At 40.9% G+C, this 143,846-nt stretch overlaps 4 protein-coding genes and 1 long non-coding RNA gene across 12 annotated transcripts in view; 1 reads left to right on the top strand and 4 right to left on the bottom strand.

Moving 5' to 3' along the window:
* The window catches only part of INSIG2 (insulin induced gene 2), a 13,978-nt gene extending 6,649 nt beyond the window's left edge, over positions 1–7,329 (bottom strand). Inside the window, exons 1-3 of one of the 5 annotated variants that reach the window (XM_075092922.1) lie at positions 6,837–7,202; positions 3,490–3,619; positions 2,436–2,776 (exon numbers count right to left, since the gene is read on the bottom strand). In XM_075092922.1, the coding sequence (XP_074949023.1) occupies positions 2,436–2,679 (244 nt within the window). In that variant the 5' untranslated portion in view covers positions 2,680–2,776; positions 3,490–3,619; positions 6,837–7,202. The other 4 variants (XM_075092921.1, XM_075092923.1, XM_075092920.1 and 1 more) reach the window with 4 other exon arrangements.
* Positions 7,330–19,076: 11,747 nt separating this feature from the next.
* On the bottom strand, positions 19,077–34,418 carry LOC142057248 (uncharacterized). The gene is made up of 5 exons (XR_012660592.1): positions 34,208–34,418; positions 33,664–33,821; positions 23,098–23,372; positions 21,506–21,631; positions 19,077–20,908 (listed from the first exon to the last, which is right to left on the bottom strand). It is a non-coding gene; the product is annotated as an uncharacterized LOC142057248 (long non-coding RNA).
* Positions 34,419–46,003: 11,585 nt separating this feature from the next.
* CCDC93 (CCC complex scaffolding subunit CCDC93) lies at positions 46,004–108,986 on the top strand. 4 transcript variants are annotated; one of them, XR_012660591.1, is made up of 24 exons: positions 46,004–46,144; positions 47,272–47,385; positions 49,089–49,183; positions 51,755–51,866; positions 55,707–55,805; positions 57,208–57,264; positions 61,519–61,619; positions 65,844–65,883; positions 67,343–67,435; positions 67,867–67,917; positions 68,966–69,052; positions 73,667–73,783; positions 78,137–78,199; positions 78,393–78,466; positions 79,021–79,102; positions 80,412–80,483; positions 81,581–81,652; positions 81,908–82,016; positions 85,380–85,462; positions 92,836–92,873; positions 94,295–94,379; positions 98,177–98,290; positions 99,490–99,603; positions 106,410–108,986. XR_012660591.1 is itself a non-coding variant. In XM_075092916.1 (23 exons), exons 1-23 carry the CDS (start codon positions 46,103–46,105, stop codon positions 99,541–99,543), a joined length of 1,854 nt encoding a protein of 617 aa, XP_074949017.1. In that variant the 5' UTR covers positions 46,004–46,102; the 3' UTR covers positions 99,544–100,686. The 4 variants fall into 4 exon arrangements, 2 of the variants coding, with proteins under 2 accessions (XP_074949017.1, XP_074949018.1); XR_012660590.1 differs by lacking the exon at positions 106,410–108,986 and adding an exon at positions 100,357–100,686; XM_075092916.1 differs by lacking the exon at positions 106,410–108,986 and having other exon boundaries at positions 99,490–100,686.
* On the bottom strand, positions 107,938–118,584 carry LOC142057247 (5-hydroxytryptamine receptor 5A-like). The gene is made up of 2 exons (XM_075092919.1): positions 117,681–118,584; positions 107,938–108,757 (listed from the first exon to the last, which is right to left on the bottom strand). The coding sequence occupies exons 1-2, from the start codon at positions 118,461–118,463 to the stop codon at positions 108,425–108,427; spliced, it is 1,116 nt and encodes a 371-aa protein (XP_074949020.1). The 5' UTR covers positions 118,464–118,584; the 3' UTR covers positions 107,938–108,424.
* Positions 118,585–127,354: 8,770 nt separating this feature from the next.
* On the bottom strand, positions 127,355–139,209 carry DDX18 (DEAD-box helicase 18). The gene is made up of 14 exons (XM_075092915.1): positions 139,005–139,209; positions 138,709–138,876; positions 137,545–137,682; positions 136,889–137,024; positions 136,315–136,415; positions 136,000–136,199; positions 135,797–135,911; positions 134,094–134,233; positions 133,102–133,263; positions 131,975–132,127; positions 131,186–131,299; positions 130,423–130,479; positions 128,874–129,051; positions 127,355–128,241 (listed from the first exon to the last, which is right to left on the bottom strand). Exons 1-14 carry the CDS (start codon positions 139,120–139,122, stop codon positions 128,099–128,101), a joined length of 1,923 nt encoding a protein of 640 aa, XP_074949016.1. The 5' UTR covers positions 139,123–139,209; the 3' UTR covers positions 127,355–128,098.
* Positions 139,210–143,846: the final 4,637 nt, after the last annotated feature.

The following is a 143,846-nucleotide window of genomic DNA, read 5'->3' as shown; positions in this document are numbered from 1 at the left end:
TGTCTTTTGTTGTTGTTATAAGCAATTCTTATTTGGATAATATTTTTCTCTTCTTCAATGCTACTATAAAGGCTCACACAGAGAGGGGAAGCCAAGAACCTACGGCAGCTGTTGAATACAAAAAGCAAACAGGACTTTCAGCCCCAGGGAACTGCTCTGCTCTTTGAACATTTCTTCATATATGCATTCTCTACTACTATTGCAGCTGAAAAGACTGTTACCAACACAGCTGAGGAATAACACTGGTGCTTAATGTTAAACTGGTACTGTAGGAGCAGGGCAGAGCCTGAGTCACGAGTACAGACACCAGTGCCCTCAGCCTGGCATGCTGTTGGAGGTATGTTACGCCAAATGCTGTTTATTCTGCTGGAGAGGAAACTGATCCCCAGGATTCAAGAAAATAAATCACCAGTAAAGCTGGAGAGGAAAAAATGAAAAACCTCCCCATGCAATTTTCTTGCCAAAGGCATTGGGCCAAACTGATGACTAATAACAGTGACGGATGAAAGGACTTCTCTGAAAGCAGCCTTGATCACCACCGATTATAAATATGCAAAATACCTTTATTCTGTTCATAATAATAAACCATACTGCAGAGAGACATTCGTGTCAATTCCAGGAAGGCTGTGCAAATATGAATGGTAAGAAAATGGGTGAATTATCAGCATTCACCACAGAGGTTCCCTGTATGTATGCTAGCAGAGATTATCTAAGGAAAGAAAATTCAGAAGACTGATAATGAAAAAGAAAGAACTCTCACACCTCAACAGGGGTCACTCCTGCTGTGAAAAGCCAATTAAAGCAGCAATATCTTTAAATCAGGTGGCTTAATTTTAAGCGGTGTAAATACCTAGCAGGTAACTGGCTACATTCTACAAGCCGTATCCAGTCTTTCCACCAAAACCACCAATCCATCAGAACCAGAAAGGCTCACAAGTTTCTTCTGAGAATGGCAAGACCTAGCCTTCACAACTTCCCCATATGGTACAGCCTGATGCAAACAGCTGCAGTGCAAACATTACAGTGAACATTGCAGACCTTATGTGTTGCTGCTGCAAGTTGGGATTCCGTCATTTCAGCCCCCACTACTTCACATATAAAAGATCAAACCTTTACCAGATATGTTTAAGACAATCAGTTTAAAGCGTAGAAGAAAAATACAGGAAATGCAGTATATAATCCAATAACTAATCCACGGTCTCAGCAGGATAACAGAAGGAGGACTAAGACAACTAGCAGATAAAGCAGGTGTGTAACTGCCGCCATAATACACCAAATGCATCTCCCCAGTAGAACAAAACTGGCAGGTTCAGAGAGATATTTGGAGCCTTTCCTTTCAAATCGAGCTACTCTATGATATCTGGGGTCTAGTATTTCAACAATGTATCAAAAAGAAAGCAATTCGATGACTGGGAAAACAGACTTAAATATTATCATTAGCAAAACAGTGATGCCAACTCAAAAGTTAGGTTATTGACTCATATTAATACCCAGAAACATGAGCTTCTCAATCTTACTAAAACTGATCTCTAGGGAAATACCACCTTTACTGTAAAAATTTGCTAAAGCAGAATCCTCCAGTACTGGCTGCTAAGAATATTCCCTTAGTAAAGCATAAAACTGACCCATGGGATCAGTGATCTTCAGAGCCAAGTAAAAAGCCACATTCCATCAGGCTTGTAACATGGAATAAGCCTTGATACTTAAAGATGAAAGAAGAGGGAAAAGGGACATTTCTTACTACTTAGAGCAGACATCTCACTTAAACCAGCTAAACATGCAAAAGTCTCAACTCCCTACGTGGTCACGTGAGAAATGGGGCATGTTCACATCATCTGACTTGATACATGAGCCTAACCAAGGTGCTCTGTTCTGCAACGTGCCTCAACAGCTGCAAAGCGCATGCCTGGCCTCAGCTCCCTGAGACACAGTCAGGACCCCCTGCTTTACGGAGCTAAAGCAATACCTCGAACTGGAATGAGTAACAAATGGAAAGCTGGACCACAAAAGGGAGCATAACTCAGGGTGGTTTGCTGCACTCAAAACAAGGTACTGTGGGCTTCACCATCTGGCACGTCCAGGGTATTTGCAAGGGCTGCCTGTAGAGAACACTCCTGTAATCCAGCCTCAAGGTTACAAGTGGCACCACCTTCTAAAGTCTGTTGAACTTGCACTTGAACCCAGCAGAAAAAGCAAAGGTTATGCTCTGCTAAAAATATTACAGTAGAACAAGTTCGCAGAACAACAATTTCTGGCCACATGCATGCATATTTGTGTGTAAACAGGGGGATCAGAAAGATCGTACTAGCTCAAAAAGGGCAGTGATGCTGGCAGGGAAATTTTTATCTTCCACACCTCTCAGTTTTTTGTAACTATAACACTACTTATCCACCCTTTCATCTCCATGCCAGGCATACTTACACAACTGAACTTACCTGAAGCTGTGCCACAACAAGGTGGTACCCACCAAGCTGAGGAGAAGATGCTTGTGATCACATCAGGGGGGAAGAGAGTAACGTTTCTCTGGATCTGAAGCAAGTTTAATACTAATGCAAGAAATACGCCAATAAAAAACAGCACTATGCCACGAATTACCAAATTCATGCCACGACTGGTTACAGATGAAATGTATGGGCCACACTTTTTTGGTAAGGTTGGCATTGCATCATTTTCTGCCATGACTTCTTATGTTCTCTGAGACATCCAGCAGGCTCACTGAGGAGGATTCACTTGCAATCAGTATTTTGACTCTCCTCAATTAGGAGATACCCAAACCCTGAAAAATAATTTTAAAAGGGTGAAAAATACAGGTATAAGAAACATCAAATATATTTATCTTAAAGAAATTGGATATTGAGTTAAAAAAATATGGCTATTATATTTTTCTGAATTTTCTGAGTCATCTGAGAGCAGAACCAACCACAGCTGCAAAAATGCCTTACAAAGAAAACAGGTTTTACAAACAGCATTGCCTACTAGGAGACAGAGGAGGAAGAAACATGTGGGATGGGACAACTAGGAATGTGAACCACAGAGAAGAGGTGAGGAAGTAAGAAAGGCTTGCTTTGCAGCAACAACAAACTGTTTTTCTCCCCTCCTTTAAGCAACAACTGGAGATTATGTAATTCAGAAGCAAGAAAACACAGCCCTTAGTTTCAAGTCAGCCACAGAGGTTCACAGATCTCTCTCCTTGAAGACACCAGAAAACACTTCTCAACTGGAAAGGAGCTCCCCTTGCCCGTGCACTAGGTAGCATCCTAGATGAGTAACTCTGTCCGCACTACAGGAATGGCAGAGTTCCCATCCCAAACACTCTCTTTAAAAAAACCTGTCCATCAGGAGTCTTGTTACACATGGATTCAGTGCCACGTTCGTGTATAACAATGATTTTGATCGACAGCTTAGTCATCTGGAACTTAAGAAAAAAAGCCCTGACATTGTTTTTAAATTTCAAACTGCCAACTGGTGGCAGCTTTTGTCAACTCTTACTTATGGCCACAGCGGGCACAAGGGTAGCCAAGCTGGCACATCCGTTCCCCTTCCTCTCCGGCTTCAGCGGATCCTGAGGAAGCTCTCTGAAGATGCAGCAGCAGTGCAGAGGATGCAGCATTCACTTTTGCTGATTGAAAGCCAAAGGGAAGTTAAATACATCCAGGCTAGTTAAGATACTAGAGGTAACTGCACAGAAGATGCAATGCCATGCCGTGGCATCCTCCATCACTCAGAAAACGTTCCAAAGGGCAAAACAAAAGAGGAAAAAAAAAAAGTTCAGATCACATGTAACTTCCCGCTGGCAGTTTGAGGAGGCAGTGGAGTCCTCCTAAGAATACACAATCTCTTCCACGCGACCAATTCTCTGCGTTATGTGTAATCATGAACACATCTTGGGGGGGAAAAGAGGGCAACCATGGTGCCTGGCTTCTTAGTCAGCTTCCTGACTCACACTGAATAGATGTCTACATCAAGGCTGGCGCTGGCACTGCAACACACTTCCCTCAAGCAAAAAGGAGTGCTCCAGATTTTTTTTTCCCCTCCTCTGCATGGCATGGCAGCAGAGCTTGGATAATACATTTAGCCTCCAGGAAAGAAAGCATGGAGTCACAAACACATCTCTATTTCAGCTGAGAGTCTCCCCTGTCCCTGGCTGCTTCGCCCACCATGTGATGACAGAAATCCCCAGAACTTAGAGAAGCGTTGTCAATACATGGCAGTGGAGACTGTAGGTCCCAATCACAAACTCCCCATGAATACTGTAACTAATGGGGGCTTTTAAACTGTTACATCCCTTCTTTGCTTTAGCTTGCCTAGGAAAACAAGCTAAACTCTTGACTCCCCACTTATTTCAGCATCCTCACAGTTCTGAGCACTTCCTGAAGTCTACACATCCCTTTGTTTTTAATGCATGACCAGAGCTGATGTATCACAGCCCCTGGTTTGGCTTCACAGCCTTGTACAAGAAAGTTGACAGTTTTGTGTCTCTCTAAAAAGAGCTGTTCGGCTGCACACTGAGGATCACAATTTCTTTTTTCAGTGTCATAAAGCAGTTGCTCACATCCTGTGACCTACTACTACATGCAAGTCTCTCTTCTTTCCTGTTACTGAACTCCTTGTTCCTTGGTACCAGCCCCAAACCTGGCACGCCAAATTTCAGCCTACAGGTATTATTTACCCTGACACTCAACATCACCCCATATTTCTTGTAGAATATCTCAGTCCTCTTTGGCCCTGCAAATGGTTCCCAGCTTTGGGTCATCAGCAAACATCATTACTGCATCCTCTTTTGTGCACTAAGGTCATCAACTAAAATACTGAGCGAGACTAGCCCAAGTCCCTGTCTTTGATGAAATCTATTAATAATTTCCCCTTGGTTATCATTTCTCCATTTTATACTATCTCCTGATATCTCCCTCTAACAAGACTCTGCTTCTTGTCATTCTTCAAATACAATAATCTCCAATTTAATTAAGAATCATCAACTGTCCCACATGGCAATACTTTTTTTTTTTTCCTAGAAATGCTGATGATCAAATAACAGAACAATTTTATTCTGGTATAAACCACTTTCAGAATCTAAAACCTGCATTTACCCAATTTCCATTTATTTAAATCGTCATTCGGCAAATGTATGATATTTAATTATGAAGGCTTATCAAAATGCAACAGGACTTCGCTATGCAAGGAAATCACTTACTGATTTTATACAACCACTGCAGCTGCAAGTCATTCAAGGCACCAGCAACAGATTTTTACTACGAGGTGAAGAGCCCGTCCACAGCAAGGGCACTTGGGCGGGTACACATCAGTGAATGTTTATTAGTAGTAATGCAAGGTCCCAAATTATCATGACACAGTATTTTCCATCCTGGTTGCTCACCCTATACGTATTTATCCTATAAGTTTTATCCCAGTTTCCAAATTTTCTCCGCTCATGGGCTTCGAGACCTTCTGGCATGCCACAAACAGAGCAATGGGGGAAGGGAGCAAGGTGACCAACACCCATGTAAAGATTCTTCAGTGCCTTGGGCAGCCTGGGTTCACGAAGCTCAGGCACAGCAAAGGTATTTACTACTACCGCCTTTTGTGTAAATGGAAGTTAAAATCTCCAAAGAAGACATCACCTTCTTCTGGACTGGGAGGCTAGTGTGCCTGCAGACAGAGGAGACCGTGTCGCTCGCTCTCCTTTTAAGCCTTGTGTTATTACTGAGGGTTTCCACTCAGATGGGAATAGTTCACATATTGAACCAACACTACTACTGAGGCTTCATCTCTCAGGAATGCATATTCAAAACTGTAACCACACTGGAAGCTACAGGCTTGGCACCACCACAAAGTCTCAGCTGCAGTTTCCCTCCTCGGTGGCACACGGCTCCAACCCAAGCTTTTTAACATACCATGCGAGAGCATTATATATGATTCGTAAGGCAACCACGCAATGTCTGGCATCGTGCAGAAAAGTTAACAAGTAAATTATCACCCTAGACATTGTCGAAACACTTAAGTCACCTAACTGTCTTCTAATTAGGAGATGCATCCTGCAAGCGCGCCCCAGCGCTCTCCCTGCTCACGAAGAGCCTTCTGCTGCACGCGATTCACAACTTCTGACATGACACAGGCACATTAAGAGCAACGCAGTGTAACGGGGGCCAAGAAAGAGAAGGTTTATTTAAGCAACACCGCACAGGAGATGGCAAAAATGGTGAAACAAGAAACCATCTGTCTTTGGCGAGGCAACGCCAAAAGCCAACCCCCCCTTTCTCCGGGCACTAGTAGAGGGGGCGCGGCCCTCCCGGCCGGTCCGCTCCGGGTGACCCGGGCCCGAGGAGTCCCTCCCGCCCGCCCGGGCATCAAGGCAGTCGCTTCAGACCGGGCTTGGCGCCTCCAGCCTAGGCCGGGCCCACTAAGCAGCGCCCGCGGAGGAGCCGCAGGCCCGGCAGCGCAGGGCCCAGCCCCCAGGCAGCCGGCCCGGCCCGGCCCCGCCAGGCGGGAGGTTCAACCGCTGCCCAGGGTGGGAACGGCGCCCGCCGTCCCGTCCCGTCCCGCCCCTCCCCTCGCTCCGCTGCAGCCCCCGCCCCGGGACAGGCGGCCGGGCACCCCGCCGCAGCGCCGCGCCCCAGCAGCCCGGCCGCGGCGGGGCCCGGCGCCACCCCCGCCCCGAGGCAGGGCGCCGGGGCTGCCGGGGGCTCGGCCGCCCGCGGGGAGGACGGGGCCGGGGGGCGCCACTGCCCGCCCGGCTCGGCTCGGCCCGGCCCGGCGCGTCTCCCGGCGCGTCCCCCCGCGCCTCCCACAGCCCCATCCCGCCCCCTCCCCGCGGGAGCCGCCGCAGCCCCGGGACTCACTGGGCTTCCGCCATCTTCTCCGCGCCAGTCCCCGCCCCGCGCAGCCTCCGCAGCGCCCCGCCGAGCCGCTGACGGGGGCGGGCGGCCGAGCGGGGCCTGGACCTGGGCCCAGGGGCACCGGCGGCGTCCCCGTAGGCCGAGCCCAGCCGAGCCCGGCGCGGCGCGGCGGTGCGGGCTTAGCGCTGAGGGCTGGCGGCCCCGGGCAGCGTGCGTGCGGAGCAGCTTACAGTAACTTCAGAAGGGGTCTGTCTGATCTGCACGGCGCTGCTCCTCTTTGGAAAGGGGGTTTCCGACCCAAATAAAGACATACGCCGTTAGCCTTTTTCTGCCACGCTTATGCTTCCAGCTGAGCTGGGCTTAGCGAGGCAGGGCTGTGACATACCCCCGTCACGCGTTTCGGTCGCCGAAAACGGACAGATGAAATGCTTGTTTCTCAGCTGAAACTGCTGGCCTGGCCCGGCTCTCCCGAGCACCTCATTCTGCAAGGGCTTTCACATCCGTGTAACATTATTGATTGGGGCAAAAAATGACACAGCTCGTTACTCCAGAAACCACATTTTCATCATCAGTCTGGGGCCTCCTGGGAAGAGCGTACAATGTGAAGCAGAAGACAACTTGCTTTAACCTGTCCTAACGAGTAGTAAGGGCATCACAATATAAAAATACCATTTATAGTATATATGCGAGGAGGGGTATAAGAGAATAATGCAGTTTATTCATTTATATACCATATTAATTTAACATATTAATTATTAATCTTCTGTTAATGAACTTTCTCCTTTGCCTTTGCACTAATAATGAATACAATTTATTAAAAATATTTGCACATTGCATTCCCTTAAGCTTAGTATTTCATTGCAAAGACTTTGATAGCGCTTTCTGTATTACAGGGTATGCAGTGATTCAGTGCAGATCCCGTTACAGTGCCCAGAATAATGACTGGATAGGATGGGATTTGTAACTGTACTTGCCATAGTGGCATCTTCAGTGATAACTGGTTTCTTTGTGCTGGTATGTTGTGAACAACAGTTTCACCAGACATGTATCAACTCAGAGGAGAGTATATAGGTCTATAATACACATAGTAAGAATGGAAAAGGGAGAGATTTACAGCAGCAGAAACCCATTGTGGTTTTGATGAGCAATAAATGAATTTTTAAGTCATTCAACTTTGGTTTTGGTCACACAGAAACAAAATATTTTTATTCTCAGTGTTCCCAACCGCGGTGCTTGCCCTGTCTGCAGTTTAGATAGCTACTTTGCTGTACTTGATCTCCAAATTTTGGATCGAGAAAGACAAAAGGGTTTTTTAATACAATAAAATAGCTTTCCCTAACATCAGATAAACACCTTTCACCAGCCACATGCCTGAGGCAGAGCAAAGCACCCTTTCTCTTTGTGCCTTTAAGACCAGAACCATCAGAAAGCCTGAAAGCAGAAATTCTGTGAACGTGAAGTATGTGCATTAGAGAGGAAAGCATGGCATAGGTAGATGGAGACCGCAAATGATTGCTGGGTCTTTCCTTCTCTAGACGTGTATATATAGTCAGGTTTATATTGTCTATAAATTTATATAGTCTATAAATAAATTCAGATTAATTATAGTCAGGTCTACTACTGTGTTTGGTACTATAAAATTACAAAAGCTTAATTCCTACAAAAAATAAACTAATCAAATTAGAAATATTAGCTATATTATTAGAGGGGTAGTAAGGCTAATATGTGAGAAGATAAATAATCAGTATTGGTGTAAATCAGTGCAACTCCAAGGACTATATTGGCATTGCCACTTTACACCAGCTGAAGACTTGGTCCGGTTGTCCTAGAGGGTACAGTGTCCTGTTGCACAGAAATGGGAGGAGCATGAGGGAGAAGCATATGAAAATGTATCTGAACTGGAGATTGCCAAAATAAATACATCAGCAAATAGTTTTGCAGACAAAGGAGACAGACATATGACCTCCAGAGAAATGTCACTTGCTCTGACTTTGGCTGGAATTGCTATAAAATGTCATGGGAGAAGCATCTTTTTTGGAAAGCAACGCCGAGTTGTTTCATTGCACTGGCTGCGGAACAAGTCAATACAGAATATTCTGGAATTAGTTTTTGGAAATAAATATTGCTCTGGATATGATAAAACTGGCAATGAAAAACTCAGCAGAGTTCATACAAAGCAGAGGAGCCATGGGCAGCCACATACTGACAGAAGGAGTGGAATTGCTGTCATGTCCGGAACAGTGGCTTTTTAAAAGTTTGATTTTGTAAAGGCCTTCATAGCTGCCTGGTACACTGGTTGCATGAGCCCAGGACACTCTGCCTGGCAGAAGGTGTGTCCATAGCACGACAATAAAGGAAGAATGAGAAGACGATGGATGGATGCATGGATGAGAAAGAGAGAGAAACAGTAAGAGAGTAGGTAAAAAAACATAACGTGTGTCTTTCTGTGGTGATACAAGATAAAATTACCAGGAAGAAGCCGTCTGTAGAAGTCTGAAGCTGATTCCTGGTAGGACTTCCAGAGATTATACAGATAAGGACAGTGTCAGGCCAAGGTTATTGTTCTTTCCCTAAGCACGCCTTTACTGCATGGAGCAGTGGGGCAACCACAGAGTACATTCAATATAAGATGACCATTTGGATAGGAGTCTTGTTCTCAGAGATTAGGCCAAGTTTGCTTTGTTAGGTGTATGATGAACATCAGTAGATCTGTACAAGCACAGAAGATCCTGTGAATATCTGTGAATATCCATGAAGATGCTGAATACCTATGGGATCGCTTTAGCAGGAGTTGTGAAGAAGCCTGCTTGTGAACTGTGCTGAAGGATGGCCGATGACCAACAGCAGTTTTGCGACAAGCAATACCTGTCCCTTCCTCATTCCAGGTTTCTTTCACAAAACCACAGAATCACAGGATGGCAGGGGCTGGAAGGGACGTCTGGAAATCATCTGGTCCACCCCCCCTGCTTGAGCAGGCACACCCAGAGCAGGGGGCACAGGAACGCATCCAGGCACGCTTTGAATGTCTCCAGGGAAGGGACTCCACAGCTTCCCTGGGCAGCCTGTGCCACTGCTCTGGCACCCGCACAGGAAAGCTGTTTTTCCTCATACTGAGGTGGAACTTCCTGTGTTCCAGCTTGTGCCCATTGCCCCTTGTCCCGTCATTGGGCATTAATGAAAAGAGCCTAGTCCCATCATCCTGACACCCACCCTTCAGATATTTGTAAGTGCTGATGAGATCCCCCCTCAGTCTTCTCCAGGTCAAATAAACCCAAGTCTTTCAGCCTTTCCTCAGAAGGGAGATGCTCCAGTCCCCTGATCATCTTCGTAGCTCTCTGCTGGACTTGCTCAAGCAGTTCCCTGTCCTTCTTAAACTGGGGGGCCCAAAACTGGACACAGTACTCCAAATGTGGTCTCATTAGGGCAGAGTAGAGGGAGAGGGAGTTGTTTCAGACAACTACATCAAGTATTGCTGTTATTTGGGCCTTTAGCTAGTATTGTAAAAAAGAATGTTGTAAATTATGGAATTTTAAAAATCAAAATATTCGTCATGAATAAAAATCCCCTTCAAAGCCTTCTTGGAAGTTCTCCTTGTGTACAGAAGGCTTCTGGAAGGCCTTCAGAAATGAAGAATTATAGAACTGGGCACATTTTCCACAAATGCCGTTTATTTCACCAGCTGAGGCTCCTGCCTTGTCTCTTTTATTAACTGCAAAAGAAGGCGTAGTAGCCATCCCAGTTAGCACACAGCTGGGTCACAGGCAAAGATCAGCATGGCTGACAAGTCCTGCAACATATGGGGAGCTTGTTAGGCACAAAGAGGCAGTGTACTGTGAACGAGTCTGGGGTCTTGGCAAGAGCACAGCGTGCAGTGGATAAGTTCTATAAAACTGATTTTCCAATAGGGTTGGCATTTTAGAGAGGGAAGCAAAAAGAGACAGTAGCAATGTGAAACCATTGGATCACATACATTCTTACATATGAAAAGGGCTTGTGCTTATCACAGGTTAGCAACAGGATACACAATTCTAGGACTGATACCAAAGGCATATTTATTTATTTATTTAGCCACTTGCAAAAGGTGGTGGGTTGTCAGCTCCAGAGGCTAAAGTCCTTTATTTATTACTGAAAGATGAAAGATGCTGCATGGACAAATGTGGCATGAGGTTCCCTGTATCACTCTGCCAGTGGGGCTCACCCCTGATGACGTTGCCACGCCACACTCATTCAGTACTTGCTAAAATAGTTGCCTAGGGAGTAAACACTGCCAAGCACAGTCATGGTTTCTGAGATATGGAGTCCAGCCCAGTGAGAAGTTTACCAAGATAACCTCATTGCATCACATGCCAAAGAGCCACAAAAAGCTGTATACTGAAGGACCGTGACATTTAAATAAGATATTGAAAGTGCAAGGTAATCATCGTCCTATTAGAATACATCCAAATATGGGATTTAGAAATTAAAGACATACAACATCTAGATTCAAAGGACAGACTAAATAGCTGGGACACTGAGCTTCATTGGGGCATATTTTTTTCAGTGATATATTCTGGTGGGAAGCAAGGACAGTATGGAGCCTGAGGAGACATGGAAAATGTATATGAATGCATTCCAGTCCTAGGTGTGTGTGCATGTTATAGGTAAGGTCAGTGCAGAATAAGTAGTATATGAGGAAAAGGCAGGAAGGAAATTCATGTCAAATCAAGCTAAAAATAGGTGGCTGACTGGATGAGAAGAATGGCATAAGAAATGCAAACAGAAAAACTGTGGTGTCTGTGAAGAAAAGCAGCCTTGCAAGGAGTTAAAATATTTTCTTAACTCAGTTGAAAATATTTTAGATATATTTGTCATTGAAGATAGAAGGAAGTGGTTTCTCTGTTAATACAGTTAAGGTTTGGAGATTCACAATGTCTTAGCAGCCATGAAACTCAGATTGCCTCCCTCCCTCCCTCCCTCCCTTCCTCTCTCTTTCTTTCTTTCTTTCTTTCTTTCTTTCTTTCTTTCTTTCTTTCTTTCTTTCTTTCTTTCTTTCTTTCTTTCTTTCTTTCTTTCTTTCTTTCTTTCTTTCTTTCTTTCTTTCTTTCTTTCTTTCTTTCTTTCTCTCTTTCTTTCTCTCTTTCTCTCTTTCTCTCTTTCTCTCTTTCTTTCTCTCTTTCTCTTCTCTCTTTCTCCTCTTTTCTCTCTTTCTCTCTTTCTCTCTTCTCCTCTTCTCTCTTTCTCTCTTCTCTCCTTTCTCTCTTTCTCTCTTTCTCTTCTCTCTTCTCTCTTTCTCTCTTTCTCTTTCTCTCTTTCTCTCTTTCTCTCTTTCTCTCTTTCTCTCTTTCTTTCTTTCTCTCTCTCTTTCTTTCTTTCTCTCTTTCTCTCTTTCTCTCTCTCTCTTTCTTTCTTTCTCTCTTTCTCTCTTTCTTTCTTTCTCTCTCTCTTTCTTTCTTTCTCTCTTTCTTTCTTTCTCTCTTCCTCTCTTTCTCTCTCTCTCTCTTTCTCTCTCTCTTTCTTTCTTTCTTTCTTTTCTTTCTTTTCTTTCTTTTCTTTCTCTCTCTCTTTCTTTCTCTCTTTCTCTCTTTCTCTCTTTCTTTCTCTCTTTCTCTCTTTCTCTCTCTCTTTCTCTCTTTCTCTCTCTTTCTCTCCCCCCTTCTCCCTTTCTCCCTTTCTTTCTCCCTTTCCCTCTCTTTCTCTCTTTCATTCCATATGTGGCATCTCAGATCCACAAGGAAGGAAGAAAATTCTAGCAACTGTGTTTGAAAAGCTCCTACCCAGTATCACAAGGCTTGCCATGTAGTTATTAGCAAGCAATTGCAATGCCAGTTGCATTTGGCAATACTGTTGGCTGAACTTATTTCAATTGGCATTATATTTGTAGAGTTACAGACCTTATATTTATGCCTACAAAAATTGTCAACAACTCATTTTAAATTATTTTGAGATAGGGCAATAACACACCCCTATTTTGCTATTCACTGTACAAATACAGAATGCAAACCAGCCTACCCCTGCAGCGTTTACAGTCTAGAGAGAGCAGCAGATTCCTCTGCAGGTGGTAGACAGAAATAGCACTTACGGAGTGATCCTTCTGCTCATTTGATGTATCTATTTTAAGTTTAAAAAGTTTATTCTGGAGAAGGTTGTTTCTTTCTTTCACCTGTTGCAGATGGAAAAGATGCCACACTTCATAGACATCTAACTTTTAGGCCTTAGAATAAGGAGCTAATGATGTTACCCTGTGTAATTTGTTCAACAGCACAGGTTATCTGGGTCAGCATTGAGGAATGTTTGTGTTGCAACGAGTCTCGGGCATGGCTATGTTGCACAGCAATCACTGCTGGGAAGGACACATTACAGAGCAGTCTGAAAAATGCCTATTTCTTTTAGCCAACTGAAATCTGCAAATTTACAGTGACAATTCAAATAGCAGAAGTTCTCATTTCCAACAAATATTTCCATTCTGCAGCAACTTCCCCTCAAATTTGACTTTTCCCTCAGAAGGCACATGGTGCAAAATGCAAAAATAAAGGAACCAAGAGCTCACTTAGAAACACAATTTTCCATTAAAAGCAGTTTTAATGAAACATATTCCATCAGCCTTAGTTGCATTTGACAGTCAGTAAGTGATTCAGGTGCCTAAATGTAGGATTCAGGGTCTGTCCTGGAAACACTTTAGGGCATCCAGGCTACCTGCATGGATCTGGGGATGTGACGGCCACGTGCAAGACCCTTACCATCCTGAGGCTGCAGCTGTGGCTGAGGAGGGACACCCTAAGGCATCTAGAATAGCATTACACTCCCTCAGTTAGGCAATTCGTCTCTGAATCTCTGCAGAGCTGCACAATTTCATACAATAAAACATCCCATCTGATACTGCTATTAATGGGCTGTCAGAGCCTGATAAAGGAGAGAGGTCAGCAGCATAGTGCTCTCGAGTCTCACCCCATGTTCATGACACTCTTTTGGCCCCTCATGGTTATTTTACACCAGAGAAGCCGGAAATTCCTGCGCTGGCAGCTCCATGCCGTGACCTCCAGCAAGTGCTGAGCACTGGGTAGGTGGATCACCCACCGCCTGCCATGCCGAGTCCTAGAGTAAGAGGCAGGTTGCAATCCAGGCATCTGCAGCAAGAGCTGGTGCTCTCCTGGGAACCCTCCTGGCACATGGCATGTGGCCTCAGCAAGCTTGGCAAGAAAAAAGTGAAGTCTGGTGTTTGGCAAGCTGATTGTGCAAGGAACACAGGGATAAACGGAGCGATAGTTAGCAACCAACTCCATGTAACTCTCCCTGAAGCTACAAAAAGACAAGAAGGATTAATAATTGAGTCAGCTCTATTATTTTTTTGAGTTGCAGAATCACAGAGGCAATGCTGGAGAGCCTTGTGCTGGAAGAGGAAAGGTGGTGGAAGAACATAATATAAAATAATACAATGGAACTTGTGTAGTTCAGTTTTCAGGCCTAAAAGATTGAAACCCTTTTCCTCCTTCCTTATTATTTTATGATCTTTGTGAAAACATAGAGAATTGTCTCTTTTTTCTTTAGTGACCCACCAGTTAGTGTCAGCAAAGAGCTGTTAGGCTGCCCTGGATTTCTGGGCTACTGATTGTCCTTTTCTGGTGAAAGCAGGGATTTAGCTGTGTCGTGTAAGATTTGATGTTACAACCAGAACATGGGGTATGAACCTTCGGAACGTATATTCTAAAGTGATGGCAAATGGATCTGTTAACGGAATTAGTTGTCTTCTACATATTTTTAAGATTTAATACAGAAGATTTTTTAAATTCTTATCTCTCTTAGTAGAATTATTACACAGAAGTTGAACCACAGTACATAGGACTTTGCATGGACTGAAAAATATGTACACAGTTGCGTTGCTGATGTGGATCACTGAACTACAACCAGCCTAAACTGGTTCCTGGATTCTGTCCTATCCTTTTACTCCTAGGCTACACATTTTGGACCTGAATTCCTGCTGGCATTTTAAATTTACCCTGGTGAAGAATTTGGCCTTCACATTGCAGAGAGACAAAACCTCAGTATTGTGTTTGTGTTTGGATTGTTCCTAGTGGTTTTTGTAGGTTTTTTTTCTTCTTTTTGCTCCACTGATTCATTTATCAAAAAAGATGATGAGATTCAGGCTTCTGATGGTATTTCCATTACCCAGGAATTGAAGTACTCTGAGCAGGCCAGGACTTGCATAAAGATAAACACACATACCCAAAGTGAACGCAAATACTTTAAATACGGAAGAATATTACAACTTGTGCCCTGTGCTACTTACCCAGCAGATCTGCTGCTGTGGATTTATGGCTGTTGTCACAACACTTTCTTCTCTGGCTTTTCTTGGAAGAAAGCTTTTTCAAGAACTAGATTAATTAAATTCGTAGAGAGTGTTAAAGTAAAAATATTGTCCATACAGAAATGTACATATATACATGCATATACATATAATTAGCAATCAATCCTTACAGAGATTTGATCTAAATCCAGCAGATTAGATTAGTTGATAATTAGTTTGTTTGGAGTCTGGATCTCCAGGGTGGATGCTGGACTTCACATAACGTAATTAGTTTGCCAAAGGGCACCAGCTTCTCAGCAGTTCACTGTCATTTTCTCAAATGTGCTACCTGAGAGTCATATGAAGATTTTCCATTCCAAATAAATTCAAAGCCATGTGTCAGTTGCCAAATATAATATAAAAAATAAGGGAATTTCATGCATCGGTCTTTTTAAAAGTAATCTGCTTATACAATTTCTCAGCTTTTTCAAGCATTTGTGGTGCAGCAGAATAAAGATCATGTTTTATTCTAGTTATGAAATTTTTGCTATATATTATTAGTGACTTTAGAAGTAGTTTGACATGCCTGCAACCAGAACGTGGGCCAAAATGAGTAATGTTTTGTCATCAGTGAATTTCTGCTGCTTCAGAAAAAGTGATCTTACCTTCATAACCAGCAATGGTCTTACATCTTATATCTTCAGATGAAACTTGGTCTCTTGTGGCTGTGCTAGAAAAGTGATACATTTTCTATTTATTCTATAAGCAGAATTTCTGTTGTCCTGGCTTTCTCTTTTGCTGCATAATAAATAAGGAGTGTCGTTCAAGTTTTATTTTTCCTATTCATAAATAAGAAATCTCATTCTCATTTGGTGTAGAGACGCTTCAGGTGCTTTACTAACATTTTATTGTCTGCCTCCGTAACAAATACGCTGTCTGTCCGGAAACACTGTGGCTTCCATTAGACCATTCTATTCATTTGACTCAAGTAGACATAAAATATGCTGAATGACAGCGTGTCACTGATGACTACAGAGCTTCAAAGAAAAACCATTCTGCCTCCTGCATTTTCAACCATTTTCCTGTATCTGAGTGTACCCCTGCCTTGTATTTCAATAGAGGCATGGCCCTGTTGATATAGTTCTATTAATTTTTAGTGATCAGCCCAGTGTAAAGCTTCGTTAGTTAAAACTGATTATATTATTTTTTCCAAAGGGGAACGTGGGTACCGAGATCTCAAAGATCAGTAAGTACCCTGCCGTTGGAAAATGTTGGTTAAATGCATTTCTGGTAAATTATTCTACAGTACTTGAAAAACATTGAAAAACTGGGTGAAGTCCTTTAAACGAAAGTGTATGTATGTCCATCTGCTCTGGGCATAGATGGAAGAGATGATTGAGAATCAGTGCTAAAAGGGGCTAGTCTGTGACTCATATCAGGGGTATAAACTGGTGGAATATCTGTTGTGGTAGCAAAAGACATTTCTTCCACTCAGGTTGGAGTTTACCATAGCAGAAGCCTGGTACAAAGCCAGCACCACTTATGTTCCCGTTCGGGTTATACAGTGCCTAGCTCTCATGTGCTGCACAGGGATGAGGTTTTATTTCCTTTTTTCAGTCCTCCTAGTCAAGCAGAAGTATAAGCGATGTAATCCTCTCTGTTAACTAGACATGACACTTCAGCAACTTCTGCCTGACATATATCTGGTTTTATGGACTCCATCAGAGGTCCCTTAACCTGAGGGATCAACTGAACCTTCAGATAACCTCCAGATGTTAGATATCAAGATGTGATTTTCAAGGTAATCCAGGAAATTTATTTTTTTTCCTGGAATGCAAGTGGTTTTTTTTCCTGTTTATCACGTATTTCTTCTATGAGGAAGGAGTATTCCAAAGTGTATTGGAAAACTACCTCCCTCTCTGAATACTTACATTTCATTCCTTAGAGAGTCATCAAATGACTAGAGGCTGTAACTTGGATGCACTGGCCTTCTTTCGATAAATTGGTTCTTGAAAACTTGGCTGCAAGCAATCAGCTAAGAGGGTTTTCATGTGTGGGTGTTTTTAAGATGGAAGGCCTGTAGGACAGCAAGCTCTTTGGGAGAGGCAGCATCTTTTCATTTTGTGTGAGTGCAAGATGTAGCAGAATTGTGACGTCTAGAAGCCACTGCAACATTTCTAGGACCAAACTGTGAATCTCTGTTGTAATAAGCTATTGCTTACCCAAATGACCTCTGTGAAATTAGTACTTGCAATATTGACCGTAAGAAACAATAATGACAGAAATAGTAATAGCAATGTATTTCTGGGGCTGCCTCCATTTTCTACTGCATGGGAGACATTCAGGTACCACAAGATAGATACAATATAGAACATAGATTTATTGTATTTGGAAGTAGCAATAATGGCAGCGCATGCAAGGTAACTAAATGAACTATCTTAGAGAGTGATGATAGTCTGCTCAGAACACTACGTGTCTCCACCTCTTAAAATTACGTACACTATTTACAACATCTCTTGGTTGAGTAGGGATGTATTTATGTTGCTCCATGTCCAACTAAATGTTAAATATGACGTCATGCAGTACTGCTCCCTCTCTGGGTGAAGGTGCGGGTGGAAAGACACAGAGAACTTTGTTCTGTGACATTCCCATGTACAGATACATATGAACTGATAGAAATAACCTTTTGTAATACCCACAATTTTCTGTAGTTCTAATTTTTATTGTGCCTGCTGCCTGAAAGATGATAAGACTTATTCACAGAATTCACACTCCAGTGGTTTGATAAATATATAACAGTCTGAAAAGGAGTTTCTTGGTGCAGTGCATGTTATTCATCAGGTTTCAGTTTTCCTTGGGTTTGGTCCTAAGGTTTATTCTTTTTTTTATTATTTTTTTTTTTATTTGACACTTTTGGCTGACTTCTCTGATCTTCTTCCTTCCAGCCACAAGGAAAAATAGCACTTGGGACAAGTAAAACGAAATATGGCGTGACGAAAAATATGTTTATATACCTTTATTATATTATCTCTTATTCTCTATCTGACAAATGAGGAAGCGAGAATATTGTAAAGTGATATTCTATAGCAGGCACAACGCTTATCAGTTATTTTCCTTTGACCTGCCTTAGAAAATTAATTCACTCGAGCTGTTCCTACACTAGAACATTAGGGAAAAAATAATGTTAGCACTAGTGAATATAATCTCTGCAGGAAAGCTGGGCAATTATTCAATGGTCTAATCTTATCTCTTGTTTCATTTTTATATGGCAAGTCTACATTTAAAGTATTAGATATACCGTGCTTCTGCTCAGTACCATCAAACCACAGTAAATAAATGCTGCTACGTGCCACCATGAGTGAAGGAGCTTATAATGAGAAGTGTGAGTGGACATGTGCGCCATTCATCATTCTGTTCAGTCCGATATTGGGGCTCTTTTTATCAGCAGTATTCGTAGCGGTGTCATCACCTCTGGTATAAATCTTCTGTCAGTGTCTGTCGTCCCCGTGCCCTATTAAACTCATGCTCTCACATAATCACTGAATGACCTTTGGATGTCTTTCATTAACCTCTGACCTGAACCCCGCTGGCTTCTTGTTGGTAGGTAAATCTATAACATGACATTTGCTTATGACTCAACCTTTATCCTTGCTTAATAGTCATGCCTTTCAATTTTTTTTTTTTTATTCTGGAGCAAAAAGATAGTTACAATCTTAAAGCACAGCTTGGATTTCAAAGGTTGGAACACAATATTCACCTAAGTGTCTCCTAATAGACTTTCTAATATTTTTCCACTGCTGCTTACTGAATCTTATCAATTGTGAGTTGATGCAGGACGTTGGCCTCACAAATGATATTTTTGTTTCTGACAGAAGCTTATTTTCTCTCAGATATTTTCTTCTTGCTGTGTTTCCCTAATCAGGGATTAAGGATTGACTAATTAAAATTCAGTTTTGCAGCTGTGCCACACCTTAGCCTAAAATTTCTCCTGCTGGAGATAAGGGTAGATATTACACAGCAATAATAATAACAACAACAACAACAACAACAACAACAACAACAATGCAAGATTTTATTCTCATGAGGATCAAATGGGCTGGAAAGTAGTTACTCCAGTGCTCTATGTTGCCGATGTCTTACTGCAAAGCCTTGGTCAAGCTACTCGATTTTTCTATGACTCATTTACTTCACTTGTAAAACGGGCCATGGTAAAACTGTACTCTGCAGAATAAAACATGAAAAATGGCTTCTATTTACCTCTTGTGTGCTTGGGAACCAGACTGATACTCTTATTAACCCTGCTCAGCTAAGTGTGTGTGCAGAGTCGAGAGTGTACTGAATTCTATTTCTCCTCCTTCAGCCCTGCCTCCCCACTGTGAATGTGCCCCTAATTACAGTTAACTATAATTAGTACCAATTAACTAAAATTCTTAGCGGCTGTATTCCTGCAAACCCATTGATGAAAGGGGCTCTCGGCAGTGAGCAGGAAAGGAAGCGGTTGGGATTTGTGTGGGCATTGGAAGCTGGGGGTATGTGGAAAGATGCAGGACTGGCGGGTGCTGCCTTGGCGAGGGGTTGTGGGAATGTGCTCAGTGTCTCAGCAGGGAAATAGGAGAGAGGAAATGGATACGGCACCGTCAGAGACCAGGGAACACAAAATTCAGGTATGAACTGTGAGGGAGGCTGTGGGAAGAGGACAGGATGGATAGGTTTGATGGGGAGCTGCCTGCAAGGTGCTGTGGTCCTGAGTCAGCCTTCTGAGTGACCACAGAAAAGAGCACAGGGCTTCCTGCGGGAAAGTTAAGGTAAAAATCTGAAGGAATGTACATGGAACGGCTTTTGCGTTTTCTGCTAAAATGTGTAAATCATCCTGAAGCAATGTTAAAATAATAAAAGATTGGATGACACTACCTTCTCCTCAACTTTATATATACCTTTAATAAGGATATTTTAGCAGACTAGTGTACTTACAATACTTTCAACTAACTTATCCAATGGCAACGGTGTTTCCTGAACCACGTAATGCATACACACTCATGAAATCCACATCTTGATGGTTTTGCTATCCGGAAGGCTAAAGCAAAATGCCAATAGTTTGTTCCTGAGTTTTTCCTCTCTCTGTTTCTTTTTACGGAGTTCAGGAATGGCAAGTAGGTTATACTTCTCTTTCCTGTTTCAGTCTGAGACTGTCTCTGCACAGCTGGAGGACCCATCTCTTCTCAGGCTGTGACCAAGCACCATCAAAATGGGGAAAATTTCAGAGAATGGGAATGGGCAGATAAGCAGTTTGTCTCTTCTTTAACTTACTTGTGATATAGCATGCCTCCCTGGTTTTATCAGTGTTGTCCTCATTTCTGCTTTTTCTCTCTTAATTTTCTTCTATGCTTGCCTATGTCTCTTCTGATACCAGGGCAAAAAAACCTGGTGTTGATATTTTGCATTTCATAAAATACCTGAATCAAGTTACGTGGCTAGCAAAGGAAACTGTAACAAACCAACAAAACACATACCCATCCCTGGTGTTGGCTGACTGCCGTAACCGTTCTACCTCCCTGGAAAGAGAAGTTGTTCTAGGCATCAGCCATCTCCACTAGAAGGTGACACCACCACGCATCTTAGGACCAGCGTCCTGTGAGCGATTTGGACGTTGTGTGAAACAACATCAGCTTCCTTGTGATGTCTGAATTCTGGATACAGGAGGTATCGAGGGATGTGGCTGCAGCCTTTTGGTGGGGAAGAGAGATGACAGCATTGGGATGTTCTCCAGTCCTTAGGATGATCTTCCTCATTGTCAGGTCACCGCAGAGAAATCTTCCTGTTGTACGGATGCAGAATAACTGAGAACTCATTTACTGACCCCATGCTCGTTGCATGGATGGTATTATCAAACAATACTATTTATGTGTGGGTAGTTTGATAACACTATGCCTTTTATTCAACATACATGTACTTTTTTTTTAATCTTCTGTTAAATCAAAATGAGAAAGGATAATGATAGGCTAAGGAAAGAAAAGATTTCCATTCATGTGTGATGACCCATACTTCCTACCTCATTTGTAAGCACCTTGCCCTCCCAGTTTAACCTACAGCTGTTTTGGAGCTCACAGACAGCTGCGCGGGGTAGACATTGAGCAGTGCGATGGGACTGGTGCTGGGTGAAACCAAGAGCTGGTTAAATGCCAATTCCAAGAAATGGTGTACAAAAATGTCCATGTAAGAGGCTTTTGCCCAAGCACTGTCTACTTTCATTGGCAAAAGGGGAAAAAAAATAGGGCAACATACTCTGTTATATTAATCCCTCGACCATTAGGCCTCTTAGTGCTCTCAGGGTGCTGACGCTAAGTCCCGCAGTGGCAGGAGGATAGAGCAGACAGCAAGGAACCACAGAAAATGTGATGGAAAGGTCATTTACCCCAGAAGTGCCTCGTGCCACTCTTTGCTTGGGCCGCAGCATCCCTGGTGGTGCCCGTGATGTGATGTGGTACCTGGGTGCATGTTTGGCATGTTACTGGACAGGGATCCCTTATGTCAGGTTTCACTGAAAATGAATGTTATCATTATGAACAATGTAACACTAATGATAATAACAATAAAATACTAGAGTACTCTGGAGCTCTAGCTATGGATCAGAACAATATTGTGCTAGGCACAGCAATGCCCCTTCCATCACCACTGGAGAGTGAGATGAATAAAGTCACAAAACCATGGGAATAGAGTGAGAAAATAAAGGATTGGATCTCTCTACTTTTTATTTGGATTTACAAATACATTTGGAAAAGGTTGTCAGGGTGGAATCTGGCAAAGTGCAGTTGACAACCTCTGGAAAAAAGTGGATTTTGAGGAGAACCATATAGAGCAAGAACCCTGTCCCTTAGACGGCTCACTTCCACTGACTTGGGTGGCCTTTTGATCTGGCCATGGCAAAGCAGAAGGTTTGCAACTGATGATGACAACCGAGAGGCCTTGGGACGACAGCAGCAAAGAAACACAAATGGGTGGTTAATTGTGTGACCCACAGGGAGCACTGGAAGACATTAATGGGTATAAAGAGGCCATATTTCTATAAATGACCATTAGTCTTCTGCAAATGTTCCTTGAAATGTAAAAGAATGATTTTCTCTCTCCAATTAATCATCCTGGAAATCCTCCTTCGTGTAATCTTGAAAACACGGGAGAGGACTTAGTATCAGCAAATGTTGCCAGATGTACAAAATGGCAGAGTAATCTATTGTATAAAATGATTTTGGGTGGCAGAAACTGGATAGTAAGCCAAGAACACTGCACCAACATTTGAGCTTTTCTGCGAGAGGTGTTGCCAGCCTCAGGAGGGAGCACTGGATAATTTATAGTTTAACATTTTCTTTTTATGTGAATAGCATTTTTTCTCATTTATAGTTAATTAGGTTAAGCATGCGTGGGGAGCGAGGGAGGAAAGACTTTCAGAGAGAATCTAAACGATTAGTGATTTGAATGAAGTAAAAGAACCTGCTAAAAGATGTAGCTCTGGAATTAAATATGTTGATATAACAAGTGTAAGTATCAGATAGGAATTTTAAAGGTTCTTACATTAATTATAGCAGCAGCATAAAAAGAGGTAGAGCGTATTTACAGATTTGGCACATGGATTCTTTTCAGAAGTAGCTGCTGTTTCATTTTACTAGAGGAAGAGAAGCTATTTGTCCCACCATTTCACAGCTTTATATCTTTTGCACACATTTCTTGTCTCGGGGGTTTTGGCTCACATACAGGATCAGTTAAGGTGAACTACAAAGCAGGATGAACATTGACATAACCACTCAGTTTCTTCAAATCTTTTTTCCTGTATAAAATCCTCTTGACACTTCCTGGTTGGCTGAACATTTTTTTGGCAGATTCTGTGTGTCCATCTATATACAGGGAGTGCAGAAGTTTCACTAAGGCCCATCTAAAAATGCTGCACCATATCTAGACTGGGGCAAACTTCTATGCAGACACTCAGAACGGCATTCTGGGCATTAAAATTACCTGGTCTGCAGTTAGATTCCTGGTATGCAGACTTGTCAAATCCAGTATGTTGATGGTGAGGATCACGCAGTGTGCTGTCATCTCCCATCTCCCACCATGAGGGCAGTACGTCTTGCCTTTGCAGCACTGCACCACGGGCTCTTTCCCGTCCTGATGACCCATGTGCCTGACACAACCGGCTGGTTCCCACCACGTGACCAGTTCTTCGCTCCCTGCCTCCGCTGGATGATCCAGCTCATGGCTGTCATGGCCAGAGCTATCATGTTCTAGGATATCTGTCATGAGCAAGGCAGAATTTTACAAGGAAGACATTTATGAAAAATTAGTTGAAATGCATTTCTAGCTGGAGTGCCTTCCACTGTGTAATTTTTGAAAATGCTCAGAAGAGTTTTTAACTGACTTTCAGTTTCCTTTGCAGATCACCCTTAAGTGTTGGGTGGAGTTTTTAAATGTAAGCATATAAGATCAAATTTAAGCACTTGTATCTGAGGCATCTGATGTACAAGTTTTCCCAGGTGAAGAGCATGCAGTACTTCCAAAAATCAAGCAGGACTTTGAGTTAGGTACTAAATATGGATTTAACAGTTTATCCCCTGACACCCAAACAATTCAAGAAGTGAATGATTTATGATTTCAAGAAGTAAATTATTTTTTATACTGAAAAACGCTGCCATTTTTATTGCACATGAGCAGTTCCACATGGAGAGTTATTCAAAGTAGTTTAATGTTTGTGTTGTGCCTGTAAAAGCCAGTTTCTTCTTCTAGACAGGGGTCTTTAAAATAGCCTAAAGGAATTGAATGCTGAGCCCCAGTGAAAGTCAGGGAGATAAAAGCACCTAATTCCCTTACACCTTTTAGAAAACCCTAGTGTTTATTGGCTTATCCCAGTTGTAAGTCAAGCCCAAATGCTGCACCAGTTGTGCCACAGCGGCAGAGTCTGCAATCCTCTCTATTAGGTGACTGGTAGGAAGATGCACCCTGGGTTGTTTGGATTTACGCTGGCTGAATGCTTTTGTGTTTTTAAAAAGAAGAAAATAGAGTATGCACAGATTGTGCATGGCTGCTCTGTGTGTGGGATGCGGTCAAGGGATGCCTGACTCTGGCCAGAAGTAGAGCGAAGCTCAGTGGACCACAAAGCCCAGGCCAGGGGATTCAGATCCAGAGCCAGCCAGGAACAAATAAGCACAGCCCTGAACTGCACTGCCCTGCACTACGCTGCGCTGACACAACAACGTTTTAGAAGCAATTTTGGGTTCTTCCAACATGACACGTGTGATTCAATGAGTTTAAATGCCTTTCCTTAGGTCCTGCAGGGAAGCAGTAGCAGACATGGTAGAAGAACAGAGGCACCTGACTCAGAGCCCAGTTACCTCCTGAACCGCAGGCCTTCTGTCACAAGCCAAAGGGAATGCTTTCACACACGCAAGGAGAAACATCAGAGAAAACAAGAGTTCATCCAAGCTCACAGTGAGCTTGGATAAACAGGTTTTGGTCGAGCAGCCAAAGCTGAAGATCAGAGCTGAGACGTGTGAGTTCCGTTCCTGGCTAACTGCATCTGTGCCTGTGGTGACTCCTGGCAAGTCATTCACTTCCACATCAGCCTGCAAAGCTGGCACAGAAATGACTTATGGAGAGATTGTGAGAATTAGCTAATCAACACTACGCCAAAGCTCTGCCAGAGAGCTGCTCTACCCTCAGTGGAAGAGACCGCGATGTGTGCTCTGTCCAGGGGTTATGGACAGCTCTTGCAGGGTAGGATTTAATTGCTCATCTGTTGCTGCTGTGATCATTGGAAGGTATTTTGATCCACCCTCTAGCCCGTGTACTTGTCCCAGGTGCAGCAGGAGGTGAGTTTAGGCATTTTTGGCATCATCCAGCTCCCACAGAGGAGCTCAAAGAAGGAGCTGTGCTGAAGCAGCAAGGGAGATGATTGCTGCCTGCAGAGCAGCACCGGATCTGGAAGGGCAGCATGAGCTCTACCATACCTAATTGCTGCGTCTCCAAAGTGTGTCCACAGCTCTCCGTGAAATGACTCCAGCACAGCTAGAAAGCAAACAGGGCTTGTCCCTCTGCCCACATGTTGGCTCCCACACATGGCAGGAAGGGCCACAGCAGAAGGATCCAGGTGAGGAACCACAAGACTATTCATTTCCTAAGATCCCTTCTGTTTAGGGAGTCAGGCCAGTCCACAGGGGGACAGCTCTGGGGTTAGGTGGGTGGACCGTGTGCAGCTGATGCTTTATTTGTCCCAGAAGCATCAAATGTCTTCTCTCTTCGTCTGAGAGAAGAAGGAAGGGAGGCAGCCGCAATATTTTGTCACTGGTTAAAACTGCAGTATCCAAGAAGAGGGATCAAGAAGGGATAAGAAGGTCTGATGTGACTTCTCTTCCTTTCAAGATCTGGATCACACCATTGGAAGGTGAAACAGTCCTTGGACTGGTTGGTTATTCCATCTTTGGGAAGGACTCTTTCCCTTGCACCTGGGCTGTAGCTCTTCTCCACTCCTATACCTGACCATCAGGGCAGTGGGAGGTGCTGGGGTGCAGTAACATACTGCTCGGAGAACTGCATAGCTCTGCACAGCTTTTGCTATTTCCTCATGGTATCAATCCTGGAGCCTGTGCCAGTGGCTGTTCCAAGGCTTGGCTCATCGTAACATTCCCTTGAGAAATAACAATTTCACTGGAAGAAGTTGCCAGTATGTTAAAAATGTAAGAAGGACAGCATTTTTCATGCAAACACTTGCTGTCAATATGGATAATGAGCTATCTGCTGCTGGTTTTCTTCTTCTTGGGGTGGGAGGCAAAGAAGGAGAACTGGACTTCATGCTGAATGGACGGTAGTGAGAAGCCGGTACTATTCAGTCATTTGCGAGCAGCTTGCAGACATCGGGAGTAAAGGTTCGTTACATCTCTAATTTTTTTCTTCCTTTGGGCAGGTGGCCTAACAGCCCAACAGCTGATCCTACTTTTTAAATTTAATTTTAATTGAATGCACTGCTAGAGATGCCTTAAATTGACTCTTTTTGTTTGAATTTCCTAAGGGAGTTTGCCCCAGGACCTCTATCCCAGTGATAACTTATTCTGGCCAATGGAGCCAGTGTGTTTTTATTGTATATCTCTCTGTCCCTTCTCTGGGTTCTGCTACCATGAACGCTGCAGTTGCTGATGACTAGAAAATTACTCAAGTGTGAACTGTTTCACTGTCTGTCACCTTCCTCATTAGGCTGGTGAGAAAATGTATCCACGACTCTGTCACACACAGCCCTCATTAGGTTAGCAGCACATAGAGATCATTGCCTTTTTTAAAGATGGCTGTAGGAAAATGGCTGGGTAGTTTGATGCTCCTCAGTAATAATTGGAAGTAGCAAACCTAGGGCTCACTGCACTCTCCTCTGAAATAATTGCATTGTTTGCAGAGCCTGATCAATGGAATGAAGTGTTACTGCTGGGGAAGTCAGATGGCAGTGCATAATCCCACTTCTTGCTTCTTACTCTGAGTTGAGGGGGCAGAAGATGCTTGAGGTAAGACTAATTCATTGTGCAAAAGAGATTTAGGACAAGAACGCTATCTGGTTTTGGCATCTGCTTCTCCTTGTGTCTGTTAAACTGGAGGAAATCTATCAAAGGTGGTGTATTTTCTTTCAGCTATTACTCTAACTGATAGCAATGAGGGCTACCAGTGTGTTCCTAATTCCTACCTCGAGCAGTTAGCCAAAGTAGCTAATCAATATAGACCTGTTTTAGCCTTTCCCAGAAGGCTGGATTTAGACACTATCACTGCCAGACGTCCATGCTGAGTTTCTGCTAGAAAAGATGTGCTAAATGACTGCGTGCCTCCTCTCTAACGAGTGCTACTTTCTTTTTAGTTCACTACTTTTCCTAAGCAAAGGGTGCAACTGCCTTCCACATTGGCATTTCCCCTGAAATTGGTCCATTAAGTCCTATGTGCTCTAGAAAGACAGGTAGCTATTTCCATGCCTGGATTTCTTTATTAGAAGAAAGAAATTAAAAAAAAAAAAAGCAATAGTAGCTACTGTTGAGCTGCAACATACTCCAACCACGAGAGCAGCTATGTAATCCTACCTGCTGTAGGGCCAAAGTGTTGAATGGGACGGTTGTATTGGTGGGAGCTGCTGCTTGCTTTGCTGGAAAGGGTGCTTCTGCAAATTGCAGTACCGCCTAGCCTGCTGTGGCTGTTACATGCTTGCTTTGGTGCAGTCCACTGGTGCACCAGTTTGGTGTGGAGACATAGTCTAGCTCACCTACTTACTAGATGTTGTTGGCATTAGTAGGTGAAGGTTTTCATGCCATACCACATAAAAAATTGCTCAGAAAAGACACTTTACATGAGGAACTTCTTTTATGCTTTCATTATAATGTATTTTTACTGCTGATTGCTTCTGTGCCGTGATGCCAAAGGCCTGAAAGGCAGTATACACAAAAACCTTTGCACTCGTTGAATCTTGATAGAAATGTGTAGGGCAATGTCCGGCGGTTACATCAGACCTGCAGTGCCGATGATCCATCTCTGTTCTGCCATGTACATGTTCATTCATTAGCACTGGCATAGAGGATCAGTGATGTACTGTAGTTGGTTAGGTTCATAGCAGATATGTATCCCCTAAGGAAAAGATGATGAAAAGAACTTATGGCCTTTTTGCTTATTTAAAGTTGATATCCAACTCCAAGTTAAATTGGATATCAAGTACTTGACTTGCTTTGCACATATTGTCTTCAATTCCATATACATACGATTCTTCTCATTATCTGCATTTGCAAATTCAAAGGCAATTAGCTCTGAAATAGCTAGAAATGTTGAGAAAGAAATGTTTGAATTTTTATTTCCCATAAAGTTCATATTTTCTCTTTTGTTTAAGTGGGACTTTAATTTCTGTTGAAGAACAGAAGACAAAGGCTAAAAAAAAAAGACCCTCATGGGACTGGAGGCTGAAAAGGACCATTATTATGAAACAGAATATTTACTTCATAGGCTGGTGACTCAAATATTTTTCTGAGAGGCTGAGTCTATACTGGCAGGTAGAAAGCAGCCCCTGATCTGTCATCTAGGTGTCGAGACTGCCAGTGCTGGAATGGCTGGGCTCTGGTGTTTTGGTTCTTCTTTTCCTCTGGGCAGCTGAAGCCCAGGCTGTGTGCAATTTCCAGAGGGCAGGCTGGTTTGTCCGCTCAATACCAGCCCGCAATGTCACTACAATGCACTGACAAACCTGCAGCACACCATCTGTTGTGTCCAGCCCGTCTCTGCGGTGAGCTGGCATGCAGCTGGCTCTATAGTCAATAGTAGGAGCTCAAATTTTCATCCAAGCCAAGCTTTGGAGCTACCTGTACAGGAACACTTGTGGCAGGTGTTGAGTGGATATCAAGGAACATGTGAGCTCTGGAAAAGGCTCAAACTCTCATTTAAAACATAATCCTGGTATAGCCTATGTGAAATTAGCCATTCCACTTCCAAAGGGATAGGTGTTGTCATACTAAGAATTAGCAGACTGAGAAGGGTTGGCTCTCTTAAAATCCAGTCACCGAGCAGCCATAGGGTAGGAGCCAATTTCTTTGATTTTGTTCCTTTATGTCAGAATCACAGTACTTTGGTCAACAGGAAGGCTTTGAGTTGTGACTGCAGTGCCTGGTTAGGAGGGGAGCTCTGGGAACCTCTCTCCAGCTCTCTTGGCCATTGGAGTATTCTGAAGACCAGGCTGTACCCCTGATGCAGTAAATGAAGCAGTATTTAACATGGCTCGTCCCAGCTTACCAGTGTGAATAACAGCTTCACGCTCTGTGTTAACTTAATAATTGCCTTCAGTTTTATATTAGCAATTAGGTTTTCTTTCCACACGTAACTAGGCTTCAGACACACCAACTTTTCAGGAAACTAATTCATTTACAGCAATATTACTTAGTTCATTCAGCTTGCTGGTTGTGCCTTATTAGTGCCTAGGTACAAGACTGGGGTTTTGTCTTCATTCTGACAGGTATTCTTGGAGTCTCAGTGAGCAATTAGTATGAAAAAGCTCTCCTCAGGAGACAGAATTAATACCAAAAAAACCCCATGCCCAGAACTGTAATTCTTCAACATGTCTGGGATTTTGCATATTTTTTAGTCATTAAAGGATACATTATTAACTGACAATCTTCCCAAAAATACATATCAGCTACTTAAAAAAAATATAGACTAATAGCTTTTTTTTTAAAGGTTTCACAAGTTAATTTTAGTAATTGTAATTTAAAGTAAAAGTATAACGTCACATTCCAAGACATCAAACAGTGACCTGTTTAACAGATGATGCTTCAAGAGTTCTTGGGTTTTGTTTGTTGTTTGGGTTGTGGGTTTTTTTGTAGAACAACATTTTCATAAAGACGTACCATTTCTCAGAGCATAATTATCACAGGACTTTCCATTTGGACTTTCAAAGGGCTGTTGGCAGCATCAGTTTCTTCTTTTTATTAGAGCTGGTGGGAGCCAAAACTAGACTATTGGTTTTGTAATATGTGTGAACTATGCCATACCTTCTGCAGTAGGAAAAATAAGTAAGCAACAACAATGCATGAAGACATTATATGTAACATGGCCCAAACTAGTATCTCACTACTGTGTATACAACCTGCTTTATAGAACAGTATCTTAACCAGGCTAAGGGCTTAATTATTATTGATTAGTTCTGCCCACTGTTCCAATATCAGTCATTATTGAAATAATCTCCATATCCCTCATTAAACATGCATCTGTTTCCATGGGAATGCATTTTTAAATAAGAAGTGCTATTTGAATATTATGGGTTTCACTGGTTGTTCAGGCACTTGGTACTGTGGTCGCCCAATCTGTCATAGTTAATCAACTCTCATCTCTTAACACTGGCTGCAGTTATCAATGAGTTGAGGATTAATATTCTGGGCGAAGCAGATGATAAATCATTTGTATATAATTAGTGTACAGCAAGGTTACAGCTGACATGAATTTTTATCTTAATTATGAGAGAAATTTGTTCCATTAATTTAATTTAGTTTGCATGAGTGGCTAGACACCTAACAAAGTTAATCTTACACCTGTCATTACAACATTAAGGAGAGTCTCATTTTCAAGCTGTAGACACAGATACTCTAGCATATAAGGATAATGTTGCTTGTTCTGATGTGAAGATAGATGATCGTAGACAGAAGATATAGAGCCTACTTTTTTTAAAGTCTTCCCAAAGGATTTATGTGAGAATACTACAGAGATTCAAATCCGGTTGCCACTGTACTGAATAGACTAATTTTCCTTCAATCTTCCTTCTGTACTTCCTCAGGAAAGAAGCTGTGGTACTTATAAACAAAGGGAAAGATTTTTTTTCCTTCTTTTATAGATATGTGTTTTTATTACTTTGACTATACACATATAGTTAACATGTGGCAACGCCATACCGCTTGTATGACATATCTGCATTAATGGCAATGGGTGAGGAAATATGCGCTGCCTGCAAGCCAGCCTTCATATTTATGTGAAAAAGAATTATTCATAACTTCATCTACTACACAAATGGCAATTATGCAGGCATTTCTGAGGTTTCAGCACACTGACTAAACCTAAATTCTGTGTTAATTATCCAGGCAATTATCAAGTCTGATAAATCGTACATGATTGATAGATAAGGTGGGGCTGTTTGGGTAACAGGATATGGTGTTAGTTATTTTGCTGATAATTAACCAAGCACCTAAATGAAAGAAGACTATTTGTGGCATTTCTTATAAAAATGTTTATCTTTATGGATTTGTTGATTATAGTTATTTTATTCTGGTAGAATGACTTCAGAAAAAGAAAAGCCAATACCCGAGTTTTCTTACAGCTAATGAGATGAGACTGAATACAGTGCAGACAGAAATATAACTGGAAATTGCATTCTGCACTAGCTCAAGTCCAAATACATATTTGTAATACAAGCCACAGTCTCCTTCACATTTGCAGCACAAAAATAACCTTCGAACAGAAACATTAATTGAACAGTAACTCAGATTAATGTTTTGTAATATTAGTTCACAATTATTACTCTCAGCTAGGGTCAAGAAGTATATAGTTGGATATTCACAAAGAAATGACTGATTTAAAAACAAAGAGCTCTAATGGAATTCAATAGTGCTTTTCAGTCATTCCAGTTGGCATCTCTATTACCTGAAATGATTCACAGTCCATTATGGGAGCTTCCATGCTAATAGAATGTCTATCTTCTGTAATACAGACACATCAGGGCACTAACTGAGAATCTGTCACAATGAATTTCATCTAGATTTCACTTCATCTCTTCATGGACTGTAAAATTTGCTCTTGTACAATGCCTAAATTTACTGTGGGTAATTGAGAGAGATCTATAGATGCAGCACACAGTGAAAAGCAGTTTTCCAAAGATCTATTGGAAATTGGGCAGACTTGGTTCAGTTCGGAAAAGATTATGATGTGCTGAACACCAGCCTCTGCTAATTAAATGGTTTTGGTGAGCTCTAAAAATACGTTGAATGGATCACTGTGAATAGAAAAGTGAAAACAGCATCCTGGTTCAAATGTTTCTCATGCAGCTAGAAAGGCAATGAAAAAGCCCTTGAAATTTAAGAAACCCCCCAAAAAGGTAGGCAAATGAGTGAAAGTAAGCTTCATTATCCCTGGTAAGACTTATGGATCATATCAAGTAGACCTATGGTATTTTTATCTGCCTGGTGTTTACATAGTGCAAAGTGGGATATTATCCAGTTAATCTGACTTCCTGTAGTTCTTTAGAAAATCCTCCTTAAATAGTGCTGGCAACTCCATTTTATTTTTGCAACTGAGATTATTCATCCTAACTGATGGACTGTTGATAAAAAATTAAAGTAACGTTTAATTCATGGCTCATTTTTTTTCCCCAGCTGAATACTTACTGCTCTCCTCATGAAATAGAAACGCTGAGCATTTTCAACAGTTTCTTTCTTTCCTTTTCTTTTTTTTTAATTTTACTTGTTCCCATTGAAAGCTAAACAAAATTATTGGTATCCTTACTGATCACAGACTTTAGTATTTGTTAGCCAATTACAATTGTGATATATTCTATAGCTTTTTTCCTAAGCCACAAACAGAATAATAGCATCACGCTCCACTGCAAGTGAAGTGATCTCAGCCTTTACATTAGGAGAAAATCAGAATGGTATGACTGCAGTTCATTACTGAAATAGGTAACTGATGAACTGAAAAGACAAAGGGCATTGTTAAATGAAATGTCATTATTAGAGCTGCTCATGTTTAACAAATGTACTGTAAGTTAATTCAGTGGTGTTTTCTCCAAAGTTCTCTGTAGGATGTTCACCATTCATGCTTATGTGCTTTACATGTTCAATGTATTTTTATTTTCTTTGTGGAAACAATGCTAACTAAACCTGAAATAAACACCGGTCAAACTGTTGCAAAAAACATTACATCAACTTTTGTCCAAGGTTTACCTCCAGAGCTGTTGCTCACCCAGTAATCTCTGAAAGACAGGCCTTTTCAAATGTTTTAAAATGTTTATTTCTATCATATTTGAATAAATACTTTGTTTTCCTTGAAGAAAAATGGAAGGAAAATTCCGAGTTTCATGGGAGAAAGATTTAGCCTTTAGGCTCCAATTCAGCAATCTATGACTATGCAACAAAGCACTTTGGCACGTGTTTAATGTCAGGACCCGAAGCATCTGTTTTAATATGTTGCTGAATTGGGGCCTTAAAGCACAAGCAGAATCTTGGACCTCATATTTTAAGAGCTGTGTAAAAGTGGTGTTCTGATATTAAATAAAAAACATATCATACTTTCAGCATCTGTGGGAAACTGTTTGCATTGCCCCAGAGGTGATAAAAATAATTTATCGACCTCAGTATTTTTCACAACAAGGAAATGACCTCAGCTTTGGCAATCTGAGGTAGTTAGTGAAGCTTTTCTGCTACGTTTATGGATTTACTTGAGCTACATATTCTTTGACCTGCATTTTAGATTTATTGGCAGATACATAACTCACAGTAAATAACCTAAAAAGTAGTTGATGCTCTGTGCATTTTGTGCATGGACTGATTGACAGATTTAGAAGGGCTGCTTCTTCACAAGTGATTGAAACTTGTGCCCTTGCTTGTTATAAATATGTCTACTGGGGTGTCATGCACATTTTTTAACCAAAAATTCTAATAAAACTGGAAGATTAAAAGCATATTCAGACTCTAGTACATGTAAATATGAGCTTGAAAAGAAAATATGTAGTTAGGCATGCTACGATAAGGGCAATCAAACTCTTGAGAGCAGCCCTGAAGCCCTCTCTTCTCTGAGCAGTCCCACCGGCTCAGTACCCCTCTCAGGAACTGGGCTGCAGAGCCCAACTCTGTGCTGCAGAGAGTTAATGGTCTGAAAGAGGGGGACAGGAAAGGTTCCTCTCCTTCTGCTATCACGGTATTGACATTCAGATCAGCACTGTTAATAGCCAAGGACTTCAGCCAGGGCTTGCTAATGTCTTGAACAGGTTTTGAAATCAAGATCTGGGCCTCTTTGAGTGCTTTGCATAATCATACAGGATTGAGTAATTACCTTGGTATCTGATGGAGGTAGAGTCATGCTGGGTTTCCTCAGGTGGATCAAACACTGAGCAGTAAATAAGGGAAATCGATACTGTATTTGATGGGCAAGCATCTGACTGGAAATCACAAACTCCACAAGCATGGTTTTTTCATGATACTGCTATGAACCTAAGATATTAATAGCATTAAGTAGGCATCCCTAATATCTTTTCACCCATTTTTAATTTATGCAAGGAACTTAAAAGTTGCAATCAAATCTCTATACTGGCATGTCCATCATTTGCCTGCTGGAAATTGGAAAACAAACATTCCCCTCTCCCATCCTTCCACCAGAAGTGAGACTAATGTAAAGTGTGAGGCAGGGCTGTAAAAGTTTACTCTCAGTCTCTTTGTTCTTGTGGCTTTAAACCGAGATCTTATTAACCCTTTCACGCAGCTTTTTTGAGGTAAAAAGAAATTGGCATTATAAAAGTTTCAAAGCAACCCATGGTGCTCTATCTTTGTTCTCTCAGATGCAGCACAAGATATGTAATAAAGAATAAAAGTTTACTCACTTGAAACTGAGCTTCATCCTCATCTGTTCAGATATGCATAGGTTTTAAATATGGATGTAAGAAAGAAATGGTAACAGATTCTAGCTGTTCTACTGTTTCTATGATCAAAACCATCACAAACAAAAGAAACATGACTTGGATTACAAACAGCTATGGATGAATTAATATTTTCTGCTACCTGAATGTGCCACGGCTGATCTGTGCACTGGAAATGAACCTTGCACTGTCTGAATATGCACGGAGCTCCATGAGCTCTCTGCAGCAACACCATCCGCAGGCAAAACACATTTTTCTCGATTTCTATGCATTTGTTTAACTTCACTGCCATCTGCTGTTAAGGAAGGGAACCTGTACCGCAGGCCCGGGAAATCTCTGCGAGGTGCCCGTGTATTTGCCATAGCTCTTCTAAATCTTACACATTTTAATGTGCTGTAAAGGACAGGAGGGAAATATTTGCCCATAACGCTTGTGTCCCATGGGACACTATGCTACCACTGCCATTGTCAGGAGTTCTTCTAATAGACCAGAAGATGCTGCATTCCTATTGCATTAAGTGTTAAAATGGCCACTTGATTAAATCAGAAGCAAGCCTGGCCCCTAGTGCAGATTGCTGCTTGATGCCATCCTGTGCATCTTTATATCCCGCCCAAGGGAGTGTTTTAAGCACATCAAGACTCCAGCAACACCAGCCTAAGCAATGGCGTCATTCTTTGTGCATATTTCCCCTTCAGCATCTTCCTCCCGCTTCTGCTCTAGAGAGAAAGCCTTCCTCACATTCATTTTCCCAGCACTACTGCCCTATGTTCCTTCAGACAGAGCCTGGAAAATCTCATCTCTTTCACCTAGCTTAAAAGAATGTAGAACAGCTTGAAAAGCAGTCAGTAATTACAGCATCCCTCATTCTCTGCAATGGAAGCACCAGCAGTTTATTAGGCAGAGAGGACCGGACCAGATGGATCATCAACTCTTCTCATTCAGCATGTCAGGTAGTTCCTTCCAGCCTAATTACTTGATGCTGGCATTTTCACCATATTTAATGAACAAAAGTACACTCAGTATGGCTAATGGGTTACATCCAGAAAAAAACCCAGGGCTATATGTAAAGACTATGAATGCAAACAATAGAGATTGATTATGGAAAAGATGTTAGAAGTGGAAAATAGTCTGTCACTGCTGGGTGCAGTTAGAGATAGGAAGACTGTAAGAGCAAGGCATTTTCTGTTGCTTACCTAGGTACACTTATGCAGCTTTGACTTAATTCTTTGGCCTGATTCAATAAAAAGAAATAGAAAACTTTGACCTCAGTAGGCTTTGGCTGAGGCTATCAGTAAAACTATTGCTCAAGCTGAAGTGATATTTGAGGATTAACCTAAATATTGTTTAGATAGTTAATCTGATGGCCTTGAAAGGTAAATGATGATATTACACTGTTCTATACATTTATTACAAATATTATATTGTTACTCTGCAGTGTCAGGGATAGGCTTTTGTCAGAAGCAGGTTACTACTCTAGTATTAATTTTTTGCATGGCAACACCTACAATCTCCTTGCTTTTCTGATATTTTTTTAAACTACTAAAAGGCTTGATAATCAGTATAGCTGTAGAAAATGCAAGAAACAGTCTATCTCCCCTTATGCTTTAGCAATAAAATTGCAGTTCAGGCCTGAGCTCAGAAAATCTGTTGCTATCAAAGCTAAGTTATGAACTATATGGCAGAAAAAATGTAGCTCGATTTTCAGATACTCTGTTAAGTGCAGACCTGGCAGTTAGAAAAATCTTATTTTGCCTTATAAATGGAGTGAATTTGATACGGAAGTCAGCGAAAAGGCATCAGAATGGAACACCAGCATGCCGGTTCCCAAGTAGAAGAACATCCCTCAGGGCGATGAGATCTGTATGAAAAAGAACTATCCAGCATTGGGTTACCTGTTAGCACTGGAGTGTGTTCTGGTGGACAGAATATGTTAACAGTCCTACTCATGTCCAGATCACCTGAAAAACCGCTGTATGAGACACAGAACAAAATACTCTCAAAATGAAAGAGTTAGGTAAAACACTTTAGAAAGAGATTTTTCTAGAGCTGAACAAGGTCAAAGGCCAGAGATGTGGGGTTTTTTTTCCTTTGTGTTTTATTTCTCCATAATGTGTTTAAAATAATTGTTCTGACTTTAACCCTTTCACCTTTCTTACATTTTTTCGTTCCTTTGGTTCATAGAATCATAGAATGTCCTGAGCTGGAAGGGACCTACAAGGGTCACCAAGTCCCACTCCTGTCCCTGCACAGGACAACCCCAAATTCACACCATGTGTCTGAGGGTGTTGTCCAAGTGCTTCCTGAATATTGCCAGGCTAATGCCGTGATGCCTCCCTGGGGAGCCTGTTCCAGTGCTCCACCACTCTCAGGGGGAAGAACCCTTTCCTAATATCGAGCCTAAACCTCCCCTGGCACATCTTCCTGCCATTCCCTCGGGTCTTGTCATCGGTCACCAGAGAGAAGAGATCAGCGCCTGCTGATACATTTCTCCTGTATGAACATCCACCCTTTCACACAAGCACTCGGCATATATGCAGGCAGAATTTCAGTATACCAAGATCTCTTCAGAACTGGCTTATCATTTAAATTCTGCCTCTGCTGTCAAGTTCATGGGTAATCACTGGTGCTTCTGACTTACTGCACAGCATGAGAGCCACTGCTTGCCCCCAGTTCACTTTGCCTTACTGGAAGCAGACTTGGTTTTCCTCTCTCTTACAGGTCAGCACAGACCTGTTGTATCTGAGGAACTGTGAAGCATGCTGCTTCACTTCATATGCACATCCAGAAATAAAGGCAGATGAATCCTGATGTGATGGTCTGATACAGCATATGCAGCTCACTTCATCCTACTTTCTAAATCAAAAAATTGCAGGATATATTCTGCTATACAAAGGGAGGATTATACCAGAAGGCCTGACTACAAGGCAGCCAGCTAGGAAAGCAGAGACTGGCAAAAAAAGAAAATTCATTGTCAGATTTTTCTTTAAATCTGCAGTAGAAAGGGAGCTGGGAGAGAGTGTAGCCAGAAGAGATGAGGACAGAGGAGTGTCTTTAAGCTCAGCAGAACAATAGTCAAGGTAAAAGGTTAATTATTCTCTCTGTGGAAGTCACAGTCACTGAATTAAAGGGGGCAATTTCATCTCCCCCCCTAGAAGCAGTTACTGGATGCCGGCCATTTCTGCTCCACATGGATTGTGCCGAACTGCCAATTTATAGCATTGCTCAGTGCTCACTGCACCACTTCCCATCAGCTCTAGGCTTCCCAAAGTGCAAGGAAGTAATTTCTGCTAAGTCCATCTGCAGGGCTGGTTGTTTGGATGGTATTCCGGTTTACGAAAAGTCTGAATAAGAGCAGCAGCATGTCTCTGCAGTCACAGGTCATCACAGCCAGGGGTACAGTGCTAAAGGAGTGCCTGTAAATTCTAAGGGCAGGGCCAAGAGACAGGAAGCTGGAAGAGGTTATAATCCCTACACAGAGGCAGATTTAGGACAGAAGCAGTAGTTGCACATCTACTAAGCAAAAGTAATATGGATCCCAAGAAAGTGGGCAGCAGCAATGGGAAGCAGAGCTTGCTGGAGCTCTTATTGCTTGCTTTGTGAATGAGCTGTGATTTTAATAGCCATTCCAAACAAACTAGACGGGACAGCCTATGGCATAGCCCAGGTGTTTGTGTATCTGTAGGAACTTTTTTCCTAATTTCAAAAGTCATGGAAGTTACAAGGCATCCTTTTCTGTCTTCGGTTTCTAGAAGGCAGTCACTGATAAGAGGGCATGCATTGGGGATATCCATAGAACTCCAAACATATTACTTCCAGCCTTTCAAACTCACAAGAATATGAACTACTGGAGACAGTGGAGAAATTGCTAGGAGAATTCTACAACAAAAAGACCTCATTAGCCTGAAACTATTAAAAAATCCAACAGTCACTGGAGTCAGCCAAACTGCTGCTTTTGAGTTGACTGATAAGGAAAATGTTAACAATCTTAGAGGTAAATCTTTGTCCTAAGTGGCCCTGCATAAAGGATGTGAAGATGTGTAATAAGGCATTGTCAGTTCTCCCTATTTTTATTATGGGCCTTGCAAAATTCAGTTTGTTTAAAGCTCAGCTCCTGGAATCAAGAGATTAGGTAAAAGCCTCTGTTTAAATTAAGAAACAAATGAGAAGGTTGTTCTTTATTTTGTGGTTGCTGGAAACAAACCCAAACCTCCAAGGGCACAAAAGCCAAAAGAGCAGATAGAAAAAACTTCATACTGATATATGATTTAGATATATTAAATCACCTGATTTAAGCTGATTATTTATGGAGACTGAATTTTTAATGTTCATTGTTTAGTAACACTGATGATGCTTAACCCAAGAGAAGGTTTCTTTTTTAAATGACCCATCCTTTAATTAACAACAAAACAGCTTTGGAGAGATCCAAGCTCAAGTCAGTTGATTCCTTTGTGACAGCACTTATGGAGGAAAACAAAGCAGGTGGCACTGATAGCTGATGTTACCTGTATGACTTATTATATCCTGATAAGCAGGATATACAGTGTAAAGATAAAGCATGCATCCCTGGCTGTTTCCAAACTCAGTTGCCACATAACTGACATTAGATGCAAAAGATAATGGCAGAAGTATCACTCTGGGGCACACAGAAAAGGAAATCATCTTGTCTGGAACACATAAATCTGCCAAAGAGAGTCTTCCCCTTCTGGCATGTGACATTAGATCTTTGGCACGACTGAATCACAGATATCTGATTTTAAAAACAAGATTCCCTACTGAAGTTAATTAATATATATTTTAAGAAATATATACTTTTTCCGGCCACAAAGGGAAAGGACAGAAAGCTATCATGAATGAATGTGGGCTGCTTATTGTCTCTCCATGAGAGAGCTTCTTCCAAGCTGCAGAAAGAGCTGAATTTTATGAACTTCACTGTGAATGTAACCCTACTAGGTGGCTTTTTAACAACTGAGCTAGAGCCTGGGTCTTGTGGACTTGGGTTTCTCTTGCTTTCTATTTTTGAATACTTGCCCTCGAAGAAGCCTTACAAGTCTTGCATGAATTGGTACCTAAGGCTTTTGGAGATGTAACTTTTTCTCTCCCTCATTCATTCTTTTGGGCAATAATGGACCTGTTTCCTAATTTACTCCTTAGATTAAGTGCTTTTTCTCCAACTCACCAACTACTGACACCTTCTTCAATATTCCTCTCTGCACAAGGCAGTAAACTTACCAGATGGGTGTTTCTGCTACAGTATGTTCAACATTGAAACAAACCTAACACTTCTAGGTGGCATCACAGGCTGAAGATTTATCACACCACTGCTGTGAGATGGTGGGAGGAAGCGGGGCGTATCACTTTCAGGATAATCATCATATGCTCTGGGCAGGCTTATTCAGACATGCTGCACAGTTTTATGCTAGGTGACGTTCTGATTATTATCTTTACACTTTGGAAAGGTGATGTTGTATTTTTAAATAATGTAGACCAGGATGATATGCTAAATTAAAAAATAACTTGGTAGTTATATGACCATGTTTTTCAAGAATTGGATACCTGAGGCCCATGTAACAGTTAAGAATTTCCATGGTTCCCCCATTCTTTAACTTTATCTAATTTTTGGCAAAGTTCCTTGAATTTTAGGGGGTTTGCACAGCTCTCTCACAGTGTGAGAGAGTTAGGCTGCACAAACCACAGAAAACTGGTTCTTTGCAGACTAAAATTCCAGAAAGTGTTTTCTAAGCTTATTGTAATTACTAACTGCTTTTATTAATTCTGAACTCAACTCACATTAATTTGCCCTTGAACTTAACGAAAAGGGTGTGATCAGCATTGTGAAAAAGAACCTATTGAGGAAAATCATGTATTTTATTTGTTAGCACATTCAGGTTTAATTTGTGCTGATATTAGCTATGATTTGCAAATAATAATCAGGTTAAGATCCAGCCTTTTTCCTTACCTCTGAATAGCTAGAAAGGTAAAAGGTAATTAATTTTTCTTAATAATTGCTTCCATGGAAAAATCTTTTAAAAGACAGCTAAGCCAAGTTGCTTGAACACTATAAGAAAATACTTGGCTCACACAGAGAAAGACCTTGAAATGTCCACTGCAATAAAACTTGGGACTGCATTTTGTGGTGCCTATGAAATCTGTTCCAAAGCCTCCTAAAAAAAGGCTCAGAACAATTCAGAAAATGTTTTATTCAAATTACAAGAAATTCTCAGTGATTTAAGGGACAGCAGAGATAGGGTCATTGTCAGCTCAGATTTGTTTTCAGCACGTCCACTCTTTTACTTCTTATGTATAACTGAATAATGAAATAAAATGTATTAAAACACATTGAGACAGGCTTTCCAAATACAGGCTGTACACCATGAATGTATTTTCTGATGGCAGCAGAATATAGTGATGTACCTTGTGTCACCAGATGGTGCTCTTCCACCATTTGTCAAAGTGTTTGCCTCCGTGTAAGCAAGATACGATTCTTAACAAGTTATGTTGTTCTAATGGCGGGTTTGAATTATGCCAGAATCCACTGCTTAGAAGTAGTCAAAAGATGGAGGCAGGAGACTGAACGGGAGCAAAGTTTGCTTTTCATTTAGGATTAAGTTGCTGTCAGGCTAAAATTCCTAAAAAACATGCTGTGCGGGACTGTTTCATTTCAGAATGGGCACATGTATAAATTAATCAAGTTAAACTTGATAACTACCCAGACAGTATACAGCTATTTTTTTCTGCAGGCAAGCTGCATTGTAAAGCAGCTTGTGAGTGGTCCTGGATATCTTAAAAATGTGGTATTAATGTCATAATGAGACATTAGTATAAGAAGATGGAGGATTTATAGAAGTTAACATTTTTCATCCAAACTTCATCAAAAAAGGCAGTAGTTTATTTTGAAGTTAATGAAGTGACATAATTGTTGATGTAGTGCTTGTAATACACAGAAAAGACAAAGTCCCGTTTACTTGAATAAAATAGGAATCAGATACGTGGAAGTGCCTTTGTTCAGTTCTTCACACGCCTTTCCACTCACTCTTCGGCCTGTTCTCCTTTTCGCTTAGCTCTGTTCATGGTTACACTTCAAGTGCTCACCTTGCAGCTCTACCTTTCTGTCTTTTCTACCTCTACATCACTGCTATTTTCTCTGCACCTCTTACTACTTCTCTGCCTCTTCACTTCTCTCTCACAAAAATTGACACAGAAAAAGAAAAACCAAAGAAACTCTTCTACCTTAGACTGTCTTTCTTGTACGAATGAGATGTACCTGTGAGAAGTCTGTTCCTGTTTCAGATTATCTGGCTCCATTGAAGAACTTAACTGTGCATTCTTACAACTATTTTAACTGAAGGATATGCCACATAATTATGACATATAGACGGTAGAAGATAAATCCATGTATTTTGCCTAAAAAAGCCATGGTGAAAATATACACGTCTCTGCCCCTTTGTAAGGATCTGTTCCCAGACCACCAGTGATCCAATGACCTATATTCTTTTGGTCTTTGAACATCAAATAAATCTTAAAGCATGATTCTATTTGGAAAAGTTTTACCTTTTAAAAGTGTATTATATGTTCCTGGGCTTTTTGTTTTCCAACAATTCCAAATCAGATTTGCTCAGTCTAAATATAAAAATGAAATTAAACATTTCTTCCCAGTGCTAGCATCACAGACGCAGCTGCAATCTGAAATTTAATATCCTGGCCCAAATCGAGGCCTGTGTGACGCACTTACAGTACAATTGTTCTCGTTTTCTTTGTACTTTCTCAGGTAAATGCTCGGTGACTCAGACTTAATTAGTTGTTCCATGGATGATACGTGAGTCAGAAAAACGTACTTCATTCTCCCATAGATTAATTTCTCTTGGCTGTGATAGCTGCAGATGCCCTGAGACTTTCAGAGGAGAAGATGTGTAACAGCACTGTCCCAAATAAACTTTGCTGTGGGTAGTTCTGTGTCAGGGTGTACCATGCCCATCCTTGCCTGGACTTTGCAATGCATACCCATATAGAAACTGAGAAACTCCTCAGTAGTCTGATTTTCAAAGAGGGCACAGTAGGCACCCTCTGAAACTCAAGCCCCTCATAAAGTTTTGCAAAAATCAAAGTACCCAAAATGACTAGTTACTTGAATATTCTGACCACAGTGATGTGACCAAAATCATGACACTGCAAAAGAGAAGTCTGGTAAAAGCCTTAGTATTAATCAGATACTTAGTTATAATATTCTTTTATTCTCCAGATGGACTGCTGTGAGAGCTATCATGGATGAAATTGTAGAGGACCAGCCACCAATTTTTCCGACGTTTGCCTATGTAGACCATGAGAGAGCTGTGGTTTTTTTCCTTACCAGAACATCAGCATTTTCACTGTTGGACCGTCTTGTCCTCTACAAACTCCACATGCCATAAAGTCATTCCTCTTCCTCCTGCTTCAGAAAGGACCCATGCTAACTACATCACCAAGAAGGTGACCATAAATGGGAGCTTCTTCCATTACTCCCACCTATGTTTGCCTTGGGTGTGGTTGGGATGAAGTAGCAGCTTGGTAAGTGAGCTAAAAATGTTCATGTTAATGTTGCCAATCTTAATGAAACAATATTAAAGATTATGCAAACATAGTTTTCAAGAAAAATGTCTTCCTGTCTTCCTGTATATTTTAAACTATTAAATGCTGAGAACAGGAATCATTCAGAAGAGCGACTGAATAGGATCTTGGCTAGACTGTGCCTTCTAGATGTCACCAGTGGATGTGATAGTGGGCACATTTAAAACATCACTATTTAATGTTATATGTGATTGCTGAAAGGGCACCATACCTTGCAAAACATATCAGGCTGTTTGATGGGATGCAATGGTCTGCTGCAGCCTCTAACACAATGGCTACTGTAACAGGTCTGTGGCTTTTTCATTTCACAGTGCACAGAGTCTCACTTCCACAGATGATAATTGGGAATTTCCAATTGCCTACAGAGTGGTTCCTCGGGCCTACTACATCTCAAGCAGTGGATGAAGGCGGGGCTGAATGAGTATAAGGAGATGGGGTACAACCAAGACAACAAATCAGAAAGAAGAGTAAATGCATACAAAGGAAGATACTGCTGCTGTGCCTGGCAGTCTTGCTAGTTCCAGAAATCCACGCTGAAACCTTCAGGGCAGGAATAATTTCATTATGGGTCAGCTTAGAAGTGACCTCTGTGCTGGAGCTGCCAGGCAACAAAATCAGTTGGAAACAGAGCTCATCCAAGGTGTGAGCCACAGAAAACAATGTAAAAATTGATAGGGGTTAAGTCCCCTACAGTTGGCTTCAGCTTCTCCTGAAATTAGGAATACATCTCAAAAGATGCAGTTATGGCATTACTGAGGTCCATATTCCAATGAAGTCACTGGGATCCTTTCCAATTACTCCAAGATCTGTCCGTGACACTTTGTTTTATGGTATACATAAAAGAATGTTGTACCCTAGCAAAAGGACCCTGTACAAAGGACCATTACACAGGGAGTTATAATTTATTTTTATTTTATCTATCATGCAGAATTTATGGAAATAAATGTCTTTTGGGCCCCTTCATGTTAGAGGTAATTGGAAAAGTACCTGTTTATTTATCTAAGTATGCCTGCCCAAAAAAGAGCAGAGCCCTTGCTGTTGCTGTTATAACCCCATCTCACACTTTCATTCTTGTTACAAGAAAAAATAAATTGTACTAAAAGATACAGTGAAACCTATTGCTACAATTTCAGCGGTGACCAAGTCTGATGTTGTCAGAAGTCCAGGATGAACAGCGAAATAAATTGTGTGGTTATAAAAAAAAGGAAGGAAGCTTTTTAGCTCAGCTTCATGGGCTCAAGATTAATGAAATTGAAAAATCAAGACAGGAATGTTCAGAGCAGCTGCAACAAGAGTGCGAATTTGGCTTACCTTCACAGATCAAAGTAGAAGAGGGAAAGGGAAATCGAAGACTAAAGCTGAACCTGCTAGTGATTTGCAAGAACAAAATGTAAAGATCTGCAGGAAGGGAGGTTTTTCTTTTTTAGACATTACCCCTCTTGGGACTTTTTTTAAACCTAATTGGTATTTAGAAGATTGATTATCCGAATGTCATAGGGGACAACGGCTCAGTCTGGATAACTGGGTGAATTTGCATCACAATTAGGTATTGGGAAGCAATGCCTTTGTGTTTCAACACTTCTTCTTTCCCGTTTTTTGTTTGTTTGTTTCAATCTTCCTTTCCATGACAATCAAATTAGAGCCGTACAGTTCTCTGTGAGGAGAAGGCAGACAAAAAGCAGAAAGCCTGTATTGCTCTGGTGAGCATGTCAGCCTCTGGGGCTGGGTAACAGTTTTCTGCAACTCTAATTAAGACATGGCCTGTGGTTACACCAGTATGCAGCCTGAGCCAGTCTGGCATGTTTTTGCTTTTATTATTATTATTATTTTGATCACTCTGTCAGGGCAGCAGCCTGTATGGACTGGCTCGTGTATGCTCTGCTGCCCTCCAACGGATGGAGACGATGCTCTCACATGGCTTTTCTTGTTCCTTCACCTCCCTCTAGTTGCAGCCTAACAGTTTATTTTTTATAATGCTCTGTGTATGGCAAAGAGCCTAGAAACTGAATGCCTGGGGTAGACTTGAAAAGAGACCACCATCAGGTATTTCTGAAGCTGTCATCAACAAGAAAGGCTACCCTGCCTCCAAGCTGTGGATTAGTTCACCACCAGGCTGTTATCACCCAGTAAATCTTCGTGTATTGGTGTAATTTTATTCATGAGTCTAAAGTGTGGTGGAGCTGGAGCAGGGTGTTAGTGACTGACCAGTGTCGGCAAGCAGCTTTCCAGCCCCTGGCCCTGCCAATGTACACCCATCGTGCCGCGAGGCCTGCCTGGGTCTGGCAAACGTGGGGCAGGGGCCAGGCTCCAGCACACCCGGTCCCTGCCGCCAGACAGACGCCCGCCTTCCCACCAGGGCCGCGCTTATCGACACCGGCCCAGGATGCGCCCGCTGCCAGGAGGCCGAGGGGTTAAGGGGGTGCAAAGGTTCCCGAGCATGGGACCTGTGTGCTGGACAGAAAATATACAGCTAAATCCCCCTCAGCTGTTAGGCCACCAAACGAAACCCACTGAGGGGTGTCAGTGCTCTGTGGGGCGTGAGAAGCCATGAGGTACCTCTCAGGTCACAGAGCGCTCAATAACTTGTCCTCCATGCCTGTGAGCGGCCTCAGGACCCCTTGCAAAAGGGGGAAAAAAAACCCAAAACCCAGGAGAAGGGCGGGTGCCACTAAAATAGAGGTGAAGTGCCTGGGAGCAGCGGGTGCAAGCAGGGAGCCGACGGGCTGGGAGGGGACACCCTGTGAGGGACAGACTCTGAAGTGACAGGCTGCGAGGGCACAGGCTCCACAGGGACAGGCTGTGAGGGGTCGGGCTCCGAGGGGACACCCCGTGAGGGACAGGCTCTGAAGGGACAGGCTGCGACCGATTGGGCTGTGAAGGGTCGGGCTGCGAGGGGATACCGCCACGGCCCACCCCGCCGCGAACCCACGGGCAGCCGGGGAAGCGCCGAGGGGCGCCGCTGCGCGCACTGGTGGGCGGGGCCAGGCCGGCGCTCCGGCGGTTGCGCTCCGTGCAGTCGGTCACATGAGCCGCCGGGGAGCCGCGCAGCCCCCGCCCTCCTTCCCCCGCACCCCTTTGGCCGCGAATGGCACGGCCCGGATGCGCTTGTACGCAAGGCGGGTGCGGGCGAACCATTGAGCGGGGGCGGGGGAACCCGGCAGCCGGCGGCTGGGAACACCCCTTCGCCCGGGCGTTGCGGCGGGGGGAGCGGACGTGACAGGACGAGCGGCTGGGCGCAGGCTGCCGGAGCGGAGGGCGATGGTCGTCCCCCGGGGACAGGAGTGCCAGGCCCCCCAGGAGGTACCGTAGCGGCGTCTCTCCCAGCCCCCCCCCCTCCCCCCGGTCAGAGCGGTGCTGGTGAGGCGCGGCCGCCCGCTGTTCCTCCGGCCCCGCTGCGCTGGCTTCCTCGGGCTCCTTCCCCTCCTCGCCTCCCCGGGAGCCCGGGGGTCACTGCTATACCGCGGGGCTCAGCTCTGCGCTCAGCCCCGCCCGCGGCCCCGTGAGGTGGGGTCCCTCGGGGCGTGGGGAGCCCGGCCCCTCTCCGCCCCGCCGCGGGGAGGCCGTGCGGCGCTGCGGGCAGCGCCCGGGTAGGTCACCTTCTGTGCACCATTATGTTTCCCTCTCCCCTCGGCTTGCCAGGCTTCTTAGGCTTCCGTGGGCTCCGTGGGAGGGGGAGGAGAGGAGGCTGAGGAGGAGGCTGTCGAAGAGGTTTTGGGGAAGAGGGAGGTGGGGAGGCTGCGGAGGTGGGTCCCTGCAGCCCCCGAGGGGGAGACCTAAAGCCCCCTCATCTGTCTCCCCGGCCTAGGTCTGAGGTGTGCGGGGGCTCCGTGCCTCTCGTAAATCCTGTGTGTTCTTGGAGCTGTGGGGTTTCAACCCATCACGTGGGGACAAAAGCACCCTTAAAAGGGTGCTGTGCTGATGAGACTTTGGAGCATTGAAGCTCTCCAGACTGCCCGTCAGAGTTTAGTTTTTATTGCTGCCATACTTGGCTTAAAATTGGATTCCCCAAAAAGTGGAATTCCACACGAGTTTCTACTCCAGTTTTTGTAAAAAGTTTATAGAAGCATTAATGTGAGGTGTATGATTTTGTGAACCCTGAAATTGAAAGAAATGTGCGAAATGGAGAATAAATCAACTGTCTTGTGGTAACAGGAGCAATCTGTCTAGCTGGAGGCAAGCAGTGGACCAGGAGTTTGAACAACAAAAGCAGATTCAAGTATTGAACTGGGTGAAAAAAATGTAATGTTAAATCCATGTAGAAATGTATTACTTATTTCTTTAATGTCTTTCAAATTAACAACTGTGTTGCTAATGGATGTCATGGTTTTCCCTGATAGGTGGTGTGGTCTGTACTAAGATAAAGTTTGGAAGAATCTTTACTTGAGGTATGAAACACTGAATTAGTTGTTGTGTTGTTCATTTGTCAGGTTGAAACAAGAGAAGATGAGGAACAAAACATCAAGTTGACTGAAATTTTGGAACTGTTGGTGGCTGCTGGGTATTTTCGAGCAAGAATCAAAGGATTATCGCCCTTTGACAAGGTGAGACCAATGCATTATTTGTAAAAACCATTCTTAAGGATATGAAGATTGCATATTTTTTTGCAAGTTAGTTTAACAGTTCTAGGTTATTTAAAAAGAAAAAAAAAAGTTACTTGGAGCACATGAGGCTTTCCTGTGTAAATAATTCTGAAAATGACCCAGTTTCAGACAGGTGGGACCCCCTCAGTCTTGAAAAATGATTTTGTGCAGCAAGGCCTGTTTTAAAGGAAACAACTGGATGCAAGCTAATTGCTGGTGTGGTTTTTTTGTTAGAGTCATATATGGGGAAATCTGCCCCTCTCTCAACCTCAGTTAGAATAGCTAGAAAGACTCGATACTTGGAAATAGCATGGTAACTTTAAAAATAAGTATTCATTAATGAGAATTGAGGAAATATTTGTCTTAAGAGGTTCTGTGTAAGAATGGCCCAGTTAGCCTAGTGAGATTATATCTGGGCTGTTTTTACATATCTTTGGAATGTCACGTATGTTAACCTCTCTTTGTCCTAGGCAGGAAGTATGTGATACTGACAGCGAGCAAAGTTCAGGTTGAAAAGAGGCTTCTGAATTGTTTTAGTGCTGACTCTGAGAAATTTCTGAACCAGGGTTTGAAAACACAGAACTATGGCAGCCTTGAAATGGACTCTTCTATTTTCTGCCATTTCTTTGATCATAGCACAGCCCTACTTTGCAATACAATTTTAGTTTCTTCAGACCGCTTGGCGTTACTGACCTTAGCTGCTTGGAAGGCTGTGCACACCGACACAAAGTAGTTTCAGGGAGACCGTCTTAGGATGTAATACTGTTGCGTTTACATGTAGAAGTGGATGCATCAGGCTTATACTTGCCTAAATACGATTGTAAAGTTCCCAATTCGTGACAATGCCCAACCTTTACAAAAATGAGCATTGCTATAGAATATTATCTAGCTCCTAGTATAAAAGGGATACTGATTAGCTGTTTCAGATGGGAATAATGAGAGGGGTAATGTGTTAGAAAACCTTGTACAGAACACCCTTATTTGCTGTGTGATGTTGGTAAGTTATTCCACATATTAATCCCTGTTTTCTGTTCTTTGCTTTTGCATACGTTTAGGTTATCTCACGTATGTTTATGCAAGGTTGTCTTAAATATTTATGTAATTTATGTGAAGTTGATGAAATGTCTCAGGAGTTTAAATATGCCTAACTATCTGTAGGAATAGGGCCTAAAATAGAGACTTCTAAAGAGCTGGGGATTTCCGTTACTATGTTGATACTGTGCCTAGCACATGATGTTGCATATGTCAGCAAGCAAAGAATAGCAGAGGTGTATATGGAGAGGTAAATACATGAATAGAGAAATTATGATCCTTGATAAAATTTTCATATGGTCACTTCTTAAAGATCCCAACATTTAACGAACTGTTGCATTTTATCTGTGGGTATTTTTTTTTTAATCTGAGAGGTGTTTCAAAACTAAAGCTAAGAGGAATTTAGAACGTCAGTAACTGCTCTGCTTTTATTTTGTGTCATCTTTTAGACGTGTATGTAGAAGTTGATATATGGATCCTATCTATATGTATTTTGATCTTTACATAAGAATACTGAGGATGGCGAAAATACTAAGCTGAAGTTTCTGAAATACATAAAGCCTTTAAGATGCGTTTGATTTTTACCTTTTTGATTTAAAATGGAACTAATCATGCTGTTGCTTCTTTACTAGGTGGTAGGCGGCATGACGTGGTGTATCACTACTTGCAACTTTGATATTGATGTTGATTTATTGTTTCAGGAAAACTCTACTATTGGTCAAAAAATGTAAGTTGATTAAATGGCAAATGTGCTATTTTTTTTCTTAGAAAAGAAGAAGCAGGCTGGGGCGGGAGGGGGGAGGAGGAAGTTATCTGATATTTGCTTGTTTATAAGAAGGATTTTTAGTCCAAGTTTCCTGCTTTTCAAGACCACCCATTGGCAGAACACTGTGCTGGTTTCTGGGTTTCTCAGACTGTAGTTCCACAAACTCTAAACCCAGAAAGAAGCTCATGCCAAAAAAGGCAGAGCTTTTCCCCTCTGGGTTGCCATGTTCTTATGGCCCTACTAAGCAGTGAAAGCATTTATGTGTCTCCACATCGAACTGGATTGGGAACTGATCCAGATTAAAACCTACTAAAAAAAAGAAAATAGTTTTAACATGAACCAATTCCTGGATCCAGTTCTCTATGCAGCTGCACAGATGCTTGTGCTGGCACAAGGGGATGATACAGAGGCCAAAACAAAGGGCAGAGGGAGACCACGCTGCTGGAAACTGGAGTGCAACATTAGAAGACCTTCCCTGAGTTCTGTGTCTGCAGCTTTGCTGTGTAAATAACCTCTGATTCTCCTTTGTGGTTCTGGGTTGGAATTGCAGGCATCAGCAAACAGAACTTAAAGCATGGCACTGTTGCCAAAATGGTTACCTGCCCCATACTGAGGAGGAAGAGTTCCTTCCTGATAGTGACCCAATGAGACCATTTTGATTTGATTTATTTCTTATGCATGGAATTTGCTTATAAGCCAGCTAGTTCCTGTAGTAGGGAGGTTGTAAAAATTATTTATGCTGAGAAAGGGAATATGTTCTAAACTATGCTATTTCTTTATGCATTTCTGTGATAAAAGAGCCGTAACTAAAATTTGCAGGAAGTAAGAATAGCCTGTCACATTAGAGTTGCATGAAGAGACTCGTTTGCTCAATGTAGTTGAAAGAAAATTCTGTGCTGTTTCCTTGAAAGCCATTTTGCATTGGCAAGACTGTAATACATTTAAAAATGCAGATTTTTGGTTATTGCCATTAAACTTGGAGACACTCAAATCATTATAAATAACTTAATAAAGCATTGTTAGGTGCACAGAATTAAGTAGAGACTGAGAATGAAGATGGTGGTGGCAGTAGTTTTTATAATTGCCATCTTTGTTATCCTTAAGAACAACAGGATAGAAAATAGCTAAGTTGTTCTGAAAATGTCCTGTTATCTTTCCAGCTGACTGGACGCAAAACTGGCAAAACAAAAACCAGGCTCCTCTCCCAAAACAGCAACAATGATTTATTTGTAAATCTGAAGTGTCCAGAGTCACACAAGCATAGGCTGTTTTGAAGTCCATGTGCTGTTTATGTTGGCAATGGCTCAGTGCGCCTGTGGTGTTCTCAAGATAAGGAAAAGTTATGTTTTCTCAGTAGTATTCTGAGGATATTTTGATGGTGCCCTATTATTTGACTGCTGAGTTGAAATAAACATGGAAACATATGTTAGGAGAGGATCTTGCATCTATTCCATAAATTACTTTTTTTTTTAATTGCATTTGCTTTGGTTGTGCTGAGAGGTGTTGCTATTTTCATGTTGTAGAATATTAGTATGGTGCCATAGTGAAAATTGCCTTATAAGAATTATGTCAAAGTTTTCACTTCTCTTAAGAAGTGTAACTTTTCAGGCTCTGTTCCCAGTCTTTGGTCTCTGTCTCATATTTCTTTTCTCCCCTTTTGTAATTCAAGAGTATCAGTTGTCCATTTGGGCAGTACTGAATATCACTAAGGTTGGTACTGGACCAGTTAATTCCTTTCCTTCACTGAAAAATAGTTTTAGTTTCCCCAGTACAGTGTTCATCCTCAGTGCTGACACCTGCTTTAAAAATGTGCTTGACAGCATTGGCAGCAAAAAAGTACCTTGCCTTGAAATAACGGATTCAGTGGAAGCAGGATGATGCTCTTGTAGATTAATCCTTTGTGTTAGGGTAATCTTTTCACTTTACCAGCTCTTACCTGAGCTGTAGAACGAGATGGTTGCCAGCAAATTCAGTTTTACTCACTTCAAAACCATGTGAAGCATACTGTGGATTTAGCTTTTAGGTGTAATATACATATAAACTCCTAAAATTTCAGCAGTAATGTCAAGAAATATTTTGGGATTTCTGCTCAACAAATTTTTAAGTCCTTACATTTGAGTCTGGACTTTCTTTGAGTCCATATCTTTTACTTAGTATAACTGTTCTTAAAGCTAGTGTTTCTTCATGTGTGCATATACTGTAATATGCAAAGGTGTTTGTAGATATATCTTACATGGGTATTTCATCTGACCAAACATGTGGGTCTTAAAATTTTGTGTGCAATTCTACAAATGAAATCACAAGCTGGGAGCCTGCAAAAGGGGTTTAATCACCTCTTTACAGACTAATAATATATATAGTATAATGTAAAAACTGTTTTGTAATTAGAGTTTGATTGCTTTTCACAGCTGTGTACAATGGAAGCCACTAGAAGGAACCCTTTAACTACCAACTGTGTTTGCAAAAATAATTTGTAATTTACAAAAGAAAATTGAGCATATATACATATGTGTGTTTGTTGTTTTATAATAGAGCCTTAACTGAAAAAATTGTGTCAGTATTACCAAAAATGAAGTGTCCTCATCGTTTGGAACCACATCAGATCCAGGGACTGGATTTCATTCATATATTTCCTGTTGTACAGGTAATTATTTTGTGATGTATCAGTACTTTGCTGCAAAAGGCCATAAAACCTGCATAAAAATTTTTCACAAAGAGCTGTATTATTGTTTGGCTTTTTAACTTTGGAATAACTTTGGAATGAATAACCACAGAGAAGTAGTTTACATGAATGTTTTTAAAGAATTGAGTGACGTTATGGATGATAGAATTCTTAGGTATCTCTTGATCTGCATTTAAGAAAAACACAAAACAAACTCTTTAAATTACTACGCTTACAAACTGTATGGGTGGAAGAACAAGTTGCTCTGACATGTGACCCTATTGCTGCGTTATTTGCTGAGGAACACTAACTAACCATGTGCATGCTCATAGTTCTCCATTTTATTAAGGTTTAAGCTAACATGTGATGTGTTCCAATTAAGTGTGGTATCTTGAGAATCCTTGGTATGTTGTTATCATTTTTTTATTTTACTTTCTGGACACAGAAATCTGTCTTTGATAAATAGGGAAAATGAAGACTGTTAAAGTCGCTTTTTCATTAAATATCTCTTTACCACCTGCCTGTGGAAGAATTTAACAACTAAGAATTTAATCTAAATTCCAGTTTGTAAGAAATGGGGAAAACATCCTGTTGTCTCTTTCTCGTTATCTTCTAGTAGGGAGCTCCTGAGGAAAGTCACTTAACTGCACTCCCCACAAAAAGTTTTGTGGTATATGCTGCTGTTACACTTTCTTTCTTTCTGACTGTGCTCCTACTGCCTAAGGTGGAAAGTTTGTATCTTGTTAATATGAGTTTTTACTTCTAAGCTTGCATTATTCCTAACACATTCCTAACAAAAAAAAAAATCCCAACCCAGGTTAATTTCTTGCCTTGGTCACTTGACGATAATGATGATGATGATAATGAATGGTTACATTTATCAAATACAAGACTTCTTTCAGAGGAAATATAATTCCTCTCCTAAAGTGAGAACATAAACTATTACTCCTGCTATAAAAACTATAGCACTAGGTATTCTTTTCTCTGACCTGCTTTTTCCAAATTCCTGGTTTGGGATATTACCTCTGGAAAGGAGAAACATTAGTTCTAGGCAGGGAGGAAATTGGCTTTTAGATTTCTCTGAGAGCAGTGATTCTTCTTAGTAGTTGGTCGATGGGTAGTATATCTAATCCATACTTGGTGAAGAAGTCTTTCTTGATGTGTTTAGTTTTCTGTCTGTAGAGGATGTTTTTTAGAAACTGTGGCTTGCTGACAGGTCCCTGCTCCGAATACTGTTGGTTCCTCATTTCATCCCAGCTAGGACAGGCTTTCAGGAAAATTTTTGTTGGTGTCAACAGTACACTGTGTTCTGAAAAAGGCTACGCAAGAGCTATAATAGGCTGACCACACCACAGCATGTAGGAATTATGTGGTTGATAACGACACTTTACTCAAGGCCATGTTAAATTCAAGATTTCACTTGCTATCTGGAAATCTCAGGTCAATCCCCAAATAATACAGCTCTTCTCTCCCCCTGGCATTGTGTCCCAACAGCTCTTGCACTGTGCAAGGTACCCCAGTGAACTTGGTGGGAGGAATTCAGATGAATCCTTCCCTACAGGAAGAAATTAGATTCAGTTGGCTCACTGTTATTGGCTGTAGCAGAACTGAAAAATAAATAAATAAAGACTAAAAAAGATTCCAGTGGGCAGAAATGGTGCTGTTCTTCCTAGTAAATTCTACTTATGTTCACAGAGAAAAGTAAGTACACAATCTTGTGTTGAGATTTGCTTTGTAATTAATAGTTCGCATTTGCATCTCTATTGTTGTCATCATCTTCCCCTCGCTTTCCAGGGGTTCATGGTTATAGCACAGAAAGCTGTTGCTGGTTCAAACTTGGATCCCAAGATTGATCTGATCTCTCCTGTGACCTCCTGCACAGGCTGTAAAGAGCCCACATGATTTATCTCCTCCAACATTATTTGAAATATACTTCAATGTCTTGTGGCTTTTTGTGTGGTTGTGTAAATGTCAAAAGAACTCTTTTTTCTTATGCAGGCATATAGTGGTTCTTGAACACTTTTCACAGTGGAGCTGCAGTTTTTGAAAATAAGTGATCTATAGTAGGAAAAATTGACAGAAATGCATAAAACCTAGCTGTAATGACTTCTACCTGAGGTACAGCCAAGATTAATGAGATGAGGTCGTGTTCCAAGTGGTGGTGTCTTCTGTCAGAGTATAACGGACTACTGATATAAGACAGGTTCAGTGTTGGGTCCTGGCGCTGAGAGCCCAGAACACTTTCTGTTCAACTTCTGATTGCTTCAAATTCCATCAGAGTTCCAGCATGTCTCCTCCCACTCGGACTGATAGAGATGGGTGCTGTGAACAGTTCAAGCTCACTGTGTAGAAGGATGACCATAACATAGCCCACAGGCCATATAAAAGCCACCTGGACTATCAGTTTGTTCTAAAATATGCTCCCAAGAGCTTCTTTGGTGTAGAGAGGGATGAACCTGTATGCATGCAGAGTGTAATCACATTTTTGTATATGTGCTGTAAATCCAATGCTTCCTACAACTGAGGGATTTATTATTTATTCAGTATGGCCTGCTTAGTAGAAGGACAACATTAATAGCTTTTAGAGTACAGTAGAGTTTTGAGTTTTTTGAATGTAGGGTGTACGTTGTGCTGGTGGGTACAGCTGAGCTCTTGGTCTGGTGAGTTGTGAGGTGTGGAGGCTATGGTATAGATGAAAACAAGAAGCCAGAAAATTAACATTCCTTTTTTAGGAAACTACTGCTTTATATTTTTCTATATTATTTATTATTATGTATTTTGATAACGTTATTAATTCTTATTGTTAAACATTAATACTGTAGATAATATAACTACATAGAGTGGTGAAATGTACTCCATTAAAACATATTTTTAGCTTGAGTAGTAGATTTCTTGTGCTAGGATGTAGGGTCTATGCCACTCAGATTTTTGGAAAGGCACTTTAGGATTTTTTGGGGGGAGAAGATGTAATTTCCCCCCCAAGATGTAAGCTAGAATAATGTTTAAAGTGGCCCACATGCATTTCTATTCCACAGATGCTCTTCACTTTTCTTTTTGGAATTATTTTATTGAAGATCCAACCTTTTGGACTACAGAAAATTCATATTGGCAAAATTTCAGTGAACTTTGGTTGTGCTTGTGAAGATTTCATATGTTTTATTTATAAATGAATTTGTCAACTAAGAATTCCTAAGAGTTGAAATTTGCAGTAGAATTTTCTTTCCATACCTACTATAAGAAATCAATTAGAATGTAAAAGCAATTCAGTCTGTGAGATGTTTCAGTGCAAGGTAAATATAGAGGAAATCATGCAACAAAATCACTAATTTTGCAATACACTATTTACAAATAACATTCAGAAAAGTGGGTTTTGGGGTTACCAGGGTCTGCTTCAAGGAGCTTATAAGGGAAGGCAGTTTGGTTGTCTTTGGGCTATTGAATTCCACTCCAGTATGAACAGTATGGTTCATTGAGGTTTGTATGGTTCAATATAATTCAACAGCATGAAGAATATTTAGGTTTTTATATGTAAAACTTTTATAAGGAAAGCCATTTGGTTTCTTAGCTTATGCATTATCTGTTTGCTACTGTACTTTAGTACATAGAAGAAGAGCAAACGTGAAGTTTATAGAATAGTTAAAGTTGAATCATTTTGTTAATGCTGAATCATTTTGTTAGGAGTAGGTCCCTGAGTTACCATGTTTGCAAATAAATGTTCGTGTTTGTGTGCTTAAAATATGCTTTTAGCTTTCTATCGTGTATTAAAAATAATTTTTTAGTTTGGTGTTTGCTGCTGTTAAAACTTTTTTTTTCCCCCCTTAGTGGCTGGTGAAACGTGCAATAGAAACAAGGGAAGAAATGGGAGACTATATCCGTTCTTACTCTATATCACAGTTTCAAAAAACTCATAGACTACCAGAGGTAAGATCAAGCCAGTTCTTGTTTCTGTTATAACGTGTCAAATGGTCAGGTGTAGTACCAGCTTCATAGCTCTGAAATCAGCACAGTATACCAGAGTTGCCTTTGCTGTAATTTTATTCATTGGTCCTAGAGGACTCCATGCACCAGTTCAGCTGGAAAAAAAATTAAAACATTGTTACAACAGAGAGTTCATAGATACTGGTTAACTTTTGCTTAATAGTTGCCTTAGTTTTTCTGCAATATTTGGTTCTTGTCTGTCAGTCTGACTTGCCAGGTAGCTTGCTTCTGGAGTGGATATAGAGCTCTGTGCAGTGTGTCCAGACAAACCATGTGACTGGAGCTACACTGCCTGAAATGTCTTTTAAGACCACCCAGAATGCTGTGGAGAAGCTGATCTAGCTGAATGAGAACTGATGTGGTGTTAATGCTCTAAAACTTGGGTTTTGTTTTAGAGTGCTCAAAGTCAGCTCTTGTCTCCCTGTATCCAAACCCCAAAGTTTGTTCTTGAAAACTAGGTTGCTGAAGAACTTCATTCAAAATCTCAACTTGGGGAAAGACAGACACATACAGGTTTGGGCTAAAAGGAAATACATTTTTCTCTGTAAAATGAGATTGCCAGAGGAGTGAGAGGTGCAGTTTTATCTAGAAGTGTAGTGGTAAGAGTAATTTTGCACTGTTTAAGATAACTTGATCATATTCCTTCTCCTGATAATAGTCAAGTGCTGCCCACTTCGAAGTTACATGCTTAGAACAGTGCTGTGATCGTCTCTTCTTCCTATTCTGCAGTAATGACATGAAGGTTCATTGGTGGAGGAGGAGAGCTGGAACTAGCTTGGATTTGTGCCTATAGTTCATGCAGTGCCTATAGTTCAAGCATATCCCAAGGCAATTTCATATTTAAAACCTAGAACCCAAGTTTTGTCTCTAATTCAATAACGGCATTAAAGGTAGATGTCCTTAGTATTGGGGAAGATAGCTGGGTTTTATTAGCTTGAGGTGGTTTGGATTTGTTTTGTTTTTTTTCTTTTTTTTTTTTTTCATTGTTTTTACTGTTTAGAAACTAAAACAACAGCAGGGGAAACGTCTCTTTTCCACACTAAGCCCATCCCAGCTTCATTTCTTCATAGTGTAGTAATGATTGGAGATCCCAGTAGTGGGCTGGGATTGCATTTGTCAGGCAGTTTAAGCAGAAAGACTGCTGATCTGATACGGTTTTAAAGACCTACCTGTCTGTCTGGTGAGAGGAGCAAATACTTTTCTGTGAAATCACTAACATTTCACCAACTAATCGGGCAGCTCAGTTAGAAACTATTAGACAACTTTTTTTGCTAAACTCATTACAATGGTTGAAATTTAATCTCCATTCCTGATATTTTTAATCACCTCTGTTAATGTCTTGCAGGATGATGAATTTATGCAGAGAAAAGAGAAGGTTATCAAAACCGTTACTGATATCTTTGTAAGTATGTTAGATTTTTATGATCAAGAAGCAAGTGGTTTTAGTAATGAAATGGTGGCGGTGGCTAATTCTCTTTAATGCAGCCAGTTCTGGGTTTTCTCATGGGAAGGTCCTAACTAAGTTACATGTTGAGCTTCACTCTTAGAACAGGTCTCAAATGCCAGTGTTTCAGGTATGAGTACAGTTTCACTGTATGAGTAGATATCAATTGCCTGCACAGAGAGCGTGGAGTTCTGCTGTCAAACAAAAGTCGTAAGGTAGCTTACAGGCTACTAAGCCCTAAGCAGACTAACTGTTTGAAGCCATCAGGAGTTGGATTATTTATCTTGAAATTAATCAAAGTGGTGATGATCTCCTCAGTTTAAATGTCTGCATTTCAGAACTTGTCTTCTTGTAATTAGCAATGAAAATACACACCCTATTTCAGAAATGTTTTCTTCAAGTGTCAAATGTTGGTTGGGAAAGGTGGTATCACTCATGTTCTCCCTCTTCAGATGCAGACTTTTGAATTCTTGGATAAGCTGTTTGTTTATATTTTTTGAAAGCTTGTTCATGAACGGTACTGGGATTGACATGTAAAATACATAAGCTGTATCACTGTCTCATACCTGAATTCAGATGCCTAGCTAACAACTCTAGTTTCTGTCCTTGCTATCTGTCTAATTTCCCTGTTTACTTGTGACTGTCAATTCACCATTTCTGACTCCCAACAATTTGCTACTCTTTTTCTGGACCATCTTGATAAATTCACAAGGCAGCATTTGAGAAGGGGTAAGAAATCTGGGTATGATTTGAGTGGGACCCTTCCAAAGCTCTTCAATAGATGGTGAAACCCCACTCTTCTGAGAACGTCAGTGCTGTTTCAGGTAGCTCTAGCCAGATACCCTAAACTCCTCATCCATGGATAGAGGTTTTAAGTGCCAGTATAACGAGCTGTATGATAGCTTGCATAGTGGGCCAGACAAGTAATCTTTTGTCATCTTTTGGAGGTAGTTGTTTTTCCATATTAATGGCCTGAGTGCTGCTGAGCCCAGTATATGTTGTTGAATTATAGTGTATATTTATAGAAAAACATCGCTATGAAACTCTCCAGGTGATGACCACTGCTAATCCCTTGTTAATCTGTGTGAATAATTACTCTTGCTTTAAAGATTTCAATTACAGTCTCTAACTGTTTTTCCCTATGGTTTGGTCGGAGGGTTTTTTTTATTAGTAGTAGACTTACAGTGAGTCTTTTACTCCACCCAGCAATCCTTGCCTTTCCAGGGAGATCCGTTTCTGTTTTACAAGGTAGCTGCCCTTGTAAGTGGGTGTTACCATTTTGTTTGTTATTGTGGATGGAGTGAGAGTGTGCTTCACTAAGAGAGAAGGAGCAATATACTTTACTGATATAAAATAGTGAGTTAACAAAGTTCAAGGGTAAATGTGACAGTGGTTTAACAAGATTTGATGGCAAGGTATGTGTGATTATTTACTGCATAGAAGACAGGGTCACACAAAACTGTCAGGGAGACCCTCCTGCTGAGTCATGAGATTCGGAAAGGACCTATTGCGTTCTAAACTTCTCAGACAGGAGATGAGGTGTGGCGGGATCCAGTCCTAGTCCCAGACTTGGTCAACGGTTTATGTCTAAAAGATTATATATGTGCAGACAATTGTCTATATCACTTAGATAAGACCTCAAAGTTTGCCATGCTATTAGTCACTTACTGAGGATCTGACACAACAAGGATTCTCTCAGCCTTGAGGAGTAACCTTGAGAGGCAAAGCTACTCAAGGGGGATCCTGGCATGTGCAGCCCACTGCTGTGCAGGAGAGCTCAGTGGGCCCTGGGCTGTCTACTATTTAAAGAGTAAGATGATGCTTTATATATTTTTTTTAATATATACTATTTATATATTTTTTATTTTTATAAATTTATATATGTATTTATACCAGCAAGACATCTGGGTCCCTGCTCCAGACAGCCCTTGGATACTGTGTTGCCACGCATCCCCAGAGTCCTGCATAAGCTGGATGCAGCCATCACGACCCCCGCTGGTGGTTATGGCTTACGCAGTGGGCGGGAGCACACAGCTGCATTTGTGCACCTGTAGAAGCCTTTAATTTGAGAGAGAATGCAAACCTGTGTAAGAAAGCAAATTCAAGTGTGTTGTATCAAGTAACACTTGAAATTCATTGACCTTCTGCTTATTTTCAATTTTCAGAATAGTTGCCCTGATTTTTCGAGTGTTTCAAGTGTGTCCATTTTCCACCTGCATTGTCTTTAAATAACACTAAAGATTCGGTATCCAAGTGGCTAATACCAACCTTATTACTGAAAAGACAGAAACAAAGTCATCACAATGCTGTTATGAGGATCTAGAATTTTTAGTGTCATTTAAAAAACCCAGAAGATATTTGATTAACAGTGATGATCCCTTTGGTTGCTGAGGAGCAGAGGTGGTTTCAAGGCTTAGTTTTCATGATCTAATAATGTGGGTTTTTAAGTTTATTCTGTTTCATTAATGCATTTATTTGGGAGAACTTGTCTAAAATAAAGGAATGCAATCTACTTTCCAGGTGCGGTTACCTAGTAAATGTCAGGTGCCTTCAAGTGTCTTGTCCAAAGTCACATGGTGCTTGGTTGAGTTTCCTTTACATATCTACCTGCGTGTTTTCTGAAATTGCTTTTTAGAGCTCGAAGGGAATGACATGGCAAAGGTGAAGCAGGAACCACCTGATCTGTATGCCAGATCAGGTGGTTCTTTGCTGGGTGGAGCCAGTGAATTGGTTTTTACTTGCCCACTGTATTAGAGCTGTTACTTTAAAATTCATAGGTAATGGTCCTGGAATCAGATATACATATGTCTACTGCTGCAGCTAAGACGCTTCTGCATTCGGGGTCCAAGAATAAAACAGATAATGGAAAGAAAGGAAAATAAGTAACAATCGTAACAGTTTGATAGTATTTAGCCCTATTCAGCTAGCCTGTCTGAATATCTCTGAATATCTCTGTCTGTGGCGTTGATAAAGGTATATTCTGTCTTCTGCAGATCACAGATCTCTAGTTTTTAGGTACATCTTCATGGTAGATAAAGTTTTTTGATATTTATTCGCCACTGCTCAGGGTATCATTCCTTAAATGTATGAGCTCTGTCAGGATTATATCATCTATAGCTGGCACCTGGTCTTCTAAACGGAAGATCAGTTTGTGAGATCTCTTAAGGCATAAAGGCACGAGTGCAGCCTAGAAGAACACACAGAGTGAGTTTTCAGGGGAGAGCGTGCACAAGCTTTCCTATCTATCCATAGGAACCAGAAGAAGGAGAAGGTGGCTGTCAGATGAAGGCTCTTTCACGTGTCACCTTTAAATCATTATGCATTGGAATTGGAAGAGAAATCCACTTTCCTGAAAGAGGACCAACAAGTGTGAAAGATTAGCCTGTTGTCTGAATTCATTATTATAACTCTGGTCTAAGGACCTAACCTGCTCTTCTCAAGGGGACAATACAATGAGATTTATGGTCACGATCAGGCCTAAAGGTTAGAAAAGGGAAGGAGGAAGAAAAAAGGTACTTTAATATAGGCCAGACTTACAGTGCTGTAACAGTTGTGTCTATGTTAACAGTCCTTTTGTTTCCATTCTGTTTTTAAATTGGATGTAGCTCTATCAGCACATGAAAGTACTTGTGAATCCTTGTTTTATTTGATGGGCTGTTGTCCAGCTGTAGGGTCACATTGTGATACCATAAGATCAAATGATTTTAGTACCAAACTTCTTAAGGTATTTTTGTTCCTTAAATTACAATGAAATCTGCTTTAATTCCATTGTAACCTGTGATCATTGAGTAGATAATAATTATATTATCTAATAAGAGGTTAAAAATAGAATTAACTTACAAGGGAGGTAACATTTCTAGACAATGGCTAGCTAAATCACAGGGCCTTTTCTTAATAGATGTTGATTGTGTTATTTTTGACTCTTCTTTCAAACATGGTGGAGGAGATGGTTGAAAAAATCCTCTCTGTTGTTAAGTAACCACTTAAAATTTTTTTTAAAACCTGGAAAGACAGGTCCTGTAGCAAATTGTTTAGAAGTAAATTCAGTAAGATTTTATCATGTAATTCCAAAAAGAGAAAGGGAAGGATGTTTATTTGAGTATGTATATTGAGTTGGAAAGCAAACAGTGGTAAGTATCACTCTAGGTAACAATTCTTTGTTTATTTTAGAAGAGCCTTTTACAAGCTCTGAATTAATTTGCTGTCTTACAGGAGGTTTACAAGCCCCAGAGAAAATACAAACGTCAGAAGGGAGCTGAAGAACTGCTAGATGAGGAATCAAAGGTTCATGCTACGCTTCTGGAATATGGCAGGTGAAAGGCTTCATTTAACTGTCTGGGTTTTGTACACTGTGTATTTAGAAGCATTCTGTAAAAAATTTGGATTGTGAGGTTGTTTTCCTACTATTTGAGGATCAAACTGTTTCAGATTTACTTCTGTTTGGTTTCAGATTTTGTTTGCTTACCCTGTATGTTCTCTGGGGACTGGACAGTCCTCTCGTGTGAGCAATGTTTTGTACAATGGGAGCCCAAGTTCTGACTTTATGCTGCTAGTAGGGTATGTTTATTTAACACACTTGTTCTTGGCTTCAGAAAAATGGCTTAAATTAATATTTTTAGGTAGTGTCTGTCAATCAATATTGCCTCTTTGCAGACAATCCCCGGAAGTGGGGAAAAAAGGAGCTGCAGTTGTTACTGCTTCTTTTTGTAGTTCTGCTGTGGTTGCTTCATCAGGAGGCTGAATCAGGTGGTGTAGTGCTTTGTCTTCTTACTTTCTGCTAACTTCCATATATAGACAAAGTTACCAAAGTTTGCACTTATCCATGATGTTTGGAAATCCCTCTGGTTTACCGAGAGCACTCTGAACACATAAAAATAATGTTACGAGAGTTTCTGTATCTAATTTCTTTTTCCAATTTCTATTTGTAGTTTAGCGATATGGACAGCTTATGTGCTGTCTGACCTATGAATGAGTGCAAATGACGTTTGAATTAATTTTTGTATCTTCTGTGGCTTCCTTTCCCCAAAGCCGTAGATTCTTTTTTTATTGGTCTCATTTTGAGTACCTCCCTATTACCTTTTTCGTGCATTTGTCTTGATACACAGTTGAAATCAGCAAATGTGCTAGTTGCAGATTGCTTATAATCCTCCCCTTTCATTCATGGTGGTATTTTGTGAGGGCAGCATGGACAAACTAACATCTTTCAGCTTATTTTCCATTAAAGTGGGATGAAATCCTCGGTGTGTTCCTAATGGAATGAAACCGCTGGGAGACATCTGAGTGCCGTGTCACTTGGCAGACTCTTCTGATGTTGCATAAACTTCATATACAAATAGTTGACTGTATAACTTTTCCCTTCCCTTCTACCACCAGTGGAATTCAGTGCAGTTATCTGAAATATAGCAAGCTGATGTAAAAAACTAAGATGACTGGCTGCTTTAATGAGCTTAATCCATTCAAGACACAGAGCTACAAGGAAACACAGTACCTATATATGTTTCATATATGTATGTCTATATATGTTAAACAGCTAGTTTTATTAACTGAGTTATCTTTCACAAGTTCTGTGGGCTATAGTCTTGAATGAGTCTTATTTTTCCAATGCTAGTAAGGAGTTAGGTTTGATTTACCTCATCCATTTCAGAGTCCAATTCTTCCCTCCCCAGTGAAAATTGTATTTCCAAGTTGGTGACAATGTCAAGTATTATTCCGCTTGGCATGTGGATTTTTCCCTGCCTCTTCAGGGGGAGACATGCATGCTGACATCTTTAGATTTAGATCAGTTCATTGATACCTCATCAGTGTTCACAATGTGAATCCAAAGAGCTGTTATGGAAAAATGGAGTGGTGTATTCCTATTCTGACTCTTTATAGTTTCTTGTACTGTTGTACTTGGATTCCTACACGCTGGTGTCAGCAGACATTTCCTAATAAATAAAAAGAGTTTAAATAGTTTATGCAGTTTAAGGGAATTTTTGTGTATGATTTCTCTAGTGTAACTTTAAGAATGGCAAAATTAGAAATCAGTACATAGCTTGAAAATTGAAATAAATAGGTGATGTTTTCTACAGATCCTCACAAATTGTTTTAGCTTTAGATATGATGGAACAGTTGAGACCTAAGTAAAGCTTGTTTCAGCTGGAAAAACAGATAAATCTTTAATATAAAAAAAACAATTAAAATGGATAACGGAGAAAGTGTAAGTACAGAGAGAGGAAATAACAGAAAAGTAGGAGGCATTGAAGATGTAAGGGAACTGCTCTTCTGTTGCATAGTGTGCATTGGTACATAGATATGAAGAGTGGTTTGGGACTAATAAGAAAGATGAGCAAAAACTTGTGAATTTTGGAAAGGAAAATACCTCTTCAAGATGGTATTTGTTGAGATGATCTTGATATGACATTGCAGAGTCCTAGCAGAAGAGCAAATGGAGAAGAGGTATTTGGTGTTTGAAGGGCATGGAGCATGACAGAAGACTTGCTGGACTGATTGTTTAAATTGGTGACATGAATGAAGGATAGTACTTACTAGAAGGCAAATACCAGAAGTTAATTACTTGGTGTGAAAAGCTTAACATGAATTGAATGGAAGTGGGAGAAAATTCGTATAGGTGCAAGAATTGATCGTGTTTTGGTAATGCTTTTGTAATGATTTCTCAAAGCATAAAACTTGATCAGAAAAAGATTTATGATATAGTGGGAATATAAAGAACATCTGAGGAAATAACAGCAGTGAGCCACACCAATGTCTGGTTCATGTGTTTTGGTAGACAACTAACCCTTAAGGAGGATGATAGTATGTCCGCTGTGAACCTAGTAATAAGAAGAGTACAAGGACTTAAGAGAGACATACAGAAATCTGTGGGGGCAGTAGGGATTACTGTCTGCTCTCCAACCTCATTAGGGAAACTGCAACACCGCTCAAAAAGGCAACTAGTAAATTTTTGGTAGATTTAGGAGTAGAGAATTCAAATAGTTACAGTGAACCTTTCATTCTCTTACTGCGTGTGGATGGCAGTTGTAGAAAATTGTGAGTAGAGGATGATTTTTTTTTCTCTTCCAAAATGCCCTGTGGTTATCATGAAAATGGTTCCTTTCAGAGCACACTAATCATAACAGTTAATTTTCTCGGTCCAACAAATAGGGTCTTACAATGTCCTGATGCCAAATACAGCATTATTCAGATACAGCCAGTGATAGTGCCATATTCTAAATTGTTTTTTGATCCTGTGGTCTCTAGCTTAAAGGTTGTCACAAATGAGCCTGAGTGTGTTAGGCCAGAGTCTGGCTTGATCAGAGTGATGCCAGTGAGCATCTCTCCACGCATCTGCATATTCTGTTTCGGCTAAGGGCTTTTGTTGCCACATCTTCAAATATTATCAATCAGTTTTCAGCACAAAGTACAAAGTCGGTTCCTATGACAGATGTAAAATGTTACACCTGGGAGGCATCCAGGTTCTCTGTTGATATAACTGATGTTTAAGTTTTTGTTATTGCTGTTCTGGTGCAGTTCATTACTTGAATACAATTTTCTGTGTGAAAATAAAATGGTGCTTCTACAAAAAGCAAGAACAGAGATACAATAATGGCAATACTAAGTAGAAATGCTTTTATGCTAATACAGTTTTATGCATGTTCTGTGGGAGGGTGGTGCTCTACCACATTCTTTCTATTGCTAAGCTTTGAAATGCAGAAAGCTTAATGCTGGGGTATTCTTGGAAACTTGATGTTACGCTGTAACAAAACATGACTGAGTTTACCTCTCAAGTATGAGTGTTGAATAAATAGAGAACTGGTGACCGTTGATACTGCTGCTGAGGATCACTTGTAGCCATAAAAGGCATGTAAATAGTCCTGCTTCTGCCGTAGTTAGGGAATTAAACAGTCGTAGCTGTAAGTTAGTCAATCAGGACCATCACTTCTTTTTGTACTTTGGATGTGCTGGGTTTAGTGCTTCGTAATACTGAAGATGGTTGCTTACTCATATCTAAAATGGCTTTCTACCTGTTTTTAATTTAAGATATATCCAAAGTAACAACATAACTAAAAAGTAAAGACGTTTATTTGAGTATATATTTAAAGCTCTAAATGCCGTGCTTCAGAAGGAAATTGGAGGTTCATCAAAGCACACAAGCTTGAATGTTTTTTGGGGAGTAGTGATTGCACTGACAACTTCCTGAAGGCCTTTCCAGAATCCAGAAGTCTATAGCTAGTGGCTGAGGATTAACTTGCAAATGGAAAAGAGAGCATTGCTTTTTCCTTTCATGAGCTTTACATGATGATATTTTATGAACAATCTAGATTTGCAAATCATAATGGAAGGAGTAGCTGGAGCTGAAATTATTCTGTCAATATGCTGCAGTACCAGCTTATTTAGTTTATTTGAAATATTCTAAAACTAACCTGAGCCTGGCTGTTGGTTTTGTTAAACGATTCACCTTTTAGTGCATTTCTTATGCTGAAAACTGATAGAAACTTAGTTTTTGTGGAAGTTGTAAACAACAATGTATTTCTTTCATGTTACTATTGTTCTTTTAGGAGGTATGGATTTAGCAGACAAGCAGCAAAAACAGAACAGGTAAAAATATACTAATTTTGAATATTCATATTGTGGGAAGAATTGCATTGTTTTATTGGAGTATTGGTTACTGTATGTTCTTAAAGGAATACAACAGAATAAACAGCTATAACTTCTATTATTACAGCCTTTTAAAAATGGCTAACTGGAACTGAAAATCTACATGCCATGAAAGATGCAATTGATTACTATCTCTTTTTTTTTTTTTTTTTTAGGCATTTCTTTCATCTGTACTCAAAGATCACATTTTGTAAACATTTTTGCTTAGAAGGGGGTTTGGGTGTTTTGTTTATTTTCTGTTTTCTTTGTTAATGTGAGGTAATGAACATATCCTTACTGTTTAATGAGTATCTTTTAACTAAGTGTTCTACGATGTGATCATTAAAGAGCTTTTCCTTTTCTTTTTAAAGAACCATTCAGCTTGGTAAGAAAATTTATAGGCATTTATTACATAACAGGTTGTTTAATGTGATGGAGAAACACGATACCATACCATAAATAAATTGTAGTGCCTCTTGAAAAATAGCATCCTTGCTGTGCTTTTGATGATTATGGAATCAAAATGTCCTTGTCAAAGTACTCACAGTCTTGTTATTTCAGTGCAGATATTTCTTTGCCTACAAGGTTTTATTACAGACAGAGATAATGAGGAAGTGCATTAAGCATCTCACAGACCCAGTAATACACTGAGTACATTAAGGTTGCCCTTCTTCATTATCTCAATATTTCACATACAAATTTAGCATTTAAATTTTATAAATGGAGATGTTTCCAAATCTAGGTATATCTCTTTTTCCCCTCAAAGTAACTGCCAGGCTACCGTCATGTTTATAGAGTTCATTTTGTTTCTTCAAAAAATTTTACTGACTTTGGAATGTTGTGCATTAGAAGGTCATCATGTTGATTGAGTGAATTGAGTCACCAGTAAGTCAGAAATGGAAGATTAAATAATCAGGTTAGGGGTGCAATAGAGTAACCTAGAAATTTAGTCTGTCTGTCCCCAGTTCTCATTATTTTAGTGGTATAAATTCTTCTGACTGAACTAGACAATTTTACACTTTTATGTTGTATGTTTGTTATACCAATATTAAATTATATTAAGTTATTAAAAATTATTTACATTTTAAAAATCTGCTGTCTGCTATATAGCAGACATCATATTCTGGGGTAGCCAGCTGTCTTGTGAGGTTGGTAGTTTTTAGAAGGTTATGGAATAAGGACCTTTGTGCCAGATGTGCCCATAGCAAGCCAGAGACGGTGCCTTGAACAGCTGGAATACTTATGAAGTCAGTGAGGGTTACACCTCAGTTGGCATGAATGGGAGTGTGAGGATCTTCCAGTAGCTAACATATATTCACAAAACCAGAACAGCTATATTCCAGTTTTCTCCTTGTTGCCTTTCTTAACACTCTAGATTAATGCAACTAGATACAATATTTTCTTAATTTTTATTTAAAAGGCTGAGGATAAAAAAATTGCGCTACCTCCAGGGCTTGGAGCAGCAGGGAAAGCTGAGCCTTGTGATGAAGATGACCTTCAGGCTGCTGAAGAGGTGTGCATGGGTGTTACTAACTTGGGGGGAGGGCAGCGGTTGTCACTGCCCAGTCATGCTCTGCAAGAAGGAAAATTTTCCTGCTTAGCTGAAGTGGGAGTTGCTTTCCACAGGAGAATATGGAACCTGAAACTGATGCACAAAGTTAAACGTTTAAGACAAAAAATTCAAATTTTGTTTTGGAATCGAAGCATTTTTAAGAGGTCAATTTTCGGCTGATAGTGGGAGCTGAATACTCTGAGTGAACCTGCTGTTATAAGGGATTTTCCTTTATATGATAACTTCAGCCACCTCTTTAATAGATTTACTGTCCCATTACATGCATGTGTTATACGATACTAATTGTATACACGTGGCCCTGTCACTAGGCAGAAATATGGTCAATAATAAAAGGTCAATTGTTATGTGTAATTCCTCGTATTTTGCTCTAGCTTCGCATTAAAACTCTGATGACTGGAATGGCTGCAATGGCAACAGAAGAGGTAAGCAGCAATTAAAACTGATACAGCTTTGTTTAAATTATGGTTGGTTATGGCAATCATTCCAAAAACTGGGTTAATGAGTCTGAAGTCTTGGAATGACTGTGTTTAAATTTTCATGTAGGGAGCGCAAGAAAAGATGGTTGAATTAAAAAGACAGTAATTTTTATGAGGCTGATGACTTAATCATTTGCCTTGAAATGATAATAGCAACATAAGTAAGTGCCAAATGGTTTTTAAAAGGAGAATTTCAGGCGAAAGACATCACGGTATGCAGCTACCCAAGATGCAGTATGATCTTACTTAATTCATCATGTGAAGATATCCAGAGGAGTAATCATTTTACTGGGGAGAGTAGAAGAAAATTGTATGCGTTTCAAGGTGTTTTTCAAAGCAGTGACAAATATTTAGGAATAACACCATTAGTGTAGGACACTGAAAATAGTGGTTATGTATCTTGTTTTCAAATTCTTAATTGGTCGTAGTCATTGCTATAATGGAACTTTGAGGCTGTTGTAATTTTGAAAATTCTTACGTTTTAATTTCTGGGTGAGAGGACTGGGAAGAAATTCAGTTGTTAAACATTGTTTCTGTTTATGCTGAAGTCACAGAAGAAAAGGTAGTAATTAGTCTAGTTTCGAAGTTGATTGACATGCTTTCTACTGAAATTCACTGTAGAATTCAGTTCTACTTGAAAATTGTTTTGCACCTTTCAAATTGGATGCATGTACATTCTTTCCCATATCTGCATTGTTATAGTTTGGCTCAAAATATGGTCTAAAAGTGAGTTTTATTACTGTGCCTGCAAAATTCAGTGTACAGAATACAATTCAATTACCACTGTTTGCTAAAAGTTTGTATATGAGGAATTTCCATCAGCAAAGTTTTTTTTGGGGGGTGGAATGTTTTTTAGTCTTTTTTTTACGATTATAAATTATTAGCCAGTGTAAAGACTTTGAACGTTTCTGTTAAAATTAGAGCTTAGGGAAATTGCCATTTAAAAAGCACAGGCAGTTCCAAAACTCCAGATGTTTTCTTGATGCAATTGCAGGGCAAGTTGACAGCGAGCACAGTTGGCCAGATCGTTGAACTCCAGTCAGATGAGATCAAGCAAATAGTGTCAGAATATGCTGAAAAGGTAAGTGTGTTACCTGATCACATTTTACCAAGTCATGTTTGATAGCTTGTTAATTTAGGCCTTAAGCTTCCAACTTAATCGCCATGATTCTCTTGAAACAGCACTGTTTCATATATACTGTGGATAACAGCACAGTCAGGATTCAGGGAAGTATTTTAATGAGATTTAAACATGCACAAGCCTTTGGTGTGACAGCACATATTCCTGTATTGTATTCATTAGTAGTTTGGGTTTAAGCACTTGCTTAAATGTTTTCATGAATAAAGAAGGGCCTGGGTTGATATCTATTCAAACCAGAGGCCTCAGCTCTTTAAAATGCATTGTAAAATGTTCAGTGTTAAGAACAGAAATACAATTCTGCGGGCTTGCCCAGAGAAAAGTCAAGGCCTCCTCCACTTGGATTTTCAGATACTGGCTTCTTAGTTGCACTGGGCTACAATTATCAGCCATGACCTGGATCTCTCATTCTGAATCTAGTATCATCAAAACCAAACCTTTGTTGCTTTTTACAACTCAAGGCAGCTGTGTATATTAGCTCCATTTATTGTGTTCAACTGTGATTGTTTTTACAGTAATGTGAAAAGAAAATCTGGCTCTTCAAGCAATTAATACATACAATACATCACTGCCAGATATGAGTTATAGGTCGCTCTTATTTGTCCAATACTCTTCTCATATTTCTTCCTTTTTGTTGACACATATGAGGTATGGAGCTTTCCCATTTGGGAGATAAACCCTATAACTCAACAGAGTCCATAGTGCAAATTCTTGGCCTTTCTTTATTATAAAGGATTGGAAGAACAGAAGCCCAAGGGTCATATTTCAATGTTACATTTCTTCTGTTCTGAGAGAAGGCAGCAGGACCTTGACTATTGCAGTAGAACAATGATTAATACTCTGGAAAGTAAGAACTGATTCAAGTCAAACCAAAAATATACTGCTTTTCAAATCAATAGGTTGTGACCAAAAAAAAAAATAATTCTGTGTGTGCATGCATGCACCAGGAAAAAAAGAATTAAGGATGCTATCAAATAGTTTATTGAAGCATCAGCAGTGTTTGGATATAGTTCTAATAGTTTTAACTCCTTGTAACTATACGTAGTCTGAAGAACACAGCAGTGCTTATTTGTCTACCAGAGTCTTAACAGAACAGCGAAGATAGCTGGCAAACAAAAGTCTGGATCTGACGTTGCCATGTGCCAGGACCTTTCTTACAAGATGGCATTTCTGTGGAAGATCAGTGCATGTAGTTTTCTGCATTTGCCCCTCCTTTCTGATGCTGTGTTAACTTGCTGGGTAAACTGGAAGGAAAATCCTAGTGTTGTTCCTCACTTTCTGAAAATCCTGGCAGTAAATTATGAACATGGTTTTTATCTGTCTATTCATCACCAGCTTTCTAAGGCCAATTACTCAAAGTAGCTTTGATTTTACTGTGTTAGAAGGATTCTTCCTCTGAGAATTTACAAGTATAGTCATATATATCGAGGTTTTGCTAGTAGAATAGGAGGAAAAGTTTGCTGCCTGGTAAAATGAGAGAATGACTAAAACTAGAGAATTGCTGTCTCAAAACTATCCCCTTCAAAAATTCCTGAAGGAGAATCCTCTTCAACAGTGTTAAATGCTGTTTGCAAGTTGCTTGTATCTTGAGAAGTTGACTCAGAATGCTTTTTTGACTTCTAGAATCCTATATCAGAGATTACTATGCACCCTACATAGTCAGTTGAAGTAACATACAATAAGCATTTCAACCATATAGTATGGTTAGGGGTTGCTTTTCAAGGAAGATACTAAATAGGATATTTTTTGGTGTGAGGAAACCCTCAAAGATAAAGTGAGATGCAGTGATTTTTATCTTTGGGTTCCTGAGCCTTCGGAAAGTGTCAAGGAAAATTGACAGCAAATTACATTGAAATGACTACGTCAGATCTACATGGAACTTGGCTGAAAACAGATTTGTACTGTTATGGGGCTGGAGGCTGGTTTTTTGTTTGGTTTTCTTTTTTTCCCAGTGGGCTTCAGAGAGTGGACTTGAAATTGAGGCAGCTATGATGGAGTTAGTCACAGACCTAAACTTCTGAAGTCTATTTGCTAGTGGCAGATGGTTGAACATGAAGAGATAAATAATTTTACTTACTGCTACAAAGTTTATATTTTTGTACAGAGACTTTTTTTTAAGAATGTGAAGTTCTGTAGAGTAATGGTTGAATTCTCTTTAGTTATTGGAAAGTTTGTAGCTCTAATGTGTGTGAGAGAATCTCATTACAAAGAATAATGTTAATTGCATATATTTCATTTCTCCCTCCCATTTAGAACTTTTACATGTGAACAGTGGGAGGCAGGCTCTTACTGTCTAGAATTAGCCATTTATTTTGGCTAGCTATTTTTGAGCCGCCGTAAATTAGCAATCCTCATGCATAATTAATATGGCATTTTAACTTAACAAATTCTGTCAGAGAAAATGAGGCTACTAACACTTCTCATTTAACTTGTTTATTTGAATTGACTAAATCTTTTAAGGGCAGTTGAGCAGTTGCAGGGAATGGAGAAGAATGCAGAAGTAAGTCTATACCTCTCAGTGGTGGGGATAATGTGTGTTACCAGGACAGTTGAAGGATACCTCCATATATCCCTTTTTGTCACATGTAACTGAAGATCTTGTTTTGAGATAGAGTAACAAACTGATAAACAGTCAGAGACGCTAGTGCTCAGATACAGCTTTCTTAAATTATGTTCAAAAGGCAACTGCTGTTTCAGCTGAGTAAAAGACCAGGTAACAACAAGAGCGTCAAAAGCAAAGTAGCTTCTATAATTTGTGCTTGCTTCCTTCTAATCTGAAAGATGCGTTTTTCTCCACAAATTGGAACCCAATTCCTCAGTAACTTTAAAGCTGTAGTGTTGCTGCAGAGCAGATCCTTAGCCCACTTTGACTGCACGAGGCTTAACCCTAGCTTTTTCATTTGCAGACCAGAAGGATTTTTCTGCAGAAACCTCTGTATTATAGTGATGGTTATTTCCCGTTTCGAAACAGCAAGCTTTAACAGTCCACTTCTTGAGACATGACCTTTTTTTTACGCCAAAGCTGTACTGTATGGATTTTTAGTATTTTTGCAAGATCAGTCTCGGACTGGTTTAGCTCATGTTTCTTTCTCTTGCATTTCCAGTTTTCTTGATTTGCGTGTTATGCATATTCAGTAGGCTAATGGTGAGAGGGATGGGGCCTTAGAATGCGTGACTTGATGAGGGAATGTGATTTGACTAAAAAATGAGAGGAATAAGTAAATCTGGTTGTGTATTTGCTGAATACTTCAGTGTTACAGGTGTTGCTTAGAGGCATTTTTCCTTTCCTAACAAATGGAAAGTAAGTATGTGAGTTATTAGGTTAAGATGTCGGAATTGGTCTTTTCTTGCTGTGGATGTAAAAGAGTAACAAATCATTAAGCTGCTCTTCAATATGAATAACATAGAAACTTAAGAGGAAGACAGGTTTTGCCTCTTATTTTCATTTAAAATTAGGCTGTTAATGAAGACCTGATTACCCAACTGCCTAGAGTGGATGCCAGGAGCAAATATGAGGGAGGAGTATCATACATTGTAGTGGTTGTCAACATTTGGTAATTATTCAGAAAGCACTTAGTGTTGAAGTCTTTGAAAGACTCTGCAAATTAGCACCTGAAGTCCTTGAAAATTAACTTTTTCTCATGAAATATTGGAAAATGGATTAACTGGAAAAAGAAGTCTGAGTGTGTGAAGCAAATTACCAAAACAGATGGATGCAAGTATTAAGGTGAGGACTTTCAAAAGGTACAAATAATGTTTTGGCAAATAATCACTTAGACATCTAGCTATCACTGATTTTTAATCATTCTTTTGTCTACTGCAAGTATACAATTTCTATTATAAATGTTATTCCTGGTAAATAATTTTTTCTGGTAGCTTTCCTTTCACAATTCAGAGAGAACAGGAGACTGGATCCAGATTGCTGTCTTCATCATGTATTTATGAGACACTTTCTTGGCAGTGCATGCTGGATTGAGTAGTTTTCAAAGGCTGGTATCCATAGTACACACGCACACAAAAAAATCCTGCTTGAAGTAGTAAGTGTATATACCACACTGAATATGTCAGCATAAAGATGCATCCAAGCCAGTATTTCAGAATCTAAATACACAGTTGTTCAGGCTTTTGAAAGTTCTGGATCTTACTGGGGTATGGAGCATCTCTGATTCAACCAGTTCAGTAAATACCACTGCTTAAGGTGGTTTTTAAAATGTTTGTATTTTTTTCCATTTAAGAACTCTGCGGGGTTTAATTGTAATGCTGATGCAAAAAATTATTTCTTTCTTCTAGAATACTGTAGCACTTTCCACCTGTCCCAGGGCACCTGGCTTTAGTCTTAGCTTACTTTACCTGTCACCTTTGGGTATAATTCAGTTGTTCAGCCGCTTCCTTAACCTGATGCGAGATATTAGTAAGTCGTTCCTCTTGTTGGGTAGTAGGACACAGTTCTTGGCAAAGAATATCACAGGTGTGTCTGACTTTGGCATTTCCTGAGCTACTGAAGAAGCAAAAGTAATGGTGTGAGGTCCAACAGGTTGTCGTTATTGTTTATTTTAGCAATCTGAGCTTTCTGCTGAGGAGCGACCAGAAAGGCTTGGAGCTGCCCAACAACATAGAAGGAAGGTGGCATCTCTGAATAAGCAGATTTTGCAGAAAACCAAGCTCCTGGAAGAGGTAGGTATTGTGTGTGTAATAAAGAAGAAAACCTTGATAAATGTGGTTGATCACAAAGTTTTTGCCCTCCAGAAAAGATTTGCAAGCTCTCTTCTGTACCAGCAATTTGTCATGCTGAACATTCATTTCAGCATCTCTGAATGTCTTGCTCGCACATTTATTACTAAGACAATATTGAAAAATTGTATAGCCCTGTCTGTCAGGAGGGGACTACCATACCCCTCTCAGAGAAAAACAGAGAGAGTATCTCCATTTGACTTGTTAGCTATAGTGTTGAATGAGCTGTTTTCACAGTTTCAAGAAAAAGTTTAGGAATTTACTCTAAAATATGCTACAAATGACTTTTTATGACTTCCTGTCCTTTATATGAGCCAGCTTGTCTTACTAAGGTGGGTTTTTTGTTGATTGTTTTTTGGGGGTGTTTTTGCACAGTCACTGCTTGGTTCGCACCTTCACATTTGTTTTAGGGGGGAAAGGCTCTTGAATTTGAGACTGATGTTCTGTTCATATCTATAAGTAAGAGCAAGAACCACCATTCCTGTATTTCAACCTATTTATGCTATTGCCATTTAAACCCAGAAAAGCATAAGTGGAAAAGCTATGCCATTAATGAAATTCTGCTTCTAATTATGCATGCGGCTGTAATCAGTGCCATGCCATCTTTGGCTTGCAGAATCTGATGAAAACATATTGCATCAGAATCAGTAATTGGAAGAGCTTGCCAAAAAACAAATAGTACTGGAGGAAAAACTGTTGCTGATGACAGCATCAGCCACAGAAGTCAAGTACAGGACTGCTCCAGCAGCCTTCATCTGCTTTTTGTTTTGTTTTGCTCTGCTCTTCTCAGTAGTGTCTTAATGCCTTATATCTTAACTGGTTCTACCTATTAAATGTTGGGGGTACAGGGATTTCAAAAGACAGGTGTCTGTAATGCATGCTTTAGGAGACAGCGGTATGTCTGGTCTTACAAACAACAGAGGTAAAAGAATGGTAGCTTTGAAAGTTTACCTGGTATGGTATAACTATGGGAGCACTAGATTTTAAGCCTTCCTGCTCAGCCACTTACTGGACCTGACTTCACTTTGTTTTGTTTTGGTTGGTTTGTTAATGAAAATATTGTCTCTAACAGTACAATAAAGTCTTTCATTTAAAGGATATATATCCCTTCAAAACTTAAATCTCCTTTCAGTAAAGCATATGCTGTGAACCATTTTTTGAAGTGTCTGACTTCGAAGTAATTACTAAGTTAAAAAAAAAAGCTATAGAAATAAAACTTATGCACAAAAAATTGGAGAGACTAATTGCCTATCCTGTTCTTTGTTTCTCTCTTCTTTTTTCCAACTTGAATAAAAAGTTTTACGAAGAACTAGTGCAGGTTGTTCTTAATTTTGCACAGAAACCCCACTTTCAAAGGGTAGACTATGACAGTGTCTTAACTGGTAAATATTAGAATACATTTCCTTTGGAACATGCCAAACTAGTTTCATTCTTCTTAAACTGATGTATTTCTCTTTCTATGGTGCCCTCTGGCATGCCCCATCTGTTAAGAATAGCATTCTTTCATAGTCAATAACACTACAATTATTTTTTGCACTGTATGTTGAATGTAAACCATGTCTGTCACAATTTCTCTCCATCATAGACTGAAATATTAGAAGGTATTATTATATACTATAATTATGATATTATGATATACTGAAAGTAAATATACTTTTTTCACTTAAGTTTGTATTCTTTTAACACTTTGGTAATATGAATTCTCCATGTCTGTTTATGTCGAACATTACTTTGGTGCCCTGTCAAGATGATGACTGACTGTTAGTAAAAACAAATATTGACAATACCTAGCATTTAAATGCAGGCTGAAGTGTCAGGCTTTCAAAATCATAATATGGTCTTACAGACAGTTAAATCCTGCATGAATTCCCGTGTTGGTCTGAGTTTTTTTCCTGAAGTAGAAACACAAACTACAGAATGAGATCTTTGGAATTTCAAAAGTGGGTGAAAGGAAGAGGACGTTCAGTGTATCCTAAGTCATTGCAGTACGTTTCTGTCACGCTTCAACTCCTCCTTCTAAACCACAAAGACTGTAAGAGAAATGCATATGAAGGGAGATACAGATGTGCTGCATGTGTATTGTAGAATGGAGACAGATGCAGACCCTCTCAGCATCTCCTCTGGGCTAGCAGGTTGCAAACCTGTTCTAGCTAAGAAGCTTTCTTGTCATGACTGGCAACGGTTTAGCACTGCCGTATTATAAGAGGGGGTACATTTGCTCAGGTTTGAGGATGTTCTAGTGCAGTTCTATAGATTTTGGTTGTGACCACCAGCTCACATCCATCCGCAGTTTTAATGCAGGCAGTATGTAGACATACTGGAGGCACACTCAGTTTGAATGTCTGTATGTACTAGAACACTGCATCAGAGCCCTTGCGTGTGCAAACAGCTAGTGTTCTTGGAGGTAGTTAACCCAAGCTTAATTTTGGGGAGGGCAGCCTAGGTACAATTATGTAGTAAGCATGGCATTAGGAAACTGCAACAGCTAGCTTGGATTTCAAAAAATGAAAACATGCACTAGCACAGTTCTCCCGCAATGCCGTTTCCTTGATCCTTCTTGCCTAGCTGAGCAGTAAGAGAGGCTGGTAAACAAGCTTAGCAGTTGTGGGTAGCTTTTGCAGCTATTCTGTGTTGTGCTATTATGATCTGGAAAGCAGAAAGGATCCACCAATGTCTGTGTGCAGTCTCAATGAGTGAACTGTTCAATAGCATTTTTTTTCTGTAGCAGATGGCTCTTATATTCTAGAGGATTGTAGCATAGTGCGGCTACTGAATTAGTAACGCAGAATACGCTTGTAAGTAGGTATATGTTCAGTGGATTACATTTTCATGCCTGGTGCAGGTAACTTTCTTTACCAGCTTCCCTGGCATATGAACGAACGTATTTGCTTGCGTTCAACATATTGCTGAGAAGGAGAAAGCAGTTTGGGGTGGGGAGGCAACATGGTTGTAAACCACAGAAAACTGGTAGATTCCTTACTTCATTACAGATCTGCTTTTAACTGCCAAACAAACTTTATAATCCACAGGAAAACTTCAGTATTTTCTAAACTTGTTATCATGCCATTTGCCATTTTAACAGTTAAGGACCCTTTCATTCTGTGTTGCCTATTTCCAGTACATAACCATCTTGGTGCTATGTTTTTATATGGGGGAAAAAAGTACTGACAGCTGTAAGCCAAATATAATCCCTTCATCACTCCAGTCAAGTAAAAATTTCCTGGCTGAATTTTTTTTTTTTACCACTTGCCAAAGACAGCTTTTGAAATCAGTGACAGTCAAGACCACCCTTTTAAAAAATGTTTGTGAAGTTCTGCCTTTGACACTGCAGTATGTTTCAGCAACAGTTCTCATAACAAATAGTTCTTTAATCTTTATGTCAATTTTCATGAGACATAGACTTCAGGCTTAAATAATATTTTTTTCAACTAGTTAGAATTCAGTCTATTGGTGAATTATTGGTGAAAAATATGAAAAACAATGAAAAATCTTTCTTTTTGTATTTTGGCTGTGGAACAGGATGAGTGCAGTATTGAGTCACGGCTCCCTGTTGTGAACAGCAAACTAAACTAGCATGAAAAGAAGTGAAACAGAAAGCCAAATGTGCATTTCTTTGTTTGCAACACTTCTGCTCTACTTTTGTAACCCATGACCCATTTTTGTAGTTATTTGCAATGTTATCTTAATCATAAGGACTTTAAAGAAGGATGTTCATCTAAAATTAGCCCCTGTAAACTATTTGACAAGTGAAATATCCAGTGGCATTTTGCTAACTGCCTTCTTATGAAAGTTTCCATAGTTAGACAAAAGAAAGTCATAAACCAGCTTGCTTATTTGGTATGGACATGTCTGTGGTATGGTGCCATGGCGCTTTTATGCAAGTCTTGAATCACCCTAACGTATCTGGAGGAGTACAATATGGGACTCTCTTCTTAGCCTGGTGTGAAACTAGGCCAGTATAACCAGGCTAAATAACCTTGAGCAATTTAGCAGAGATTCTGTCCAATCAGTTACCATTGTGTTGGCATCCATTTTGTACAAGCTGCTGTTTATTCTGGGACCCAATACATCTAGAAGGTCAGGTGGAAAATGTTTGCTGTTCTTAATTAAACTTTCAATCAGTTTTCTTGCAATCAAATGCTCTCAGAGTAGAAGACAAGAAACAACAGTGTTTGTGATGGTTGGCCTATTGTTTAATAGACAACCATTATTAAAGCTCAAATATTGTTATTCTCCATTACAGGTGTAATTAGCGTGACCGTAGGATCAAACTCTTTTCTTTCTCTTTCATAACAGTTGCAAGCTAAATGTGCTGATCTGCAGACAAAATGTACTGAAGCAAAAAAGGCATTAAATGAGGTAATCTTTGTTTTTCTGTGCACTGATTCTAGCTGAATAATTTTTTAGAAGTTCTGTGTGTAGAGGGATGTATTAAATGTTGAAGGTGTTTGACAACTTACCTCACTGATCCCATGGTGTGGGAAAGCTGACTACCATGCATCATTTTATGTACGGAAGTGTATTTCAGTTTATTATTTATTGCAACCCTTAGGTTAAGAGTTACAGTGAAAAGCTGGACAAGGAATTGGCAGCCTTAGAAACAATAGAATCCCAAGCAGATTCTAGGTAAGTTTCTTCCTTTGTGACCTTTGAAATTCTGATAAATGGTGGTATTCAGATGAATCATTCAGTGTTCCTTGCTTTGTCATCCTAAACAAAGAACTAAAATTTTAAAATTAAATAGTTCCCCAGCTTGCTTTCCAAAGACAGGAAAATACTACCATAGTATTCAGTCAGAATGGAAAGTGTCAATCTTTAGTTGAAAATAATTGTAGGTGTTTAAAGCAGAAGAACCCTAGGCACATTTGACAGGTAGATGAGGCCTTCCTGATTTATTTTCTTCATATCTGAAGCCTTCGTCTCACGTAAATTAAACAGGAGGCTCTCAAAGCTTCCACAATAATGGGGTCAGAACATAATAAAACAATCAAGATACTCACTGTAATAGTACATTTTTATTTTGACCGTGGTACATCAGTGGTGATATTTGAGGTTTTAATTTACACAGATTTTATTGGAAATTTATCTAGAACTAAGCATCTTCTAATGTCTCTTAGTTCTCCATCTGTTTAAATTAGAAACTAAAAGTCTAATGTGGTTTACTGGATCTTCAAATTTAGCGTATTACACAGTCTGCGAGCACTAGTGGCCATGAATGAAAACCTGAAAAGCCAGGAGCAAGAGTTCAAAGCACATTGTAGGGTGAGTTTTAGTTTCTTATATAAGGATTCATTTAAAATGTGGTAAATAAGTATTATATTTCTTCCTGTTTTGTCATTGTGTTGTGTGTCCCTGTTGTTGCCACCCTCCACCCTGCCAATCTACTAGTATCTCCAGGCTCATATTGAATATTGGCACCACCTTGATTTGTGCAGAATTACGGACAGTTGCCCAGTTCTGCAGTGCATCATATCTGCAACAAGGCTGACGACCAAGCAGGTTGGAACTGGATTAACCAGAAGGACTTGCCCCCGTGCCCTGAGGCAAGGAGGTGTAAGGAGGCTGCCAAGGCATCTAAATTAGTGTGTCCTTCAATGTTCTGTTGTGCCTGGGACCCTTTAATAAAGGGACAGTTTCTAGACATATAATGCCAGATCAGCCTTATGCTTGTCACAGCTGTGGTTGTTCTTGTTCCCCTTACCATTCTGCTGAGAGCAACTTGGGGTGGGTTGACAGGGAGCCCTAAAACCTAAGTTTGAGATTGGGCTGTACTAGATACCCACCTGTGCTCTTCACAACCTGAAATGGATTGTCTCTTCTTGGATAATGCAGCCAACAGTGACCTGAGGAGAGGTACAGTGCCAAAGAGGAGGGCCTCATGAAGGCCCCTAGCTTTGGAGCAACCCACCAAAAGAGACGAGACTGAGATGAAGCTATTACAGTTTTCAGAGCATGTTTGTTTTACAGCGTAATTACTGTGTTTTGCTGTCCTGTTCACTGCTGTGTTTATGGACTTCCTAGAAATATGATTGGAAAGAATTGTTTCCATTCTCTTCTATTTAAACAATAGTGGGTGGGATTTAATAGAATGAAAAGCAGTAAAAAGAAATAGTGCCTTGAGGCATAGGCTGGGCATAGGAACCTAATTTTCCCATACATACTCCTTTGGAAAGCTCTAAAGGATTGTAATGGAAACTACCTGCAGGTAGCTTTAGGTTCATTCATTTTTACAAATGCTGCACGTTGCAGTCCCATGTCATGCTGTTGCTATCGTAATATTCCTTTGCTTCCTCAGTTCCATTTTCCATGTCACTCATTAGTTGTCTTACCTGGATCTAGAATATTTGCAAGTAATAAATTTGTTCCTGTGTTTGATAAAAGAGGCAGTTTTATGTAATAAGTAATAATGGATGCCTTACCCTTAAGCAGAGAATGCTGTTTAATCTTACAAGCCTAAAGTGTGTGGTCAGCTCCACAATGTTGTTAGAGGTGTACGTTGTCAAGCTTCTTGCTCTCCCTGTTAAGAGGATAGGTCTCAGTTAAAAGCAACATGAACTTTTTTGTTTTAAAGGAAGAAATGGAGAGACTTCAACAAAATATTGAGGCCCTGAAAGCTGAGGGAGTGGAAGATGGGGAGGAAGAGGTAATAGCAAACATCTAATTTTTTAGTTTCAATTTGTGTTTTAAAATATTGTTTTAGGTCCTACTGACTTCTGACACGTTCTCGTAAGCATTAAGTATCTGTTGCAATGCCTGAAAAATTCTATTGTCCCCCACTGGTAAAGCCACAGGTCAGGCTAATATTCATAGAAATACAGTAGACTGAAAATAGCTGTAGTGTTCTTCATTATTCTTGCAGAATCCATGGGGAGAACTCATAGATGCTTTTGTGCCTTTTACCTTCCTTCGTAGTACCAGAGAAGAATCTCTGGATGTTGTGTTAAGAGCAGTGCACACCTCTGACAAAAACAGGTCTTCTCAGAAAGCATGTTTGTTTTGGTTGGCTTTTTCTTAAAAGTGGATTCATTTGAAGAATGAAGGCACAAGTTTTCGGTGGCTCAGTACATTGCGTGCCGTGAGCAGCTGTCAGAAGTTAGGCTTTAACACAAGTGCATCTAGACTGATGGCAATGAATAATAAATGAACAGAAAAGGAAAAGCTTGAATTACTTGTATTTTCAGTGGGTAAACATTTGATACATTTATGCCTCTGAACTGGGGTAGATTACAGGTTCCATGATGCTGCTGTCCTCCTGAACACAGCATGAAAAAATAAAATGCAAACCTAAATCTTATATTCTTAAACAAGAAAAAAAATATCTTAAAGTCCACAATCCAGGAAATCAAGAATGCACGTCTGAGGGTTTATGTTCTGTCCTGGGCCATGTTTATCCTTAACCCTGCCACTGAATCAAAGTATAAACATTCAGACAAGAAGTATTGATGATCTTCCGATGCATATCTTCATTTAAAGTGTGACTGTTGTAAAGCAGTGGAAAAACTAGTGACAAATCTTAACAACTAAAACATCAAAGGCTTAAAAGCTAGCAAAATGCAATTGTTTACAGTAAAAGATGTTAATTTTTAAATGCAGATTATGAATCGTTAAAAAAAACAAACAGCAAATGGTGGTGTTATTGTGGGAGCCGTTAAATGGAAGATAGACAAACACAGAAAACAAACCCAGTCTGCACATTTTTCCTACTGTAATACACAATTGTCTCGGGTTCTCATATTCTAGGAGCCGAATAAGATTATAGAACAGCAGTACAAAACTGAGAAAGATAAACTTCAAAAGATCCGACTCTTGTTGGTAAGTCTCTGTAAATTTACTTGTACAAAATTATTGCCATTTTTCTTATCTTGTAAATTCTAATACTTCCTTTTCTTGTTCTAAAAGTTTTTCTGTCACAAATCAATTACAAAACAAAAAATTGAGCCTCAGCCAAAGCTTTTTTTTTTTTTAAATTAATTATTTAGTAACAAAATATTGCTTGGGGGGCTTCATCCATTTTAAGAAGAGAACAAGAAGAGGCTTTGTTTTCTCCCCTCCTAACTTTCTATTCAGGCACGAAGAAACAGAGAAATAGCCATTTTACAACGCAAGATTGATGAAGTACCCAGCCGAGCTGAGCTAACACAGTATCAGAAGAGATTTATTGAACTTTACAGTCAGGGTATGTATATCAAGCAGGAACATCCTGCTGAAGGCTAAAGCCCTGCAAGGAGGGCAATTACATTTTAAACATATGTCATGTAACAGCAGCACTTGCTAATTTTGTGGTATTTTAAGAGTCTTTTGGTATTCATATTGTAATAATAATTATAAAGCCTATTTTCAAGGCTTTATAAGCTGGCTATAAGAATTTTCTTGAGGGTGAAACTTGATACACAAGATCTCTAGAGTAAATTTTGTCTGCAACAGGTTCATCACTTAGGTTAATGACCAGTGTGTTTAGAAAGTCCTTAATTCACCATTTAGAAATGAGGTTGCTGTCAATTTGACTTGTGTTTAATTAATTGCTCTTAATGGTAGATTGCTTTCATTGTTCTCATTGATATGAGATATCTGGTTCTGAACCAAACTATGTCAAGAACTGTAAAGTAAAGGCAGTTTCTTGAAGGGATTGTTTTCTTTCGTTTTTGATTCATAAATATCCTGCAGTATCTTGGTAGGATCAGAGTACAAATTTGCTTTAACTTTTTTTTTTTATGATGAGAAGTTATAAAGTAGGGAAATGTCCTCAGCTGACTTTTTGGAGAGGTATGCGTTTGCTGTGCATGGATAGTGACAGTATGGAGTATGCAAACTGAATAGAATTTTAAAGTTGTTCTGTTACACTGGTAACAGACCAGTATACTTACTGGTGTAAATTTAATGTAGCTTGTGTATCACTGCAAGCTAAAATAGTTTCTACCAAGAAGAACTAGCTAATGTTTTAAAGACATACTGCATTTACTAAATATGCATCTGAACCAAGCACTTGAAGGTTGAGCAGTTCTGAAATTGTTATCTAACTTTGATTCAAATCCCTTGCCCTGATGAGGCATCTCTAGTGACAGTCTGTGCTATCTTCCATCTGTGTTGTCTAACTTAATGCATGGAATAGATCTACCTCTTCAGTGAGTACAAATCCACTTCCTTCCCCTTGCTTTGCTTCTTATGTGCCATGCAATTTGTTTAATCAAGTCCAGCTATAAAGACAACTTTGTTCTCTTTCAACAAATTTTCCACAGATTGCTTTCTCTGTCATGTCTAAGTGAATACAGGCAAATAATCTACGGTCAGAGCATCTACCTGCTCAGAAGGTTGGAGCTTTGTTTATATATGAAGTACAGAAAGACTAAGGTCAAGAGACTTGTGCAGCTTTAGGTGTAGATTTAAGATGCTTTGAATGTTTTTGAACTTTTATTTTCTATAGTACAAAATATGTGCAGTAACTTAGATAATGCACTGCTCAGTCGTGGCTGGGAACCTGCATTGTACAGGCTAAGTTTTTGATAAAATGAACTGGAAATCTCTAGCAAGTCTTTCCGTGAACTGTGGTTTTGTTTGGCTTTTTTTAGAGGCTTTTCATTTAGCCAGATTCAGGTGATCTTCAGAGTTGCCAAAACCTGTTTTTCTGAACTTTTATCCAAGGTGTGTTGGACAAGACAATCTTCAGCAGCGCCTTACAACCTCAGTGATTCTGTACTACAATGCTTTTCAGTTCCAATATTCCGTGCTTTATTTTTGACCTAACTGAAGCCTCTTCCCTTGAAAACATTAAGCTGTGGTTTCGAGAGAGTCAATGAGCCAACTGGGTCCTTCTTCCTCTTCTTTCTTTGTCTTATCTTACATGGGCTCTAGTGTGTCCCTGTAAGGCTCCATGTGCTGGTACAACTTTATAACCCAGTGGAAATCCTGAAAAGTTTTCTTCTGGGTTGGTATGTGGAATCCACTCATAAAAGATCTGTGACTACCAGAGCTGCTGCAAGAAAGGGAAGACCTGCAGGAAGGAAATGGTTTGGGAAAGGCCTCTTCCATTTGGCAGCAGCATGTCCTGCAAAAAACAAACTCAAGAGAGCACACCTGAAGTAAGCCTGTTGGCGATCCTTGTGTTCGTGCAGTTTTTCAAGAAGCAGCCTGATTTCAGCATTTGGAAAATCTTTGTGGAACATGCTGAATAGCCCTTACTAGTTTGTCAACCTATCCCAGGCTTTCCTGCATTCTTCACTGCTTTCAGGCTCCCTGTGCTCAGTATGCTTTCCAAGGCTACAGCATGTGCAAAACACGTGTCACTATCATACTGTGGCAATGAGAAAGCTCTTGGTCCCAAACATCTTGCTACTGTAGAAGTAGCCGCTGCTGGATTTCTGCCACTAAAACATTCAACTTTTAGCTGGGGGTTGCTGTTGGGCTTCAGCTGGAGAACAGAATTGTATAAATCAAGAGTTGGACTTTCTTTAAAAATTCAGCTGTTTAATGATGTTGTGATGTGGGAAGGAGGTCATGCTGTCTGTAAATGGTTCCATTCAAAAGATTAGTCCAGTGTATCAGTTCAGTAAAGGTTTTATTTAAAGATGACAACTTGTTAGCCTTTAGAGTTTAATGTAATGAGCATGGCTTCATTCAGGTTTCTCTGGCTTAATCATGACCTCTGGAATAATTTTCATTATTAAATCATTTCAATTTCTTTTAATCCATGTGTTTTTTCCAGGTTGAGGATTCTAGACAGTGCTTAATATATTAACCATAATAATTTTTGCCAACTGTCCTTCTCTGTTGAACTCTCTCCTTAGGAATCACAAATAGCTTAGGTTTCCTTAGGCACTGAAGAACTAAAGAACAGATGAAGACTTAGCAGATTTGAGTATCAGTCATCATCTTGTAGGCCCAAGGAATGTGCCTCTGAGCCTTACCTTCCCCATTCCCACTGAGCTATGACCATCATCTGCTATAATCACCTGAACTAGAAAGTATTTTTTGAAAAGAAAGTATTGTTTAATCCTATCAGCATGAATAAATTGTAAGCGGGGGGGGGGGGAAGGGTTTAAAACAGTAAAAGCTTTCTTGGGCCTCTTGCACATGTGTAGCTTGCAGTATATACTGTGACGCACTTGTTTCCCACACAGTACTGTCAGATTATCTGTTTCCTATCTGTCCCTGCCAAGCCTGTGCCTCTCTGACACCATGGCAAGCTACGCGCAGGCAGCTGCTAGCAGCACAGCAACCTGTATGGTGTAAGGGTAAAACTGATGAAGGAAGGATGAACAGAGAGTGGTTAGGAAGCTCAGCCGACAGTGCCAACGTATGCTCGTATGAAGGACTGTCAGCAGTTGAGGCTTAATTTAACCACTCAGCTGTGTTGCTCTCATAAAATCTGATAGCTGCAAACCCTGCTGGAGATTTACATGCAGGGGAATATTCTTCCAGAATGTACTAAGGAGTGTGTTCCTTTATTGATAGTGGAAAGTATATAAAGCCTACAAAGTATTTTTACAGATTCCATTTCACCTCATGCTCTTTTACTGTTCTATCCTTTTTTTTTTGTTTGCAGTGTCAGCAACTCACAAAGAAACGAAGCAGTTCTTTACTCTTTATAATACACTGGATGATAAGAAAGTATATTTGGAAAAGGAGGTAAGAAAATGTTATTACTGTTTTCTAAATATTTAGTCTGTGGAGAAGGAGGTAAAGAGGTTTTTTACGTGGCTGTCACCATATTCAGTGGTGTCAGAGCAGAGTTAACATTCTAAGTAAAAATGAAACAATTGATTCATATTTCTAATGTTGAGAGGGAAATGGTCTGCGTTGTAAAAGAAGTGCTGTTAGTACAGCATGTTTAAACTACTCACCGTGTTCACAAAACATTAGTAACATTCGATTAGCAAATATCTCTGTCTTGGTATCACAGGAACAAATTACCCTCTTTTTCCTTTTTTGGAGGGAAAATTCCAGCTGCTGTCAGCAACATCACAGTTAGTTCTCATGGTCTGAGCCTGCCTATGCTTAAGTCATTGGTGATTTTACTGGATCAGGATCAGAAGAGTAGTTTTCATGAAAGCAACTTTGGTTTTTCCCCTCCTCTCTCCCTACTATACAGAGTTCAGCTCTTTCTTGGGGATGACTTAATCGAGTGATTTCAGTTTTCTTTTTTTGCAATGACAAGCGTGTGACTTCAGTAAAGGTGGAGAAATAGGAGCAGTCATCAAACCTTGGTAAAAATCATGACATTACTTTTAAAATACATAATGTTTTGATACTTCAGGCTTCTATTTATTCTAGTAAAATAAGAACAAGTAAGTTAGTTTTGCATTACTTATATTTCTTTTAGTGTATGAGATAAGCAGTAGTCAAATTTCTGGCTATGTAGCCAGTATCTCCTGTTTTTGCAGACGATGAGCAACCATTCCCTTCCATTAGGCAGCTGATTCTAATACATGTGTTAGATAGTTTTCAGTTTTTCAGTTCAGAAAAGTCATGAATTTATATAGCTGCTTTAGAGGGCGTGTGATCCTGGCAGTTGCTTGCCACAAAACACAACTGGAGAAATAGTTCTAAATACAGAAATATTCTTTAACAATTAAGCTATGCTGCAGGTCCTGTACCTGTGCTAAAGCTGTGAGGAGAGGTAGTTGGGGAAAAGAGGGAACTTTTGGCAAACAGCAGCCCTTCAGGATAGAGTAACATTAGGCATGTACAAAAGTGTGTTAACTGTGGGGAGAAAACCAACTTCCTCCCTTCCTCATTCTCCTACTTAGTCTTACAGTAACTGAGTTCAGTTCAGCTGCTTTGGTTTTGACAATCTTAAAAAATGCTCCCTGTGAGTCTGCTGGAAAACCCACTGACATTCTACTTCTGTGCAGAACTTACTCAGAGAGATAATACCTTTTTCCTTTGGCAAACATACAAGACTGGGCTTCCTTACAGATTTTCTGGAAGCCAGGGTGATGAAACCTCCCCCTGCCCCAAGCCCCAGAATACTTCTTTCATACTATCATTCTAAACTTTAACTTCCCTCAGTTTACCCTGATAGAAGTATTTTAAGGCATGACTGCAGTTTCAGGGTAAATCTGTCCCTTTCTGTTGCAGAGAAGTATTATACCACTCTGTGAATGTTGTCAGAATCCACGTTGCATCACAATAAATTCAAAAGTAACTTCTGTGACTAGGTGACTTAACAACGCATGTAAAGAATATATGCAGAAAAATCTCAAGTTCTGTGCTGACTTGAGCTTTTTTGTTCGTGTGTGTATACATACATATATGTGTGTGTGTATATATATATATATTTTGAGTTAGGTCAGCAATCACTACAAAGCAGGATCTTACCAAAGTTCAACCTGTGGTGTTGATTGTCATGTGCTCTAGGAATACCTAATTTCTGGGAGCAGTTTCAGTTTAGCTGTTTCTAAAAATTATTCTACCTGATGTTCCCTAAGATCCTCAAATAAATTACCTTGGAATTAGTGGTATAACTTAGCTTTTCATCTCCTGAAAATACATTAAGAATTTTCCTTGAAAGTTTTTCAACCATCAACTTCTTACAAACCAACAGTGATGATACCACGTAATGCCAGTTACATACTGAATATTCAGGAGCCCTAGCTGTAAAACTTGCATCCCTGTGCAAGCGTGGGTGGTATAATGGCTGCCAGCGGTCCTGACAAATGCCTTACCTAAGTCTGTGAGAAGATTATTACACGCCTTGTTTTCTCTGTGCTCTTTCATTGTTTTTATTTTCCTATTCCAAATGGTGAAATGTATTGAAAATATTTAATACAACAGGTTGTAGGTAACAATATACCAGATTTAAAATACTGTGTGAATTAGCAGGGATAGAATTCATCTTACTTTAACTTCTCCCCTGGATTAGAGTTTAATACAGATTTTTTTTTTTATTTATTTTGAGGGCAAGCCTGCAAATTTTAAAAACTGTACAGAGATTGTTTTTGAAATGGGCACATAAAAACAGCTGACAGAATACAGTGCAGATGTATTTCACTGTTGTATAAATTGGGAGTACTTTTGCCAATATAATTCAATGTCTTTTGGGGGGATTTGGTTGGTTTTTATGTTTTGTTTTGCTTTTTTTTTTAAGTTCCAAGCCTCGCTTACATGGATATAATTTCAAAGGACAAATAAATTGATAAAGGGTTTCTTTTATCTTTGTGACAGTCACAAGAGAGAGAGGTCTGAATGTCTTCTGAGGCAGTCCTACTTCGTTAAATGTAGTTCAGGTTTCCTTGTGTTGCTGTTAATATTAGAACCAAGGTTTCAATAAGTAGATAAAGTCTAGTAATGTACAAAAGATGCCTTTGGCATCTGTGCCTCAAAGATTTCCGGAATATGCTTGCACTTCTTCTAGCCTTTTTTTTTTTCTTTTCTCCCTCCAAAACCAACCATTTTGTAAAATAGAGAATTGCAGAATCACAGCTTGGAAGGAACCTCAGGGATCACCTAGTCCAACCTTTCTAGGAAGAGCACAGTCTAGACAAGATGGCCCAGCACCCTGTCCAGACGGCTCTTGAAGGTGTCCAATGTGACCGAGTCAACCACTTCCCTGGGGAGATCATTCCAATGGTGACTGTCCTCACTGTGAAAAATTTTCTTCTCGTGTCCAATCGGAATCTCCCCAAGAGCAACTTGTGTCCATTCCCCCTTGTCCTCTCCATGGGACTCCTTGTAAAAAGGGAGCGTCCATCTTCTTTGTAGCTACCCCTTAAGTACTGGTACATGGTGATGAGATCCCCTCCGAGCCTCCTTTTCTCAAGGCTGAACAAACCCAGTTCTCCCAGCCTATCCTCATATGGCAGCTTCCCAGTCCTCTGATCATCTTGGTGGACCTTCTCTGGACCCCTTCCAGCCTGTCCACATCCTTTTTGTGTAACAGGGACCAGAACTGGACACAGGACTCCAGGTGTGGTCTGACAAGTGCTGAGTAGAGCGGGATGATGACTTTTTTTATCTCTGCTGGTGATACCCTTTTCGATGCAACCCAGCACCCTGTTGGCCTTCTTGGCCGCAGCAGCACACTGTTCACTCATGTTGAGCTTCCTGTCCACCAGGACCCCTATGTCCCTTTCCACAGAGCCGCTCTCCAGCCAGGTGGATCCCAGTCTGTGCTGCACTCCCGGATTATGTGTTCCCAGGTGCAAGACCTCACACTTGTCCCTGTTGAATTTCATAAGGTTCTTGCTGGCCCACTCCTCCAGCCTATCCAGATCTTCCTGCAGAGCAGCTCTCCCTTCTGGAGTGTCTACTTCCCCACTCAACTTGGTGTCATCAGCAAACTTCATCAGGCTACACTTGATGCCATTATCCAGATCACTTATGAAGATATTGAATAACATCGGGCCCAATATTGATCCCTGGGGGACTCCACTTGTGACAGGTTGCCACTTGGAAAAGGAGCTATTTACCACCACCCTTTGGGTGCAGCCTGTCAGCCAGTTCCCCACCCACTGCACAGACCACTTGTCTAGGCCATAATGCATTAATTTCTCCAGGAGGCCGTGGGGACCATATGAAAAGCCTTGGAGAAGTCCAGGTAGACAATGTCCACTGATTGCCCCATGTCAACCAAGCAAGTCTCTTTGTCGTAGGCGGCCACCAGGTTTGTCAAGCACAATCTGCCTTTAGTGAAGCCATGTTGGCATTTCCCAGTCATGTGCTTCATCTGACTTGTGATGGCCCCCAGGAGGATTCGTTCCTTAACTTTCCCAGGGACTGAAGTAAGGCTGATGGGCTTATAATTACCTGCATCCTCCCTCAAGCCCTTCTTGTAGATAGAGGTAACATTTGCCTTCCTCCAGTCCTCTAGGACATCCCCCGTTCTCCACGACTTCTCAAAGGTTATGGAGAGTGTCCTCGCAATGACATCAGTCAGCTCTCTCAACACCCTCGGGTGGATGGTGTCAGGGCCCATTCATTTGTAGGGATCAAGCTCCTTCACAAACTAACTCTTCCTTCACCGATGGTGGGTTGGTGTTTGGATCAACCAGGAACTTCACTCCCAAAGCCTGGGACCCAACAGTGCTAGTAAAGACAGAGGTGGAGAAAGCATTGAGGACCTCTGCCTTTTCAGCATTGTTGGTGATGACTCTCCTTTTCCGTTTAACAGTGGGCCTATGTTTTCCTTCTTTTTCTGCGTGCGGCTGACATGTCTGAAGAACCCTTTCTTGTTATTTTTGACATCTACAGCCAGTTTCAATTCGAGCTGGGCTTTTGCTTTTCTAACTGCATCTCTGCGCACTCTGGCAATGCCCTTGTAGCTCTCAACAGATAATCCTCCACTTCTCCATCTCTGGTGTGCTTCCCTTTTGGATTTGAGTAGACCCAGAAGCTCACGGTTGAGCGACGGGGGCCTCTTGCTCTGCTTACTTCCCTTTCCTTTGTAGGGGATAAATTGGCTTTGTGCTTCCAAAAGAGAGTTCTTGAAGATCTCCCAGCACTCACTAGCTCCTTTGTATTCCGTGGAAGCCTCCCATCGAATCCCGCCCAACTGAGCCCTGAGTGCACTGAAGTTTGCTCTTCTAAAATCCAGAACCCTTGTCTTAGAGCTGACCTTCAGCACACTCGGCAGCATCCCGAACTCCACAATATTGTGGTCACTGCAGCCAAGGCTATCACTAACCCACATGTGACAAAGCAGGCTTTCTTGGTTTGTGAATAGCAAGTCCAGCAGCGCCTCCTTCCTGGCTGGCACATCTAACATTTGTATCAGGAAACAGTCCTCTACGCATTCCATGAACTTGGTGGATGACATGCGAGCTGCTGTATTGTTCTTCCAGCAGGTGTCTGGGTAGTTGAAGTCCCCCATCAGGACCCGGTTCTGTTGGCCAGAAGCTTGCTTTGGTGGCCCAAGTATCATTTCATTGGCATCATCACTGTGGTTAGGAGGTCGGTAGCAGATGCCCACTGTGAGGTCCTGCTTGGAGATGACGCCTTTGACTTTAACCCAGAGACGTTCGATAGAGCAGTCGCAATCACCATAGTTGACTTCGATACATTCAAGGTTTTCCTTACTGTAGAGTGCAACTCCTCCACCTCTTCTACCCTGCCTGTCCTTACAAAAAGGCCTGTAACTGCTGAGCATAATCACTTTAACAATAATTGCCACTGTTATTTTATACAGTGGAATTTTGGGTGTAAAGGTTATAGCTCTGACACGAAAGGTCTTTGTGAATATGGTTGATACTTTAATCATATTTTGTGAAAGATTAATTTTTAAAATGCTTTTAAACTAAATGTTTCATACTGTATTTGATTTTGGGGGTTTATACACTGATTTTACTCTCTGTAACGTAACACGTCAGCACTCTTACTATGCAGTAGTTCTGCAGTGCTGCTTTTCATGACTTGAATGTTTTGTGGCATAAACTGTAGTTATGTTCTTAAACACGTGCTTGTTGGAAATATCGTGAGGCAAAGCTGTGGACTTGGAAAATATTGATGAGTCATGCAATAATTTCTTTCCTCTAAGTAATAGGAATTGTTAAACATCTCCGCAGCTTTAGAGTCTGTTCAGAATTTTATTTGTTTTAATTTTATAAAGTAAGGTCAGGAACAGCTGCGGGTTCTGCCACGCACGTGCTTATCACTGGTTCATTCAGATGGAAGATTTGAGATTTGGGAGAAATCAGTCTAGCTTTCCGTAGCAGTGGGGCAAGTGATTCTGTCTGCAATGCTTAGGTTTGTTTACTACAGAACACTTCAAAATATTAACCAAAAGGAGAAACTGCTTGGAAGCTTTAACCAGAGGAGACTTGCAAGAAGTATTTAAAGCTGAGAGAGAGGATCACATTAATTGCTTCTTCGTGAATTTTAGTGCTCACAGCAATATGTAGAAAGCAAGAAAAACAATCAAAGGTGGTAACACAGAAAATATTCAATTTATAGTTTAAGTAGTGGGGGGAGTTTATACGAAGAGCAACAAAATATTCCTGTGATGTTATAAAATTCTGTTTCTGTCTTGATTCAGCGCAGTGTTACTATCTCGTAATAGAAGTCACGCATGTGAAATGCCATTCTATACTTTTTAGAAGGTCATCTTTTAACAGCCTGTAAAATACATATAAGCAAAGCCAGTAATGATGCATGGCTGTTTGGAAACCTGTAAAACTCACCTGCACAATGAAGGCAGTGCAGAAATTCACCTGCTGTTCCTGCACTGCTTGGTGAGTCTTTACAGTGTTGTGTGGTGATACTGGTTCTAGTCTCAGAAGCAAAAGGGGGGGGGGGGGAGGGGGCGGTGTTTCTTTGTGTGGTTTTTGGGTTTTTTCTTTTTATTGTTTGGGTTTTGGGTTGGGTTTTTTTTTTTTCCTGATTCAGTGCTTTGCTCAGGCTGTTGATCTAGTTTGCAGCTTCTTGACAGAGCTTTGTTAATAGAGTCTGGATTTCTTTAATTTGGGAGGTGAGGAGTTATTGCTTGGCTTTTTGTTTTGTTTGGTGGGTTGTTTTTGTTTTTATAAGATACTTCTTAATTTGCTACCCTGTCTGGTTGTAAGCATAGTCAGGGATATCCCTAAGTGAAACTGCTTGTTCTGCTTTATCACTACAAGTAAGACTAATTATGCAAACCTCACATAGCCGCAAGGTGTGCTTGTGCACTGTCGCTGTTGAACACTGCATGAGTACCTGTAAGTTACTTGTATGTCAAGTTGAACAGATGTGTACACCATTTTACTTCATCGCTTTAGTTTGGAAAAAGTCATCACACTGGAAAACTCTCAGTGGTATAATTGGGCAGCAGCAGAACTTAAATTGCAGTTGTGGTCCAAGACTTGCTTCTGCTGCATGTGGCTCCCACACTGGGGCAGGTTCTGCTAATACAGAGGGATTGTGGCTTCTCTTCCAAAAGAAAGTTGTGATGATTTTCATATAGCTGACTGCTTGTCAGGGCAACATCTATATAGTAAATTTTTTACCTTGAATTTCATTTTATTGTTCGTGAAAACTCATACCAGAAAGGACAAATGTATAATTTTTTTTTTCCCCTCCCTAAATCACAGGTTAACCTACTGAATTCTATTCACGACAACTTTCATCAGTAAGTAACGGTAATTTTTCTCTTGACAGTTGAAATGAACAGCGTGGCTGGTTGGAAAATTGGGAGTGGGCATGAGTTACAGAGTCTAAAGAATTTGCTAGAATTTTTTAGTAACAGAAATTATTTTATAGAATAGTTTATTCATTCTGTTTAAGCCAATGTTTGGGGAATCAAAGACTTGGAATTACTTAACTTTTATAGCCAACATGTGTTTTGAATAACTGGCTCTTCAGTTACATTTGTGGAAAGAAATCATTCAGTCATAAATTTCCTGGCATTAATTTAAATATTTTTTTTCCGTTTTGTGAAGTTGTGGTTATTACATTATGTACAAAACATTAGACTGAGACATATTTCAGACATGTTTATTATAGACTAACTCTGTATTTAAAGGTTTTGATGAAGTGTGAACTCTTTAGATAAAATCATGGTTCCCTTGGAAGTTTGAGGTCAAATATCAGTCTAAGATGCAGCCGGCATTTGTTTCCAGTGGGTTTTTTTTCTGACTTAACAAAAAAAATTCCAGTATGAATTTTAATCACAATAGTACAATTCAGTAGAGTCATGGGGGAAGAGATGGCTGTTTAATAGGTTTAACAGTTCTTCCCATTATATCTTTTTATAATTCTGTTGTGAAGTTACAAGCTTCTTTTTCCAGAGTAATTAATTATCTCTTTACTTACTTCGATACACTTGTGTCCTGTGTTTGCTCAGAAAGTTGTTTGGGTTTTTTTCTTATTGTATATCCAAAACTTTTAATTACAACAAAAATCAGGAATTAAGTATTTCAGATGTTTTCCTTTGCAGCAGGCATAGTAGATCTGTTTGGCTCAGTGATGAGATCCTTTTGATTCTGTCCAGTCAGTAGAAATCAATGCTGTAATTGACAGCTGGGTTTTGGATTGGGTTTTTTGGGGGCTTTTTGATGGGTGGGTGTGTGGGGCAGGGGGTGGTGGTGTATTTTCTTTGTTTTATTTTTCTTAATCTGTTTAAGATACATTTCAAGTCTAAACTTACTTCTGGGCTTTCCCTATTAGACATGAAATTATTTTTCAGAATATTTGCTGATCCATTAGTCGTCTACTCGCCTTCTTAATACTCACAACAGCTGCTTTCCTTAAAAGTTTGTGCTTTTAGTTACTTAATAGGAATTTATTTCTGTACAACACATGAGAGAGGGGAACAGACTTGAACTGATGGGGAGAACACTTGTGATGAGCTCGGCAGTCTCTGTTCCCATTTCTTTGATAGTTTATACCAGCTGAAGAGCTGCGCTGCTACCTGAAATCAGTGATTAAAAAGATTGTTACATAGAACACTAAGCAATGTGAATGCATGGACATGAGTAAATATGCGAGACAACTGTAGATGAGACACGTTATCCTACATCCTTGTCAGTTGTTACCTATTTTTATTTCCAGAGCAATGGCATCTTCTGGTTCTCGTGAGCAGTTTTTACGGCAGATGGAGCAGATTGTAGAAGGCATCAAACAGAATCGGATGAAGGTCTGAGCCTCTTCTTACTTGCTTTGCTAGAACCTGGGAATTACTTCAGAAAAGCCTCTTGGATAATAACTGTGCATGGAGAAATCCATTACGTGAGGTGCAAATTAAGCAAGCAACTAACAAGCATTACTTATTTTCACATTCATAAGAAACTGCTCACCACTGAGATGTTAACTAATAGAGTAGAACAAAGGTAACACTGCTCTCCAGATGGGAAGCTTATACCCTTAAACTTTGTTATTGGCAGTGTAATGATGTAGATGCCTGAAACAGCTGTATGTTACTGAAGTCCGTGAGAATGCTTCCATTTGGATTGCATGGGTGCAGGCAGACCTATGTCTCAGGCAGTTTCTCAGGCAGCTGGAGCTGGTGGAAGCTGCTTTTTGCTGCTGAAGAGGGTCAGCAACACCTCAGAGTCCCAGCCACTAGCTTCCCTTGTCCCAGTTGCAGCGCTCGTCTGACACCTTGCTGAAGCCACTCCGGTGGTTTTTTTTATTGGTTTTGTTGGTTTTAACCTGATTTTAAAAAGACTCAGTGTTGCCGATGAGCGTGGTGTGTCCACATAGCAAGTGAAAAGGGGTTTGGGTGTGAGCAGAGCCCCAGTGCTCATTCAGAGAAGACAATACTGCTTCTGGTAACATTTGGGGGCTGTTTTGTAAAAGCACGGCCTCAGTGGACTTGTGTTAAGAGGTCCAACAGTGGCTGCAAGTAAAGCTGTCCACAGGTGTATTTGCATGCAACAGGGATAGGCCTAAGGGCTTCTTGATAAGGGTAGTTACTAACTTGTAGCTATTGTGTTGTTTTACTCTTTTATTTTCATATGCAAGCATACTCATGTTTTCAAAGTCCCGTAAAGGGGCTTTGAAATTCTTATCTCTATAAAGCCAGAAAATTCTTGGTAGTGGATTATAGCTGTTCTTTGAGTTTAAATAGAAGTACGGTAGTCTATAAACCAATATATACTAGAATGTGTACTGAGAATGCACTCTCTCCAGGTATTGGGCTGTTTCATCTCAAGAGCTAAATAGAAACTTCAAGTACAAAACATGATAAACGTGTGTATAGAAAAACAGAACAGTATAGAACAGTACAGAAAAACTCAGGCGGTAATAGAGCTCTTTCGCACTACTAAACTCCGCTATAAAAGTATATGATGTTTACTATAGACTTCTGTGTTCGAATAGGTGGCTAGTTCATTGCCCTTTTTTGTAATGAATTATTTCTATTTGCTTGACTTCCTATTTCCAGAGAGGACAAAATGGCAGCAGAAAGAATAGTGGTATTGGTGGTTGTATGTATGGGTCATTTTTCTGTTGTGAAGGCTGTTGACATGAGTGACTCAGTGTCAAACTGAGATTATGAAAATACATTAGAACAGTGCAGTTCTGACTACTGAGAATGAGCTTGAAGATAACTACATTTCTTTCTTCTTTTGAAGAATGACGTTATTTTAATTGCTGCAGCAAGCAACGGCCCCGAACTGAAACTATCCAGGAGTTCAGTGTTTTGGTCCCTGTCTTGCCCTCCATTATGCACACAGAAATGGGTAACAGCACAGCAGGTGCAAGGATTGAAAGCAGACTCGGAGCTCTGCTGTGACTTACTTCAGGCTCTTGCAGTTGAACTGTTAAGTCTTTGAAGTCCATAAAATCATTCTGGACTCTCTTACTATATGCTCAGATGGAATCAAAACTTGCAGCTGCCTCATGTACAGATAAGGGAGAGGGAAGTAAATGGGATCTGTCATGTCAGATGACTCATTATTTTGGGAGAGTAATTTCAGCATCTCTGATATTTGCTGAAAGCAGTGGCAGCTCACGTCACTTGCGCTGTGTTTGTGCGCTGGCAGTTTGGCCACTGGCATATTGTGAGAAGGTTCACAAGTGACATTTCACTCTGAGGTGTAGGTGTCTGGATCAGCGGGGGGTGGCAGTTACAGCTAATGGAGAAAAACAAGAGTTTGTGAATGAAAAAGCTAAGCTTAGCTCAACTGAGAGAAAAAAAATTGATTGTTAGAGGTGGCGTAGGTAATCATTTGATACCTTCTTGTAGTTGATTTCTCAATGCCAGTGAAGATACTGACAACAAATGGATGATAAGAAAGTTTTAACAATTCACATGGTTCCTTGGAGAACAGCTCTGCCACAAAAGGTTTTCTTATTCTTTGCCTAGGAAATGTCTGTAGGATAGCTTTTTCAATAGACACGCTAGTTGTACGCTGCAAGGGTTATTCATCCCCATGACGGTTTAGTCTTATCTATTCGACTTCTGTCTGCGGCTCATTAGAAGTGCTCACAGTCAGTTTCACGATTCACTCTTGAAGTACATCCACTTTTTCTGTACAGCCCTTGAAGACCTTCTACCTGAAGAGAAATTTCAGTTTTCAAAGCCCATCATATTGTAACTGGATCATAAGAGTCCTGAGGAGAAATCAGACATGCTCGTTACCGAGAACGAGTAGCTTGCGAACAAGTGTTTCGGTATGATAACACTGAGACTTTCCGAGGACAGAGCAGGGCAGTTTCTACCGAGAGGAGTATGTCGAGATATTTGTCATGGTCCATGCATAAAGGAGCAATTTATCAAAGGATAGTAATAGGGTCTTATCTCTTCACAAGAATCCGTCCTAGATGTTTTAGCAATGCTGTTTCTAGCGTCATCCTAAAGGAATGGGACACATGCGATAATGTGGTTTTTCTGCATTAACACATTTAATGCTTTTTTTCTTCCTCAAGCGTAACTTTAAAAACCCACTGACCCTGCTCAGTTTTGTTAGGAGAGATTGCCTGCAGTTTTGGACAGCAGCTGGCTTTGTAAAGGAGATGTACATTGTTAGCAGTGTTCATACTTGAGGAAGGTTTGGGATCTGGTAATTTCTTTTAGGCATAAGAATCAATAAGATCAATGTGGATACATAAATCTAGAAATGTAGCAAATTCTGCTCCTGTAGAAGTTACCTGCTTGTTTGGGCTGTAGGGGATTCTTGCAGGTTTTGGAATTGCAGTTTTCCCTGTCTAAATTTAGGAGGTGAAAGCCTGTTGGAGAGAATTGAAAAATAATTTTGGGGGAGAGGAATACGACAGGGCTTTTTAAATGTTGTTGTGCCGTAGCACTGGAGGGAGGGAGTATTTACTCTCTAGACTAGCAGCAATCTTGTCTGTGGTGCTGCGATGGAAGAACTTCATTAGAACTACCTGTGAGAGGAAGGCAGTTTGTTCTGTAGTAAGAACCAATCCTCTTCATGTGTAGGGACTAAAGTTATGTTTGTCACAACTTTGGCACAAGTAAAAAAGAGAAGAGAGTTCTTATGTGTGGGTCTTGAGCAGGTGCAGCGTTGCATGGGAAGGTAAAGACATCTGTTGCCCTCCCTGTTCAATACAACTAACATAAACAACCAAATCATGACCTTGGCGTTGTATCAAAACCTTGTGTGTGTTTGCTTTTTTGGTTGTTGTTTTGGTTTTTTTGTTATGCAATTTCACTGTGTCATTGTTGAGGTAGGATTGTTCAGTGAGCAAGATTCCTGGCTTGCAGAGGTGTGAGCCGTAGTTTAATTCTGAATGCTGCCTATAGTGCCACTGGTACGGAGATGTCAGCATTAGCTTTTTAATTTTTTTTTTTTTTGAGAGCTTGCATAAACGTTTGTCGCATTTAAAGCACAAGCCGGGGGCATCTTTTGTGAAGCATCTGTCTCCCATTCTCTGTTACAGATAGTTGTTCCTTATACAGTATATAGGTGTGTGGGTTTGTATTCTGCATACAGTATCTGATCTCTTATCCTTCCTGTTTACCAACAGATGGAAAAGAAGAAGCAGGAAAACAAAATGCGAAGAGACCAGTTGAATGATGAATACTTAGAGCTTCTAGAGAAACAGAGGCTTTACTTCAAAACAGTGAAAGAATTTAAAGAGGTAAGAACACTTTTGCTCATGTAAAGTTTTCAGTGACCTGTTTTGGCTTGACTTGTGCATTAATATATGCACAAAAGTTCCTGGTATGGTGATTATCATCACGCCATGTTCACAGTGTCTCTTGGTGGTTATCAACTTGTGATTCTTGGTCTCTGAATTTGATTCCGGAAGTTGTTTTTTCCACTGATAGACTAGCACCCCCCACGTTACAGGGGAAGGGCAGTTTGTTACCAAGCAAGCTGTATATTTGGGTTTCTAAGTGGAATCTCTTGAAGATCTAGGAGCAGTTAGGTATTGGAGCAAAGAGGGTTGTGGAAATGTGCGTGAATAAAGGAGAGAGTCCAGAGTCTCGGTGGTTATAAATACCTCTAGGAACCAGCCTGGTTTTCTAACCACTGTGAAAACACTGTTTAACACTTCATTGATTTCACCTTTCCCAAGCTATTCATCATAATGTGCTTCTGTTAATTATTGTCTCCATGATAATGAATGACAAAGTAGTGCTGCCAGGCAAAATTGTCATTTGGCTTCAGATGTCTGAGGCAAAATGTCTTTCTATAATTTGTCCTGCTTTGTTCTGAGACAATTCCTTCCTGTTTTGGACAATGTACTCTGAGAGAATGGCAGGGACTGCTCAGCTCCTTTTCTGTCATACAAAATTTGATGTCCTAGTTGCAGAAGGTAGGTGGGGTTTTTTGTTGCTGTTGTTGTGGAAGCATAAATAAGCCACTGCCTTGTGAGGGAACTTCTGCTTGTCCTTGCTATCCTTAAAAATAAATGAAGTTGTGTTTGCAGTGTTGAAAACAGGTGGTATGTATTTCTTGCCCTAGAGTTGTTCCCTGAACACTGACTTTTTTGCAAACTGTATTGTGAAGTTCCAGGTCACCAAAAGTAATCCTAATTTCAGATTTATTCAATTTGTAAGTAAAAAGGTGGATTTGCTTTAGCTCCTTGTAACAACTTTAGCTGAATGGTCAAGCATTGTTCCTTTTGGCTTGAATGTCATCAAGTGTAATGAATATTGCCTTTGGAAGAGCATTATGGATTAATGGGAATTATCTTCAGCTCATCGCTAGCTCCAGACTACTTTGGATTTTGGAGATCTTTCAAAATAAAAGGGTTTGGTTTTGCTGATGTGAAGATATAACTAGGAGAGTTAAGAGGAGCTACCTCCTTATCTGTTTGCTTTCTGTTAACAGGAATGCCGTAAGAATGAAATGCTGCTGGCTAAGCTGAAAGCTAGTTCTTCCTGAAGAACTCCAGCTGGTGAAGTTTATAGAAGATTGTTCAGCCCATTGAATCTCTTTTGTGAGGTGACAGTTATAACTGCAATGTAGATATATATATAGATAGATATATAAATATATATATACACAGCTGTAAAACTCTGGGGTTTTTCCAGTATGTATTCAGTTTTACATTCCTTCATCACACGGCTGTATTATTCATTATTGCCTCCACTGCACAGTAAAGAGTAACTGCAGTACAGCAAAATAGAAATTCTGTCTAAATTTATTTATTTGGGTTTGGGTGGGGTTTTTGGTTGGTGGTTTGTTTTGTTTTGTTTTTCAACAGTAAGGACAATAGGGATGTTTTTTATTTGGGTTCTAACACTGAATTAGGTCAAGATTCTGGAATAAGTAGATATGTACTGTGTAAGATGGCCAGTACTGCAAGATGAGCACTGCAGAACTGCAGTGGTTTGTTAAATTTGGCCAAAAAAAAACCCACAAAATGAGATTCTTGAAATACTCTTCACCAGCTAATAACTTCACATTACTTAATTTCCAGTCTAGCCATAGATAAGATTCCAAAGGACAAAAATTAATTTCTAATGGTTAAGACATAAGAAAGTGGAAACTCACCTTGGATAATGCCTGGTGTAAAATAGAGATCTATATTTTTATAAAGTCTAGCTGTTGTATAAATTTATTTGAAATTTCATTTTTATATATAGAGTGTGCTTGTTAAATTAATAGCTCCAGGAAAAAACACCTTAATCACTAGGACCATTATGTTATCCCTGGCTGGGATGAAAATCAAAGTCTATGTCACCTGTAATGTAGGAAGATAATGATTCAGACACCCTGCTCAGATGAACCGATGCTCACCTTTGAAGACAACAACCCATTTCCCTGCTGAAGATTTGCCCTTGAAAGTTTGGAAACTTTGTGGAACACTTTCTGAAACATTTTTATGCCTGTATATACAGTATTTTATAATTCAAACAGTTGCCTTTTCTACTTAACATCAGGATTTTGGACTGACTTCTTAATGCACATCACATCTTTAGGAGAAGAAAAACCACATTATTTTTTCCCGGTATCAACAATGACAGTGCTGTTTGATTACTTTCTATGGCAGCGAATATAAAATAAAGAACATTTGGAATCCAGTGACCTTCTGCTGTTGTGTTTTGAAGGTGGAATTTGCTTCAGGAGCCTTAATATGCTTTTTGGATTACGAGTGCATTAAAAGAATTGTGTCAATATCCACTCATAAGGATGTTTTAGTGTGTCAAGTAGCCGTCAGTAACATCGTGCTTTCTCTTGCCGCAAAATGTTGCTGTGTTTCGGTGTTCAGCACAAACTAGCAAACCTGGCGCATGCAAAGGAGGCCCATGGAAGGTTCTGTTTGTCTTCCATAAGCATCCACTTAAGATACAGACTTCGCAGTGGAGGTGGTACAAGTTCATCAGGTTGCAGAACCTGATTCCACTCCTTTTGAATACAGTGGAAGGTTTGATATTAGCGTGTGAATTTATGCAAACTCTGTAGCATTGAAAAGGGAGAAGCATAGGCATTTGTAAAGCCTTGCCTAAGGAGGTTGTGGACGTTCTGTCCGGATAAAATGCAGTGCGCTACCAGAGCTGTGGTAGGCTGGGTTCAGTGTTATGTACCTTCTCATAAATGAGACTGTTTTTGTGACAACCTGAAACTCTCTTCCTATTTCTTCAGTACAAACAGAAAGAAAACCTTGCTGCTGAGCCAGCTTGTACCTTACTCCCCCAGAGTAGTTAGTGACTGAACACATGCAGGCTGGTTTGCTTGTATGTATTCAAAGTCAGTCTTCCTACAGCTAGTGAGATAATGCAGGCAAAATTACATTCTGAGTACCTTCAAAGAAGAAAAAATTTACATGTAGAGTTCCTTCGAAGAAGGAAACCTGCATGGAGTGCTACTTGCAGACTCTGTCTAGTCAGCTTTAATATTGGGAGACACTATTTATGTCTCCAAACCTTGGCCTCCGTAAAAACACTAATTCTCTTTCCTTCTAATTTGTTAATTGAGTAGTTTAACTCTGGCACCAAGATAACCTGGCTGTGAGTTCAAGCTGTGCCGTATTTGCATACCACGCGCTTCTGAAATTTTCATCAAAATTGTTTTAGTATCAAGCAAAATTTCCTAGGTAGGGTAAGTAATGAACGTACATGTAGAATAAATGATGTGATTTTTTCAGTACAACGTTAAAGTTTCTGCTCACCTGTTACACACCATGACCTGGATATTTCAGCATGGAATATAAAAGCATGAGAAGCATTGCTCTGGCTAGGAGCTAGTGATTTTGACTAAGATATAAATCTGGGGTTTGTGACAATCCAGTTATTGCTCATAGAAAATAAATCAGAGTCCAGATCATAACGTCATGGAACAAGTCAGTTTCTTTCTACAATAGATTGAGATCCAGGGCAGACAGACAGACAGACACTATCTCTGCTTTCAGATCCCAGTGTGAGAATGAGAGGAAAGAGGCTGCGGAGGTAGGAAGAAAGGTCCCGCCAGCTGTTCCTGCTTTCTGGCGCCGGCTGTATGTGTTGGGGGGACCATTTCTTCTGATACCTGGGGAGGAATCAAAACGAGAGGCACCGCCTCTAATGGCCTGCCCAACTTGATGGCTGTCAGGCTTAACCATCACGTCAGGCTCTCCCCAGTCAGTCTGAGTCCGGAGGAGCAAGTACGCATCGTGCTATGGCTACTCCTGGGAAGTGGGGAGCTGTGTCCGAGGTGCTTTGACACTCTGAACGTGACAATCCTGCTAAACAGAAACAACCGAGTTAATTTTGGCTCCCAGTAAAACGATGGCAGCTGTTTGTCAAAGTGAAGGGCAGCGTCAGGGGGTAACTTCCAAGTGGAGTTTTCAAAGAACGGAGGGCAGTGCTTTGAAGCGGCTATTTTCCTTTAAGTCAGAAAGCTTCAATGCGTTCTGTGTCTTTGGAGATTTAAGGTCTTTTTGTGTAACTATTACAGTAATTTTTTGATCTACAGAATTAAAAATATTTTAATGCCTGCAGTTTGGTGAGGGGAGCTGTGCAGCTGAGGCACTAAATTCTGGGGAGTGTAGATGCTTGTATGCAAAGGACTGAACAAACCCACAGCAAGCAGAATTTCTGTCTTAACTCTCCGTGCCAGCTGGGTGCAAGGGAGGAGCTAGGAGTTTCTTGGAATTTTACCTCAGTATTGCTGGATTTCATTGACTGTTTAAAGAGAAAGATTTTGCCCTCAATTCATCTGCTATTACCAGGCTTGTAAAATAACATTTACAGGACTTGCAGCAAAACTGTTTTTTGTTTGATAGAGCCTGCTCAGAGCTTTAATTTACATTTCAATAAATGTAATTATTTCACTCTGATGATGAATAAACTGCTGCAAAGTAAGTCTGCTCTTTGTTTCAGCAGCTGAGACAGTCTCTGAACTTAAGGCACAGACTTACCTTTTCGACCGTGACAGCTTTCTTTAAGTGCAGTTCCACAGGTGCACTTGTAAAATACCTTTTGAGAGTGAAATCAGTGACATACGCCTAATCCAAGCATGACAAAGTCCAGACAATCTTTTTGTTTCAGTATATCAAAAGGGGTGCTGGGCTGCACCCAAGTCACTGCTGAGTTGAATAAAAGAAAATCTTGGAAGGCAAGTTAAAATGTGACCAATATTTTCATTAACCTTTCTTCTGATCTTCCTCTTTATTTCATGAAAAACCTGCTTATTGAAGTGACCTTAGGATGTAGGTTTCTGAACCAAACAGTAGTTGATGGGGGAGAAGTAAATGGCGTGTGTAGGACGTTGTACTCTTTATACTCTTTTTTTTTGTCTGGAGACGTCATGGCACAGGTATACCCAGCCCTCTAGGAGACAGCAAAACATTAAAGAAATGTCTTTAGAAACATAAAATTTCTTGCATGAGAGAAAGGGTATTACTTCTTTTAGGTCCCACTCCGTATAGCTGCTGGTGCTCATGCGAACAGGCAGCTGAAGAACTGTGATTTGCTGGTGCCGCCTCCTCAGCACCAGCTTTGCTAAATTAGGCATGTAAGTAGGACACACGTACGAGGTGATACACAAATCATACTCGGTTGGGTGGTGGATGACATACTCTTACGATAGCCTTTTACCTAAGAAAAATTCGTGACTGCAGGCCTGTTTATTCGTGCCACGGCGGCAGGCTGTGCGTACTCGGCCGGCCGGCGTCGGAGCTGCTACGGCTCTGGGCCCTGGAGCTCGGGGCAGGCGCTGGCTCTGCACCTGGCGGGGCTGGCGGCCGCTTCGCCCCAGCAGCGCGTTCCCCTCCTCGGCTGCTGCTCCTGCCTCGTTTCTTGGTGACCATGGTGTAGGCTAGCTTAGGGGGGCACTGCTCGAAGGGGTTGTCACTGTGTGTTCTCAGGGCCAAACCCTTCATCTTTTTGCATTGATCTTCATGTAGGAAGGGTTTGGGAATTCTCATGTAAAACAGCGATTTAGAAGCAAAGACTGAGGTGGGGCTGGCAGATCCAAAGCTCCTGGGTACAGCAGTAAATTACTGAAGAGCTTTCATAGTGGAAACTGTAGCGTGGACATGGGTTTCATGGAGTGAGGAGGAGCACAGAAAGCCATTTGCAATTTTCTGTTCACATTCATCTTCCAAAGCTCTTTGATTTCTGCCCAAGCTGTTGATTCCAGCAGCACAACAAGCGGAGGCCTTAATTTCAGGGTGGCTGCAGGGCTCTCAGAGCCTGGCTGCAGGAGACAGCGATGCCTTTGTGCTGAGCAATGATCACTGGTGAGGAGTTCTAGGAGCAGATTCAGTGTCAGGAAATAAAACCAGCAGTCCACTGTGTACAGGCAGAGATGACTGATGTACTCCAAACTGGCAACTTCTGTCTAAGCACTGCCAGATGATGTTTCTTTAGAACAGCTGATTTTTTTTTTTTTTTTTCTTTCTGGGTATTCAAGAGACTGTATCGTTTATCTTAGTTCACCTGGGAGTGGTACCTTCCATAATTCCTTTGGTAGGTCTTGAAGCCGAGGATAACAACACAGCAGTAACATCAGATCTAAACTCGTGAAGTGCCAGGAAGAGGAATGCTCACATGCCTGATTTGACTCTCCTCTTTTTTCAATTAAAGTTGCAAGTTTTAATAGTGAGAGTAGTTAATCACAGAAATAAAGTGCCAAGGGAGGTAGAAAATTATCCACAGTTCCAAGTTTTTTATAATCAAGGTTGATGACTCTCCGGCAGTTACGCTCCCATTGCACGGGCGTGGGCACACGGTGGGTGGGCGAAAGGCTGGGCTGGCCGTGCAGAGGGCCAGGGGACGGAAACGCCTTTTCTGGCTTTAAGCGGGAAGCAGCATCCGGCAGGTTAGGCCATAACCCCAGGTAACGCATTTCTTTCCCCCTCGCTAAGCTCAGATTCCATGTGACTAAAATCCAGGATTTTAAATCCTGAATATGTGCCGCTGCTCTTCTAAATGCGCTGTGCACACAGCCAGTGTGAGGAGGTGGTTTTTGCTGAGAGCTTTCTAAAACTGCGCTGTAATGAGATGAAAGCTCCACTTGTTTCTCGTCTCCTCGGGGCGAGCGCGAAGCCAGGCTGCTTTCAGTGGAAACCCGTTGTTCTGTAACAACTCACTGCTGTCACAGCTGCCTGGGTGGGCAGAGGACTACCCTAGTTATCTTGAGAGCTTCTCACAGTAAAATTACAGCGGCTCAGACTCACCTCTTAAGGAAGCCAAATCCATCTTTGAGGAGGTGGAGAGCCTCGTTGTACGCTACAGCCGTAGCCCTGTTACCAGCTCTCGGGCTAGCTGAAGGCAGCCCTGCTGCAGCTTCAGCACTGGCAGTAATACCAGTGCAAGCGTGTGGCTACGCTGAACTGCACAGGAGCCTTCTGGCTTTACGTGTTTTCTCAAGTCTCAGCTGCCAAGCTATGGCCACACATACCCCAAAGTCTGTGTTGCTCCTCGGGAGGGTTCCTGCACCAGAACCGGATCCTGGCGGTTCTCCAGTCAGCTGCACTTAGAGTCGGAGCAAAGCTCTCGCTGCTGCAGCAGCAGCCACAGGCTGTGCTGGGCCTTAACGTCGGTGCAGCGGGGTTGGTAACTAGCCCTGCGCATGGGTAATGGCTTGTCTCACAAGCGCTCAAGCTGGGCCTAAGTGGGATCGGTGGAGATGTCAGGAGTGGCCACAAGCAGATTTTTATGTTCTTCAACAGCCAGCATAAGAAGGCCTCTTCATTTTTTCCCCCTTCCAGGTCATCTGGTGGGATTTTAAGGTTTTTAGAGCAGTTACTTAGATGAAAAATCCGATTTACTTGAAAAATTTATTAGTGGTTCTGAATAAGACCCACAGGTTTTAGTAACTTTTAGACTCTTACATATGTGTCTTCCTTCTGGTTTAATTAAGCCTCCAAACACGAGTTTAAACAGTAGCTATTCAATATACAGGCAAATTGAGGTTCACAAGGGGAAGAGTTATTAAGCAACTGTTGGCATTTAAAAGTCTGAGTCACTATCTAACAACTTTTTGAAATTCTAGATTATTAAAATTTCTCAGTTCCCATTGAAATTGAGAGAAGCGGGTACATAAGATACAGAGGCGGCTGCAGCCACAGCAAGCCACACCGGAATTTCTCAGTACTGCAGGGTGTGAAGCACGGCCGCGCCTGCTCTCACCACAACCCATGCTGGGGAGATGAGGCGGGCGGGCCCCTTGAGGAACTGGAGGGCTGTGTGCTTTGAGAGCGTTTCTTTAAATCACTTATTTAGGAAGGAGCTAGAACTTGCCATTTTATGCTAGGGTGCAGTAAAATCTGCTTTAAAATTAAGCAAGTAAAAGCTGCTTCATTTTTTGTTTTTGTTTTTCAGCATACACAAGCTACGCGATAACCCCTCTCCGACGCGGCTGCTAAGGATGTCGGCCCCCAGCTGGTGGCAACATACCGAGCGGCCAGTGCCTGCGAGAGGCCTTGGTGGGCGCTGCGTGGTACCGGTCAGCGACGAGGCCGAGCGTGACGCACTGCAGTGAGATCGAGATGCCCGAGGTGTCCATTGCTGGAGCTGAAAATGATGACTTTTAGTCATTCCGTGCAGTTTTTGTGGTGTTTGCCTGGGGGCATGCGTTGAATCAGAGTTGCTTAAGCAGCAGCAAGCACAGAACTGGCAGAGAAAGGCAGCGTAAAAGGTCAAACCTCAGCTTCAAAAGAAGCTGCGATGTCACCCAGCCCCATCGGAGCTGTGTTGTTTTGCCCTTAGAGTACCTAAAGCTTCAGGAGGAGATGGTTGAGGGTGCTGGGACTCCATGTCAGTTAAAAGCTGCCACGCCAGAACTACTCAGAGATGCTGTCAGCATCCCCCCTCAGGGAAGGGGAGGAAGTATAACCCACCAGCGGAACAAATATGGAGAGGAAGAGACTTGGCAGTATGCCTGGAAATAATTAATTTATTTATGTATATATATTGTTGGGACAGGAGTGTTTGTTAGATCTCAGAAAAACAATTTAAGGCTTTGGAGTTTTTGGTGTCACTTAGAGCTGATGGCATCAATACCTTTCTTACACTAGGAGGAAGCTGATGCGAGCTGACAAATGCATTCAGGGCATGCTTTCATGACAATCCCTTCAGGGAAGGTTTAGATTGGCTGTTGGGAAAAGTTTCTTCTCTGAAAGAGCGGCCAGGCATTGGAAGAGGCTGCCTGGAGAGGTGGTGGAGTCACCATCCCTGGAGGTGTTCAAAAAACATGTAGACGTGGCACTTCAGGGCATGGTTTAGGAGACATAGTGGTGTTGGGTTGGCGGTTGGACTTGATGATCCTAGAGGTCTTTTCCAAACTTAATGATTCTATGACTTCTATGATTCTAAACTGTGGAATTTACTCAGGCACAACATTTATGGCACAAGGACCCCAGGCAGCGCAGTGCAGATACTCACATACCACTCGCAGCCATGTGTTGCTGCCAGCAAACCTCGTGATTGAATACGTTTGGTGTTCGTAACACAAACACGTGCTCAGTTTTATGGTGGAATTAAATAATAATGCATACGGGCCCCCTTCATGTGGAGGAAATGGGTGCCGATCTTGAGCTTACCTGGGTTTCAGAAAACAGGGAGAGCCTGGGCCCTGCGGAGTGAGAGAGTACAACGCAGGTGAAAACTCCACGCTAGACCCTCCTCCTGTGCAAGCGGGTGCAAGCACATTCTCAGTAGCTCTGAGTAATTTTACACTTGGCTTTAAAATTTCACTTACCCCCAGGGGACATAAGTGACCTGCACTTCACCGAGACTTCCCATCAAGGACTGGTGCTCGCTAGAGAACACGCAGCCCTTCAATCATACTAGGGCTTGTTTTTGAGCTGCTTAGCCATCCATTTTAATTTCACATCAATTCAACAGCTGATTGAATACAGCATGTTTATTCCCTTCCAAATAAATCTCAGAAATGAAGCCAGCATCCTGCCCATACCACAAACATTTCAGTATTGCTCAATTAGCAGTTCCCACTGGTGCCTTTACTAACAACGAGCGAGCTACAGAATGGCACCTGTAGCTGATTAGATGAGATCAGTCCGGCTAGATCTGACAGTCGTGGTGTTGGACACACACACTGCTTCGCTTGCAGACCTTAACAGACGTTGATTGAAAAAGCAGATGGGAGGTATTCACTGCTTCTATCTTCTTTGCCAAATCCCAGAGCAGCGTGTATTTCCGAGCGGGAACTGTAAACTGTCAGTAGGTTTATATCCAAACATCTTCCATCTTTTTTGTCATTGTTCCTAAATCAAGTAGCTCTTGCACATGAAAACTGTACATATCACAGGCATGTTTCCCTCAAGGAATCTCTGTATTATGGAGTAAAGGCATCATCTTCTCCTCTGTGTCCCCTCTTACCTCTGCTTTACAAAAAGGTTCTTGAAGGCGTTGTTGTAATTTTTGTTAAATGCTGTATAAATGAGAGGATTAAAGAAAGAATTGGAGTAGCCAAGCCAAAGAAAGATGCTTTTCCAAACAGGTGGGATGTTGCAGGAACAGAGGGGACTTATTAATTCTGTGATGAAGAAAGGGATCCAGCACAGTACAAAAACTCCAATTAAGATGCCAACCATCAGAGCTGCCTTTTTCTCTTTCTGTTCTCTCCACGTTTCTCCATCTGTCTGGAAAGCGATAGCTGCATGACGAGCTGTAAACACCATCTGTGGTTCATGCGAAGCTTCCTTCACCTCGAAACAAAAGCAAACATGGGTTCTTACTGACACAATTTGTTTCAGTGAAGTATTACTTTTAAATGACAGCACGACATCTGCGCACCTACCACAAAAGGCCCCAACTCTGTTCCTTCCGTGCTGAAAGAAAGAAAATGCCTCAGAGTGCCAAAATTACCAGACTTCTCATTATGCTGGAAAAGCTGCTGAGTGTGACTGACAAAGCTAAATAAAGAGTAACGGATGCCGTGTGTGTTGTGGGCATTCTTTTTTAGTTTACTTTATTGGATGCCTTGATTCCTAGTGGGAAATCAGGTTGTTAAGGAAGGCTAACACAGGCATGTGTGTTCTGCTTGTCCCTAAACTAGACTCTCTTACACTGCTATGTGACCTTTAGAGAATGAATTTCATTCCACTGCAGGCCCTTTGGGTCATTTCCCAAAGGTATTAGGGAGAGACTGGCAACAAATGCCCGCTCGTTGACTACAAGATAAAGCTATTTTCTTCAGCTTCACTGCCTGGACGCAGAGCTCAAAACTCCCATCCGTGGTGGGTGCAGGAGCTTGGCACTACTATTTGTTCTGCAGAAGGGACAGAGCATACCCTCAAAACCTCGGCTAAATCGGCAGGAATATTTTTCTGTCCAAACCTTTTTTAATGAAAGAATGGTATTTCAATTATAAGAAAGTTTTAAGAAAAATGCCGATATTTCATTACCCCAAAAAAATCATAAATGCCTGAAATAAAATTGAATACTTCATAAATATTTCAGTGGAAAGTAAACCCATCAAGAAGAGTCCCTTATGAAAGAAAGAACTTGGGTGCCTTCTGCTCTTCCTTGACAGAGGCTATCTCATCGCGGGCACTTCCCCCTCCTGGAGAGGGACAGAGCAGCGTGTCGCACCAGCTGCAGCCTGGTCATGGTGCCAACGCAGTATATGACAATGGGACATAAGGATGGGCCTGAAATGACGTCCCATCGGCACTGTGCCACCGTTTTGAATTAGCTTATAACATACTCAGGTAGCAATCAAAGAACAGCTTTGCTGGACAAGCAGCATTTTCCGGTCCTCATTTTCTCTTCTGTCACCTGTCCTTTATTTCACTTACATCTACTTGGTATTCTCACAAAAAGTACTCCATTGCCAGAAAAACACCATTTCAGTCAGCCTTCCCTTCAGACTCTGGCCTCAACAGAAGTTACGCAAGAGAGGGGAAAACATCAGCTATTCCAGGCTGCCAACGGCGCTTCTTGTCTCCTCTCTTGCCAAGGGCAAGACATTCATCTGCATGGTGAGTGTGGCACAGTGCTCTGGGTGGCAGCGAGACTGTGACAAAAAGGTTCTGCACACGAGTTACTAATGTGCTTTAAGTCTATCCAGAAAAAGATACTCCCTTGTGATTTTAGTGTGAAGATTAAAGTATCCGCAAGTTTAAAGTTCTAGGCACTACGGTTACAAAGACAGCACAATAAAAGAAACAGTTTAAGGATGCAACCTGAGGCTCTAAAATTTGCCTAAGCGATAATTCACAGGCACTGCAAGACTTTGACACCTCTCCAAAGACGGCTCCTTGTTAAATTAGCCACATACTCCACGTGCACGCGCCACCTTTCTGCAAGCCATATAATAGATGGAGAGCCTCTATTTAATATGAGCACAGCAACGTAGAGAGGGAAGCGCTGGCAATGACTAGACAATTACTCTTCAAGATGGATAGCCCTGTCTTCACTCTCAGACATCAGACATGGCTGCAGAATGTAAGAGCAGCAGATTATGGGCGCAGGCAAATAATGGAGGAAAATGAAAATCACATCTGTCCTGACAATTAAAATGGGACACCCCTCATGTAGCAAGGATCACACCATTTGTCTGCAGAAGGACTTGTTCTGCACATCCTTAATCACACTCTGCAAAAAGGGATGAATGTATGACACGAGGACAAATTTGTGACAGGCAACCCTGAAATATTACATCTTAGCCCTGAGGAATAGCTACATAAGTATGCCTCTTGGGAAGAGCCATGCAAAGGACTTTGTCACTAGCATCGGGCATAGTTTGGTACTATATTTAACTTCCAACTCTTACTCAAAAGGTAGAGCTTGCAGTGTGCCATTATCAAATCAGAGCCTTTTCTTCTCAGTACTTCAGGTTTTAGAAGGCTGCTGATTGAACTGCAGAATCTTTTATCACTTAATTACATGTTGTGAGAAAAAGTTATTTAATTTATTTTGATAGAAGAATCCTCAGGTGTTTTCCCTAATGAAGTATGCATTTATAGCCCGGTCAAGCTCCTACTGAAATCAGAGTTTTTTTCACAAGCTCCACCGGTTGTTAGATCAGGCCTCTGAATACTACACAGCAAGTGAAAATACATCATGGTAACTTTATAAATTACAGGACAGCAGTTGTCTTCCTATCTACCTAATTTCTACTTTCTCTGTTATCACAGCTGGTTTTTTTTGTTGTTTTTTTTTTTTTACTAGTTCTGCCTGGGACTTCTGAATAATGTTGTAATAATGGTAATAATAATAAAAGTGCAAATAGCAGCCTGGTGCTTCAGGAAAAATAATGGGATCTCTTATGGAACCTTCCATTACGTAAACTGTGTAAATATCCCTGGCAGACTAGAGATATTTTGCTTCAATTTTCCATACGAAATCCTTTGAAAAGGATACACAAAATGTTCTTGAAAAGGTAACTAGTATCCCTGCTCAACAAGGTCCTTCAGCCTGTGCCTTCAACAAGACTTAGACAAGCATTTACACCATGGAAGCTGTACGAAAGCTCAGCTTTCCATGACCATCAGTATCTAATGGTCACCCCGTACATTGTTTCCAGCTGACCGGCCACACATGCTGTGAATGACCCGCGCTCACCTGGCTCTCCATCAGGCTTGCCCACCACAACACCTGCTTCTCAGGCATTCCCAGCATGGGATACCGTTCCAAGTGCCAGCCCCCAGCACGAGCGCTGCCACTTGGCAGACCTGTGACCCACTGGCCAGCTGCTCCCGGCTTGTACTGTCGCAAAAGAGACCAGGCTTTACACAGGGCTTCAAGCAAGGCCCTGTGCTCCAGGCTCCTGTGCTCAGTGCCTCTGTAAATGCATTGGCTTTGCGGTACTGTGCTCCCTCTCCTATTACAGGACTGCCAGCATCTCATCTCATCCCTGCTGTCGGGACTGATTCATCAGGGGACAAGGCCACTGGATTTTTAAAGTTAAACACAAATTTAATTTGAAGTGCTGTTCATATCAGAAAAATATGTATCAGTGCAGACTGCAAAGCTGAGAAAGTCCAACCTTTCATTAAAATTTCAGATTTTTTAATTTTTATTACTGTCTATATGATTTGCTGCAGACCTGACTTGTCTCCCTGGCCTGATTGGTGCAATCTTACCCTTGCTACCAGCCCCCAAGACTATGTTGTCAAGGCTGTTTGCGATAAGCCAACCCACACCGAGTACATGGAAAGTAAATTAGTCTGTTGTAGGCAAACACTGTTGTGGTACACAGCACTGGAGGGGGAACCGCGCTACAGGATTCCTCCCTTGTGCAGACTATGGGGTAACCCACTGTAATCTGGCATTGTCTGAACAAGAGCACAGGCCAAAAAGATTAGGTAGCTGCTTTGCAGCTTTGCCAGTTGCGATTTTCTTGAACTAAACAGAGCTCTGACTATACCAAATCTGCGGTTTCCAGTGGCAATCCTAGAGGCTTTGCATGACTCCCGTTTCTAACGTAAGTCACAATACCTGACCATTATCCCTGTGGCACATGGAACAAAGGACAAGCTCAACATAAAATCTTTCCCCCCATTTTGGGCCTACTGATGAGTGCTAGCGAGCAGGCTGTGACAGGGGAAAAGGTGGTCACAGACTGTAAATTAAAGCAATCTGTGAAGATGCCTTAGTTTATTAGTGGGGACACCTCTCATATGTGAGCATCTCTGCACAGTGTTGCACGCTGCTCACTCGATGGCTAGCACCACACCATGCCTCGGGCACGGATTTCCTTCCATCCGCCAGGCACTGCTCCAGGACCTGCGAGTCAGTAGCAGTGGGGAAAAAAGCTGGTATGAAAGGACTGCTACTCTGAGGCCAGAATTAAGTTCTGAATTCGTGAAATCAGCTATTTCTAGGAAAACAGGCTCTGAAAAGTGCAGAGATGACCGCTTTCCACTGAGAGTATCATAAAGAGTGTTAAATGAAGGAAAAGAGCTCTCAAGTACAAATTCTTCTACGGACACAAAGGAGTTTGGTTTTAGCTTCAGAATTTATTCTTCTGTACGTTGATCAGCAGTTACAGTTCAATGCCACTTCTGTTGTCTGTTCCCAGTAATTTACTGCTACTGAAAGGCTGTATGTTCCTAGAGCTGCACATTCCCAATTCCTGCATTCCTAGCAGTGTTATAGAAAACATGCCACCAAGGAGCTTCTGAAGAAATCCCTTGATTTAAAGTGTTCCTTATAGCTTTAATGATTGTTATTACTGGTCCTTCACACAGGTACCATGTATGTGTTTGTACTGTACCTCCAGGGCCTGCAATAACAAAACAACAGCAAAGATTGTAAACATCAATCAAATCTGGCTTACTACCACAAAATCAGAGTTCTGCCTATTACAGCGTGATTCAGCAAAGACCATTACTGCCTCAGTGCAGCTTTGACATGCTTCTTGCTCTTTGAACAAGAACATGAGAAACTGAAATGCGCAGCAAAGGATCAAAATGTAGGAATGTCTACACTTTCTCGTAGAAGACACCACCAATATGACAAACAGCACATTTGGTAGGGAAAAGAACACCTGCTTCCCCTCACAGGATTTGCCTCTGCTGTAAGCAGAACAGCTCTGTATTTCTCCCAGGAAATCACTAGCCCCTCCGCTCTTCTTCCTCACTTTTCTCCTATTTGACACCTACTGCCACCCTTCTGGGCAGTTGCACTTTGTTTCCTGACCCATCTCTTCTACTTGTACAGCCAGAGGCAGAAATAAGAACTGCGACTCCTTCAGAGAAGGAGAAGCTGTTTTCCCTCCCGTGCTGCCATGGCTGGTTACGTGGGTTGGAGAGGCTGAACAGGCCAGGGTGCAGAATAGCACTGCACCGATGGAGCTCTGGGACCTGATACTGTCTAAAGTGGGAAGGACTCTCATTAAACTGATCCAAAAAGGTTTGGATCAGGCCTCGTTACTCATCCACTATACAAGGTACTTTGAGAAGAGAGAAAGAAAAAAATACAACAACCAAACAAAAAAACCCTCAACCATCAACAGAATTTGATTTATAACTCTTCACATGGAAATTTAATCCTGACTCTGCAATTACTACGTGTAAGTAACCCTGACATCCAGATTCTGCCATCCTTGGTTTTGCTGGGCAAAACCCATGCTACAAGTTACTTCATTGATTTAAAAGAGCACTATCCAGCAGCGTCTGCTGTTTTTCAAGCAGTCTCATTTATTTCAATTGGACTGTTTACAGAGAGAATTATTACCTACTGTCCTCAAGGTGTGACAGAGTATAGCTCTCTCTGTGATGGTATGTCACTAGATATTTTAGGAGGATCACTCACATCAGTACTGACTGTAGGATTCACTTTTTAAGGAGTTTCATAATTAGCAAACAAATAATTATACAAGCACCAGTCTAATTTAAGGTCCCAATTAAGCAATATTTTTGTTTCAAGTGAAAGTAAGAAACAAGGTCTCATTAAAACTAGAAGCACCTCAGATGTTTCACGTCCATCTCCCTCACATTGTTTTCAAATACTTCGAAGTGTTTTTCAAAAACAGAAATAACATTTTAACCAAAACCAACCCAAAATACTTATTTTGTAACTTTTCTATTCAGCACCTCTGTAAGAGGACAGAAACAGAACATATGTATTCCAACTCTCAACTCAGACACAACTGCTCTGTGTGTGTGTGTATATATGTATGTATGTATATATATACACACACACACAGAGCAGCAACCTGTAAAGCACTTTGGCACCTGGCTCTGTCGACTGAAAACCACTGTTGCAAAAACATGACTCTATCATCATGATTGTTCCACTTGCTGCTTCAGTTTCTTCAAGGCATTTCTTCTGGCATATGAGTACTATGACCTCAAATCTTTTCCTCATTAAATTAACTTGCTGGTATGAACCAGCTACTGCTGTGTATACATCAGGCCACAAACCGTAGCCCTGGCACGCAGTTCCAACTCAGGGCTACATGACAGCTAATGCTTGAGTGCAACACAGACGTCTCTCCCAGCAGGATCACCGCTGTTACTGCTCACCTCCAGCCTGGGAAACACTGCCAGTCTTTGGCACCAGCTGCCGAAAGCCCCCCTGATGTCAGATCAACCAGCGCAGGGCACCCGAGGTGAGAACTGACATAGATGCAGAGGGCACTTCGCACTCTGAATAACGGTGGCAAAAGAAAAATGTTGCAGGGTGAGCTTGACAGGTGAGCATTCTCAGAGAAGGAAGGGATGAAAGAAAGTAGAGGTAGGAGAGACAAGAGACATTAGATGAGAAAGAAATGGAAAATTAGAGTGGTTTGATGGGTAAGACAAAGTAAGTGGAACAGAATTTGTGCCATCAGAGAGGACAGTGCTAATACAGACAGCCTTATTACCCCTGGATGTGGAGAAGCAAAGCTGGATCACCTCAGTGGGTGCGCCACATACCCTGGCAATGTCATCTTTGTGTTTGCATGTTAAAAAAAAACAGGTTTTGCCAAAGGAACAGTAGTGATGTGTCTGCAGATTCTTCTCTAGAATTCACTGAGGAACTGCCACTTTTCCTGTGGACAAGATGGATGCTGCTCCTGTAAGCTTAAAAAGGATCAGCATAAAACTCAGTAAGTCCCAGTCTCTTAACTTAGAAAGGAAGCTGAGAAGAAACACATGCTGAATGCCAGCTCCCTTCATTCATGGGTTCATTTAATGAACACGTGTGCAGCTGGGCATCAGCTCTTCCTTTAGATGCCAGGTAAAGGTGTGCATGTGCATCACAAGTCTTTTTATTTAAGCCAGCAAAGGAAGCTGTTGGGACAACGGGGAAGGCTGCCACTATATACCAACTGCAGATTCAAGAATAGCTGTTAGAAGAGAAGTCAGCATGTCAATCACTGCAAATATAAGAAATCACTGCTGGCTTGAGCATTTGCTGGTATTGCAGTAACAGCTATGCTGGCAACCCCTCCAAAACAAGTATTCATCTCACACTGACAGGAGCTCTTTCGTCAGTATAGCCTAACCCAGCTCGCAGACTTCATCAGCATAAAGCACTTACCCGCCAGCCTAGCTGTGCCCACACAAGGGCTTTTGCAGACAGAACTATGACAATTAGGAGCCAGACTTTTTTCATGTTAAAACCAACATATCAACAACATGTCTGTGCATAGGCTAAAACTTAAGCTCCAACACCTCAGCTCATTTAGCTTCCCAGAATTTTAGGTTCCAAACAACTAGTCCTGTATGAGTATGCGTGTATGCAAAAGATAAAGCATGCAAAATCACTAGAAATATTCAGTTAGCTTTTGTGCTTGGAAAGATCATACATTAATTCCAAGCAATACATTCATCATACTTACAACAACTTGGAAGGAAATTTGGTGAAACCAGGAGATGAAGGCCATAGGGAAAAAAACCAGAATGCCACTAGAGGAGACATGCTCATCTTTTCTAACACATTTTATGCTTTTGCGTAGAAGACAGCTTCATAAATCAATCTATATTAAAAACATCCTCAAGACATTATGATCCAAATCTGCAAGTCTGACTGCATATAATTGCCAGTGCTGTCATCTCTTGCTAGAATCGGGGGACACAACCTGCAGACTTTTATTTGTGACTGTAATAACGTGTTTCCTACCATGACTCCAAATCAAAGTTAGAGGGATTTAGCAAAAGAGTGAGGCTCTGCAGGATTAGCCCCAATTGAAAATAAATGTTCCGTGTCTCTTTAGGTATCTCCAAAATCCACACAGCTCATCTTTTGTTATTGGGAAGGGACTGGACTTAGCAAATACAACATGCAATCACAAAAACATACTCTAAAGAATCATTTCCACAGGTCAGAGTGAGAATATGTGCCAGAAGGCAGAGAGTTTACAGAGAGCACTACCGAGCACGTTGGTGACATGGCATGGGTGACAGTGTTATCATGCAGAGAGCCTGACTTAATGGGACACAAGGGGCCAACCCCAACCCGTCCACAGGGACACAGCTTTCCTGTCAGCTACATGTATCCCCGAAATGAATGAGACCTCCCACATGACTAGGGCTTTGAGGGATTACAGGCAATGTTTGGGATAAGAAGGAGAAGGATCTGTTTTTGAAGACAGTGATTTTAAAATAGAAACAATTCATTGCTCATTGCTTCAATACTATGCAGTGAGCAGTATGTTCCCAGTATTCAATGTAAAATAGCACAAGCACATAAATAAAGTATATAATGTGCTGATTAAAATCTATTCAGACACTGACAGATCCCACACAAAGTCCGTACTGGCAGAAAAATGTGTGTGCATTTATTCTATACATGACCTACGGATCTGTTTATGTCTTTGTTTACTCCATCAACACTGTGAAACAATAAAGAGGAAAAAACCCTAAGGAATGGCAAATTTAGATTAAAGAGATGATTTTTAAATGGCTCTCCAGACTGGCAGTGAATGCACCTGTCACTTACTCTTATGGCACACTTAAGAAAAAAATGAGAATAGAAATCTTCTCCAAGAATGGTGCTTTTTGACTGGCTAATTACCACTCATGGCTGGTCTGTAACAGAGCTAAACTCACACGAGAGCCCCAGGACACATCTTGGTCTTCCCGCTGTGCTGAAACCATTGATGCAGAGGTGATGGCTGGGAGCAGACAAGAAGCAGGAGCACAGGTGCCTGGGGGAGGCAGCGGGGGGCTCTCCTCCCCATGTCCCCCCCCTTACCTGGGCAGCCTCGGGCAGGGGCACCACGACGTTCCTCCTACGGCCCGCCACACGGAACTTGGCCGCCTTGTAGATCTTCCAGTAGACAAAGAGCACCACACAGAGAGGCAGGTAGAAAGCCCCGCCAGTGGAGACAATGGTGTAGGAGGGCTCCTGGCTGACCTGGCAGCGCTCCTGCTCAGGGCTGTAGGTCTCCCCCCAGCCAAAAAGGGGGGCGAGGGAGATGGTGGCAGAGAGCGCCCAGGTGAGAGCGATCATGACGTTGGAGATGCGGCGGCGCGTGAGCAGTGTGTACTCCAGGTGGCGGGTGATGGACCAGTACCGGTCCAGGGCGATGGCGGTGACGTTCCAGATGCTGGCCGTGCAGCAGAGCACGTCGAAACAGACCCACACGAGGCACAGCTCCCGGCCCAGCCGCCACCGCCGCCCAGCCGACAGCTCCTTCACCAAGCTCAGTGGCATCACCAGAGCTGCCACCAGCACGTCTGACACCGCTGTGGAGGCCACGAGGTTGTGGGGTACCCGGTGGAAAGCCTTCACTCGCAGGATTGTCGCCAGCACCAGCAGGTTCCAGAGGAAGGTGGCCACAGTCAGGAGCACCAGCAGGGTCAGGATGAGGATGGTGAAGATGGAGAAGGGCTCCCTGCCCCTCCACACGCTGCTGCCCACCAGCGCAGAGGCAGCCGAGGAGGCATTGGTGTCCAGGTTGGCTGACGAGGTGTTGGTGACCATGCTGGCCTGACAGTGGCCCCGCGGGGTGCAGGGGCTGAGGGTCTCTGCCATGCCCGGCACCAGGGCTCGGCCCCTCACTACTCCCGCACAGGTGCACTCTCCCCCTTCCCAGGCCGCCTGCCGCCCCGGCACCGTCCCAGCCCCGCTGCCCAGGAGCGGGAGCCCACACCGGGCCTCCCCTCAGCAGCCGCCCGCCATGTGCCACCGCCCCAAGGCAGTCCGCGCCCCCACCGCGGCGCCGCCGGGCACCCGCAGCCGCCCGCCGCTCCTCACGCCCATCCCGGGCGGCTGCGACGCCGAGGAGGCGGCTCGCCGGGACGGCGGCAGGCACCGGGAGGGCGGCAGGCACCGGGAGGGTGGCACCGCCGCTCCCGCCCCGCCTCGGGGGCGGTGGCGGAGCCCCTGCGCCGCGTCCGGCCCGCTGCGTTGTGGCGAGAGGCGCCGCCTCCGCAAGCTTCTCCCCACAGACCCCGTGAAGCGGCTGGATACCCCATTCTCCTGACAGCCCCCGTGAGGCGGCCGGACACCCCCTTCTCCCCACAGCCCCCGGCCGCCATGTTCCCCTCGGCGCTCCCGCCAGAGCGTTGCCTCGCTTCGAGCGAGCGGCCCCTTCCCGCCGCCGAGCGCAGGCTGCGAGGTTGGTGACGGGTTTAGTACTGAACACGGGTTATTTCTAGGCTGCAGCATTTAAATGGGATGTTTTTCCAGTTTACTTCTCTTAAACTTTTAAGTGGCTGTGAACATCTCCACCTTTATGTCTGTTTCGGGGCAGTTTCATGGCACGGTTTCTTTGCTAAAGGCACGTGCCCAGCCTCTGAAAATGCGCCCTTCTACCGGCCCTTTCCAGTATCTGTCCTCAAAATCAAGATGTTTCAAAAATAGTTTTAAACCTGTTACATGCAACCTCTTTCAAAGTCTGTAATAGACGTTAACAGGGTCATACACAGAAAGGAAATACAGTGATCAGTTTTGTCACCTGCTGAGTAATAAATGATGACAAGTAGCGTGACAGGATCATACAGCGACCTGGGTATTACATTTAAGATGTGTTTAAGGTATTATATCTAAGGTCTTTAAGAAATATCCTTTATTCCAGACTGCTTTTATTCCTGGGGTCCTTTACAACCTGTAACCAGCATTTCCACCTGCTTAGACCATTACCAGGACAATTTCAGTGGGAGTTACTGGACAAAACACAGACTCTTTTCCCTTACCAGGTCATATGGTACCATCGAGAGGTCTCCAAAGGCGTTTGAAGTTGTTGATCAAAATGTTGATGATGAAAGTAAGATCTAATAAGGTCAGTGAAGTTTGTTCCCTTGCAAATAGCAGCACACCTATAATCACAGACTAACAGGGCAGAGTTTGGGGACAGGAGGTTGGTTGCTTGTTTTTGAGGTATAGGAGGAGTATTTTCAGGGTCAGAATTGTCCCATCTAAAATGAATGCTGCTCATATCAGTGCTTTTTCACTTGCGTTCATGTTCACTGAAGAAACGGCACCATCTGACAAAACATAAACCTCTCACAGCACCACTATGCTACCTGTAGCAAGCAGGGTTCAGCTTGCCACATTCCAGGAGCCCAACTTCAAAAGCTGAACATGATGAAATATTACAGAAACGAAAGACATTAACTGTAGTCAGAATAGCCAGGCTGTTTTGCCTGGTTAACTTTTGGATGCCACCTCACTCACTTACCAGATGAACCATAAAGCAAATAAATCCTGGTCTTTCCTATAGCAGCTCTAACAAGTGCTCTAGTATAAGCCAGCAGCAAAGAGAAAACTATCTGCATTACTCATCAGCTTTTATTATTCGGAGAAGGACTTCTGAGTGCTAAATGTCTTGCATTTTGCCACTTGAGCTTCCAATAGGCAGAATCTGACACAGCTTGTTAAGAAAAGCCTTTTCACAATACCGCTGCAAGTTAAGCCTAAAGCAGCATCTGAAACAATTAGACAGTGGTAAAAAAAATTGTCAGGGTTTGCAGATAGCATGTGACTGCTTCACAAGCAACTTTGCATGGTTTATCTTTATATCCCTCCATTCTAATTTGTGTCTCGTTTTGTTAATGAATGCTACTTTTAAAATGGCAGCTAAAGAATTACTGAACAATGCTTTATTCCTTTAAAAGGCACCAGACCTAAAAGCAATAAGGGAAACAAGTAAATAAAAAAAGCCCTTTAACTTCTAAATGTTTCAACAATTCGCAGTCCAATTCTATGAACTTGATAAAGGGATAAAAGAATCTTGTCGCAATTTGAATAACTCAACTATTAAAGACTCAGACTAACTGCAGAAGTTTCATGTTTAGGGGCCCAAATGGGCTGGGATATGATTTGTTTGTTCCTGCTTCTGCAGGAAATTAGGTTTTCTTTTTCTTGTGAGAGGATACTTCATTTGTAGCTTGCAGACTGTGTGTGTGCCACTATTAAAACAGCCCAGATGATCTCAAAATCATCCTTTCCTAGAAGCCGTGTGTCCCATCCCTCTACCCCTATTTATTATGTGTATGTTATGTGCCATACCTGGATAGTTACATTCCAGTTCACACGACAAATGCATTGAAATCTCCCACCTTTTCCTCCCCCTTGGCTGAAATAACCTAGCCCTATAATACAGAGGTTTGAATAAAGTCTCAAAAGGATTGATTTTTTTCTTGATAATTACCCCGCTTCTGTCTTGTCCTGTGAATGCAAAGGCTTAGTGCTCCTCAAAGATTGCTATCGCAACACACTTCAGTGTCTCAGGAACCAGGGTATACTTTGAAAAAGAGAAGAGGGAATTTTAAAAAATTAGGAGACTTGCAGGTATTCATGCCTTCTAAATTACAGAAATGCAAGTAAATATTGCATGAAACAATTAAAAAAAACCCCAAACAACAAGAAAGAGAAAAAACAAAATCACACTTTTGTTCTACTGAAACTAAAGGAGGACCTAGTTTACTTTTATGTAGTTGCAGTATTACAAGTTACTGCCATGTGGAAGTGCAATGAAAACAATTAAAATCCTTTGTTTCATTCACTGATACTTTTCAGTGACTTCAGAAACTAGAGTCTGCATCTTCATAGTTTCTTCTCTCAACTAAGTATGGCAGTGTGCATCCTCAAAAGATAACTGATACCACCGTTTCATTGCTCTTAAAAAAAGCAAATAAATATGTGACTAAGGACTTGGAGCAAGATGATGGAATTAACAACAAATACATCTTTCTGTCTGGATGTTTGGAGCTTTGTGGGCTGAGAAGTCTGAGGAAGGCAAAATGCAAAAGGGTAGAAAATAGTAATCTGCTTATGAGTCTAAGTGAGTCTAATGAGTCTAATGAGTCTAAATCCTTTTCGCCTTCATTTGCAACTTTTCTCACTTTTCCCTGGCGACCTGAGAATCACGAAGAAAAGGACTTGTGACAGAGGTGAGGAATTGCAAAACATATTTCCTAGCCCTCATCACCTTAGCAAACACCACCTGCAAATCTCACTTTTCTGGCTGCCAGCATTGAAATTAATCTCCTCAGACTCAGCCTTGTCATAATTTTATTTTCTTTCTGTCAGTCTGGAAGGTCTTAACTTAGCTTAATCCTCCCTGCATCCTTTTAATTCCTGTCCAAGCGCCTCTTTGTACAGTTGTGCTAAAGAAGCAGCTGTCTTCACAAGACAGCAGCTACCCAGGCCAGCTTCATTATAGCTCTCTGTTTTAAAGCACTTTCAAGGACAGCATGCTGCTTAGGAACAGCTTTGGAGGATGATGATTCATCCAGATAACAGAATTTCAAGACATTATGTGAAGTGGTGCTGTATTTTTATAACAAATATATAAAAATTAAATACAGTTTACATGTTTCAGGAGTTTCCTTTTAGCTGTTAGAGAGAAGCAGATTTTTAGACCATCATAAACGGACTACACTGAACTTGACTGTTTTGACTCCATTTTTTTAGATACAGAAGTCCTATGAGCTTCTAGTAGATGCATTTTTATTCCATCCTGCCTTCTCTGCTAGCTCTTTAACAGAAAACCAGCCTCCTTTATTATACAGTTTTCAGAAGACCCAGTTACATAAATCCTGCAATTCAATAAATATCTAGAAAAAATTCAGATCAAGGCAAAAATAAACCTTCAAAAGCCCTTGACAGCTGGTTTCATATTTTTATGATTGAAAATGTGATGGTGAATCTAGATGTCACATAAATGCTAGCTAGTATTAATTTTATTAATAATAATGACCAAATCTTTGACAGAATAATTTCCATTCAGTTATGTTTTATGTAACCTATGAGGATGCAAACCACCAAGCACAAGGTTTTCAGACACAAGGGGTAGTCAGCAAAGATCTGTATACCTGCATGAACTGGGTTTGCCACAGAGGTGTGTGCATGCACATTTACAGATAACAAGCCCTAGCGCAGCTAAGGCCAACGCATTAATACAGAGGGGATTATATAGTAGCAGATTTGCTAACATTAGGCTTTCCTCCTGTTGGAGCAACCCCATAAAAAAGCCCCTCAACTAGTGACCTATAGTTTAGTAAATCTAATTTGCTTGCCCTTGACTATTGGCTTCTGCTACCATCAACAACCTTGAGGAAGAGCCAGATTTTTTTTCTTAATTATTATTTTGACTGTGTACAAGACATGGACTTTCCACTTGTGGATTTTAGTATTTTTAAGTGCCAGATTCAAAGTTATTTAGGGGCCCACATCCATTGATTTCTGTTTTAATTGCTGTCTGAGAAAACTGCAGTGGCCAAATGCCTTTGATTCTCATTCTAGCTCGCATCAAACCCGTGCAGCATCTCTTTCACATTTGTCTTAAGTTTGGTAGAAATGGCCTCTTTCCTTGGACAAAGTATTCACAAAACATTCCTCATATGAGCCCCATATTACTACTAATTAATTCCACTGCCATTATAAAGTGGAATGAACACAGAGTAAACCAAGGCCTTTATGAGTTCATCATTAATACGTCTGGAATATATGTGTGTGCATGGTTTGTTTCTCTGTGCAATACTTTTGAACAGACAAGTTTCGTACCCATATTCAAAGAAAGAATTATTTGAATGAGTTTAATGATTGAAACCTGTATACCTTATTCATTAGCTTGCACCTGAAATATTAACTATCCTATTTACAAAAAATCCCTTGCTAAATTTATGTAGGAAGTGGGACAAAAAATTGTGGAGCGTTTACATAAAATTATAGTAGCGGATACTTGCAAAGCACCAGAAAAAGATTCATAAACTTTTGCAATGAAGTAGAAAATAGAATGTTTAAATAATCATTTAGCACTTCATATAGTTTTGTTACAGGTCATCTGCAGCTAGGGCTTAGGAAAAGTTAAGGATTCTTTTTTTAGTATTAATGAACTTCCTCTTTTAGTAGTACATGGCACTTGGCTAACTTTTCTTCTGCCACAATTAAGAGAGGAAAGTAAAGATACCATTGAATACACTTTCAATGAAAAAATGAAGTTGCTTTTTTTTTTTAATGCAACATCATTTTATGGTTACGTTTATGTTCTCAAATTCCATTTTGTAGTTATTAGTGTTACTATGTACATTTCATAAATTCATTCTCAGGTTTCCTAATAACAATTAGAAAAAGATGCTGGGTAGAACTTCTCTGCTACCTGAAAACAAGTCTGTTTTCTCTTCCCATACAGATGGGTCCTTATTAATTAGAATAAGTGACAACGTATCAAGAACGTTTATACAGAGTTTATAAGATGCAATAGCTCCTACAAATTCACGTGGTCTGTCAATGCCTGCGAGCGAACATCTAGTCTTAGTTACACAGAGTAACACATTTAACATTCCTGTGATTGTCAACATCCACAGGGGATTGCAGCCTCTCACAGAGGAGCCCAGAAAGCCCTGCACAGGCAAATGGCTTCAGATGACAGCCAAAATAGAAAGAAGCGCTTGGAAGAAGCTTTGAAGCCGTTATACAAGATTTTGCAGAGCCTATGGTTTTCTTCTTTTTAATTCTGACCAAGGGGAAAAAATAGTACAGGGTTATGTTTTTCAGTGTTGTAGCTTAGAGAAGTGTGTGAAGATGTACTGCTATTGTAGAGTATGCTCAGGTATTTTTTGCAAGGTGAACACAGTTCTTAAGCCGGATGACCCTGATATGACAAAGTGAACGTGTGTCTAGACAGCACCCTGATTTTCCATTTGTCTTCCATTCTCTTAATGGCATCCTTCCTTTACCTCGTCTTGCAACTCCACATCAAATGTTTATTGTGGTGGCTAAGAGGAGGAAAAAAAGGTAATCTCTTCCCCACGTGGCTGTGCAATAAAGAGATTTGACACAAGCGACATTATAATATTTATGACTTTGATGCAAGCCAGCAAATTTTTTAGAAGCAAAGAGCATTCCAGTTCAAAAGGCTGATTCTTATTGTCATGGCTCAGCATCTTCTATAAATCTTGAGCAAACAAAAGCATTGGAAACAGTTGCATGAATTCTCCTGTCAAGCCAAGCAGCTAAAATCCCGAGGAAATCAAGCTAGTAGAGCAAAAGTTGAGAGCAGAGACAGATTTTATTCTGCATGCCTAGCTAGCTGATTATAGGCTTCTTTCAGCTTGGAAAAAAAACCCTAAACCCAACAAAAACAAACCAAACTGAACAACCCACCTTTGAAGGGCCAATAACCAGCTCTTTTCTAGTCGTTAGGTTTTTAGATCTCTTCAAAGTCCCTTGTAAGCTTTGGGGGGCTAAAGTAACTGGACCACTGCCCCCTAAACATGACTGTGGTAAAACTAAAACCACCAGTCACAGACCTGTGGTGTATCCTGTCAGCACCCTGCCTTCCCTCACAGTGGGAAGGAACTGAGGACCTCTACCCATGTGTTTGGGCTTTTTATTTTTAATCATGTAGTCTTTTTCACCGTTCCTATGAAAGCTTGCTTCCCCTGCACCTTATTGGCTTGAAAATAAATCATTAGAGTACCTAAACCTTTGATAGCTTACTTGTTACCAACTCATACATGAAACAAAAAGGCTAATTTCTGCTGCTAAAATATAAATATACCTCTTATTTACAGCAGACCTAGGTAGAGAATATCTTACCCAGTTCTCAGGTATTTTTGCTCTCCACTGTCAGTAAATGTGCCCTCCACTTGTGACATTCACCCTGAAAAATTTAATGGCCATGCTTTCCGACTGGTCTTGTGCTTGTGTCTAACTCGGCAGCCTTATGGTGTGGGAAACTCAGATAGTGACAAGATTTTTCATGATTATGAGCAGTAGCTCGGCAATGGAATTCTCCTTTACAGGCCTGTTCCAAGAACTGTCAAAAAACCTTCCAGTTCAAGCAGGACAGTTTTGATCACCCCCGTAAGTGGTTTAAAGAGTCCAATTTCTTTGTCAAGGTTCTCAGAAAAAGAAGGCAATTTCTCAAGGCACACAGTATTAGTCCCCAACCTATCAGTCATTGTTATGAGACAAGCCTTGAGAGTCCGATGGCTGAGGTCTATTAACTGCTGACAAGATTGATAACAGGGTAAGTTGCAAAGGAAACGTTAGATTTCCAATCTGACAATCTTTTAAACTTCTTGCAATACCACAGCAGAGAAGATGCTGCCTGATAGACAGAGATATTTCATTGGAAACTAGTTTTCATTTATGATTTCATAAACAAAGAGAAAGGTAACTGCACCTGCACAAGCCAGGAAGCTGAAGCCCTTCTCTTTCAATACCCACTTAAGTCTCGGCTCAGGAATGTCTCTTCTACTTCATCAGGAAATTAGTGTGAAATAGCAGGCTCTGTAGCTACTTCAGACTGTGCAGCCATTATACATTTATAGTGTTTAAGTTACAGTGTTAGCTTTTTCTTCAGTGTAAGCTGGTACTACTTTATAGCAAAACCATCCAGTCTTTTCATCTCCTAGATGAGATTACTTCAAAGATTCCTTTCTATTAGGGTATGTAAGAAAATGCACACCAAATACCAGAAACGAGTTGTGCAGACTCATGCCAAACCCCTACTTTTTAGTTGTCTTTGTGTCAGACTTCAGAAAGTGGAAGAATTGAGGCACTGTCAAAGAAAAAATTAGATGGAGCTGGAAGTTGTCTAGCTGCTGGGAAGGCAGTCAGCCTTCTGTTCCCAGAACGAGTGACAGAAAAAAAGCAGTTCTCTGTGAAGCAGATTTTTGCCTACACAGAGAAGTGGCAAGAATTCTGATGTGCTTTTAGGCCCAACCAGTTCTGGGTGTATGCAGCACACGGTCAGACAGGTGGTCACTGGCTGTGGCCATCAGCTCAGCTTTTTTCCTGTTCCAGACAAACACTCCACACTACTTCATTTACACTGCTTGCGCCCACATAACCACACCCTGACTTTTTCGGTGGTTTACTGCAGCTTTGCTTACATATCTTCCTGAGTAATTACTTTTTGCAGTTTGTCTAATGAGTCCCTCAATTTCACTATAATGTAAGTTAATTCCTATACTGTTACTGCACAGCTTGCAGGTGTAGAAAGAACCCTTCACCTGTATGCTGGTGACGTACTTTTTTGAAATACTGTTGCCCACCACCATCGTAGCTTCCTAAGGAGAGTTATCTACTTCTACAATGGTAGAGATCTAAAAAATACACATAACATAGTTACGCTACTTTTGCCCAACTTGTGTATCCTCTTTTTAGTCTCCGTGTTTGTTCTGTTTGCAACATGTATTCCACCCTCCTCCATTCCAGTCTTTTACATTTCTCCCTCAAAAAAAACCCAAACAAACCAACACACATTCTTGTATATTTATACCCCATTTCACTTTTTTCCTTACTGAGTCCGTCCACGCCCTCAATCCTGTCGCTGTATCTTTGCCTCTGCCCATCAATGATCTGATAAAGTAAGACTAAAAAGCTTTTCACTTTTGTAATTTACAAGATACAACTGCAAACATTCTCACTGCATCAGAGTTATGGAGCATTTTAAAAAACACCTGGGCTGAGTGCTTCAATTTATGTAGTCTTTTCTTAATTCCTTTGCGAATTCATAAGAGTACACCAGACATTACCAGATGGATAAATTCAAAGAGAACATAAAGGAAAACCAAACATTTCAATAGAACGTTACCATTTTATCACAACATTAAAAGAAACAGTATTAAGCGTGTCCCAGATGTGGTATAAGAATTTTTTTTTTTTTTTGATCTTGGACACTCTACCTGTTATACAGACAGCGTGACTGAAATGAATCACAATCTCATATTGCCTTAACTATTCATAAGTATGTTATGTTCTAAAGGAATCTTCCTATATTCTTCAGCATATTTGATGGACAGAGAGTTCTGTAGCACTAAACGCCCTTGCACTGATTCCCATGAGCAAACCTTTTTTTTCGATCTCACACTGTAAGCTGTCCTTGCCTTTACTCTAGCATTTTCAGAGGTGTGCAGAGGAAAAGGTAAATGTAAAGCAAATTCTTCTATAAAGCCTAGAAGTATTTTTTCCTCCTTAATAAAACCTCTGTAGTATTAATTTAATTATATCCAAATATCTTCTTCCTTACAGCAACAATCTTTTCCAAAGAAAGAATCTTCCGGAACTGAAAGATAAAAGATGTTGCCAGAAACAAAATCATGAAGACCCCTAAAAATGTGAAAAGAGCAGTTTAAATTGAAAGTAACTGTCGGATGGTTTTGATCAGCGTAGTTACTTCAATGCCACAGCCCATTTTAATGAATGTATGATTAGCGAGAAAACTGCCGACTGTCCGATTTCTTGCTAATGTGTTTGAAGATTTTAGCTTTGTGGACGTTCTTCGATTTCTGGTAACCAAATCCCCCACCTCCACCTCTTTTCTGTAGTCTTCTCCCATGGTTGCTGTTCACATCTGAAATTTTATTGGTTAAAGAACTTAAAAAGGAATAATTTGAAATCTTGCTTTTTTTAGGTACTGTAAGAGTTATTCATGTGAGAAAAAAACAACAGCATTGTACAAAAAGTTGAGTTGCTTAACTAGAGACTAAACTAGAACTTTGTTCCTGTGGTTCTAAATAATGCTTTTATTCCTCCAGTTGTCCAACTAAGCTGGCCAAAGTACAACTGCTTCAAATTCAAACTGGCAAGTTTGTCAGTAATTTAGCTACAGTCTCCTACTTCGTGCTCTTGCCCCTCTATTTCAATATTCCATGATTATTAAACTTAAGCATGGACCTTTCAGTGAAAATAACCGCATGGAGGAGAACAGTCCTCTAGAACGTGAATGCAATATTCCAGTATCTGCCACCCTGCAGCAACTGAAGCATGTACATGCACTGAAACATATATGTAAGCAAATACTAAAACTGCAAAAATGGCAATTAAACGTTTTCTTTGATAAACCATGTTTGGAGCACGATGCTTTCATGTGATTAATGGCAAAAAAAAATATCAGAATTTGAAGTGACAGAGGAACTTCACTAAGTTGCATTTAACATTTATAAAGCAGAAATTCAGCTTTGAAACACTGGAGTAAAAGGATACTGAGGTCAACAAATGGAGGCACTTTAAAACCAAACGAAAGGCTGACTTTGGGAAGATCCAAGTTATTGACATCATAGATCTGCTTCAGAGAATGGGAGTCATAAGCTCTGATGTAAGCTTTGTATGCCTCCTGGGCTGACTTGTGAAGGAAGTAGTTCTTCTCGATCAGTTTCTCCAGCTAGTGAGGGGAAAAAAGAACATAAGCCAAAAGACACATCCAATTATAGCTGTAACGATTGTATAAATTATATTCAAGCAAATTATTTAGTGCGTGAGTTGCAGTGACATTCACTCTTCACTTCAGCAAAATTGCCCTGTTAGTAGAGTGCACATACATATATCAGAGTGCTTTTATAAACAAATATAGGGACAAAAAAGCCTGAAGCTGAGTTACAGTACAAAGCCTCAGCAATATGGAATTTTCCAGAAATATTAATTGGGTTGTCCCAAAAAAGGTAATCAAGGAGCACACAACTGCAACCACACCATGAAACTATGTGTACTGAGAATTAATGGACAGCAACTGTATGCTTTTAAGTCAGACATCTAAAGCATACCATTCCATTTAGTTCTGTATTTAGTCTTACCTATTATGGTGCAAATGCATTGTAAACTAAGCAGTATTAATTCTAAGATAAAAATGCAGATGCACTAGTGTAGAATGAGACATTTTATTTGTTGCAATCTAAGTTCCCAATACTCCTTAGATCCAAGTTTCTCACCTGATGTTTAAAATACATTAATTCAGCAACTAAAAATAAGTTACATGAGACACCACTACTTCCTAATTATTCGTAACTAGGAATCTTTTTCTAAGGACTGTCTTCACTGTTTCTTGTACTTGCTATTTCCAATTTAAGTACTGCAAAGAAGCTTTACAGAGCTTTTATTAAAAGAATGATTCACAAAACTGTACAACAATAGAAAGTCACGTCTACAGAACCATCTATGCCATTCGACTTTGTGCTCTGTGGCTATTTTTGTAGCAATGAAGCATAAGACAGGTTTAGATGATGGTGAGCTTTATTATACCAGCTACTTAAAAATACACCTGGAGCCTTCACTAACACTTCTGAGTGTTGGTACTGGATCTCCTTCTGCACACTGAAGTCTGAGTATATCATTTCATAAGACATACGTTACTCTCAACCAATCTGAACATACATAACTATTCAATAAAAGCTACTGAAACCCTGTTTGCTACGCTAGACAAGAACATTCGCTTCAAAAGTTGAAAACAGGTTTGTTTGTCTCACAGTGGTTTTGCGATGTAATGCAAAAAACCAATTCTTACAAGCAAATTCATACCGTATAATAACAGCAATTTAGTACTAGGTGTTAAAATTAATCTTTAACTTCTAAACATTTTATTGCTTTCCTGCCCTCAAGGGACAGTATGGCAGGAGGATTTACTGCACAGTACTCATCTACAGGAACTTTTCCAAGCAAGCATATATATTTTTAAACTGCAGTCGTTATGGACTAACATCCTCCATGTAAATTATTACACATATATTCACAGTAGCTGTAGTATGAAGTCATCTCATACCTGAGACTGGATGTCTGAAATTTTTGACCAAGAAAACTCAAATTCACTTAATGGTACCTTAAAAAAAAAAGGAAATAAAATATCAAAGTTATTTATAATGTATAAATAGCAAATGTGTCCAAGACCTAAGACAAACAGAAAAAGACTTGCTACATAACAGATTCTTTTTTAATATCACAACTGTATCTGTTAAGTGCTTTTACATCAATATGCCACTATTATCATGTCCTTTAAGCTAGAGTAATAAATATGCTCAGTATGACACTTTTACCACTTCAGCTTTTGCTTTAGCAGCTGTACCACTTGTGTTACAAGTAGCAAAACTACTGTAAACAAGCCCGTAAGAAGAGCAACCAAGAAGCTATGCACAGTGCTATCACATCAAAACGATTACGTTTAGAAGAAGGCTATGCTTCTTTTGGAATTGAACAAAACGCAACTGACTCTTTGAACAGGAAAAATAAAACAATGCACAAGCTACGTCTGGGTTTTAATTTCCCCTGGATGGTCAAGCTCCCAGTGTCCTTCCACAGAGAGGTCATCGGAAATTGATTTATTTTTTAATAACACAAGTTGCACAGCTGCAAAGTAACTATAAATACACTTAATATTTACCTTTGCGCTGCTGACTTTCGAGTCAGATGGTCAGTTAAATATTTCCTAAGCAACAGAATGGTTTTTTTGCTTGAAAAATTGTAATCATTACAGTTTTTGCCTTTAAAAAAACAGTTGCACAGTAAAAAAAAAAATCAAGACAGTTTACCCTGGCTTGCTTTAGGTAACGAAGAAAGCCCAGTTCTTCTGGTCGTAAAATGAGCAGAGCGTGTCCTCTACCATTTATGCCTCTGGCAGTTCTACCAACACGATGAATATATTCCTTTTGGAAAGAATAAGAAACAGCAAGTCAGATCAGTCTTTCAAACATGTAATAGTCAAACAGCTTCACAACCCCCCCCCCCAGTTTAACATTAATAGAATGTAATGCATCATCTGTTAATTTTTAAGACTTTTTCCTAGCATCGACACATGGATGAGGGAAACCAAGTGCTGAAGATGCAAAGCATCATTAGGCTAAGACAGAACCTTGACTAAAAGTATTTTACCTTTTACTGATTAAAATAAAAAATCTTAGTCTGCTGTAACTGAAAATTAAACTTTGCTGTTGGTATATTTGCTCTGTAAATTTGTCAAAACAGAATTCTGAGTTTTTTGAGTTTCGTTTGTTTTTATTCAAGTAAGAATACTGGTTTAAAAGAACAAAATCCACTGGAAAAGCTGTTGGGAGACTCAGGGATGTATATATAAACTCAAACTCCTGAGAAGCGTTTTGTTGTTTAGCTGATTAGTTTTTAAATTAATTTAAGAGCACAAAGAATTGTTTTAAAAAGCAACTCCTAAAAGGTGCTGGCGAGGGGAAGAAATCAGCAGCTAGATATCAACGTGCCTGAATCCTGACCTCTCTGTGAAGTGGCAGTTTCAGCTATTCTCTGCAGCTATGTTTGTAGCTAGGATTGGTTTGCTGCTGTGAAGTTTCTCCATTTCCTTAACTTACTTTTGGATCATCTGGAGGGTCATACTGCACAATCCAGTCAACTTCAGGAATATCCAATCCTCTGGCAGCCACATCAGTGCACAACAGTATTCCAGATTCTGCATTACAGAACTGGAAAAATGTCGTAGTACGTTTGGTTTGTTTCTGCTTTCCCTGAAAGGAAATACACACATTAAGGATGAAATATCAACTAAAAACCATAAATCTGCCAACTTGTAAGCTTAAATCTAATTTCCCATTTCATATATAATATCACTGCCGAAATACAAAATAATTTGGGGGATCTTTCCATGTTAAGCACTTGTACAGACCAAGCAGGACTCTTTCACAGTGGAGGAGCAATGCTACCACAGTGAACAGCACAGGGCTACGTGAAATGGTACCTCTCAGGGGTTATACTCTAACTTCTAAAGTAGTAAAAACTTAGTTGCATAGACATTGCTTTCAGGAGGGCTGCGTGAATGCCTGAAGTTCAGAAGAAGGTCATTTGCAAGTCTAGCAATATGTTAGATAGATTACAGGTTCAAAAAACCCCCAAACAACTAAAAACCACAAACCCAAAGCTGTAACAGTTCTATCAAAGTATAGCAAAAACATCCCCTGAAGAACAAAATAACAAAGGACATTTGTGGTCAGTTATAACTCTTCATAAACTTTCAGACAATCCTTTCTCCTGAACTATGCATTTTGTGGTTCTGATAAAAATTGAAAATACTTATCCAAATGGTAAGAATTGACATAGTAAAACCAAACATCACCCTGGCCTTAGAAAAAGCACCCAACACACTCCAGGGACCAGAGCATTTGGATTCCTCTGACATTAGCTTTGCTCCACAAATTGAGTTTTAGTGCTTAAGAAAGACAACCCCTTGGAAGAAAACAGAAAGCTCTCTGCACACAGAGCATAAACTAATATCAGTGTTCAACCCTGGTCTGGAAAAATCACAAGATTAACAAAGTTGAAGTGCTGTTATTACATAGTCTTTGTTTTATCTCCTTCTTCTACAGGCTAATCAAGACCGTCATCAGTTTTGTGAGCAGGATATCTGTTTATTAGAAACCAGACTGAAACAAACAAGGCAAACACAAGGTCAGTAACAACTTACAGGTACTATCGGATTACTTACATGAATGGCCAAAACAGGCAGATCAATATAGTTGAGTAACTCATAGTGGTACTTCACTGACATACATGAAGAAAAAAATACCATTAATTTCTTCTTCCGGTTCTTCTTGAGGAATGTGAAGAGCAAAAGGAATCTTTTTTCAGATGGACACACTACATACCCCTGGAAAATTTTTAAATATTGTTAAATAAAGTAGTACAGAACAAATTTTTGTTTCAGCAACACAAATCAGGGAAGTGTTATGTTGTGAAATAAATATGCCAAATAGTTATTTTTCCAGCTTTATTGGGCCAAACCATTCAATTTACTGTCTGTCCCTCACCTCAGTATATGAAACTCCTAAAGGTGATGAACTTGACAAGAAACTTACTGTACTAATTTGAAATATGAAGTAATTTTTAACTACTTCTCTAAACTAATATAAGTTCAGTGAAAAGTAATGAGTTTATACAATAAAAATACATTTCAAGAACTTTGAATTACTGACGTTAGGCATGAAAAAGCTACATAGGGTTCTTAACACTTTTTTACGATTTCGAGAATTTTATTTTACAGAATTCTTGCTACTCATTTACTCTTTCAGGGTAATACATAGCTACTGGTAATTCTGTGACAACACATCATGTCAACTGCACAAACACAGAAACTGCTGTGCAACTCCCTTTAGCTGTTATCTGAAGGAGCGACAATGAAATCTAAAGTATGTGTATCTCTAGTCAGTAAACTGGAAAATACAGTTAGAAAGACAACTGGAGCTTAGGTACATTATGTAGACAGGAATAGACAAGTGTAAGTAACTCTATTACTATTTCACGAGGTTTTATATCATCTGTCCTGCAAAATTTGACCAGATGCATATAACTTAACGATAGTTAGCAGACTGAATAAAGCCCCGTAGGCAACTGATATCTTTTGCCCATTAGGATGTTGAACACCTTTTAAGACAGGACTTGGTACATTCACAGATCATACCCCTTTTAGTAACATTTTACCTGTTCAAGACCATCTACTGTTGCTGTCTCCTTGTTATCATCAACCCCAACGTATAGTGGCTCTTTCTTCAGAGATATCTTTGCCAGATCTTCAACCTTTCTGGTTTGTGTAGCAGAAAAAAGCATCGTCTGTCTGCGCTCTGAAAAAATATTTATTTTTAAAAGATAAACCTTATATTTTAAAGGAGGATTCAGATAGCAAGTCCATAAAATTTCTAGTTGCAAACTTCACTAAGCAAGCCTTCTACATTTTTTCAGTTGAATTCTAACTCAAACATACTGCTACTGACAAGGAAAGGCAGGTGTAGCTGTATGATGGATTATACAGGATGTTTACTTAGGATTTTGGGTGTGGGGGCAGCCTAACAGCTATCAAAACACAATATTCCTTTTCTCTGGGAAAATCTTAATAATCATTTGCACTCCAATTTAGATGCAAAACAATGATTTAAATAGAGACCAACCTTGTAATTCTAACTATAAATTTATTTAATTCCCATGAATATTAAGATGTTTTTCCTTTAGCAAAAGGAATCACGCTAGGGATTGTGCAAGAAAAAATTTACCAAACCTAAAGTGCATTGTTACTGTTCATCTTGCAAAGTCAGCCTAGAACACGCACGTTTGTGCATGCTGTTCAGTCACGGGGCAGCACATCTGTACCGACCCTCAGTGACTTGAAGGGACTTAGAGCAGCTGTAGGAAATCTCCTGCCTCTCACCTCAGCTCAAATACACATCCTGATCCTGTAACATTTTCTTGTTATATGAGCACATGGAAAATGCAGACCTAGCCTGCTCCATTTCACACCTGCAAGAACAGTAGCAATTGTTCTTGCCAAACAACCAGCGTCACCGTTTTTTACTTTATTTTCTATTTTGAAATGTCCATTTAAAAATACTATTTCACTCCTAAATGGGACAAAACCAAATTAAACTCATGCAATGTAAAAATTTCTTCTATCATTTTCCACTTCATGAAGAACATGTTATTTTCCCACCCTTCCCCTTCCATTTTTAGCACTATTCATTAATATTCTTCACAGAATGTTATTGATCAGATATATGTATCTGCATTTTAAACATGCATATCAGAATTAATATTTAAGATGTGGAACCTCAAAGTATTTATCATTGATTTTTTTATATACTATCTCCATGGGTTGTTTTTTTTTTTTTCCTGTATTTCGAAAGTTAAAGGGAAAGCCTTACTGATGCTGGGAACATGCTTAATGCATCTATTACAAGTAATAACTAAATGAAAAATTAGGAAAGGAAAATTTTAAGGTAAATACTTAAACTTCCTTAAGATACTGTTCTTGGATGTATGAAGAAAATTTGAACTGCAAGTCAAAAGACCCTTGTCCTTATATTTAAGCCTTACTAGGAAATACTGAATTGTAGGAAATAAATTGGCAGAGGAAAATGAACAAGGGAATGTAGATGTTAAAGGATCTTACATGAACAGAATCTTATCCCTAAAGTGCATAAGAACACTCTGTCCTACAGAAAATTGATGTTAAATAGAGTACTATGTACTAGCTATCAGAAAAAAAGAGGACAGAGTAAGACAATCACTCTGAAGTGCATTCACAGAACTATTAAAATTAAAAACTTCTCTTACAATAACTGAGTCATAAAGAAGACATAATGTTAGTCAAGTGATTTCCACGAAAGACAGATTTTTCTTTCTTTCTTTCTTACTTGGTAGAAGTTTTATGATCTGTTTCATTTCTTCCTCAAATCCAACCTCCAAGATACGATCTGCCTCATCAATTACCAAACACTGCAAGTTCTTATACATGAAACCTGGAGTGTTCTAGAAGATTAACAAATTCAGAGTCAGATAGGGACAGAAGTTTTATTATGTTTTAATAAAGCAGATTACACATCAATGTTTTATCTACCTGCATATGATCCAGCAGTCTTCCTGGTGTTGCTACAATTATGTTGATTCCATTTCCAAGTTTCTGTGCTTCTGCTGATCTGTTACTGCCCCCCATTATCAGACCATAGGTGTGAACATGATGATTCATAAGTTCTTTAAGAACCCCATAGGTTTGCATAGCAAGCTCTCGAGTAGGAGAAAGAATAATAACACCCGTTCCTAAAAAATACAACAATCAGACAAGAAAAAGTTACAACTCGTCCAACCCCCTCCTAGCCACGTCCCTAAATGGCTGCGCCACAGTAAAATTTAACTGTGGAATGAAGAGCCTTACCATTTCTAGGCATGAATTTCAGCTTGTAGATGAGCTCTACTGCAGGAATAAGAAAGGCAAGTGTTTTGCCACTGCCTGTTTTTGCAGCTGCTAAAATATCCCTGTATGCAGCGAAGTTAAAAAAAGAAGTATTTAGTTGATCTTACAGAGAAAAGAACAATCCTATTTCAAACAACGCTGACAATGTGAAAACATAACATGGCTTAAAGGTAACCAGTAATTGGTATTAAGCACTCGGTGGCAGAAGCGGTCCACAGGAATTGGTCACTGTGTCTCTAGTGACAGTGTGAGACAGTGTCTTCAAGACACGCTGACAGCAAGACTAGCAAAAACAAACTTCCCCGCTTTCAAAACCAAGCGCAAAGCAGTCTGCATGAGCTTACCCTAAGTATTCGTACACACAGGTGTACTTTGTTAACATGCATTAATGTCTATAAGCAAAATATATATAACATGAGAACGTATCTAGAAAAAAGTTTAGCTGCTGAAAGTCACATTTCATGTGTTTAGCTTGCTAGCCAAATTTACACAACATTTGGGGTCAATATAGCAATTAAAAAGATGTATTTCTTACCTGCCTTCCAGAAGCGGCTTAATACTTTTATGCTGAATTTCAGTCATATGTGTAAACCCCATGTCATTTATGCCTTTCAGTGTATTCTCACTGACAACACCAGCCAGGGAAGTAAAAGAATTGTCTTCAAAAGCACCTGAAATGAGGGGGAAATAAGAAATATTCAAACTTATTTCTTCAATTCCATCTGTCCTGAGCCTACCCAGTTAAAATTGACTCAGATGAAAAAAAAAAAACAAAAAACAAAGGACTTTCTCTTACTCCTTTCTACCATAAGATACAAAGACATTGACAAAATAATCTGTATTAATGGGTTCCTAGAATACTGCAGAGCTGTAAAAAATCAACATGAATGCACTGCTTCTCCTGCCAAATTTACTAGCCGTACGCCTCCATCTTGCTCTTCACTGACTTTTCCTCTACAGTTAAACATATGAGTGTGTTAAAACACATTTTCTCTAGTAATTTTAAGACTACTAGGAGTGTGTGTATAATGCAAATTTCAAAGAACAGTAACTGGGTAATGCCTGTACAGTTGCTGGTGTCATGTCAAACAGCTGACTCATAAAGTTAACCTGAAAACTGCAACTTGCTCTGGATGAAAGCGTTAGACCTTAGCTTTTTGCACACGTATGAAAACAGAGGACGCAAGGTACCTGTTACACCTAGTGGTAAACTGGGCACTTCATCCTCCTCCTCTTCTTCCACTTCTTTCTCTCCAGAGTCCTGCTTATCTTCATTTTCTGCCTTGACAGGCTCATTTTCTTCAGTTTTCACCTTTTTAGTTTCTGTGTCTAGAGTGTTATTTTACAGAAGACAAGTCACTTAGAGACACCAAGGATATGTTCACCATTAGAAGCTGTTCCACAGAGTGAACTGCTTTAGTGTGTAATCTGCTTACGAGTGCCATGCTTTTTTCACAGGATGGGAGGGGGGCAGAAGGGGAAGCAAGGTTTCTATGGAAATTTCTAAGGCAGAGACCAAAAAATTCAGAAGTTCCTTGCACCGATCCACTTCACACAGTAAAACAGTGAAGCTTAATGTGTACTATACAAAATTTTCTCTGGAAACGTGGAAAAAGTTACAAAATTCTTTCCTATCTGTAATGCAGACATCAAGTTTCCAACGCAGTTTGCGCTCAGGTCGTGTGAGATTTCATACCTGTTCTGCTTTAGCTACCTGAATCCTCAGAGAGCTGCATGAAAACACCTCTTTATTTGCACAACTGTGAGAAGCGTCAGAAAGGTCAAACACTTATAAGAGCACAAATTCCAAATATATATATATATAAAGGTATAGATATGGGCATGTGTGTGTATGTACAAAACTATACAAAAGGCTAGCAATATTTTCAAGATGCAATTTTTGGGATAGTTTCCCAGTATAGTTTAGTTTCCTAATATACAGATGTTGCCAAAGGCAGGATGCATTGCTAAAAAGCCGTACTGGCTGGACATTCAAGCACAGAAAGCATCCGTCTGTCAAAGATCTACTTCGAAAAACAATAAATACATTTGCATAATAAACAAGCAAAGCATCCAAACTTCGTGTTACCAAGCAGAATCCAATGCAGCAATTAAATTGGTTGCTATCGGTTTGGAACATATTAGAGTTCAAACGTTACGGCTGGAACAAGCAAGCAGATAATACCGAAGACCTCCAGGGCTTTAAAGCCAGCCCGACCCAGGCTAGTTGGTACTTCGCACGGTGCAGCCGACAAAGCCTCTCCGGCTGGGCGGGAAACGAACGCAGGCGCTTCCTGGGGTCCCCAAGAGCAACTCAGCCCCGCGAGACAAGCCGTATGCGTTAAGACAACGTACCGCTTCCCGCATCAGCCGCCGCTTTCCTCTTTTTCTTCTTCCTCCTCTTCTCCTCCCCGCCGCGCGGCCCGGCAGCCTCCACAGCCTCCGCGGCCGCTTCTCCCTCAGGGGCCGCCGCCACCTCCTCCACCTCCTCCGGGGGTCCCTGCGATGCCGCCTCCCCTGGCGCTGGCGCCGAGGCGCGTTTCAGGGAGAGAAAGGGGAAAAACCCCAAAGTCACCGGAGGCTCCGCAAGCGCTCAGCCGAGGCTCAGCTCGGCAGCGCCGCCCGCCCGGCCGCCCCCGGCCCCGCCGTACCTGCCCCCTCGGCCGCCCGCAGCTTCAGGTTGCGCTGCCGCAGCTTCAGGTTGCGCTTGTGGATCTTCCTGCGGAGCAGCCGCATGGGCAGGTTGGCCGCGGCCACCGACACCGACATCCTCCTCCTCCGGTCTCCCCGCCACACGTGGGGACGGCGCCTCCGGGCCCGGCCGGACCTTCCTTCCCCCGCCGCCCCGCGAGGCCTGACGGGCGGCCCGCAGCGGCCTCCGGCGGCCCGGCGGTGCCAGCGCCGCGCCGCGGCTCGCCTCGCCTCAGCGGGCGGGACCCGCGCCTCGCCCCGCCCCGCCTCACCGGGAGGCAGCGGGCGGCTCCCCGCCTCGCCCCGGGCTCGCCTCCCCGGAGAGGGCTGGGGGGGGCCATCCTGGGTGCCCTGTCCCCGTTGTCGCCCGCCCGCTGCACCTCAGCGAACGAGGGCGGAAAGCCTCCTCTTTACCTCAGGTTTTACCCATCTCCGCCCCGCAGTACCGGTTTCCCTCACGGGTACAGCTGTTTAACTCCAACGGGAGAAGGAAGCGTTCCCGGGCATCTGCCTGTGCGGTTCCAAATTTAGCAACCTGCGGGAGAGGTGGTTTTGGGGACACCCTGTGCGTCCTCTCGTGTGCAGGCCGGAGGGGCTGGAGACGCCGCTGTGTGCCGCACAGCGCTGCCAGGCTGCGGGCGGCCGCTGGAGGCGGTGGTCCCCACCGGCTGCTAGCCCCGCTGGCTCCCCCAGGGATGCAGCACACAGCGGTGCAAACTTTCATGCCGACGTCCAGCACTAAAGCTGGTGAAACTATCAGGCTTGCAAAATCCCCAGCACCCACCCTGGGGATAAAGGACACAGCTGTGCCTTCGGTGGGGTCCTGCACCTTCGGTAGCCACCTGGTCTGCTGTCTGTTCCTCCTGATGGGTACAAAGAACATGGAAAGCCCCTGGATCTTCACCAGCCTGGCAGTGCTAGCGAGTGGGCCAGACCTGGAAGCCCATAATTTCCAGGGCACGGTTTCTTGGAGCTTGATTAGGTCGTGCTTTCCAGCTGGCCAGCGGGAGCTCCCAGCTGCTCCTCGATTCCAAGGATAGGTACCATGACCTCCTCTTCTAGTGTCCTCCTGCTCTTTGGCTCTGCATCCTCTTCCAAGGAGTGATTCCTGCAGGCTGAAATGCAGCACCCTTTAGATCCTTCTTGACCAGCAGATGGCACACACGGTACAGGAATTTACAGCAGATTGCTTTGCCAGTAACCACCCTCCTCTTAGAAATCTGGATGATTACAAGCTGCATGAGGTTCAGCCTGTGATACCTTGCTGTAATGCAGATTGAACTGCAGATCTATTATTATATTAATTTCAAAGTGTTTATTGCGTATAACATTTTTTTTTAAAGCTAATGATGTTAGAGATAAAACAAAAGTCATTTTTCACCATCTGTAATTGCTGTCCTGCAGAGGTTGTATGGATCACCAGGATGAGAATTAAAATTTTTTTTTGCCAGAACTTCAGAATATGAATGAATGACATGATCCTGTCCAGACTTTCACAGGCCAGGTAACACGTCTGGCCACTGGTTTATTAAGTTGAAAGGATAACTCTGATCTCCATCAGCTGCATTTTAAAAATAAACTGAACCATCCTCAGCAAGAAAGGCTTTTGGTACAAAAGCCCAGGGGAAGTCAGTTCAAGGCTGAATATTAAGCAGATGAAAGTTTCTTACAGAAACTCAGTGTAATTTATGTTCTGGACATATTTTCTTCCTGGCTACCTTATATTGTGGCTGCAGAATATATTTTTAAGTAGATGTGGGTTTGCTCTTCCTAGTCTGTACTGATTTATACATAAGTGACTAGCTTTACTATTTGGATCCATATTTAACCCAGGCAGTGCTCTTTTCTGGAATATGGACATTGTGCAGATACAGTGAATTAAAAATCTGGGCAGGAGGGAGCTGATGCTAATACTTACACTGAGAGAGGAAAAACTGATGTCCTTTGGGCATGGCATGGCCTACATGTTCCTATCTTAACCAGTACTGCCAGGATCATCACTAATTTGCTTTTACCCACTCCATCACACCCCCAGCTCTGCCAAGACTTGTGACCTTGAAGCCCTGGTCAGGTAAAACCCTAAATAAAGAACTCACCTCGGTGTCCATGTTGGGTCCCGGCTGACTTGGCAAGTCTTTGTGAAATTGCATTAGCGTGGCGTGAGGCCCAAATTGATAAACTTTCCTGAGAAGGTATGTTAGATCCCCACTGAGTACAATATATTGGCTATGTCAGCTGACTATTATCAGCGTGGCACACAAGGAAAACTTTGTTGCTTTTGCAAATAAATGATGATCTTTCATCTGTGTAAACAGATGTCATGGCATTATGTATAGGAATTCAGAAGTTACAGATTTCATGAAGTGACGAAGTATCATGCGCTGCAGCGCTGCTTTGTCTCGATATCTTGTAAAAGGTATTGCTTAGAGTTAGAAGAGAGGTGTGCTTCTCTGGAACTTTCCAAACATGTTTTATGCACTTCTTTTTTTGTCCTTGGTTTTTTTTCAAGCTGCAGTTGTGGAAAGTCACAAAAGAGAAGACTCAGAGGCAATAATGACAATTTTATTGTGACGGCTCTAGACAAGAGTTTAAACCACTAACTCATGGTTGGCATTTCTTAGATATCACATGAATTCCCCTGGTACACATCTCTTTTCTGTCCAATAGATTCATTCCTAATTGCTTGATTTATCAGGCAATCATTACCAACAATAGGATTTTCTCAAATGGTTATTGAGTTGTCAAAATGTCTCAAATTCTCTACACATGATCTTGCAAGGAGGTTTGTAGGGAATCATGTTTTGGGTTGGCAAAGCCTTTGTAGAGCTGACTAAGTCCGTATTAGATACTCTGAATTTATCTCTGAAGAAGAATGTTTTTAATGGGCTGCCAAAGTCAGTATTTTATCTCCCAGAGTCAATTCATCATTAAAGCCAAGTTAAAAATCTTTGCTCCTACTTACCACTAACTAACTTGTGTTGATTAATAATGTAACACAAAAGTAGTCATTGATTTCAGTTTTGTAATTTCAGGCAGATGGAGATAGTTTACACAAAAGGTATCAAAATCCCATATAGAAAAGATCCTGAAACAAAAGTGTATAGTCATTTTTGGGTACTAGAGTTGGGGTACAGAGCTGAATTAAGGCAGACAGGTTTTATTTTCAGACAGCAGAATCTCTGAAAAAGTGTTTTTTTGATGTCTTAGGTTGACATGAAAAAAACCACCACTGATGCCATTTATGAACATCTGCAGCATTAAGCTAAAAGTTTTGAACTAGAAAACTAGAGGTTTTATTGCTTACAACCACAGTCTGGAAAAGCTTTCAGAGCTGTCTTTTAACTTTTAACAGATTATAGTTTTCCCGCTTACATCAAATTTATCTGCCAGAAGCAATAGGTTCTGGATAGGGACTTGGTGTAAAATCAAGTATCATATAGATATAAGTTTTTTTTAAATGTGTCTAACTTACGTAAGAAACAATCTGTATGTGTATGCAAGTGATGGATACAAAGGTATCTGCAGAAATAATTAATTTTCCAGTTTAATTAAGACATATAATTCTGAAATCTGGACTTTGGCAGAGAAAAGTTACTTGCACCTGGACTGATGTAAATTGCGTAGATACAGATATATCCAGATATATCACATAGAGAATAGATTACTTCATTTATAGAACACGTTAATGTTAACGGGGGTTAGAAATTGCTGGTGCAAATCGTATCTCCATAGGGTATCATTGAACATCACTGAATCTGTGAGGTCATTTAAAGTACGGCTTTGGGTTTAAGACAAGGAGAGTAAGATATCTGTGTTTGGAAAAAGCAAGCTAGGCTATCATAATCACAGTTGTTTAGGGTTTTTGTTTAATATTGCTTTCAGACGATGTCTCCCATGTGTCATATGGAGGTATTGTCTCGGTTATAACTGGCATCGTTTGTGTAGCATGTGGAACACAGCTGGATTCAAACCACTCTTGTGAGTTTTTTAGGAAATGTCTCATTTACCCTATATTTTACAACTGAAGCTATTCAGTGTATCAATTGTAAGTGAAGTTGGACATTTACCTGAATGTGTTCCAAATCAAATCCTGTGCAGATCTGCAGCCAGAATGAGAAAGTAGAGATGGGCTGAATTGCGTTTTATTGAAGACCTTGTAGATTTTGCATGGTTCTTGTGGATTTTCTGGAACTTACAACTGCTCAGATGTTTCTGAGAAGCAGTTCAATATCTCAAAGTGTTAGGCTGTCACCATTGCCCTTATTAGTTCACTAAAGGGAAGCCAAAATTCTAGAGTTGGTATAATCTGGATCATGCCAGGGTAAAGTACTGAAATAATTTTAATTGTTTTAATTCTTTCCTCTTCTATACACAAAGAGGACCAAAGTCTAATCTCAGTCTTTTAGACCTCTCTGCAGAGTTTAGCATGACTGATCATGAAATCCTGGTGTGTCATGGCAGGAGTCCAGGTTACTGTGCTAGTCTGGGCCCTTCCTCAAGAGATGCATCAACAGATAGAGATGATCAACTGCATGCCTACCCCACATGATCCTTAACAGCTGGAAAACCACAAAAATCAATTTCCTTGTGTCCTTTTCTAGCAATGGAATGCAACCATGCTGGCAGCTGGGTTCAGAGGCCAGCAATTTGCAGCTAATACCCGGCCGTGTGTATTCGTTACCATCTGTGACTACATCATCGACTCTGTTACTAGCAAGGTGATCAGCTAATTGTGTGAGATTAGCTCAATTAAACTGAAGTGAGCTATATAGATATGCTTACAGAGAGACTATGTGACATTT

Source organism: Phalacrocorax aristotelis, chromosome 5 (assembly GCF_949628215.1).
Source record: "Phalacrocorax aristotelis chromosome 5, bGulAri2.1, whole genome shotgun sequence".
Classification (NCBI taxonomy): domain Eukaryota; kingdom Metazoa; phylum Chordata; class Aves; order Suliformes; family Phalacrocoracidae; genus Phalacrocorax; species Phalacrocorax aristotelis.
The sequence above is the reverse complement of the archived record's forward strand: the minus strand, read 5'-3'. Positions and strand labels throughout refer to the sequence as shown.

What these genes read in the sequence shown, in the direction of transcription:
- LOC142057247 (XM_075092919.1), bottom strand. Translation starts at nt 118,463, where the DNA reads ATGGCAGAGACCCTCAGCCCCTGCACCCCGCGGGGCCACTGTCAGGCC. An exon ending in CCCTGCCCGAGGCTGCCCAG is followed by an intron (nt 108,758 to 117,680) that starts GTAAGGGGGGGG and finishes TTTTGTTTCGAG; the next exon opens with GTGAAGGAAGCTTCGCATGA.
- DDX18 (XM_075092915.1), bottom strand. Translation starts at nt 139,122, where the DNA reads ATGTCGGTGTCGGTGGCCGCGGCCAACCTGCCCATGCGGCTGCTCCGC. An exon ending in GGCGGCTGATGCGGGAAGCG is followed by an intron (nt 137,683 to 138,708) that starts GTACGTTGTCTT and finishes ATAACACTCTAG; the next exon opens with ACACAGAAACTAAAAAGGTG. An exon ending in AAGCCGCTTCTGGAAGGCAG is followed by an intron (nt 136,416 to 136,888) that starts GTAAGAAATACA and finishes CGCTGCATACAG; the next exon opens with GGATATTTTAGCAGCTGCAA.
- CCDC93 (XM_075092916.1), top strand. Translation starts at nt 46,103, where the DNA reads ATGGTCGTCCCCCGGGGACAGGAGTGCCAGGCCCCCCAGGAG. An exon ending in AAACCGTTACTGATATCTTT is followed by an intron (nt 57,265 to 61,518) that starts GTAAGTATGTTA and finishes GCTGTCTTACAG; the next exon opens with GAGGTTTACAAGCCCCAGAG. An exon ending in AAGCAGCAAAAACAGAACAG is followed by an intron (nt 65,884 to 67,342) that starts GTAAAAATATAC and finishes TTTATTTAAAAG; the next exon opens with GCTGAGGATAAAAAAATTGC.